At 42.7% G+C, this 124,464-nt stretch overlaps 6 protein-coding genes across 9 annotated transcripts; 2 read left to right on the top strand and 4 right to left on the bottom strand.

Annotated features, from left to right (window-relative positions):
• Window positions 1-2,301: 2,301 nt before the first annotated feature.
• ube2r2 (ubiquitin-conjugating enzyme E2R 2) lies at window positions 2,302-18,590 on the bottom strand. 3 transcript variants are annotated; one of them, XR_013965999.1, is made up of 7 exons: window positions 17,978-18,590; window positions 16,878-17,071; window positions 9,217-9,303; window positions 7,856-7,953; window positions 6,749-6,883; window positions 4,605-6,378; window positions 2,302-3,537 (listed from the first exon to the last, which is right to left on the bottom strand). XR_013965999.1 is itself a non-coding variant. In XM_080792388.1 (6 exons), the coding sequence occupies exons 2-6, from the start codon at window positions 17,052-17,054 to the stop codon at window positions 6,084-6,086; spliced, it is 792 nt and encodes a 263-aa protein (XP_080648514.1). In that variant the 5' UTR covers window positions 17,055-17,076; window positions 17,978-18,590; the 3' UTR covers window positions 2,302-6,083. The 3 variants fall into 3 exon arrangements, 2 of the variants coding, with proteins under 2 accessions (XP_080648514.1, XP_080648513.1); XM_080792388.1 differs by having other exon boundaries at window positions 2,302-6,378; window positions 16,878-17,076; XM_080792387.1 differs by having other exon boundaries at window positions 2,302-6,378.
• A 1,384-nt stretch (window positions 18,591-19,974) lies between these two features.
• Window positions 19,975-23,799, bottom strand: nudt2 (nudix (nucleoside diphosphate linked moiety X)-type motif 2). Its single transcript, XM_080781031.1, has 3 exons — window positions 23,673-23,799; window positions 21,465-21,577; window positions 19,975-20,686 (listed from the first exon to the last, which is right to left on the bottom strand). Exons 2-3 carry the CDS (start codon window positions 21,571-21,573, stop codon window positions 20,370-20,372), a joined length of 426 nt encoding a protein of 141 aa, XP_080637157.1. The 5' UTR covers window positions 21,574-21,577; window positions 23,673-23,799; the 3' UTR covers window positions 19,975-20,369.
• A 3,267-nt stretch (window positions 23,800-27,066) lies between these two features.
• rfesd (Rieske (Fe-S) domain containing) lies at window positions 27,067-34,334 on the top strand. Its single transcript, XM_080781137.1, has 4 exons — window positions 27,067-27,141; window positions 31,783-31,957; window positions 32,528-32,562; window positions 33,860-34,334. The coding sequence occupies exons 2-4, from the start codon at window positions 31,804-31,806 to the stop codon at window positions 34,154-34,156; spliced, it is 486 nt and encodes a 161-aa protein (XP_080637263.1). The 5' UTR covers window positions 27,067-27,141; window positions 31,783-31,803; the 3' UTR covers window positions 34,157-34,334.
• A 6,129-nt stretch (window positions 34,335-40,463) lies between these two features.
• On the top strand, window positions 40,464-84,432 carry rhobtb3 (Rho related BTB domain containing 3; the record flags this gene model as incomplete). Its single annotated transcript, XM_080775006.1, has 13 exons — window positions 40,464-40,795; window positions 41,378-41,612; window positions 44,346-44,538; window positions 46,997-47,154; window positions 48,378-48,486; window positions 53,746-53,941; window positions 55,890-56,089; window positions 64,974-65,083; window positions 68,866-68,975; window positions 69,991-70,160; window positions 76,544-76,710; window positions 79,489-79,585; window positions 84,311-84,432. Coding segments are annotated over exons 1-13 (1,869 nt in total). The 5' UTR covers window positions 40,464-40,793.
• On the bottom strand, window positions 83,253-96,147 carry glrx (glutaredoxin (thioltransferase)). The gene is made up of 3 exons (XM_080775026.1): window positions 95,741-96,147; window positions 94,623-94,764; window positions 83,253-84,530 (listed from the first exon to the last, which is right to left on the bottom strand). The coding sequence occupies exons 1-2, from the start codon at window positions 95,945-95,947 to the stop codon at window positions 94,651-94,653; spliced, it is 321 nt and encodes a 106-aa protein (XP_080631152.1). The 5' UTR covers window positions 95,948-96,147; the 3' UTR covers window positions 83,253-84,530; window positions 94,623-94,650.
• Window positions 96,148-100,504: 4,357 nt separating this feature from the next.
• ell2 (elongation factor for RNA polymerase II 2) lies at window positions 100,505-123,067 on the bottom strand. Of its 2 annotated transcripts, XM_080783299.1 has the most exons (13): window positions 122,882-123,067; window positions 119,807-119,854; window positions 118,964-119,085; window positions 117,226-117,389; window positions 111,894-111,992; window positions 111,169-111,425; window positions 109,799-109,920; window positions 109,506-109,581; window positions 108,634-109,420; window positions 108,034-108,106; window positions 106,340-106,511; window positions 105,233-105,277; window positions 100,505-104,242 (listed from the first exon to the last, which is right to left on the bottom strand). In XM_080783299.1, exons 1-13 carry the CDS (start codon window positions 123,011-123,013, stop codon window positions 104,126-104,128), a joined length of 2,214 nt encoding a protein of 737 aa, XP_080639425.1. In that variant the 5' UTR covers window positions 123,014-123,067; the 3' UTR covers window positions 100,505-104,125. The 2 variants fall into 2 exon arrangements, with proteins under 2 accessions (XP_080639425.1, XP_080639426.1); XM_080783300.1 differs by lacking the exon at window positions 111,894-111,992.
• Between the last annotated feature and the right edge of the window lie 1,397 nt (window positions 123,068-124,464).

The following is a 124,464-nucleotide window of genomic DNA, read 5'->3' as shown; positions in this document are numbered from 1 at the left end:
TGTGTGTGTGTGTGTGTGTGGAAACCGAGCTACACTTCCTAACCATCTGTCCATTGTACCAAGACATCAGAGACACATACTTCCCACAGATTACAACCACACACAGCGATTTTGAAAACATGACCAATGGCAAAAAAACTCCCATAACTGCTGGGCGAAGTACAACAATGTGCAAACACAGCAGCAAGATTTGTGAGTTGCTGTGATAGGAGAAGGATATGAAATGGAACACAACCACCCTAAAGACTAATCATTGTGTATATTCCTGCACTATACCTGCATCGAGTGATCTTGGTACATATAATTTGATCTGAAGATTCTGACCTTCAAATGTACATCATTTTTGTTTTGATTGTATTGTTCTTTCTGCTTTGGCAATGTAAACGTACATGTTTTCTAATAAAGCCCTTTGAATTGAATTGCGTTAGTGTGTAAATAATTGGTGCTATTGCTATGTGTTTCAAAAAGCTTTATATAGCCTGTAGCTTGTAGCCTATATAATATAGATGATGCAATGTGACATAGCTCTGTTTACTCAATGCTGTACCGGTGTACCACCTCCAACTTATACTTATACCCCCATTTTCAACTGTTTTATTATATTTTGACACTTGCTTTGGCTTTGTGTTTTAGACATTTGTCATGTCATGTCATGCCATAAATAGAATAAACGGATGGATGTCTTTTCTGAAGTCAAATGTATTCCTTGTTAAGCACAGCAGTACGGAGATAAGACTAAATAATATGTTTATTGCTCAGATGATATTTTACATGCCCCAGGCCAGAATCCACTGCCCCTTAGTTCTGTTGCCATTGGTGAAGTAAGTCATACAGTAGGTTATTAGGCCTGGATGAAAGTCTGGTGAAGCGAAGTTAAGGCCTGGTCCTGGATAGTAGCACAGATTTCTATATAAAGTATCTATATAAATAATATCACCTCATTTTTAAATAACTGTAGTCATCTCTATGCAGATGACACAGTCAATTATTGTACTGCAGACTCTATACAAGTCCTTGCTCTTATTGGTCTCAGATTGATGTTGAACATCAGCAAAACAAAATTCATGTTGTTCTCCAGAGCCAAAAATATATCCTATAATGACATTCGCAATTTCGCATATCTTCTATGAATGGAGTCGATATAGAAAAGGTCACAGTCCTCACAGACGAGAGACTGATGAGAGACTTACTTTTAAACACCATGTAGAGGTCCTTGCTGGTAAATTGCGACAGAAAATTGGCTTTTTGTATAGAAATAAAGTCAGTTTTCCTGTCATTAGCAGAAAGAGGGTTGAGGCAGTGTTCCTGTCTGTCTTGGATTATGGGGACATACGTAACTGTTTTTAGATTTGTTTTAGCTTTTTATTTGTAAACCTATGTAATTCACATGTATACCCTTTGTTTTTCTTTTCCTGATCTTCTGATGTATTGTGATGTTTGTGATTGTATTACTCGACGACACTGAACATTTGTTTCAACTTTCAATTTCGAGAATAATTAAAACTTGAATGAATTTGACACCATATGGTGGGAACCGTCATTATATGCATTGATATACTCTTATCCAGACTTCAGAGTCACTTACAAAGAGTGTTGATTTTGTCGACTAAAACTATGACGAAAAATGTTCGTCGACTACCTTTTTTCACTGACGAAAACTAAATGGAAACTAAATTAAAACAAAAACTGAGACTAAATATACCGACAGTTTTGTCAACAAATACAAACTAGACTAAAATGTTAGGAAGGTATAAGTCATAAGTAATTTTACACTTGGTTGCATGCTGAAAATAGCAGATCTACAAGCTCACAACGCGTTACTTGCAGCACGACGCGTTGTGAGCTTGTAGATCGGCTATTTTCAGCAAGTGTAAAAACAGTCATTACGACGGCATCAAGGCCCACCAAAGTACATTTTAGTCGACTAAATAAACTGTAGATTTAGTAGACTAAATTCTTATGATGTTTAGTCGACTAAAACTAGACTAACACTAAAACATTCCATGGGTGACTAGTAAAATGTGACTAAAACTAACTGAAAACTATTCAAGAGACTATGACTATGACTAAAACTTGCTGCCAAAAACAACACTGGTCTCACTCCTTTCTAAATGGGTTAAAAGAGTGTAAGGAAGGACTGCATGGTGTCGTTTTGTACCAGTGTAAGTCTCATCTTCATTGTTGCAACAATTCATATAATCATTCATGCTTTGTTCAAGATTTCTTTAGGGTCATATAAAATAACAAAAACATAGAAATCCTACAAGCTCAAATTCAATGAAGTCATGGGATTCCATAGGCTACATTGACAAATTACTTTATTAAAGAATTTGCCAACTTCATCACAACAACTGTATGCTTAGGCTTCTGAAACGGCACACGCTCTCCCATAATTTCATTTCCAAAACAAATTGCTGGGTATTTTTTTTCCATGACAAGTGGGCTCAACAACGAATATCAAAGCTAAATCGCAAACAAACGCGACAATGTGTTTTAGAATAGACATTTTATGATGTTTATGACATCTGCATCCTCACAAACACAAAGACGGAAAAAAAGATAAAGAAAAGAGGATTCAACAGCAAACCAACAAAGATCTCAGCAATAACATCAATAGGTGTGGACTGGACAGCTGACCCGTTTGTATTTTGCACACAGGTCAGTTTTCAGTCCTTTACATGTGAGTGTGTGTCTTTGCATTTGTGAGGCATCACCACATTGGCTCTCATTTGAAAAACACATGCTCTCGCACACACGCACACAGATTAAATGAATGTCTTGTCCCTACAAACAATGCACAAGTGATACATGACCCCAGTCTTTTTTTTTTAATGAGCCTCTAGGTCCGAGTTGTCCATTCCCTTCATCCTAATGTCCAACTCGATACAGTTCCTGTGGTTGTCTCTCCTCTCCCCTTTGAGAACATCACTTTATCATCTAGACTTTTAGAACACGGCTTACAACAAAAAATACAATAGTGGTAGTAGACACTATGTACTGTATGTGTTGTGTCAATTTGCATCAGTCGCTATCACAAGTTGTAGCTTAAACGTTAATCGATGACTAAAATACTACTCCTGGCTCAAAAGGCAGGTAAGAGATAGATTTTATGGCTGGCAATCGCTTTGAAATATTAGCCAAGTGTTGATTGTGTTGATTGTTTTACTCTGTGAAGGAGGGGTAGAAAGAAGGGGAGGCATCATCACGCCATATATTGGACACACATTCTCAAACAACCCTTCACATCCCACGGCTCTATGACATCATATCCATTAATGGTCTGGCCTAGGAAAGGGTTTCTCCTGATACTAGACCGTTTTCAAACAGGGCATTGAGAAACATTTTCACTTCTGTGGGTGGAGGTGGAGACTTTGGAGTGTCTGATTCATGAGTCTGGTTCCTCCAAGAGTTGATTCCAACACAGATAAAAGGTTTCCTCCTGCATCCGTTGCTCCGTCGAGTTTAAAAATGTAATGGCTGTTGAGTTGTACAACTGAACTTCCTTGGCATGGTCCTCTCTGCTACTGGATTAGTGAACTGAACAAACATACACACAGTCATAACACACAGGTCAAACTGGAGAACTTATGAAAGGCTCATTGATTACGGCTACATTTTATACTTTGTTGCAGACCGTATCTTGTGTATTATACTTTGTTGCAGACTGTGCCGCTTGATGAAAATAGCTGATCTTCAACTTGAAATAAAGAAAATTCTGTTCAGGGCAGATCACCTGGTAAGAGTGCATATCACAAAAATAAGGCTATATTCTTTCCCACAGCTGGACTGGGTTCGAATCTGACCCAAGGCACATGCTGCATTGTCAACTTATCTCTCTTTGCCGCCTTTCCTTTCCTCTCACTGTCACTATGAGAAATAAAGCGGAAATGCCCAAAGCATGATCTTAGGTACAACAACATTCTGTCGAAAATCATTATTTTCATTGAGTGACACTTTAATACAACAAAGTAGAAATCAGCATAGGGATAATAATGCTAACATTAGTCAAATCATTCAGCCTGGTGGTACAGCATGTATGGTGAAAATGTTAATACACATTTTTAAAAACCTAACCCAGTGCCAATCCCCGTAAACAGCACCGGAGCAGTGCTGCCATGTCATCAAATGTTTTGTCAACTGGGTAAACTCGAAAACTTCAAAAAAGGAAAAAGAGAAAAAGAAAAGAAAAACTACTCTGAGGTGATAAGATGAATACTAGAATTTGTACGTGTACACGCCCACACACACACACAAATAACTGCCCATCAGAGTCATAATATTCATTCATTAATGTATAGCTGAGTTGGACGTTACGTTTGTCCCTCTCAATAACAAACATATTCATCGTTTGGTGAGACAGTAACAATGTCCAATTCTCAGTCTTGATTGTTATGATATTGTCACATCAATCACAACACGAAGTCAGTGGTGGTTTGGGGAGAGTCTCTGTGGATGTCTTCAGAGTTTCTGAAGATTTTAATTCCAGGATATCGCACAGTTAAATCCTCTGTGTTCATTCTCTGCATCCATTTGTTAACTCTGAAAGTTAACATGGGAGGATTTTGCTGTTCTAGGAGAGACAGGGAACAACAAAAAAAACATACCCTGTCCAGGACCGACAGAAACTTGAGTTGAGCGTCAACGGGACGGCGGTGGGACTGGAGGGTTGCTTTTCAGTTTGCCCTCTCGTGACCACCAATGGAGACAGAAAGAAAAGAGAGCAAAGGCAGGTGGAAGTGAGGAGCAATTCCATGTGTTAAACGGTTCTCTGACTCTTTCTCTCTCTCGGCGAGAGTCCGTGGAGGCCCTGAGGTTTAACGAGGCAGAGAGAGGAGGCGTCACGAGGAGAGGGGAGGAAGAGGGGATCACACGCTTACTAAGTGTCTCCTGGGGAGGGGAGAGTCGAGTTCTTCCCCTTTACCGGCGTATAGAAACTTGGTAGCGGTCGCCGGAGAGGGTACATACGTAGTTCAAAGATGAAACACAGCGATGGGAGTGGGTGCAGGTAGGCCTACCTATAGGCGGAGCCGAGCTTTAAACCAGTGCTTCTCAAACGTTTTCATTTCAAGAACCCCCATTAACTCAGAGTGTACAAATGGAAAGGGTCCATTTGGTTCCATTTTTACACTCTCAAGAGGGACAGACCTGTAAGGGTCCATTTGGACCCCATTTTGAGAAGCAGCGCTTTAAAGTGATGGCATGAAAGATTCTATGGATGAGAGAAACAGCATGTATGTTGACTTATGCCCAATTTAGACTTGGTTGCAAGTGGGCGTCGAACAGTGAAATTAGGTGATCGAAGAGATTACAATGTTACTATTTTCAGTGCGTGACATCCGCTAGGTATAAATCAAGCCAAAAAGGTCAATACATGCTCCTTCCGATGATGGAAAAAAATAGTTTCAACAGTCAGGGGAGCAGGAGTGTCCGAAAAGAAGAGAGAAAAAGCCATCAAAAGTTCTGAATGACGTAAGAATGTTATCACTTCACGTCAGAAGGAGCATGTATTGACCTATAGTAGGAGTGGGACGACCCGGGGAGTGACGGGACGAGCTCGCCAGTGAACTATGTGACAGCCAGATTGCACAACTGTCCACATAAACAAAAAAAATGGATGGGTGGCGAAAGCAGAAAAGGTCAGCCAGCTAAATAGAAAGAAAGAAAATTGTGAACAAAAGATGAAAAGTGGACAGAGCAGCGGCGGGTCATTCCATAAAACTATGCAAATCTGAGATGGACAAACAGCCGGGCCACAGTTATGCGCGCACACGTTGACCGATAATACCACACACTAGGGTGTGTGTGGCGATGGGTTGGGGTAAAAGGGTGGTTGGTGGTGGTGGTGGTGAAGGCCTATTCATACGCCAGATTTAGGTGATGAGGTGATCACCTTTTCACCTTGCCGACTACAAAACAATACTACAACATGACGTAGCGATATCATCCGCTCCCGAAATGGAATGGTGCCCAGGCTACCTTTACGGTGGTCACCTCATCACCTTAAAACTGGAGTATGAATAGGCCTTGAGGGGTAGGGGTGGGGATGGGGGGCGGGATCGACCGCCCACTCGGGGCCAGCATCATCAAGAGTCCTCGTTGCCGGAGTCGTCCTGGTTGTCCACGTAGAGTCTGCCGGACGACGACGTCGTGCCGCCCTCCTCGCCGATGCCGCCGGCCGACTCGCCGCCGGACTCCATCTCGCTCTCGTCCTCGCTCTCGTCCTCCTCCTCCATGTCGTCGTCGTAGAGGTCGTCGTAGAGCAGGTCGGACGTGCTGTCCTGCGAGGGCACGCGCGTCTGGACGCAGTACTCCGCCAGCGTGGTGGGCACCTTCACGCCGTCGCGCTCCGCGTCCGCCGCCGTCGACAGCACCTGCTTCCTGTTGTCGACGGAAAGAAGTGCTCAAACCTTTTTCATGTCAAGGACCCCCAGAACTATCTGAAAATATGTTGTTCCAGGGACCCCCCCAGAAGCAAAGACTTGATTTAAAAACATTCGCTCTGAAAAAATATTCAAAGATTTGCGACACATTTTCACGATTTAAAAAAATTTGCAGATCTACAGGCTCGTAGTGCGGCACTTGGTGCAGCGCTATGAGCTTGTAGATCTACAAAAAAGACAAAAAAAACAAAAAAACAATCAATGATCAAATACCTCCAAATTGTACAGTACTTAAAATTAAGTAAATGTACTTTCCAGACCTGGAGTGGGGTGGGCAGTGCCTCGGCATGAACAACTACTTTAATTACCTGATGATCTCGGCGTACTCCTTGTCTTTGCCTTTACTGTCTCTCCACTTTCGGAACATGACAGAGGCGTCCACATTGGCCGGGGAGAAGGTGTTGGGCTCGTTGAGCAGCGAGATCACGCTGAGCAAGATGGTCCTATGGAAGACACGCAAGCACACACAACTACATTTACTTAACTGTACATACAGTATGTGAACCTCCTTGCCTTGACAGATGACATAATAGCTTTCCCCTACCAAGTTAAACTGGGCCAACCAAGTTGACTCCGTGTGTGTGTGTGTGTGTGTGTGTATATGTATGTAATGTATAACACTGTCTCTTGGTGCCCAAGACAAATTTCTCCTCGGAGACAATAAAGGCTAATTGAATTATTATTATTACAGTTCTCCTCCCTCTTATCTCGCCAAAACAGAACAAACCAGGTTTTCTCTCACATACTGTGTATAGTACTCAGTTGTTTTCTTCTATTCAGGGGAGGCCATCTTGCTGATACAGTTAATTAAATTCTAAATAAACGTTGAGTTGAAAACTCTAAATGTAACTCTGCAATTTCTAAATTCATCAGTGGTTCGGGAGAGGTAAAACGAAATAAAAATGCAGTCCATTTACCATCATTCTGTATGCTGACAAGACATGCACCAAAGAAATGCAAGTATGCCAACTACAACAGATGCATTGTTAATTTCCACACAATTGTTGTTTTTCCAGTTACATGCATAATGACCCATTAGGGACACATTTCTTATCGGTACTACCTGTCCCTGATGTTTCATAGTTTGATAAAGGCAGCCGAGATGCAGCGCGTGTTACATCAGCACCGCGGCAGATTAGCAGCACACAGGAGGACACAGAAGAGGATGTTTAACCCCATTCTGACCTGAGATCAGATTCTAAAAATGTCTGTTTGAAAATGATAAGTTTTCTGGAAAAGCTATGTTTCTATGTCAGTCGTTCTTCGATTTTTCAAAAATAGCAGACCTACAAGCTCGTAGCGCGCCACTTGGTGGCACGCTATGAGCTTGTAGATCTGCTATTTTTCAATAGCTAAGGCATAACACCAAAAAGGGCTTCCCGCCCCAAAATGGGTTAATGCTGGAGTGTTTTTACCTAACGTTCTGAGTGGGGTTCCATCTCTCGGAGGGCAGTTCGCCACTCTGGGGGTCGTCAACAGGCGGGTGGAGGATGGAGATACAGACGTCACCATTCTGGAGAGGAAGACATTCAACGCAGTCACTTAGGTCAGTGTTTCCCAAAGTGGGGTCCGGGGACACCCAGGGGGCCTTGAGGGAGTTCCAGGGGGTCCCCAGCTAAATGATAGCTAGGAACCAAATGGAGCCTTATGAGTCTGTAACTCTGAGTGTACAAATGGAACCGAGTCCATTTGGTTCCATTTGTACACAGAGTTTAATTAACTTTGATTTTACAATATACATTGAGGTCCCAGAGGGTCCGTGGCCTATTGCATAAAAAACTGCGGGTCGTTGAAATTAAAATGGTTGAGAATCACTGCTAGAGCCGTAAAGATGTTCTCATATGGGGGTCCGTCAGCCAATTACTGTCAATTTGGGGGTCCTTGACGTGAAAAGGTTTGGGAAACCCTGACTTAGGTAAACCATGTAACCTGTAAATATAATATATCACAGGTAAATACAGTGCAGTCCCCTAACAGTTTGACACACTGTGCATGGATCGTTCAAGGCTTCCTATGAAACAAGGTGGCTCTATTGTTTAATTTATGTTTTATACTTTGGTGTTGTGCCGATCTGAAAGCTCACAGTTTGATACTCTGAAGAAGGCAGTTGCATCTGCCGAAACGTTGGTTCTTACTCTGCATCCTAATAAATAATAATCGGCACTTTGGCTTACTATCAGTGTGTGCGGCCACTCTTTTGTCTTTTTAAGACTTATCTTTCGTGATGTTTCTGCCGTGAGCTGGCACCACCATTAACCCATTTTGACCTGAGATCAGATTCTAAAAATGTCTTCTACATCGTGACAGTTTTCTGAAATGTTTCCATGTCGTTCCAGTCGTTCTTCGATTTAAAAAAAAATAGCAGACCTACAAGCTCGTAGCGCAGCACCCGGTGCCGCGATATGAGCTTGTAGATCTGATATTTTTCAATAGCTAAAGCATAACATAATGCTAACACCAAAAGGGGTTCCCGCCCAAAATGGGTTTTAAGACTGGTGTCCGTATGGCATCCTCCTGCACAGCTCACAGTTTATCGCCATGCCAGGCTGTAAGCTTGTAGATCTTCTATTTTCACAATTTTTATGTCCAAAGTCGGGACGATAATGTGGATGAAATGAAGAGTTAAGGGTATAGTCATACACAGCAGCTGCCTTGAAAGGATCATGTTGTTGGTGAAGCTAAATTACTGATTTTAACTAACAGCACAGGCACCAGAACAGGTATAATAAAGAGCAACAGCACACAAAAAGAAGGTATAATAAAAAAAAAGTGTTACCTCATAGATATTGGGGTGCCACATCTTGGTAAGGAAGCGAAATGTCGGTGGGGAGTACGGATAATCTATTGGAAACTTGATGTGAGCCTGAAAAAGGAAACACATACATTGGTGGTCTGTCTGCCCCACAGCTGCAGTACTTAAACACATACAGCGCATACAGTACACAAACATCCTTCACTCAGCGGAAAATGCAGATTTGAACTGGAAACGATTGGCCCGTTCGGGTGAGGGAAGCCGGGGCGGGTCACCGTGATATCTGTCACTGCTACATCGTACTCCTACAGACTGGGGCCAGTCAGGAGGAGATGGACGGGAGGTGCCATGTCCTTTCACTGCTACATCGTACTCCTACAGACTGGGGCCAGTCAGGAGGAGATGGACGGGAGGTGCCATGTCCTTTCACTGCTACATCGTACTCCTACAGGCAGGGGCCAGTCAGGAGGAGATGGACGGGAGGTGCCATGTCCTTTCACTGCTACATCGTACTACTACAGGCTGGGGCCAGTCAGGAGGAGATGGACGGGAGGTGACATGTCCTTTCACTGCTACATCGTACTCCTACAGGCTGGGGCCAGTCAGGAGGAGATGGACGGGAGGTGCCATGTCCTTTCACTGCTACATCGTACTCCTACAGGCTGGAGCCAGTCAGGAGGAGATGGACGGGAGGTGCCATGTCCTTTCGGAGGGGGATCCTCAGTGGCAGGTGAGACAGGCTGTCATGATTCCAAAATTTAAGTTGCTGATTGATTGTCATACAAATAATTGTGATTAATTTTAACTGGGTTATTGGCATTGTAAATAAAAATTGCACAGGGCAGAATTACCGACATTTAATAATTTTATACTTTCTTATTGCTGAAATAGCTGATCTAAAAGCTTACAACGTGCCACTTTGTGACGCGTTGTAAGCTTGTAGATCAGCCATTTTGATTTGAAAATGTATGGAAACAATTTTGACGATTATGCAAAAATAATTGTGATTATCACAAATAATTGCAATTAGACCAGTGGTTCCCAAAGTTGGGTATGGGGACCCCCAGGGGTCCTTGAGGGAGTTCCAGGGGGTCCCCAGCTAAATGAGAGTTTGGAACCAAATGGACCCTTATGGGTCCATTTGTACACTCCGAGTTAAATTAACATTGATTTTACAATATAAATTGGGTGTCCCAGAGATAGAAATGCCATTAAATCGGGGTCTGTAGACTAATGTGCATGTCAAACTGAGGGTCCTTGAAATTAAACGGGTTGAGAATCACTGCTAGAGCCATAAGAATCTTCTCTTATTCTTTAAATATATTTTTTATCCCACGATTTTGTAACCCATTTTTCACCCCTGTGTCAATCATCTAATGTGATCCTGGGCTCTACACACCCTCCGCCAACCTGGGGAGAGCAACGGACTTAACTCATGCTTCCTTCATGCTTGAGTGTCCAAGTTGCTCCTTTACACCTGACAGGGGGGAGTTTCCCTGGTTGGACGTAGCACGTGGAAGGAACACGTTATTCCAACCAGTTCCTTTCCCCTCCATCAGGCGCCCCGGCTGGCCAGGGGGAGGCAGTTTAGAGACCAGGATAACTGCATGTTTTTGTGAGGGTACCTACCCTAGGGGACACGGGGAGAACATGCAAACTCCACACAGAAAGGCCCTTTCGCCAACCCCGCCTTCGGGTATGGGCACTGATGACGCGGAGGAGGAAACACGCCGCCAGCACCCACAGCGCCCCGAGCGGGAATCGAACCCAGGACCTTCTAGCTGTGAGGCGACAGCACTACCAACTGTGCCACCGTGCCCCTAAGAATCTTCTCTTATGGGGGTCCCTGGCATATCTTTTCAAATGGGGTCCGCGGGCTGATTAGTGTCAATTTGGGGGTCCTTGACATGAAAGATTTTGTGAACCACTGGATTAGACGATGAATGATGTAATAATTGTGACTGGCCTATAAGTGGGATAAAACAGCAGTGAAAACACAGTAGAGTGGGAGGATTCATTGGCATAATGACTAAACAAACTGACTGACTAGTAAACAAAGCAAAGCTATAGGTAAATTAACTGGAACATAGAACGGGTACACCACCTTTTGGAAACCCTGGACTACAGTTATGCACAGAGTCAATAAATCAAGTGAAGAAAAGAAATCCAAGAACCTATTGTGCAACAGAAAGCATGCTGATGCAAGAGATCACTTTGTTTAAATTGGCACAAGCTGATTTGTTTGGGAATGGATCTACCACCACGTTCTACCATGCAAATTTGCTCCGATTAAAAAAAGAAAGACATTGCTGCAAAAAATAAATAAAAATCTGGTCTTGTCCGTCACCAACTGTCACAAACAACAAAGCAACTTTGGTGGACTGTTTCATATCGTCACAGTCAGGAAATTGAAAAAAAGAATGTTCTAGTTTTTATAGGCACAAGCTACGTTTTGTATACTCTCAGGGCCCATTTCCACCAAAAGAACATTGATTCTAGAACTGGTTCCGTTCGAGATTCTTGGAACCTTTTGGTGCTTTCACGGAATCGGCAGCCATTTTCTTTGTTTGCAGTTTTGAACCAAATTTTAGTTTTCTGAACCAATTTATGTTCAGTGTAAACACTCTGAACTGGTTCAATATTAGAAGGCTTGAGAATCACTGATCTAGGAATAAATAAACATTCATAAATAATATAAAACAGTAAGTGCAACATCAACCACCGAAGCATTCAAAATACAAAATAATCGATTACTGTAAATTGCATATATCATGTGATATATTATTTATGTGGTATGGGCATTGGGCACTGACTGATTTACATAAAAGGTTGAAATATAGACAACGTTTCTACTTGACTTCGACAATATGAACGTTAGTTACGTAGTGCCAGCCAGGCATGCCTGACCAAGAATCACATTGACATTTGAGTGTGTGTGGCTAGCGTTGCATTGTATGCAAAGATGATGACATCAGTCATGATGACATCAGTCGATGGCTTCTGCCCAGATCGGATAGTGCAGAAAATTCTGTGTGTGTGTGTGTGTGTGTGTGTGTGTGTGTGTGTGTGTGTGTGTGTGTGTGTGTGTGTGTGTGTGTGTGTGTGTGTGTGTGTGTGTGTGTGTGTGTGCGTGCAACCAACCACACCAGCTGTGAGGATACTAATCTGTTTAGGACTATCACCACTCTAATATAATGCTGCTCTGAGTCAGTGTCATCAGCCCTCACACTAAAAGTCCCAGGTGGCTTCTTGGCAAATACACACCGCAGGTATGACTGACCTTAGAGCAGCCTCCTGTTTATGATACATTTTGGACATTTTTAGCGGCACGCTATTAAACATAGTAGACTTAACTTGCACACATTATGGTTGGACTGGTTTTTGTGTTTTGTTTTAAGAACCCATGTTCCAGTGAATGCAATGTAGTCATGATTTAGTCACAAGCTCTTGTCAATACTTTTCATTGATTCAATAAAACACACAAACTTGAATCAATTTCACTTCCAAAATGTGGGTTGCATATTTGCTACGTTTGTGTGACACTTTTGCATGATGAAGTGGGGCAATTTAGACAAAAAAAAACCAACACACCCGTGTGAAGTGAGTGGTGCAACTCCCTGTGGGTGTCCCCGGAAAATCCAGACCCCCAGGAACGCGCCCAGGGGGGTGGCCCTGTTCCAGTGAGCCGCCCCGCGTCCGCAATGGTTGAGAAATGACAGAGTTACCGTGTGGGGGTCCCCAGGGGGTCCCTCTACTGTACTGTACTGTGACTGTACTGTGGCACTCGAATTCATCATATATACAGTTAATGTGTGTGTTAGGCTGGGCAACAGTGCCACTTGGTGGTGAAAACCAAACAAACGCTATTTTCGTGCTCGGACGGACGGGACGGACAAAGCCAGCCAGGGACCCAGGGACACACAAAGCTGTCTATAGGAGTGGTTGCACCACTGAAAAAACATAGGTTGAAATATGGAGATATGAGGTTTCTGCCTGAAAAAGCAGATTCAGTAGCAAAACAACATAGTATGTACATAATGCAAATGGTTAGAAGGTACATCATTTCCTCGCTCTCCACTAGTCAAATTGATCCATACATCACGTGTGCTCAAGTCATGTACCTTCTACCAAATCCCAGCAGACAGTCTGAGCATTCCTCTACTAGCCTACTGTATACACAGTGGCACAACAAGCAATAGGCATTAAAACATCTATTTGGTTTAAGTAAATTGAATCAAAGGTTTTTTAAAGACAACAGAATGAACAATAGGGGTGCAACAGTTAATCAAACTAATAGATGTTATCGATTATAACATTTCTAATATTAGGGCAAATAGCATATCTACAAGCTTAGTCGACTAAGTCAATCTTAGTCGCTTAGTCAAGCTTAATCGACTTGTAGTCGATTTAGTTTATATTACATAATATATTTTATTTCTTTCCACATCAAATTGAAAACGACTCGTCTAAAACCTGCTTCTTGATTATAAATAATCAATAGTTGCAGCCAGCAAGATTCACCAAGACAGACAAGGGAAAGGGAGACAAGTCACAAGTCTCAACGTGCCCTTACTCTCCCTCTCTCTCAGCTGAGGTGCCATTTATATCTGCCCACAGCTAAAAATAGCCATCTGAAGCATAACCATCATACAGAAAAGGAAGAGGGCTGGACCAGGAGAAGAGAGGGTGGGGGGGGGGGAAGATAAATTAAATAATTACACACAATTTCAAATAAAAACATCCCCACTATGCATCAGAGGTGAATGCTTCACACTAGTGCTGCCAATTCTACATTTAACCACTTAAAACACCCTAGGCCAGCGGTTCTCAAACTATGGGTCGTGACTAGGGAACAGGGATGTCCCAATACACTTTTTTTCCCCCGATCCGATCGCGATAACACAATTTCTGTGTTAGCCGATACCGAATACTGATACCAGAGAATAATATTTATAATTTAGAAAAATATCTTATTTTGAAGTCCACCGACCGGGAATAGTGTTATGTTTATAGCAGACTCCTCATTCAAATGTGCACTTGTAGTTTGGGCAACTCCAAAGCAAACTCAAACATGCCCCAACATTTTATTTACCTGCTATGTCAACCCTTTACCCCTGTGTCGGATCTGTGGTTAGACTGGCATATTTGCCGATATTGATATGACCAAATAAGAACCGATCCGATACCTTTCCGATACCGATACAGTATCGGGACATCTCTAGTCGCGACCCAAAGTGGGGTCGCAAGCATAGTATTATCAACTTAAAAAAATGTGGATCCAATTTTGACATCATATTAAATTCCTTTTACCAGCTATACATGCTCCAATGATCAAAACTAATCTATTCACTCCTTCTACCATAGACTCATCATTTTAATAGGTGGTACGATGTTGGAATTAGGTGCTTATACTACAAAGACAATATATTCCATAGTTTTCCTTCCCTCTGTGCTGAATTTAATCTCTCCCGTGACTTCTTCAGATTTCTCCAGATCCATCATTTTGTACGTCTTTAAATGTTATGATGAATTGAAAATGGTGGACCCTATTGTAACAAGTGTAATGCTTTATGGTGTCGTCCACAGTTAACAGTTTTCGTATTGAGTTGTGCTTGAAATGTACTGTAATTCTACAAACTGTTAATAAATAATCAATCAATCAGGTATTCGGTTCATTAACACATCTTCCTAATAATCAGAAATGGGATAAACTGCTCCTAATGTTACCAACTGAGAGTGGGTTTGTTACACATTTATCTCATCTCTTACTGATGCTAATAGGCAATGATTAAAACATAAATTGGAAAGAGAATTGGGGACTAAACTGGCAGATGAGTGGTGTGGGCAGACGCTTTATATAAATAATGAATGGCATTTTTATAGAGCTTTTCCAAGTGCTCAAAGCGCTTTACAATGGTTCATTCATTCATACATTGGGAGGTGAAGCGGCGAACAGTCGACGCCAGCGTCCTCACTTCATCATTGGACCTGCACTACCTCCTGAGCCACAGCCGCCCGTTTAGTTGACTCTATATAGAGTCAACTAAACCACCTCATGGGCACGTCTCAGTCTAATTCAACCGTCTGAAAGTAGTACATAGAGCTCATCTTAATAAGGCCAGGGTGGCTGAAATGTATCCTGAGGCCGACTCAAAGTGCGATCGCTGTGCCCAGACACAAGCACACTTCATACATAAGTATTGGTCTTGCAGTTACAACGTTTCTGGTGGTCACTACTTGTCTTTGACACATTGTCTGATGTTCTACAAATTGCACAACCATGTCCATTGCTAGCTATATTTGACACACCATCAAACCCTTTACAGTATACGAGTCAGTTAGTTAGAGATTTCTTTTGCAACACTCGTCTTAGCTAGAAGAAGAATATTACCATCTTGGAAATCTCCAAAACCACCCTTTCATTCAATCTGGTTTAATAATGTGATGTACTTCTTAAAGGACAACTTTAGTTTTTGTCAACCAAGGTTCATGTTTTAGGTTGTTATCAGAGAAAGTAAAAGATGAGTGTACTTTTTTTTTCATTCGCTTCTTTCTTTCGTTTTAGGGATTTTAGCTGTTTTTGACAGGGGGGCGGGGGCATTCAGCATGGGGCTAAATATGTATTTTTGTACAACATTTTATGGTGATTTATTTGTTGATTATTTACTATAGTCCTACTAGATCCCAGGAAATTACATCTGGCCACGGAAGATCACAGGATCTACTGAATATGAAGGTAGTCTACTGGGGGGAAGCCACACTGTGTGTATAGGCTCAATATGTCAGTTTGTCACATTCAATAGATCCTGTGATCTTTTGTGGCCAGATGTAATTTCTTGGAGTCTAGTAGGACTATAGTAAATAATAAAAAAAGAAATCGCCATAACATTTTGTAAAGAAATACATATTTAGCCCCATGCTCGAATGCCCCCGCCCCCCTGTCAAAAACTGCTAAAATCCCTAAAACAAAAGAAAGCAGCAAATGAAAGAAAATGAACACTCACCTTTTAGTTACTCTAATAACAACCAACATGAACCTTGGTTGAAAAAAACTAAAGTTGTCCTTTAAGCTTAGAACATTCTAAACTATCTCAGGGGAACCACAGAAGGCTTTTCTAAGGCATGGTTGGAGACCTTTTATCAAATATTTTCATACCCATACCTCTCCGGATTAGAATGCTCTGTGTGACTGAAGTGTAGCAGACGAACACGACAGTGGATTTTAGGTGTAACAGACAGTGCTTCTCACACTGACTATGACCCATGACCTGGTTTTTTCTTTCCTTTTTTTGGTTATGTTGTTCATTTATCAAAAATAAACTAAGTAATCAATCAATGAATCAATCCATCCATCGACGCAACATGTACGTAAAAGGCCCTGATCTTCACACATCCCATCCTAACCCGCCCCTGGGTCAGTCAGTGGTGCGTCAGGACGTAAAAAGTACTAAGTTATTATATTTTGTTGTGTATTATTAGCCCGTCTTACACCTTGATCGAGTTGAGACTAATAGGGCAACTGCAGTTACTGCACGTATGAAGCCAATACACGACTATTGCACAGCAAAAATGGAAACGTTGCTAGACCATGGCATGCAAAATAGTACAGGGGCATTCAGGCCCAAATGACCCCCCCAAACCCCCCTCCCCCGGGCGCCTATAACCTGGGTTCACCACCACCTCACCTTGAAGTAGCCCCCCTCGTAGAGCGTATTGGGGGGTCCAAAGATGGCCACCTCCCAGTTGTACAGGTCAGACTCCTCCACCAGGCCGATGCGGAAGCCCTCCACGGGCTGTTCCTGCAGGGACTTGAGCTCCATCATCAGGGCCTTCTGGGAGCTGGGGGTCGCTTGGTGGGCCATGCTCGCGAATCCCACGTCTGATCTCAACCACCAGAAGGGAAAGGGCACATTTATTTTTATTATTATTATTATTCTCTCACGAGTCACAACTTCACAAAAGCATGGAACTGTAGTACTGTATTTAAAATATTCACTTTAGACGTAAGCAATATTTTTTATGAATTGGCTGATCTACGAGCTCAGAGCGTGTAGTAGATCTGTTATTTAAAGGGATATATGAATATGAATAGGCCTTAAAGGGGAACTTCACCCTTTTTGCAAAATAAATATATGTTAATGACATTTAGAAGATTTAGAACACTTCCCTGGGGGTCTTTATGTGTGTAATATGTGGTTTTATATATTTTAGCAGTGAGCCCAGTGTCTCTGATGTCATCGACAGTGGGCTCACTTCCTTCCTGGACTACAATTCCCATAATGCTTTGGTACACTGCTCCTCCTTGTAGATAGGGGGAACAGCCCTCGGCCTCCGCCTCTTACTGTAGTCCAGGAAGGAAGTGAGCCCAGTGTCCATGACATCATAAACACTGGTCTCACTGCTAAAATCTAACCTAAAACCACATATTACACATAAAGACCCCCAGGAAAGTGTTCTAGATCTTCTAAACGTCATTAAGATATTTATTTTTTTGCAAAAAGGGCGAAGTGTCCCTTTAAGTCAATAGATTGGGAAAGAAAACTACAAAAGAAAATGTTGGGACGCCAGGTTGAAAGTGGTTAAAATACAGCAGATTTGTATAAGGCTACAATGTTTGAACACTATGAAATTAGGAATATAGAAGCAACATCAAACCCGAATGGGTAAACTTAATTTAATTAACTGACATGATTGATAATGAATCCACGGACTATGTGGCCTGGCCCAGCTAACCAAAGTCAGTGGCAAGCAAGCAGGCCCAGTGGAGGCAAAGCGGAATCATTACCTCGGCTCTCTCTCTCCTTGTACTTTAGTACGTGTAATCGTTCTGTCGAAATGTTCAGGTTAGATTCATAATATCCAGCCTGTATGTTGGAAGAGTCAATGGCAGACTATTCTTTTCCCCTCGCGTTTGGTGCTGCCTGCTTCCCAAAAAAAACAATTCTTTGTGGGGGTTCACGTGTTGACAAAATTGACATGGAACAAAAAAAACCCCCAAGGATCCAGTTTTTAAGTTAGGATATTATTCCATATAGATCACCATCCTCGGGATCAGAACAGCTGGCATTATTATTGCTCCAGCCCCGCAACCAACCGTCCTTGGATCAAGCTGTTTTGTTTATGTTTGTTGTTGTTGTGGTGGCGGACGGTGCGGTTCGGTCTCAACTTCTCCACACGTCAGCTATAAAGCTCCTGAACACACAGGAACTATAAACTTCATCTCACACTGGCCATCAAACGGACTCCACGTTGAACGCCAACACTAACATCCACGCTTCCCTCTCGCTACGATCAACAGCCTCCAACGTGAATGGGGTTTTTTCTTTAACACTCGCGAATTATACTGACATTTTTTTTATCGATTTGTTTTTCCTTCTCCTGCTGCTGCTGCTGCTCAGTATCGATGCTTCCGGCTATCATTGCGCGTGTCTGTGACGTAAGGACGTTATTGCTGCTGCTGAACGCGATGTGCGTGCGGCGCGCGCGTGCGCACGCATACACGCGCGCGCACACACACACACACACACACACACACACACACACATACACTATAATAGCCTTTTTTATTATTATATTTTTCCTCTTGGTCACGTCAGTTCTGTAGTTTTTAAGATATGAGTTTCTGGAGACAAAATAATGACCTATAAAACATTAAAAACTGAACATCAGCAATTCTGTTCTCAGCTCCCCTCATACTCATATCTGTCATATCTGACGCAGCTAACTTGCCATGCCATGGTTCACAAGACGGTCATCTATCTATCTGACAGTCAAGTATGATACATTTCAAGGAATTATTCCACAAGTGCATGCTATTAAAACAGGGACAATAATATTACATGTCGTCCTGTGGGAAAACAATGTCTTTGTCTCCACCTTGTGGCAAAACAAAAAACGACTAAATCTACAAAAAACTCACTAAAAAAGACCAAAATGTTGATCTTTGACTGTACAGTATGTATGTACTGTAATTTCTATTCCTAGCCAGGCTAGCCTATATTGTTATGTTTTAACTATGTAGCACACTGAGATTCCCTGTGAATGAAAAGTGCAATATGTAAATAAAATGTATTATTATTTCTCACCAATAATGTATCACATTCTTCAACTGTTGTAACTTGTGATGTGAAGAAATAGGAAGAAAGAAAGAAAGAAAATTACTGTTCCAACCATTTATTTTGACCCATTAAACTGAAAATTTATGAAACACATCACACATAAAACACATTTTCAAAAGGTTGATTACAGTTGGCTACGGATTCCAGTACAACGGAAAACAAAAAAAGTTTCTAAGGGTGGGGTGATGGCTTCAAATCATTATCACAATTATTTCAAACTTTTGCCTAGATTGTGATTAATGAATCATTCTAAAGAGGGAGATCAGGAATTCTTTATTATTTTTGTATGCCACTGTTGTACAACAAAGTATATTACAGTGGTATTTGATTCATTAATAGACTTTATATAAAAATATATATATCTATATTATTTCCTTCAGGTTGATTTGTGGATGTCAGTCATGGTAACTGTGTCTCTAATCCTCATTTTTCTCCCTCAATGAGTTGAGCAATGGATCTGAACTTGGCAACGTTTTTTAGAGTTTTTGTTTCGATTAATTGCCCAGCCCTAGTTTCTGCTATCGTCGCTGTCTGGCAGAAACCTTGTATCTCCATATTCCAACTTTAGTTTTTCGTAAATAACGCCCTACATCGTTATACTAGTACACACACACACACACACACACACACACACAGCTTGTGACTATAGAATAACTACATTTACTCATCGTATCACAGATTCCAGCAAGCCAAATGACGCCATGATGACGTTATGATGAGGTCCTCCGGTGACGTTCAGGTCTAGGCCAGATCACAGCCCATATGGGGATGATCTTTATGTCATTTCTAGGACGTCTTCACCAGTTGAAATAATATAATATATAATATAATCTCTCTGATTCATGCAGGGACGTCTGTCTGTCTTTTGGGCAGAATTTATGTTGTTTGAAATCAGGTGATATTCTAGGCCAGATCTGACTAGTCTTGGTTTGACTTGATCTGGCCCCAATAGAGACGTCACAAATTCGTCCAGGTCCTGACCGTGCTTGCCTGGGATGGGTTCCGTTTTCCATGAAGAGTAACCGTTTCGTACAAGGTTTCTGACAGCCGGCGACGCTACTATCGTCGTGCCGCTACGAGGTGTGTGTGCGCGGCCTTTAGCGTGTCCTGCAGGTCCTTGTATTGGGCCAGAGTGCAGGCCTCTTCCAGCGGGGCCCAGCGAAAGTCCTGGTGCTCCTCGGACAGTGTCACCGCGGCGCCGGGGTCTCTCAGCTCCGCCAGCCAGTACAGGACGTCCTTGGGCTTCCCTCGGACCTCGTAGTGCAGCTCCTGTTGGAACTCCTCGATCACGCGCAGGTCCTCCTGGCCCAGGCCCGCCTCCTCCTTGGTCTCCCTCAGGGCGGTGGCGAGGTCGTCCTCCCCCGGGTCCACGTGGCCTGCAAGGGGGACAGGAGGTCACGCAGACATAGGTTGATAATAATCCATGAGTGGATATATTTAACTCTGAGAGTGTAAAAACAAGGGTCCATTTGGTTACATGTGTACACTCTTGAGTTACAAATGGATAAATAGAGCTAGACTGATATATCGGACATTAATTGAATGTTTTAATGACCTTGTTATCTCCAATTATGCAACCGATGTGTGCCGATTTATCCCTAATTTGAGCATTTGACACATTGTAAACATTTTTGGGTGTTTTTGTATGTATCAAAACCAGCTGAAACATTTGACTGTGTACTGGTATAAATTTGCGAAAAAGGAAGAAGACACGCAAAACCCAGACCTACTATGCTGGGTGCAGCATTCTGGATCAAAAGTTCAACATCTAATGCACAGTTGCTGTCAGGGAAAAACCTACGTATCTCTGTGTCTCACACTTTGTTTGTTTGTTTTTTAAATTAATGAATGATCTACTACTTCACTTCACCTTTTTAAATAATACAAATAAGGGAACTGTTTTGGACATACAAGGTTTCCACCCAACAGCAACTCCTGTTTGCAGAATTTATTGTCGGTAGCGCTTCAGGACACCAGGCTCTTACTCAACCAAACCCCCCCCAGGTCTGAAGAATAAATTGTGCAAACGCGAGTATGATGTACAGACCTCATTTATTTCCATTACCTGTATAAATGCGTCATGAATCATGATAATATCATTCATTATGATGTATTTGTACAGTTCATTATTGTAAATGTGTCAACCACAGCTACCCTTGGGCGGTGTCCAGTGGTTCTCTCCATACGATGTTTGTAAGAGCAGGTACTCAATGTTGTTGGACAGACGACGGAACACAATGAAGCCACACGCGCGGACGGCCATCTCCCTGAAAAGACAAAATAACACTCATTGAAATAATTGTGATTTAATTGTCTTTTCTTTCTCTTTACATTGAACATTTCTGTTTGCCTTTTAGGCTTTGTATTTGTAACATAACAAATAACTGAAATATACAAAGAAATTATTGACAATGACTGATACCAATAATAATCAAGCTAAATAAGGTACTATGGCCAAAACAAACCATAGCCTATATTTTATACTTTCTTTTTAAAGTTTCAAACAAGTAAGGTCACAGGTGAATAGACATTGAATGGCCTGGATTATAAGGCCATATGTCTATGGCTAATAGAATGGCATCCTGCACATTTTGCACCTTCGGTAGTTTTAGAGATTATAGTTTTTAAGCATACTGTAGTTTTTTTTAACATACTGTAGATTACTTGACACTAGTCTGTAGCTGTTGCGTGGGCTTTTAACGTACAATGAATTTCACAGCCCTTGTTTCAATACCACTTGTAATTGGTATTGCTGGCAATGAAGTTGAACCTTGACCTTGACTGTAAGGTATGCAGTACCCCCTGAACAGTGGGGTCGCAAAGGAGAATTCCATACTAGAAGGCTTTCTTACCTTTATTTGTAGTTGTACGTCCCCACCAAAGAGGTCCAGGTGTTATTTTGTGCAAAAGCGCATTATTGGCTATTTCCCCTACCATAAGCCCTCAATGAATTGCATTGAATTGAATGGGGCTATGGGGTGTTGTGCTAATTTGCTTATTTCCATCGCTCAACAAAAAAAAAGTATATATCCTCTCTTCATAATATAAATAGTATCCCAAGCGGCACACTTTACTACTTATTTCGATGGAAATAAGCGAATTAGCACAAAAACCCAACTCCCATTGAGGGCTTATGGTAGGGGAAATTGCACAAAATAACACCTGGACCTCTTTGGTGGGGACATAACAACTGCAAATAAAAGGTAAGAAATCCTTCTAGTATGGAATTCTCCTTTAATACTAATAATAATACTGTAACACTATAATGAAAATGTTGATGTCAAACAGGGGTTGACACTGAGGTCTCAGAGAATATGGGCATATTTTACTTGCCCAAAAGGTCATTCCCACTTGCCCAAAAAGTAAATCATTAAATTATTATTATAAAAAAAGTGAAAATAGCACATTATAGGTTAACAGTGCTCTTAGTCTTATTCTGGCCACATTCAGGTATTTAGACAGATAACTTGTGTTGTGTTTATAGAAGGTTCGGTTGCGTCGACTTTCAAACAAGCACTTGCCCGCAATGCCCGGGCGGGCAACCTGAAAGCAAACTTTTTACCAGCCAGGGGCAGGTGGGCAACCTTTAGTGTCAATGCCTGAATGATAGGCATTACCTTTTTCAAATAACTATATATTGAATAATGTATCAACAGTTCGTAAAATAGTACAGTTTTACAATAATGCTAAATGATGACAATTTCTTTTTCTCAGTGTGGTCCTGTGTATTCAATTAATCGAGACATAAATAGCCTAATCAAATTGTAACCGGAAATGGGCACCTGAGAACACTGCACCATTTCTTCTTCTTTTACATATACATATACATATATAGGGTGCCATATTTAAATTAAAGGACAAATATTGCTATATTATATTGCTTCAAATGTATTGGCTACAACTACATGGATATTAAGTATATTTTACATTATTTCTGTAACATTTCCAAAGCATCCTAAACTTTATTTATTTACATTTTAGAGAAAGTAGCTCACACAATTTAGTTTCACACTCTTCCTGTAGAACTAAATAACCTGTGTATGATCACATTCAGTCATTTTCTAAATGTTATAGTCATGACATGTTATGGTCTCAAAGTGATTCGCACATAATTCATTAGTTACAGATCAAATGTCAGCTAAACGTTATTTTTGCTCAAGTCAACTCAGTGCAGGTAATAGTGTAGCTCTGGTCCATTATACTCCATAGCCCAGAACCAAGCATTAGGGCTATGGATCAGAACTAGTACTAGTGACAACTGAACTGAACTAATTGTAGCGGCACCGTGGCTCGTTTTGTATCTCATCTCGAATTCTAAAGTGAATGCAAGCCCATTCAGCGAAAAACTGCAACAAGACTTACTAAATATGATTTACTCCTTTTGATAAAAGAATATCACATTCTCCAACTGCCACAGTCTGCCAGGTTCTTCGGGTTCTTGTTGTGAAATGATTGAATCAGGGAAATCCCAGCGTGAAATGAGTCCGACGTCCCTCGCGGACATTAATTGTAGTTCCGCACACGTCACGAACAACTTTGGTTCCGCATGCTGAAACGGAGTAGCACAGACTGGTTCTAGAGCAGTGGTTCTTTGATTGATTGATTGATTGATTGATTGATTGATTGAAATATTTATTAACAGTTTGTAGAATTACAGTACATTTTAAGCACAAACTCAATACAGAGACTGTTAACTGTGAGTGGACGACCCAATTAAGCATTACACTTGTTTACAACAGGGTCCACATTGTTCAATTCATCAAAACATTTAGAGACATACAAATAGACACTTCTATGTAGTTAAAGAACAGAACAGGAATTCATCATGTAGGAAGCAAAAGGGGAAACCCGGGAAAGGATACATATACAGTGAGGGGAACCTTCTCAACCTGTGATTCGGTTCCACACATGATTTTGGAGTTGATTGATTGATTGATTGATTGATTGATTGTACTATTTGAAGTATTTATTAACAGTATGCAGAATACGTACATTTCAAGCAGCACAACTCAATTATACAAAAAAACTGTTAACTGTGGACAACAACATAAAGCATTACACTTGTTTACAATAGGGTCCACCCTTTTCAATTCATCAGAACATTTAGAGACGTACAGAGTTTGTGCTTGAAATGTAGGCCTACTGTGATTCTGAGGAGGTAAAAAGGGAAAATAAAAATATACAGTGAGGGGGAAAGGGGGGGGGGGTTTCAGCCTTTTTATGGGGGTCATTTTCGAATAGCACCCTTTGAGAGCGGTTTTGAAGGAGTCAAGGGATTTTTGGGGGATAGGAGCGAAATTAATTTATAGTCCATTCTTGTTTGTGCTGAATCTGGGTTGCACATGGTTTGTTGAACTGATTGATCTGGTGTTGTGAGTGTGGACTTCGTTGACATTAAGGAAGTATTTAGACAGGCACATGGGTATCTTGGTGGTGTATAGCAAATCCTTTGGACCAGACCTATTGCAAGATGTTGTCACCGTTAAGCCATTCCAGCCTGTCAAAATGGGCAGGGCAGGGGTAGGTTCGGGGAGTGAGGCCAAGTAGTGGCCAGACCAGTTTGTTTTGGGAAGTCTGGAGCCTGGAACCTCCCACTGCCTGCAGTACCTGCGGAGGCCAGTCCTCTAACCATGCATCTTGGAGGCTGACGTACGCAGGGCCTTCCAGCGGGTGAATACCTGCAAGGCCGTTGGGCCGACGGCATCCCAGGCCGGGTGCTGAAGGTATGTGCAACTGCAGCCCAACTAGCAGGAGTGTTTACAAACATCTTCTCCCTCTCCCAAGCTGTGGTCCTGTCTGGTTTCTTTCAAGTCATCCATTGTGGTACCGGTCCACAAACACTCTAAGGTGGCGTGTCTGAACGACTGGAGACTGGTGGCCCTTACTCCGATTGTGAGCAAATGTTTTGAAAGACTGCTGAGAGATTATATCTGCTCTGTGCTGCCGGCCACACTGGACCCATGGCAATTTGCATATCGTCAGAACCGACCCACCGATGATGCAGTTGCCCTGGCTCTACACTCTGCTCTCACCCATCTGGACAAGGGGGGAAGAACAGATGGGTCTGGATGCTTTTTGTGGATTATAGCTCTGCTGTCATTCCCACCAGGCTATAGACACAAAGCTCAGGGATCTAGCACTGCACCTGGCCATGTGCAGCTGGATACTGAACTTTCTATCAGATCGCCGTAAGGTGGTGAGAATGGGAAACATCACATCGGACCCCCTGACCCTCAACACGGGAGCACCCCAGGGCTGTGTGCTGAGCCCTCTCCTCTATTTCCTGTACACACATGACTGTATGGCCACACACAGCTCTAACGTCATCATTAAGCATGCAGATGATACTACAGTGATGGGCCTCATCAAAAACGACAACATTCGTACATACATTGTATGACCTTTTATTTATTATGCACTTTATGCTCCTCTCTTTTCTCTATCCTTTAACTGCAATGAGTTTTTCACCCACCTTACTTGTGATGTGACAATAAAGATTGATTCTGATTCTTGTGGAACGCCACAGCTCACTGAGACGGGACGGGTGGTACGGGTCACTGTTCCGTTCACCTCCACCATCTGTTCTCTCCCCTCCAGGTAGGATTGCATCCAGCTCACTGATGTGCTATCACGTTGTCCCCAGATGACAGTGTATTGACAATTTAAGGACTTTTAATTTGAATACTTAAAACTACCTTAAAAAAATACCAAATATAATCAACAAACAATAGGCCTACTATAAAAACTGGTCAAACATTGGCCAAATTGCCAATAGCTTCGTTTCAAGGCGTTGTTAGTTGTGAGCTTATAGAGCAAAGATCAGCTATTTTTAACACAAACCTTGTATGGGTCTCCCTGGCACAGAACACTAAGCCTACATGGGTCGCAAATTAAGCTATGACACAATTTATATCAGTCAGTGGTGCTCAACCTGTGAGTGGGGTCTGTGTTGAGCCCCAGATGACAGTTGCCAATTTAAGAGATGTATAAAAAATAAAAACAATTAAATGAAAAAAGACTGCATCAAAAGTAACCTTGAGCCGAATGCGAACGATAAAAAAAAAGCCCGGGTACCAAGGCTAAAAGTAACCAACAAACTATACTATTAAAAACATCCACAAGCTCACAACGCCTGGTTGTGTTGCGAGCATAGACTGTAAAAGGTTGTGAGGCTGCGTTGTGAGCTTGTAGGCTATTTGAGTATTTTCACAACATTTATCCGTGTAACCGAGTTAAACTAATTAATGCCTTACAATCCAAGTGCTTGTCAGGGTGGAGGTCAGGGTGGAGGTGGAGGGTCCTGCAGTTCGTATACTTATTTTGGGGGGTTGAGAACCCTAGCTGAAAACTGAAAATACTAAGATAAAATACATTTCCAATGCTTCCAAAAGCATAATGAATAAACAATGGCAGAATAATTGTACGTTGATCTTATAGTTTCCATTTACCCACTGAATTACATGAATCTACTGTATAGATGGCTTTGACAGAGCTGAAAAACTGTACAAAATACTTTATTTTTCTCATGAAATGTTTCTAATAAAATAAAATAAAACACAATAAAGCACGTACAGTACTGTCGACCATTCTAGGTTGATCTAGCAGTTTCCAATTGCTCACACTGCCACACAGCTGGCAGATGACCCTGGGGCTACTCTGGGACACCCGGACCCAGTGATAAGAAATGTCACCATAGATACGGCTAACTGAAGAGGTGCTGAGGGGTCCTGAGGGTTCAGATAATGACGCTGAGCCTCCTAGCAGCTCTCCTGCACTGCCACACGTGTAGCTGTTCAGCTGGAGGGAAGACACACTGTTGCTGAATACCAAGGTAAAGCAAGAGATACATGAGAATACTGTAGGTTTTCATTTATTTTCTAGCCTATCTATTCAACCGTTTTCAGGCCAACGAGGACCACTTAACTGAGAGAGAGAGAGAGAGAGAGAGAGAGAGAGAGAGAGAGAGAGAGAGAGAGAGAGAGAGAGAGAGAGAGAGAGAGAGATGAAGCAGGGACCCCCGCTACATATTGTATAAAATTGTGTTGCAGATCAAACTTGTTCATGAGATTTCATAGATAGCTTCATAGGCTTGTTTGACAGCACTATCGTCCATGATTTGTAAATTAATGTACCTTGTTTATTTCTTTACACGTTTATCTTTTCTATATACAGTATGAATGTGCTGACATCATGCAGTATTTTTCGGTTATCTAACCACTAAAACCCTCAATACTTTGCCATCTTGACCTTTGGCTCTGTACTTAGTCTGCTCCTACACAACAAACCGCTTCAAACCTCTCCGAAATACAAGCTGGTATATCAGCTATATTTATCTACAGTACAAGATGTACAAGCTCATGGCGCATTGTGCTACGACACAAGCTTGTATATCTGCTACTTCCGGCTAAACAAAAGTTTCATAACTATTTTTATTTATTTTTATGTTCTGTTTATTCATTTTAGTAACAAATACAAAAAACTAAAACACACACAACAACAAAACACAAACTCCAAATCAAGACAACCAAAGAACATTCAAAACACAACAAAATTATAAAAACAATATATAAAATATATATATATATAAAATAAAATAAACTCCAATATAGTCAATATACAAAGCAGATCATGGTCACAAACATCATCCAGACAAGACAGGTTGGCCAGTCAGGTGACAGTTATTCAGGTTCAATCGGGGGCACAAGTGTAAGGTGGTTAACATGAGACAGAAAAGGCTGCCATGCTTTACTGAATTTGGAGATTGAGCCACGTAATGTATATTTCATTTTTTCCAATTTTTTTAAATACAGTATGTCAGATATCCAACGGGAATGTGAAGGGGGGTATGTTTTTTTCCAATGCATAAGAATAAGACGTCTTGCCAGAAGCGTCACAATGGTCAGATTGGTATTTAGGCAGGGGGATAGTTTCAGGAAGGACGCCAAATAGGGAAATAATAGGGGATGGCTCTATGGGAAACTGTAACACATCTGAAATAGTATCAAATATAGCTGACCAAAAAGACTGTAAGGCTGGACAGGTCCAAAACATATGAAGAAGATTAGCTGGAGCCTGGTGGCATCTATCGCACGTTGGATCGACACTATCATAAATCCTGGCTAACAGAACCTTGGTCCAGTACACCCGGTGGAGAAATTTACATTGCAACACCCCATGTTTAGCACATATTGATGAAGAATGAACACGACCCATAATGGCCTCCCAGGTTTCATCAGAGATTTCTTCTTCCAGGTAAAAGTTTCATAACTCTGAGGACCCCCTAGGTGTCCCGGACCCCGGTCCCTCTCTACAGCATAGAGAGCTGCAGAGAGGCGAGTGAGGTTGGGATCAAGGTTCTAAAGTCTAAAGGCCTACATACTTTTTTGTTGTTATGTTATGTTTATGTTCCCAAACATAATATGTTTGGGAACTTTAATTGTCTGATAAATACTTTCTGAACTTACTGAACCAGAAGCATGTTGCTGTGGTTTAGTCATAGGTCAGTGGCTTTAGCCAGAGGGCTGCTTGGTTGCCAGTAGAGATGTGCTCCTTTGCTGCTAGTGCTGCTGCTTACTCAACTATACTGTACTGTAGCACTGCTGGGCTCTGTGTGCTGCTCATTAGTCTGATCTGGAATACATGCATTACATTTGAGGTCCAGTCTCCCCCACTATGTGTATACAGTGGTATACACTGTCACATATACCGTAACATGTCACGTGGACCGTAACAAAGTAGGCTATATTATTTACTTGAGCAGCTACTGTACTTTTAATTTCTCACTCCAGTAGCTCTCAAAAAGTACATTATGAATTAACCACTTCAGCCGCTATTTCAATAATACATTAATTTACAAGTTCACAACGTGTTGAGCTTATAGATTTTCTATTTTCTCTATAATTGATAATTGTTAAACATTTCTGGAAAACCTTTGCTTTATTTTTAAAAGCATGTATTTTTTCATCATTTTTCTTTTTTTACTATCAAATTTAGATTCAGAAATGCAATGGTTTTAAAGTACAAATTTGACTGAGCAACTTTCGCTTGTAGTGGAGTAATATTTGACCTGGAGTATCAGGAGTATATACTTTAGTAAGTACTGAGGTTGAGTACTTGTTCACCACTGACTACCCACTGACACATGTATGCCTTGTGCGCATGCTGCATCGAAGTTTCTTCCACGCTGCTTGGTGTCACTCTGTATTTAATTTGTATGATGAGGAGGGTGATCAAACAAACATGCATTCAAATATTTCATATAATAATAATAATATAATAATAATAAGTCTGTCTGATGACAGATACAGTTCACCTTTTGAACATTGCTGTCAGGTGGAACCCCTGTATGTCCAAAACTGTTATAGCACATTTAAAAACAACAGAAGTTGACCCAAAGTGCTTTCCATTTAAAAATGACATCATAAAGACCTCATAAAATACAACATAGTAAAAAGAAACATAAAAGCAATACTTCATGTATCTCTTTCAATGTATACCAACCTTTATTACCAAATCATTTAAAAAAAATTGGATACTATTATTTCAGGGTTTATTTGGAACAAAAAGATGGCGAGGCTGCGCAAGACCATCTTAGAGAAACCAAAACAACTTGGTGGCACTACCTAATCTTTTGTTCTACTACTGGGCTGCTAATTTTCAAGTTGTATTGGCTGCATTACTACTACAACCATCCCCTCATTCCCCTGCATGGTGTCTCATGGAATCCACTTCCTGTGCCCCGGCTTCTCTGACTGCCTTAGTATGTGCTCCCTCAATTGCGCCAATATCTAAATTCTCTTCTAATGTTTTAGTTAAGTCGACTCTTAAGATCTGGACTCAGTTTAGACGCCATTTTGATATTCAACTATTCCCATTACTAACCCCTCTGTGTGTGAACCCATTATTTCCTTCTTCCTTACAAGATTGGGCATTTCAAATTTGGTATGATCATGGCATTAAGTCAGTCAAAGATTTGTTTGATGGCGGCACGTTCGTTTCGTTTGACCAGATTGTTCAAAAGTATAAGCTACCCAGAACCCACTTTTTCTGTTACTTGCAAGTCCGTGATTTTGTTCGCCAAAAATGTACTAGCTTCCCGACTATTCCACCTAATTCACCTATAGACATAATTATAGCGTCAGCTCCTCTTAGTCTTAAGGGAAAGATATTGTCACTCTATACCTCATTATTTGACCTTAATTTACCCTCAACCACTGCCTATAAGAATCTTTGGGCCCAGGACCTGGAGGAAGACATTTCTGATGAAACCTGGGAGGCCATTATGGGTCGTGTTAATTCTTCATCAATATGTGCTAAACATGGGGTACAGTCTTTTTGGTCAGCTATATTTGATACTATTTCAGATGTGTTACAGTTTCCCATATAGAGCCATCCCCTATTATTTCCCTATTTGGCGTCCTTCCTGATACTATCCCCCTGCCTAAATATCAATCTGACCATGTCGCTTTTGTGACGCTTCTGGCAAGACGTCTTATTCTCATGCATTGGAAAAAAACATACCCCCCTTCACATTCCCGTTGGATATCTGACATACTGTATTTTTTAAAATTGGAAAAAAGTAAATATACATTGCGTGGCTCAATCTCCAAATTCAGTAAAGCACGGCAGCCTTTTCTGTCTCATGTTGACCGCCTTACACTTGTGCCCCCGATTGAACCTGAATAACTGTCGCCTGACTAGCCAACCTGTCTTGTCTGGATGATGTTTGTGACCGTGATCTGCTTTGTATATTGACTAAATTGGAGTGCCTTTTCTATCTCATGTTGACCGCCTTACACTTGTGCCCCTGATTGAACCTGAATAACTGTCGCCTGACTGGCCAACCTGTCTTGTCTGGATGATGTTTGTGACCATGATCTGCTATGTATATTGACTATATTGGAGTTTATTAAATTTTTTATATATATATTTTATATATTGTTTTATTTGTTTTGAATGTTCTTTGGTTGTCTTGATTTGGAGTTTGTGTTTTAGTTTTTTGTATTTGTCACTCTGTTTTTATTTCTCAATTTACTTCTATATTTGTAAAAAAACAAAGAATTAATAAACAGAACATTAAAAAAAACACCAAAGGGAACACAATATAATTTACACAGAGGTTAAAAACATTCAATGACTAGGGAAGTTTGTCAGTATTGTCAATAAAGAACGTCTTTCTTGTACCCGTGGTGTGCGGGCTCCATCCAATACAAGTAATGACTATAAAGGCCATAAGTTTAAATAGTCCTCAGACTGAGCTGAAAGCTCAGAGTTTGGCAAGTTTGGGGGCAATAACTGAAAAGGCCCGGTCACCTTTGGTTATTAGGCTCATTGAGGGGACATCAAGGAGCATTTGGGAGGTTGACCTGCAGAAACCAAGTCTGAAATATACTGAGGCGCAAGGCTGTTTCAGGCTATAAAAACAAGTAACTAGGCAAATTATTGCTAACTGCGTTGTTGTTGTTTCCTGCAGGGTGTTGTGTTGCTGCAGTCCATGGATAAGAAGGAGCCCACAGGAGAGCCTCAGTTTGTGGGGACAAAAGAAGAATTGATCGCGGCCCAGCGCTCATGCAGGACAATAGAAGGGAGAGATATACTGATCATCTACAACCAAGAAGTCTTCTATGCGTTGGACGCCTACTGTCATCGTGAGTATATAGGACACTTTTAGTTAAATGGGCTCGTCTCATGTGAACAGTGTATAAAAAAGCCAGGTGCTGCAGACGAAAAGACACACTGGATTAAGCTCCAACGATCATTTTTATCACCACCGAAAAGGTGGTAATAAAAAATACAGTTGGAGCTGGACTCTGTCTCTGTCTAATCTCATTTGACCACAGTTCCTCCTGTGGTACAGGACAAACAGCTGTTGTGTTGTGCATGTAGTAGTAGTACACACACACACACACACACACACACACACACACACACACACACACACACACACACACACACACACACACACACACACACACACACACACACACACACACACACACACACACACACACACACACACACACACACGCACACAATTAGGGCGGACCATAAGCGATGCCAGAGCCTGTAAAGTAAAATGCCACATGAAGCAGCGTTGTTCTTTTTAGCAGAGGATTGATTCACCTTGTTATCTATGTAACATTTCCCCATAACACCATCAAAGTACAGAGAGCCATGATGAACCACAGTATACTTTACTCTCCAATACCTTCCAACAGATAATGGGGCTCCACTGCTGACCGGAGACATTGAGGTGAGCCATACATTTCATGTGAAATGATGGAGCTTGTTTTTTATGGGAGCCTTAAGAAAACAAGCACAATATTTATTATTTCTTAACTTACTGCACCTGGGACACTGTCCAAGACCAGTTCCTTTTTTTTGCTGCCAAAGCAATTCCAGGAAAATAAAATAAAAATCATTTCTTTGATATGCCTAAAACCGAATCACATTCATAATTCTTTGTAGCTGCTCGCTTGGCGTACCGCAGGATGCTTTCAATCAATACGTTGGCATTTGAATGGCGTCTATTCCATTCTATGCCAAGTCAAGTTAACACTTAACCCATTTTGACCTCTGATTCTAAAAATGTCTTCTACATCCTGACAGTTTTCTGAAGAACCTATGTTTCTATGTCAGTCGTTCTTCGATTTTTCAAAAATAGCAGACCTACAAGCTCGTAGCGCGCCACTGCTATGAGCTTGTAGATCTGCTATTTTTCAATAGCTAAAGCATAACATAATGCTAACACCAAAAGGGGTTCCCGCCCCAAAATGGGTTAAAGGGGCACCTCACCCATTTTCAACCTTGTCTTCAAATATTGGTCCTCACTAATGTTCATTATGAGATACATTTTCCTACTCACTCTGCGTTTCATTATTGGTCTGCTATGGACGGTTCAGAAATCCGCCCAACATCGATGGGGATTTCAGTGATGAATACATAAATATATAGGTTTTCAATGTATTGGGTCCCAGGACCCAGGGGTGGTCTTTTAGATGGGTCTCAGCCAGGGTCAGGACATTTTATGAGCCCTACTTCAACGACATCAGAGTACAGTACTGAGTACAGTATTGCATCCCAGGACACTGAAATGGAAAGCAATTATTCTTGCATTAATTCAAATAAAAGAAAACTGTGATGTCACTACATGTCCACGCTGAGACACAGAGTGAGTAGATAGAAATGGTGCCATCTTATAATGAGCATTAGTGTGGACCAATACAGTATATGAAAACAAGTTGAAATGGTCCTTTAATCCAGTGGTTCCCAAACGTTTTAGCTCAAGACCCAAAAGATAAATTAACTTTGATTTCTTCATTAAATTACTGAAATAATGATTTTCTTTTAATTCATGAACAATGTTGCAAATGTATACATGAACAATGTTGCAAATGTATACATAAGTAAAATAAAGGGACCCATAAAAACGTGTCTGCGATCCACAAATGGGTCCCCGGCCGACCCAGTGTTTGGGAACAACAAGTGCATTTAATCCCTTTCCTCAAGACGTTATTATTCACCTGCTTTCTTCCCATTCACGCACACAGGAATTAGGTGGCAAGTTATGCCTGATCTGCCCCAGGCACAAGTACAAGATGGCCCTGGCCGACGGGGAGGGCGTGTTCAAGGCCACCAAGCCTAATGAGCAGCCGCCTGTTGCCAGGTGGTACTCTAAGGGCATCAAGCAGCGCACCCACGCCGTCACAGAGACCGAGGGGAACATCTACGTCGCTCTGTCACTGTCAAAAATCTGTATCGATTCAGACTCATTCCAGGGAGAGGGTGGCAAAGAGGCAAGGGAAATGAAGAATGCCGAAGCACGAAGAGACGGCCTGCCTGTTTGAGGCCTTGTTTATACTTTGTTGTACACCAGTGGTGGTCAGCAACGACTGCATACATTTACTTGAGTGCTGTACTTAAGTACAGTTTCAGAGTATCTGTACTACATTTAGTTCCATAGTCTTAGCCTTTTCTTAGAATTTGAATTTTCCAATAAAGCAGATTTTCTTTTGTTGACTGTCATTGTTTTGAAACTATGCCCTGTTTCTTTTCTTTTTGTCTTTGTTTATGATATATTTTTAAATATTCCTTAGTCTGTCTTATTTTTGGAAAAATTAATACACATATTAGCTATAAACAAGTCAAATTTCTAGTGAAATGAGGGGGGGTTGCTGACTGTCCAAAGTTTTATAAAGCAATACAATGATATTAAAGATTTTTACAAATTAAAGGGCACTTTAAGATCAATTGTTCTTTGGGAGTGACTGTTGTAGGATGAACTATCAATTAAGCTGACTGTATCTCTGTTATCTATATAGTGACAGAAGTGGTGGAAAATGGAAGCATTTACGGATGAATGGTGATGATGATGAATGGTTGTCTCTGCAGAGGGATTTGTCAGGCATTTATTAGCAACGGGGCTCTCTAATCTAGGGGTCTTCAACATTTGTCAGGCCAAGAACTCCTTGATGATAAAGGTGATGAAGAGACGAAGCAGGGACCCCTACTACATACAATGTATTGTGTTGCATATATAGGCCTCGGTCTCCATCTTCTGATTATTATTTTTTGCGTTTAATCCTTCCATTCTGTTTTACAGCTTGATGGCATGTGTATCATGGTCTTGCATAGAACTATTAAACATTAAGCTCAGAAAACATTATGGGCAGATTATGCAAATGTTGGAAATGTAATGTTGTGAGCCAGATATCATCACTGAAATAAGTATTTGGATAGTATTTGGTACTACTGCCGGCAGTGGTGGACAATGTTACGTCTTGAGGAAAAGTATACTCCTGGTCAAATATGACTCCACCACTAAGTGAAAGTTGCTTGAGTTACTAAACTTGCTTTTAAAAATATCTTCTTAATGCATTTACATTTTCTTATTATTATTTTAAACCACATATAAATAGAATGATTAAAAAAAGTAATGTGTTGGAATGGATTATCATCACTGGTGGCCTTTTAATGTCAGTCACATTTGTATTAAATGTCACGCTATGATGTGGCCGTATTTCAGACTGACTGACTGACTGACTGACTAACTGACTGAGGAGAGCTCTCACCTTCCAACAAAAACAATGAAATACTGCCATGGCGATTTTTATATCTAAAACCCACAGAACTATGCAAATTAACATTAATGGCTGTGGCTGCATATCAGTGGGGTGTGTGAGGGGGGTATATGGGCCGTTGACACATGGGTTGACCACGTAAAAAGGGTTAAATCCTTTTGGAGGAACAGGAGTCATGCTCCCAACTGCAAAATGCAGGAGAGTTAACAGTAATGTTAATGCCTGTTTTTTTGTTGTTCTTCTTATATCCAGAAAGTCAATGCCTCGACTAAATGATGAATGGTTCCACTGACCCAGTCTGAGGGCTGGTACAAAATGTAATAGTCAGTCATAGTCTTTGTTGCTGGAACAAGTCATTAATCAATCATTATTGTTAGCTATAGTGCCATCTGCTGTAAAGTAGGCTATACCTTGTTGTTTTCAAAATGTCAAGTCATAACTTTTTAATGGGTAGCATAAAAAAGAAAACCTTCAGTATACAGAACATTAGCTTTAAGCCCCCCGCCCCCAACAATTGTTAGACCCAATTTAAAAAATATATTTTTTTTCCTTTTTTTTAAAAGAACCCCCCAAGCATCAACTGTAAACCATAGACATCAGCAGTTAACTTCAAAGTATAATTCTAGCTGTCTAGCACATTGTAACTCCTGGTTTTGAAAAGTGCTATAGGCCTATACAATTTTATTAGTTATTATTATTGACATCTGGAGGTACCCACAGGGATCAATATGAAGGTTTATCTTATCTCATCTGGTCTATAATAGTGTATGTATTGGTTATTTATTGTTCATCATTATTAAAAGGTTTTAGTTGTCACAGTGTACCATCGTTTTATGAGTATCCATACCTTGCCCAATGGATGAATAGCTCACAAAATTCACACAATAAAATGTATTTAAAGTTCATATTTGAACCCTGTTCATTTAATTGGTTTGTAGTCCAATATGTTTCATGGGGTTAGACAGCACTATACAGTGGGCTCACTGTGGGCGTCATGCAAAAGCTGTATATGGTCCTTGGAACAATGGAGACATTTTCTTAAGGATGCCAGTGGCATCACTGCTTTAAGGCAAGCAAGCAGCCTTGGAATTTGAAATGGGGCTACAACTACAACACATAGTGGCGTGGAAGCAGAGGGGAGAGAGACTAACGTACTGTAATGTAAACAGCCGCTCACAATCCTTTGAACATGACAATGCACTGACAAATATATCTCACTTCCTTCCCTGGGTGCTGCTGGGCTGACACGATGGTGTCATATAGGCTGAAAATACCCGATCTACAAGCTCACAATGCTTCTCTGTGCAACACGTTGTAGAGCTGCTATTTTAATGAGCTTGTGTGGATATTTTGTTAAGAAGTTCAGATATGGAGATTGGATGGCTGTGATCTGTGTTGATGTGTGATTGTGACTTCCATTATCCAAAGCTGATGCCCAGACAGCTACGCCACAGCCAAAACACTGCCTAAGACTTAAGTCCTCTGTGAGTACTTGAGTACATTCTTATTCAGCGGTTTGTTGAGAAAATCAATACCACAATAATCACAATGGAAAATCTCTTGCATTTTCAGCATGAAGTATGATGCTTCAACAATGTTACATAAGTTCTCTAATCTAAATGAGTATAGAGCTTTTAGGCTCATCAGTGAGTTGATGAAGAGTCAAAAAACTATTTGGATTAATTTCACTATACTGTAGCGGCAATGTGCTGTAATGTGCTGTTGCTGTGTGAAAGTTTCATTTTATTTTCACCACCAGACTGGGATAGGCCTACAGCACTGTTTCCCAAACAATGGGTTGGGACCCATCTTTGGGTCACAGACCAATTTTGATGGATCATGAGTACATTTCCTTTTCCCACATTAAACAAAATATTTCATGAATAAAATGAGAAAATAAAAAAGTTTAAGGAGTGAAAATAGCATCACACGTACCTGTCACACTTGCCTTGTGTGGGTAGTGCATGTGAAAAACTGGGAAAATGGGAAAATATATATAAATAACCGCCAGGCAGTCCATGATGCAGAGATGTTCGTCTTTATTCACCCAAAACAAAAGTATTTACATTGATACTGGACAGGTGGCCCTCACTCCTTCCACCTCCACAGTCCTACTTTGACTGACAGGCAGTGGGAGGCCTCCCTACATATAAAGGCTAAGCCCCTCCCACTGGAACATACCACCCTGAATTGATTCCACAATTAAACCAGTACTTCATAATGTCCAGGGACAACACATATTATTCATCACATTATTATTATACATCACTTATTCAATCGAGTAACCATATAATCTAAACACTGAGAAAGCATGGTGCTCTAAACAAACCCTCATACTGTTGGTATGTTCCCCACACCCCACAGCTGATAGTTTCTCCTTACTATGGAGACAACAAGCAATTAGCAATCAAGCATCAACCCATATAAAATAATATAATTCTCTGCAACATACACATTAAATAATAATTCAAACTTTAGGCATTCAGTCTCAGTGGCAGGCTGAACTGCCACAACACTGCGTTGAGCTTGTAGAAATGTCAAATTTCTATTTTGGGTCTTGACTTGAGCTTAACAGTTTAGGTTGCAATGGGAATTAATGGTCTCACTATTAGTAAGTAAACAACATCAGGAAGAAGCAGGACTCAACCATCAGGATTCGAACTACATTATTTTATTGTATATGTCATCACACCAGAGAGACTAGTGTCTCCCTCCAGAGCTTCCCTCCGAACTCCCCACACACTTCTCCCACACATATTTTATACTTTCAGCAGTGTACAGAGTTTCAGGAGTAACAAGAGATGGTCATTCCTTAAATGGACTCTATTCTATAGTTAACTCACACAGTTTGAAATAGGTTTACATGAGTCGGCAGTCTCTAATGAGTTTGTGAGTGAAGAACATTGTTAAGTATCATCTACTAGTAGGCTACATTCAATTAATCAATACCATAGTGTATAAATATGCATTTTTGCCACCACAAGGTACAGACAGCTTTATACACTCCTTCATATGGATACATTTTCCAAGGACAAGTTGAAGCAACTATGGCATCCTCTATTCTCTATTTATCACTTGAAAAGGGTGTCCTTGTTGTGAATAGAGTAGACCTCTGTTGTGGTCATAAGAGTTTTCCTTTATTAAGGGGTGGTGAGTGGTCATTCAGTTGAAATTACTTCTCTGCACGCAAGCAGCGAGCTCTGAGAACTAGACACCAGGCAGTTTTTCGTTCTCGGAAACCGCTGGTCCACTTGGCATTGCATTGAGGCTTCAAGGTCACTCTTGGAAAAGAGAGTTTAATCTCAATTACTTTTACCTGGTTAAATAAGTAATACAAACAAGGGAAATTAAATGTTACCAGGATACTGACATGATACTGACCACGATACGTATACTGACATGATATTGACATGAAGAGCAAATTCAGTAACAGCCTAACAGGTTTTTATCCCAGACAAGTTTACATGAGGCCACTTAATGTTGAGATTGATGTTAGGAGTCGGACATTCCATCCTTCTCCTTTGGACACAATTATTAATGACGGCTGGGACAATTTCATTTTACATCATGACTTGTAGTTGGAACAAGTCATTAATCAATCAAATTGGCTAGTGGCTAGTGCCTTCTGCTGTACCTTATTGTTTTCAAATTGGCAAGTCTTTATGAACGAACGTTACAATGGGTGTTGGCATTCATTCAAACCTTTATTTATTCTCGAAAAGACATTGAGGTTGCCCTCATTTGCAGTGTCACCGAGATACAGTACATGCAGAGACAGTAGATACAGTACATCACAGAGACAGTAGGCCCACAATTTCATTTTCACATCCATATTCACATAAGCCTACAATGATAAAACATAACAAATTCAGAAACTTTCCCCCAACTAGCGTGGGATACAACACAAGTTTTAAAGCAGTTGCAGACATTTGTGGCTAGGTCGGCATTCAAATACCAGTATTTAAATTGACTGTAATGGGAGAACAGATCTTTAATTTAAGCTGTAGGTCGACCATTCCAAGTTGCAGTCAGTTTTTCCCCCAGTAGGCCTACAGTGTTTACTTTATTGCCAGTCATTGGAGCGTGGCAGGATTCCATTCCAGTAGAGATTTAATAGAGGCCTACAGCAATGGCAAAGTCCCACCAACTGCCTTAAAAATAAACACCAGTGTTAGATATGCCTGTCACAACAAAGACATCTCTCAGTCTCACCCCCCCCCTCCCACACACACACACACACACACACACACACACACAAACACAGTTAACACACGCACACTATTTGTCAAATAAATTGATTGTTAAGATACCCAATCATTTTAATGAAAGATTATTACGAGAAGAACGTACCCACCATCTTCTGTCCATCTTCAGAGCCAGGAAACAAATTCACACCTACAGCAACAGAATAATTAATAAGACTATGGGACACAGCAGAGCAGAGAAAATTGAATTTTATGAATTAATGCTGCTACTGCTCATGTATGCGCGTGCATGCCCGCACATCTACGTGTGTGTGTGTGTGTGTGTGTGTGTGTGTGTGTGTGTGTGATGTGTGCTGAGTCAGGCGGGACCACTGGTGTCGTGTGTGTGTTCCACCACGGTCCACTCCTCTCAGCTCCTCTCTCTCCTCCACTCTTATCACTGTTTCTTTTACGCGTGGAACTTGATTAGGTTCAGTAGGTTGGCTTGGGGGTGACGTAACTGTCATTGGATCAATACTCGTCAATCAGTATGGATTGTATGGACACATTGCAGCAGCAGCAGCAGCAGCAGCAGCAGCAATGCTTCTTCTTTCTGTGCGTCGCCTCAATGTGTTTCCCACCGAGCAGCATGCAGCAGAGTCAACTTGTTTGTGTCTAGCGCACTGGCGGCTCCAGTCAGTGAGTCCAGTCCCCCCAGCCAGCAGCTGAATACAACAGAACACACACTACTCTGCCCAGTGTCTGCCTGCCTGGCTGGCTGTCCGGACCGGTGCACCTCTGTTCTGCAGCGGAGCGGCGCTCACCTCGGCTCGGCTGCGGGACATTATTATTATAGACCCGTAAAGGCTGCGTCGTCACCATCGGGGGGGCTCGCTTTATGAATGAACAACGACGAAGGAAATGCGAGAGATTGCGAAGAACCAACTCTCCCGTCGTGCCGTGGTCGTGGTGGTGTTGGTGGTCTTGTCCCTTCTTCTTCCATGCAGGGGATGAGGAGGAGAGAGGGGGGATTAAATACGGCGGCGCGGAGCCGGAGCGTGCTGCTGGACCAGGAGCCGCGGCTCATTGCGGAAAAGCAAGGCTGTGACTGCAGACTCATGTGAAAACGCAGCGTGGATCATTGGAGGGACGGACGTGCTCCGGAGCATAGAGAGCAGTAGGCTACGTGTGGAAAACACTGACCAGTGACCACCACCACAATGTAAGTTATCTGCTTGAATGCGTCCATGCAAACGACGCTGACTGAGAGAGCTTTGTCCCGCTTGCATGTTTCAGTTTCTTTTCTTTTTTCTTTCAAATACAGATAAGTCATAATATTAATAGCCATAATAGCCACAATAATAATGATAATAACATCTTAATCATCATACCCAGTTTAATATATATATATATATATATATATATATATATATATATATATATATAATATTACCGTATATTATATTCAAGCAGTGACGTTAGGGGTCTTTCCAGGATTGTGCCATGTGAGGATTGAATAGTCATTTTATTCACTTTCAGTGACATATACCAATGATGCCCTAAGTGACAGACAGACAGTCACAATGTAATCATCACAATGTAAGGAAGACAATTCAGCTTCTAGCACCATGCCGTTCCTGTCAGTTGCATGTCAGCTGCATGTCCTCCTCTCCCACCACCAACTGTGAGTGTTTTCCATCTCATGAGGGTGACGGTGACAGATCTACAGAAATTGTCTCCATCGTCGTCATCATCATGCGTGCCATGGCTTTGTGTTTGTCTGCTTAATTCTCCTCCTTTGCAGGTCCATTCACATCGTGGCCCTGGGCAGCGAGTGTGCCGGGGGGGTCGGGCCAGGGGAAGAGGCCACAATGGGCCAGGGACAGCTGCAGGGGGGCCTGCTGTGGAGCTACCTGGGCCACGGCGCTGTGCTGGGCCCCCGGGACCTGGAGGGCAGCCCGCACAACCCCGCCTTCATGGAGTACACCTCACGCGTGTTTGGAGACGTCACTGTGGTGGTACGAGACTGTCCAACCTGGGTAAGAGTTGTTTTAGAGATTATATCAATATGGTTCTCAAAAAGGACCCCCAAATGAATGTGTATTCGTTCCACAGACCCCCCATCTGAAAATATTTTGTGTCAGTAATAAGTAAGTAAGTAAGTAAGATAATGTATTCATTTATTAAAACATTTCAAGATTATTATGCAGGGCCTGCGGGTCGGCCTATAGCGGTCCCGGGCACATAGGCTCCTAATGCAGCGCTTTGAGTCCTGTTCCTGATGAACTTTGCTGTATGTCACTCCCTGTCTCTCTCCCATCTGTCTCCACTTTCCACTATCAAAGCCCCAAAAATATCTTAAAAAAAAGATTATTATGCAGAAGATAGCAGATCTACAAGCCCACAACGCAGATGTGCTATTTGCAAATAGCCGATGTAGGGTTAATGTGGTTAAACTGATTTTGATGCAATATGTCGTTTTGCTAGTGATATAAATAGGTTACAGTACAGTACTGAGTACAGTATTGCATCTCAGGACCCCCGGAGCGTGACATGATTGTGTGCTTTCTCAATTTAGTGAGTGTAAGGATGCAGGATGCAGGCTATTTGCATCAATGCAATAGATAGATAGATAGATAGATAGATAGATAGATAGATAGATAGATAGATAGATAGATAGCACCTCTGCATAACTGAGTGTTTATCATCCATTCATATATGCACCCCTATTTCATATAAATGTATTGATATCCACCAATTAGGTGTGATCTGAATGTTGATTCTGATGCGCTACCATGACTTCCTATTATTATCTGTACCTCAACCAGTTTTAATCGGTTTGTATGTGAAGCTGAAAAAGCCTTTTGTGATGATGAAGGCTGCAGATTCAATTAGTGTTTTTTGGAGAAGCTTAAGGACGCTGCCCGTCCTTTCAAACGGGAAGCGATTAACGCGCCTAGTAAGTCATTTTCAATAAGACCTGCGGTTTATTTTCTGTGCGCACAGAGAAGTCGTCAAGTCGAGTGGCAAATGGTAAATGGTGCATTCATATATAGCGCCTTTATCCAAGGCGCTTTACATAGATTGTGCATTACATTCACCCATTGAAACACCGATCCCGGAAGAGACCATGCAAGGCACCAACCAGCAGCACATCAGGAGCAATTAGGGGTTCAGAGTCTTGCTCAAGGACACTTCGGCACTAACTCTGGGGGAGCCCGAGTTCGAACTGGGAACCTCGTGAAACCTGGAGCAGACCTGTCGTTGATCCAGTTGACAACATCTGCGTTAATCGATGCCCGTCTGAAAGGCTTATTCAGGGTCAACAAGTTGGAATAATGTAAAGTAAATAATGTAAATATGAATAATGTAAATATGTGCAAATATGTGTAAGCCTAATAAATCAGGTAATAAGAATGCATTGTTTATTAGTTAAGTCTGTATCTGAACCAGAATCACAGTTTCTGTATAACAGGTATAAGGTAAACCCTACTGGAAAGAAACTTGTATCGCAATATCGGTATCGGTTGATTTGACCATGCAAATAATGGTAACTAATAATAATAATTGGTAATCAATAATCGTTTTTTTTTCAATGCTGTGCATCTATAACCGTCCTAAACGCTCTCTGTGTTGTCATCCATGTGTCCTCGATATGTGTTTTCTGTTCTCACCTCTGTTTTGTGATAGTTTTTGTGCATGAGTGAAGGTGGCATATTATATTTAATGTGCACTGTGCAGTGGCAGAGCAAGGTCAGGGCATCACCTGCAGGGAAAGAAGTGAGATATTTTTGTCAGCGCATTGTCATGTTTAAAGGATTGAATTTGTGAGTGGCTGTTTACGTTAGTCTCTCTCCCCTCGGCTTCCACAACGCTATTATTGTTGTAGCCACATTTGGAATTCCAAGGCTGCTTGCTTGCCTTACAGCAGTGATGCCACCGCCATGGAAAATGTCTCCATTGTTCCAAGGACCATATTTGCAATTTTTACTTAATATGAATTTGATACCGCGTGAGACATTGTTGGGTGTTCATACCCTTCAGTGCAGCCCACTGTAGTGCTGTCTAACATCCATAAAGACTGCTGTGTCCGCTCTATCTATTTGTGCTTTTTATCCCTCTCAAAGATCAATAAACGTTTTTTGGGGGTTTTGTTCTTCTATGCTTGAGATGATCTCAGGCCTTGCTGTTGTTGTGGGTATACAACAAAAGCTTTTACACCACTCAGGTTAAAGCTCACTCACTCATTCCATTCCCTACAGAGGTATTCGTTCAGTAGAATGAAGGTGGGATGTTTACAACAGGTACGGTCGGTGAGGTTAGGTTAGCGTTACAGCTTGCTCACTGATCTCTGCCACTCCCAGGGCGGGTGGGATGTGTCTGCCTGCAAACTGTTCATTCTGGGGTTGATATGATCGTGACATTTGGCGATTGACACAAATAAATGCATTCATTGATTTAATTGGGTTTTTGGGCCTTTGGAACATTGGAACATATAAATACAAAAAAAAATACATTTCTTTTTGGCTTTTAGGCTTTGTAAACAAAAATAAAATTTGACAAATAGCGTAACGCTCTGGTGTCTGACATTTTGTTTTAAATTAACAATTTTGGTCATGGTATGGCCGACGTATGACTGACATAGTTCATATTTAATGTAGTTGAATTAGCCAATTAGCCAATCAGAACATTTTTATTTGTAGTAAAAAAAGCGATAAAAAGTGACAGGCCTAATGTCATATATTTTCTCCTATCCTTCCTACTTTGTGTAGGACTTGCTGGACAGTGACTGGGCCAGCGTTCGGAGTGTCCTGGAGCAGGCGGACATCCTGGTCATTAAGTACTCGGTTAACGACAAGCTAGCGTTCCAGCAGGTGCGCAACGGCTACGCACCCAGGCTCCGCCCCTTACTGAGGCACTGGGGAGTTCCTGTTATCCTGGTCGCCGTGGGAGCCAGGCTCAATGGTGAGAAATTAATTTGTCGACTTCTTTGCCCTGGGTCCATCTTACTCAAGAAGAGAATTAGAGGTCTGACCGATAAAGCTTTTAAAATGGCCTCTCCTGACATCATATACCATCCACCGTTTTAATCGGAATCCGGGATCTGAAGGCTGCACTGGGAAATCCTGTGTTCACTTAACTCTGGCACTAAATTATTGTGGGGTAAATGAACACTTCAGAGTTTTGCAGTGTGAGGTTGGAGTTTAGGCACTGTCAAATATGCATCAGTCTGATTTTTCATGACTCATCTTTTTATCATTATTGTGTTTGCGACGTATGGTGATTGTTTGCCATTACAGTGTGTTTGACACTAATTTGATTTTTGTTGTTGATTTTATTATTAGAATTCTGATCCTCGCATTGAACCACAGATATGTCTGTGAGCGTCTTTGTCCTCCAGCCTGTCCTCTCAGCAATGGAGAGGATGCTCGTGATTAAATTTAAGCTTGGCCGCCTGAAGGCTGCTCCCTCTAATGCGTCTTTATAACAAACAAACCAACAACCAAGACATTAGTCCAAGTCCATAGCACGGCCATTATGAGCCCCGCAAAATGGGAAAAAGCTCAAACTGGCAGGAAAGAACGTGCACATACTGTACACTCACAAACAAACAAGCAAATGAAAAAAGAAAAACACAGCCATATTGGTGAAAGTTCATTTGGGCTTGCTACGGTGGATGGTGGTACTATAATGTAGTTCATTTGGGCTTGCTACGGTGGATGGTGGTACTACTGTATAATGTAGTGGTGTATTTACGAACATCAAAAAAGGCAGCACACAGACCCTGTTTTATTTTGATTGAAAAAGTTAGAAAGGAGCCCGTCACGTCACATTGTTGTTAGGAAGGAGCCCGTCACGTCACATTGTTGTTTGCCAGCCTGTATTTTTAGCTTGGCCGCTCATAGGATTCTTTGAGATGCTGTCAGACCTTCAGAGCAGGGTGTACCAGTAAAATCCTCAGTGTTATTTTGACTCAGAGAGTGCACAAATTGGTTCCATTCGCGCACACCAAGGACTTTACTGTGGGTGACTAGAGGGAGGTCTTCTTGGCGGGGAGCGAGGCTTGCTATAGCTGGTAGACCGGGTCTGTTTGTCTTGTCTTATTGTTGTGTGACTCTGTGTGCATTCTCAGTCTCAACCCCCCTATGACTGCAGTCAGAGAGTGATGTGTGAGCTCTTAGTAATGTGCCTCCTGCTAGGTGGCTTAGATCACCCAGGGCATACATGTTGCGGAGAGCCTCTCGAGCGTGCATGAACTCCAGGGCACACCACACATACAGAACACTGCTCTATTTACAGTCTGTCTGTCTGTCTGTCTGTTGTCTGTCTGTCTGTCTGTCTATCTATTCTACGGTATCTATCTATCTCTATCTATCTATCTATCTAAGTATCTATCTATCTAAATCTATCTATCCAAGTATCTATATCTATCTAAGTATCTATCTAATTCACGCCCCACTCAGGCACATAGTAACAGTACACGCCCCACTCATTCTCTGTTTCTTCTCCTCTCTCCCTGGCTTTCTCCTTCGTTGTGCAATCTTTCTATGGCCCCTTTCTTCCTGTTCGTCCTAATCCCTCTAATGTCCTCCTCCTCACTGTGTCTGCTTTGATTTCCCCACAACACAAAGCTATATTATGTGTGTGCTTTAGACGGTGCTTATTTCAATGCAGAAAACTCTATAGCTATAGTTTATCATAGCTTTATATATTATTACGCCAAGCCGTCAAGGAGAGGGTGCAAGTATGTGTGTGTGTGTGTGTGTGTGTGTGTGTGTGTGTGTTGCGCGCGTGCATGCGTGCGTGCATGTCTGTGTGCGCGACTGTGTGTGTCCCCATGTCTAGGGCTAATCTCGCCATTTCTTATGTATGTTGCCAGTAGGCCAAGGACGTTTTATTTTCATTTTAATATTTTAATTAAAAAATTTAAAATATTATAATTGAAGTGAACGGCAGTTGGATGAGGCTGAAACATGACGCCAAATATGGAGTCTTGCTGCGCTGTTTTCCACCCAATCTTTGAGTTCAGCGTCCTCCTAGACATGACAAACACTATCTGGGGAATAGGGAAGAAGTAATTTTTGAGTAGTGCAACCACTCCTATAGACAGACAGCTATGTGTGTGGCTGTGTCCCTGGGTCTGTCCCTGTGTCCTTGTGTCCAAGCACGAAAATAGCGTTATAGCGTTTGTTCACCACCAAGTGTCACTGTTGCACAGCCTAACACACAGACACAGATACACCCAGGCCTGGGAGGAGGGCTTGCACAGTACAGTACAGTACAGTACAGTACAGTACAGTACAGTACAGTACAGTACAGTACAGCAACACTCACTTCAGACGGGTCTGATTTTTTACTGTGCAGGCTATTGTATGGCATTCCCTACCTCACCTACGATATGTGTACTCTCTACTGTCCGCAGATGAGGGTCCTCCGTGCACATGTCCGTTGTGCGCGTCGGACTGGAGCAGCTGTGTGCCTCACAGCGAGGGTCTCCAGCTGTCCCGGGACCTGGGGGCCACGTATCTGGAGCTGCCCTCTCTCAACCACGTGTTTGTGGGACGATACTTTGGCAGTGTGGTAAGTACTCAAATGTTTTACTTAAAGTAAAAGTATCAATACTGCAATGGAGATGAATACAACCATTACAAGTAGAAGTCCTGTATTAGAAATGTACTTGAGTAAAAGTGCAAAAGTATCGGCATCCAAATGTACGTAAGTAAAAGTACTCATATTGCAGAATGTCCCATTTCACAAGTTCAAAATGTGTACAAAATATTTTGAAGATAGCAGATCTACAAGCTCACTGGGAAATGGGAAATACTCAAGTAAAGTACAAATACCTCAAAATGGTACTTAAGTACAGTACTTAGTTACCTTCCACCAGTGGGTAAGTTATGGCATCATTTCAGTACTAGGGGATATTAAAAACACATCATCAATCATTTATTTTATTTTTGGCAGTGCTAATGATCACCTTGCCCACAGTACATATTGATTATTGTATGAATGTTGCAACGTGCTGCTGCTGTGTTGTCGTAGAAGAGAAATGTGTGCTTTGTCCACCCCCCCTTTATTTTTGATTAATAATGTGAAATGGTCCATGTTTGTACTTTGTGTTGTCAGGGACAAATTAGCCATTGGGCCAGTGGGGCCGTGGCCCCACTGGTCCCCAATTGGACCGTGCAGTACTAGGTTTGACGCCCTGTAAAGGGCTCCCGGGGCCCTTCATTGGCCATTGAGTTAGTTAAATTTGAGTGGAAAACATGATGGAAAACCGCGAAAATGTTGCGCGCACTCGCGCTATGGGGGCCCTGCAAAGATTACCGGCCCAGGGGCCCTCTTGGGGGTTAATCCATCCCTGTGTGTTGTAAATTAGTTCAATGTGCCCGAGTTTATAAAACCGGTTATAAATATACTATATAACGTAACTGTAAAAGAATATATTCGGGCATCAACGAACAGTTTCACCCTTGTATATATTGCTGGAAAGCCTTTTCTGACAAGTGCACCCTAGCTTGTATTACTGTGCACAACACGCTTTTTGTCAGATAAATATTTAACAGAGGACATGTCTGAAACTAATGGGATTTTAGTGTTGCACTTTAGCAGTATAATATAGCACACAAGGGGGCGAGGAAAGGAGTCAGTTTGATATATTGAGAAGATTGGTGCCTAACTGAAGGTGTGGTGATGTCACAAAACAAAACTGTATATGGGGCCTTGTGTTTGAGATTAATGTGTGTGTGTGTGTGTGTGTGTGTGTGTGTGTGTGTGTGTGTGCGTCCGTGCGTGCTGTTTAGCTGGAGTACTTCATGATTCAGTGTCTGAAGCAGAAAGCCAAAGAGAGGCCGGAGAAGAGGAGAACGAATAAACTAAATGAACCTCGCCCGCCCCACCTAGAACAACCAGGTCAGAGACAATGTTATTGTGACCAAAGGTCGCAGTTAACTATGGAATCGTGCATTTCCCGTCAGTGTGTGTGTGTTGGTTGGTTGTTTGGTCGGGGTGAGAGAGCATGTGACATCACGTGACATCATCAGGGATGGAGCATGTGACATCACGTGACATCATCAGAGATGGAGATCCCTGATGTCATCATCAATATTAAGCCCATACAGAGATCCCTGATGTCATCAATATTGGCCAGCAACTCTACATCTGACCACAAACCTCAATCCCTTAGATCTCCATATATGGAGCTGACCTGTTCTAACATTCCATATGTTGATCCTTCCCCATCCATCCTTCCTCTTCAATGTCTCCCTTTTGACTGATACATGTCCATTTAAACTCTAACCCCAAAGTTATTAGTGCAGCCGTGCCCGGCAGCCGGCGAAAACTACAGTTCTTAACAGGCCCGAAAATTAAGATCTTACACCCATGACAAAGCACCAGTGCTCACCCAGCAGTCTGCTGTCACCCATGCAGACCCCTCATTCCAAAGTGCCAGCGCTCGTCCAGCAGTCTGCTGTCTCCCAGGCGGATGCGTGCACACATGGTGTGTGTGTGTGTGTGGGGGGGGGGGGAGGGGAGGAAAGGATATACCCCTGGGGAATCCCTGTTAATAAAGTAAAGTATATAGGGTTTAATTTAATGCATTTTAAAAAGCAATATGCACACAAAGGCACCTGATGTTTCGCTGGCAAGGATATACCCCAGGGCAATCATGCGTAGTGTATTCTGTATGTATAGGGTTTAATTTAATGCGTTTGAAAATGCATTAAAAATATGTAAAAATTATGTTTCACTCTGTTGTTACCTATCTCAGGCAAAGTCTCTGTAGGTTGATTTCCGTACTAAATGGAATCCAATTCCAATGTCTTCCTCGAAAATCAACCGGTATGCTCTTGGAAATGGTCCGCAGTAAATGGTAAATGGTAACATGGTAGTCGTGGTCAGTAGGCTAAACATACCAGATCACTGGCTTCTCTTTGTGCAATCTTGTTGTGTCTATGAGCAGACTGAAGCTCCTCATTTAATCCGTTTACCAAATTTACTCTGAATATTTGATATGGCTGTGGCTTAAAATGTTTCCATGTGCAGCACAGTGTAAATAATTGGATCAAGAGCATTATCCAATCCAGTTTTTACAAGAAAACAACAACGGAACAGATCTTATGTGTCACACGAAGAATTATCTTAATTTCATAGTGCTTGGATGATTTTTAACCTTTATCCAGAGCCATGTTTAACCAAGCGTGTACCACACACACACACACACACACACACACACACACACACACACACGTTAATTTGTGCTGTCAAGCACAAATGCAGTCTTCCCCTGTTGAGCAGTGAACTGCAGGAGAAGTGGTTTAACCACATGAACCCCAGCATCTGTATTCTGGCCTGGGGGGAATAGCCAAAAATAGATGATCTACAAGCTCACAACGCGAGTGGAACAATTTGGTGTAGACAGAAAAAAAGTTGTCCAAACACAGAGACAACTATCAGGTGCCGTTTACTATAAGTCTCTAGAAAAGGGGTCTTCAACGTTTTTCAGGGGGCCGGCCCCCTTAGATATACATAGACAAAGCAGGGACCGCCACTACATAATATTGTTTAAAACTGTTTTACATATTAAACTAAGCATCGGCCCCCACTTCTGATCCCTTTTAATTTGCAGCCAGTTCTGCAGAGTTTTAGAGAGTGCAGCAGATGTGCAGGGTTCTTTCTAGGAATAGGTGGTAGGCAAAAAAAAAAGGAAATATGAGTATGTAACGCTAACAGGTTTGGACGGTGGGACAAATGAAAGGTTCAAAGTCATAGAAAGAGCAAAGATGAGGACGAAAGGAGACTGAATATATAGCATCTCTGATTTTCCTGAATGCTTTGTTTGATTTTAGTTTGTGGATATTTTTAGACATATTTAAAAAATCAAGAGGACCCCCTAGGGATTGTGGACCCCTGCTGAAGACCAGACTGCTGGAGAGTTTAATCGATTTTGGGGCGGGAACCCCTTTTGGTGTTTTAAGCATTATGCTTTAGCTGTTGAAAAATAGCATATCTACAAGCTCATAGCTCAGATAGCTCAGTGCCGCGCTATATACATCTGAATGTATATTGTATATTCTTTCAGAGTGAACGTTTTTAACTCAAATCTTTGCTTCTGGGGGCGTCCCTGGAACGACATATTTTTCAGATGGGGGTCGGTGGCAAAATATATTTTTGGTGTTCTTAACTTCTTGACATAAAATATTGAGCACCACTGATATAGAAATAGGTATTTCAGAAAACTTGTAACAATCGCCCTCTTCACAGCAAGGCAAATTATTAACTAAGGAAAAAATCAGCGGGATCGTGGGGTTTACTTTACACACTTTATAGGGATTTGTAAACACAGGTATACAGTTCACTTTACCATGACGTCTCTCCCTGTCTCTTTCCCTACTAACTTAAATAAACAAACAAGAAAACAAACTCAAAACAACAATCAATAATTACATCCAAACCCCCCCTCCCGCCCCAAACCAGTCCCAAAGTCAGCGGAACGCAACTGCGCAAGTAAACAAAGTCCTCTTCTACCGAGGCGCGCGCACGTTAGAGTCCACAGTGGTTTAATCCCTCGCGATGAACGAAACGCTTAATATTTACAATCCTCCTAGAACACTTTGGAGTTTGGAAAGATCTCACCGATCGCAGCAGCTCTGTAGACTCCGACCGCCGGCAGATACATCCGTGACTCCAACGTCGATCCCCGTCGGCAGCACCAAGCGCGATGCTATACTTTATCCAACGGGCAAGACTGTTCTTTGATTGTTGTTACGGCTGCAGATAAGTGCGTTTAAACTTTAATAGCTGCTCAAACGTTATCTGGCGCCTGGAGCTCCTATTCCCCTCCGTGTAGGCCTACACAACACACTGTTTGTTTGGGAGCCGCCTCCCGTGTGCCACTTCCTCCCTAAGTACCTTTGGGTGTGGTATCAATCCGTCATTGACACCTATCAATCACCCTAGTGTACCAGACCCGTTACCTTTCACATAGAAATAGGAAAGAATAAGCCTCTCACAACCCACATGTTCCATATCACACGTATACAAATAACATGCACAGAAAATAAAGCAGAAATGACATTAATAATGTGCTTTTGTCACAAACTGTCAGGATTTAGAAGCCATTTTTTAAGAATCGTCCTCAGGTCTAAAGTGGTTGTCCCGGAGGGGAGAGCGGTATACTCATTCACTTCAGGTTCATTCCAGGTCTCACGCAGGCAGTCTTATCGGACGTTTTGGAAACTGCTTTTAATAAGCTCCAGGATATCAGTATTTATTATCTATGAGAATTCAAATTAAAAGATTACATAGATTTTTAACACCACAATTTAGCCATTGCCAATTCTCTGCGTATACTGTGATCCCTCTCAACAGCAAAAATTGCAGATGTAGTAGTGATGTAATAGCTCACATCAAGTCGCAATAGTTCGTGCTGTAAACTTGATTTTATTTTAGTAGAAAATAGAGCTTCGGTGATTAAAACCAGGAAGAGACACTTATGTCACAATAATATATCACAATATTATGAATGATATCAAAGTCCGGGCGATAATTCATGTCCTAGTTGGTCAGCGGAGTATACACAACTCCACTGATACACATGGAGTGCTGCTGTCAAATTCAAAGTCATACGATTTGTCACACACGTTACAGCGGTGAAATTTGTTCTCCGCATTTGACCCATCTGTTGGAGCAGTGAGCCGCAGCCAAGGAGCGGTGAGCTGCAGCCGTGCCACGCTCGGTAAACATTTGATTAGTTGATTTCAATGATTTGACCTCCCAATCCGACCCTTTGATGCTGAGTGCCAAGCAGGGAGGCATTGGGTCCCATTTGTACAGTCTTTGGTATGACCCGGCCGGGGACCTCCCAGTTTCAGGGCAGACACTCTAACCACAAGGCCACTGTCTGAGGTGGCAACAAGGACACTATTCTCTGCCAGCTTCCTACATGCGCCAACACTGACAATTGTGTTTGTTGGAGTGCTCGCCAGAGGCACCGCTGTGGGGAATTTAACCCGTATCTCTGCGGTGGTGTGTGTGTGTGTGTGTGTGTGTGTGTGTGTGTGTGTGGGGGGGCGTTTTGAATCTACCCCACCCTGACTCCCCACCTCTGCCATTGAAGCTTGGGCGGAAACCCCTTTTGGTGTTTTAAACATTATGTTATAATTTAACTATTGAAAAATAGCAGATCTACAAGCTCATAGCGTGCCACCGAGTGACAGAAAACTGTCAGGATTTAGAAGACATTTTATAAATTTCAGGCCTAAATGGGTTAACAACACAAAATGCAAATTATAACCACAAAATGACCTGTTATGATATAAATAGTGTTACATATTGATTTGACAACGTATACGGCTGCGGTGTTTTACACGGTTTGGATGCAATGATTGACGGCTTGAAGGGCCCTGCCAAACAGCCAGCGAGCACCGGGCCGTAGCTGTTGGTTCCAGTCCAACATCTCTCAACTCTGCTTGTGCCATGTCATGCATTAAATATAATACAGTAAACTTTCTTCTTCATAGAAACAATAAACTTTATTTATAGAGCACTTATCGAAGTTACAAAGTGCTTTACATAAAAGTGCGACGCACTGATTCCGGGACAGTGTCTTGTGCAAGGCGACTAGTCACTGAGTGACAATAAAAATGAGACGAGGGGTACAGAGGTGGGCTGTGTATTAAGCATGAATAGGATTATAATAGGACAATGATTTACTGATGGATGCTTACAGTTACAAATGTGCCTTCTGCCCTCCCCCCCCCGCACACACACACACACACACACACACACACACACACACACACACACACACACACACACACACACACACACACACACACACACACACACACACTAAATGGTTAGTTTCGCACGTATTTCTCTCTTCATAATATCTCCTCCATAACCACATGTTAAACCCTATTTTATACTTTGTTCATACAGTAGTGATCTACAAGCTCACAACGTGCCGAACACTACTTTGTGAAAATGTCTAAACATTTGTGAAAGATTTTGATAATAAAGACATGCCCAGCATATGGATGCTAGGTACAAAGTGGTCAATTGCTTTGATGAGATGGTTGTTGTTGATGTGTTGGAGGTGACACTTTGCCTGTCTTTTGCCCTCCCTCGACACACGTCGCCTCATTGATCTTCATGCGTGTGTTTCAGCACGGCTTCCACCCATCCGTGTGGAGGAGTCCAGCTTCTCCCAGGACATGCAGTGGCTGTTGGAGCGGGGAGTGCAGTTTGCTGATGTGGCGTTCTACGCTGGCGAGTCCGGGAAGGAGCTCGGCTGGGCACACGCCTCGGTGCTCTGCGCCGTCAGCCCATACTTTAGACAGCTGCTTCTGGGACCCAAGGCCAGGTAGGAAGAACGCACGCACGTACAGTGGAAGCACAATTACACACTTTAGTGGAGCTCAGGGTTGTGTCTTCAGTTGCTCTGTTGATAGTCCAAAAACACTATAGTCTCCCCATTACACTGAGTTGCATGGTGAAACAGCACTCTCGAGGTCAGTCTTTTGGGTTGCATACATTGGTTAGACATACTAACAGTCCGACAGGCATTAATCCAACAACACCGTCACTCCCGACATGCGTGGCCGGTTATAACTAAGCCATGGCCGGTTAGAACGTACCCATGGCTCCTGAAATGTGTGGCAGGTTAAAACGAACTTGTGGCAGGTTAAAACTAAGATGTGGCAGGTTAAAACTAACCCGTGGCTCCCAACATGCGTTGCAGGTTAAAAGTAACCTGTGGCTTCCGACATGCACGGCAGGTTAAAACTAACCCGTGGCTGTCAGACTGTTAGTACGTCGGACCAAACACATGCAAACCCAGACTTTTAGCACACAAAGTAACACAATCAAAGTGGAGTCTGCCAGTGTATAAATTTACAAATGTATAAAAATGTCAACTTCGTGTTGATGTTACTATTATAATTAGGAAGGTATGGTTTTGTGACAAAAACATGTCAGTTATTGCATGTGTAAGAAAGGATGATAATACATTTAGCAATTGTTGTAAACAGATGGAAAAACAAAACTTGTCATTTCTCTATGGAGAATAAATACTATTGGGTGACTTGGGTCATATATGGGAATTGTCTCATATAAGAATTGTGGTCCAAAAATAAACAAACTGTCCCGGTGCTATTGTCAGGGAGGTGGCTCTGTATCATTTACGATAGTCAGTCACTCATATTTGATACCGTCAAGTTTTATCGGCGTCAGTTGATGCTTCATATCTATACGAGTCAAACTGCCGTGCTAATTATTTTATTTTTGGAACACTGTTTGTCACAGTGTGAATCAAGAAGGTATAGGACAGGGAGGCGCAGAGGCAGAAAGTCTAAATGCTGGAGGTTTTATTCATCAAACTCCAGGAACAAGCAACATCACACTAGACATCCAACAATGAACTGACAAGGAACTAAAAAAAACAGGGGAGTATAAATACACACAGGGATAACAGGGCACAGGTGAACATAACTCAAAATCAAGACAGGGATTGGCTAAGAGACTAACAGGACACAGGTGGAGCAAACTAATAATCACAGGTGAGACAAGACAGGTGACAGTAACCACAAAGGAAACCCGGACAGTAAATACTACAAAATCACAGTAAAACAGTAAAGTAAAACACTGACTAACTAAAAACCAAGGAACACATGGAAATCCAAAACATGTCACGGAACTTGACACCGTTCTTATATGGCGTGATATTAAATGGGAATTCTATGGGAATTCAGAATTGGGGAAAACAACCGCGAACCAGGTAGGATGCATAAATTATCTCAGACTTCGGTGCTCTAATGGATAATCAAGAGAACAGCTAGTGAGGAGTTACAGCAAATCATGGCAGGGTGACTACGTAACGTAACCCAAACCTTTACCAAGTTTAATATTGCTTTAAGTCAGTGGTTCTCAAAGTGGGAGTGTCCCCAGCGAAATGTGTTAATACAGCGTTAAAATCATTTGAACCGCTTTATCCATGCTTTAGCATGTAATAGCAGATGTACAATCTTGTACAGTACATCTGCTATTTCTGAGCATTAAAAAAAACAAATCTTGATAGAATAATAATTATATATTTATTTATTGTTACACAAATCGTCTCTTCTCGAGAGTCCACACTTCACAGCCTAATACATATGAATTTTAGGGTTCTTGACATGTCAAGGTCCTTTTACACTTTTTACACTAGGGTCCAAGTTTGAGAACCACTGCTTTAAGTTTCTTCAGGTGACAGAGCTCGTTAACTGTCTGAACGTGTGGCTGGCATGTGGCTCTGTAACCTGATGGCTGAACAGGGACCGACCCCAGTCGAGGTGTGTGTGTCGAGAGCGGGACGCAGGCCCCCCCCACTCTCTGCTGTCCACCTGGGACGGGGGAATCGACGGGGACATGCCGAGGACAGACGGGCCCCAGGCTGGACGCCTCTCTCGCCTGGTGGTGAAGGACCCCCTCCTGTGTCTGTGCTTGTGGGAGACGCTGATGTTTCTGTACAGAGGTAAATGTCCTATAAGTCAAACATGGCAAAAATAGCTATTAACTATTGCTAGGCTTTTATTTATTTTTATCCCACGATTTTGTAACCCATTTTTTCACCCAGTGTCAATTATCAAATGTAATCCTGGGCGCTACACTTCCTCTGCCAACCTGGGGGGGCAGCGGACTGACCTCATGCTTCCTTCTATGCATGAGTCCAAGCTGCTTCTTTTCACCTGACAGGGGAGAGTTTCCCCGGCCGGACGTAGCGCGTGGAAGGAACACGTTATTCCGACCAGTTCCTTTCCCGTCCAGCTGGCCAGTTGCTAGGCTTTTATCAGCTTTTTATTACGGAAATATATCAATAATGAAAATGATTAGAAAACCGTTTGGTCAAATTAAATCACACTATCTGATTGGTTGATAGGTGTGGTATAATAATCATATACCATGGTTATGAAGTTTAAAGTCAGTTCTGTTTCTGTATCACTGCACAGCTAAGAAAACCATAGGCTACTAACTGTTGGTCATGGTGAAATCCACAACAACATTGACTGTAAGGGGCACTTTGATCTCCTTGTGATCTCCTTCCTCTACTCTTCTATGACAGTCTTACTCTTTAACAAACTATCTAGCCTCAGGCCTATAAGCTCTTACAGTTTAAATTGGGTCATGTCGTATCTTTCTGACAGGGACCAAATCACAGACTTGCAAGGCCATCTCTCAAAGGTTCTGCCCGTGATTTGCGGTGTCAGGCAAGGGAGTGTCTTTATGCCCCCTGTTGTTTTTAATATTTCAAAAACGAAGCTGCTTGTTCTGTCAATTTGTTCTTGTACATGGACGACTCAGCCATCTTAGCCTCAAAGAATTCAACAGCATTGAATTCAACAGGCTCTCAGACAACAAATGATCCCTTCATATGGCCAAAACTGAATATAGTTTATTTGGTTCCCAGCTCAGGTTGCACAAACTGGCAAGAGCATTACTCTTGGGGGCCAGTCCTTCCCTGCTAAACCCTCAGTCAGCTACCTCGGTTGCCTGCTAGATCGCAGCGTGGGTGTGGTGAAACCTCTTGTATTAAGACCATTAGCAGGGTGAAGGTGAACTAAGTTCCTAGTCAGGAAAGTGCAGTTTCTGGATTTGGCCAGTCTTCGCTTATTAGCAAACTGGCTGGTTTTATGTTGTTTCGAATATGCTTATGGTATTGCGATTCTATGTATTTATGCTGTAGGTAGATTATGTATTTATGCTGTAGATAGTGCAGCTCTTGATTGTTTTATTTATTGGTGTACTTGTACTGTATTGCCTTTATGTATTTCCTTGACATGTTGTTTGTCCCAGACCAAGGACCGCAATGGAAATAAGTCAAAAGACTTTCTTGTTGTTTGTATCCTTGACGTTTGAAATTTGACATTCCTGTATGACGTCTGATAAAATAAATCAGAGTAAAGAGGAATGTGTCTGGGGAAAAGTCCTCCTTACCCTTGTGGTTATGGAGGAGATGTTAACTTATAAAGAGAGAAATACGTGCGAAACAGTGTGTGTGTGTGTGTGTGTGTGTGTGTGTGTGTGCGTGTGTGTGTGTGTGTGTGTGTGTAAGGGGGGGGGGGGGGGGGGGGCATTAATCAAATTCTTTGATGATTGGTGTGAGAGGAAAGGTGTAATTTGAAATCGTCAAACGACTTCAGAGTTGTGGTTTATGACATTTTGCTAGATTGTTACACCAAGTATGAGAAAAAGAATACAGAAAAGAAAAATAATACATAAATGCACCATTTTACAGGCAGAACTGAGCAATGTGGAAGTTGAAGAACATTCCAAATGTAAACATTGCATACTAACCACATTGGTTATAGAGGCAGTCAGAGACAACTTTCCTGTAGAAATTATTCTTGTAATAGTTACAGCGAGAGTGAGGTCTAGCCAACACCAACTCGGGATTCCTGGATCGCTGCCCTCTGCAATTTCCTATCCAACATCAGGTTCTTGAGCTCTGCAGTGTTAGCTAAGCTGTCGCGCTGAAGTACGTCTACGTAGGTGGTACACTTCTTCGCCTCCTGGCTTTGCCCTGGGTTGGCTCCCATAGAGTCAATTTACTTGCCGCAACTTCTAGGTGCCTGACGCAGTGCCCTGCCAGCCTCATCCTTCTCTCTCTGACTTTGTCCGTGACCCGTGGTAGGTCGGAGGTCCCCATAGAGGTCCACATTTCTTCTTTTTTTTCTTCTTCTTCTTTTTTTTTGCGGCATTCGCCTTTATTTTCTATTTTTTATAGAGGGACAGACAGTAGGCTCACAGGAAATGGGGGAGAGAGATGGGGGAGTGACATGCAGTAAAGGCTGTCTGGATCGGGAGTCGAACCCGCGGCACACTGCCAGACTCAGATTACAGGCCAAGGTGCCTGGACCGCTGAGCCACGGCCCAGGCCAGAGGTCCACATTTCTGATGATGTCCGTCCATGTGACACCTAGCATTCTTGTGTAGACTCCATGTTGTAATGAATTACTACTATATAGCCTTTACCGTATATTAACCATATTCTCCAAGTGGTCTATACTAGGCACTCCTTTTTCCCTTTACAGCCACCAATCTGTTTACACCAACCAATCTCTTCCCCCAAAATCTATAAGCTCACACAACACATAGCTTGTAGATCTGCTATTTTCACAGAATGTCTGCCCCCACAATAGTGCATACCTTCGCCAACAAAATCCTTCTCCATACATTCAAGGCCATTCAAGCCCCCTCCCCCCCACACCTGTCTGACCTTGTTCCATGTTAACATTCCCACCCAGTCTCTTAGGTCTGCCTCCTCCATCACACAGTCCTCCCAGCCCGTCTCTCCACCATTGGGTCAAGAGCCTTCAGCCGCTCTGCCCCTCACCTCTGGAACTCCCTCCCCCCTGATATTAGAAACATGGACTCCATCACCATATTCCAAACTCACCTCAAAACAGTCGTGAACAGCCTTCATCAGGTGATATTGGTGTTCATTTAACACAAATAAACACTGTTGAAGCAAAGCCTGTGTGCGGACCACTTCTTCACTGGCTAGAACTTTTTTAAGCCTTCAGTTGTTGCTACAGTATACTGTTGACTGCTGATGTTGAATAAATATGAGCCTCCGGCATTCTCTGTGCTTCAGCTGCGGGTTGTAGCAATCTGCTCGGAACTACTGAACTACTTACTGAATTCCGTCCCACAAAAGTACTTAAATTATCTCTCTGGTGCTTTAGGTGTGTTATAAATCGTACCCGCCGCGCCTGTGGCAGAGAGTATGCCGCCTGATTTTGGGAATAGTCCATTGTTGCATTAGGGCGAGGGATAGAAATCAGTCCCAGCTAAAGGGTTGACGGTAAACAGCTGCAGTATTTTTTTACAGGACAGGAACTATCATTAATCGCGTAGCAGCACAGTCATACTGTTTCGCCGACCAATACTGGTAGTACTTTCTTTGATGTTTCGGGCCATTCTTGCTCGTTAAAGGGTCCAATAAATAGTATGCACAATGCACATTGATTTAGCATGGATTGGCTCATCTCTCGATGGTTTAGTTGAGCTACTATCATTTCATCTGTTTCACGGCTCACACACACTCACACTCACACTCACACTCACACTCACACACACACACACACACACACACACACACACACACACACACACACACACACACACACACACACACACACACACACACACACACACACACACACACACACGCAGTGATTCCGTTTATGTCTGTTATTCATCAGCTAAATGAAGGTAATATATTTCAGCCACTAAAGCAGGATATTTGTGCATATGCTTTATAGAGACATGGTAAGTCATTATATAGACATAAAACGTATAGTCATACTGTCCGTCGGCATTATAAATGCCTACTGTAGCACTTTTCGCTTCTGGTCTGTGAATGATGTAATTTAAGCTCTCATCAAGCCCGGTTAGACAAACTAATGGTATTCTCAGTGACTTGAGGGGTGAACTGAAATTCTCCACAGTCAACAGTTTAGATAGACTAGCTCTGCAGTGCTCTGCCGTGCCGCATAATACTTTGAGTCACTGGAAGGCTTTCTTTCACACATTGTCCCAGTGGTCTGTGAGTGCTGTGAGGATGATTCATAACTGCCGGCTGCCCCTCAACAGGCATGTCAGCAACTCTTACAACCTTTTATACTTGTGCTTGCACGTCGGTGCAGCGCACAGAACATATGCAGATCTACAAGCTCACAACGGCAAGCATAAATCAGGCTTTACTAGTGGGCGCACCCTGGGGGCAGCCACACGTGCACACGCACACAGACACATGCACAAATGCAACACGTTAAACTATTTTATAAGGTGTGCGTGCGTGCGTGTGCCTGGACGAATGGGTAGAAGTGGATGAAGATTATAGGGTTAAGCTTGGTTTAAATCTCTGTGCGAATAAGAGTAAGTGTGCATTTAGTTCAATCATAGCTAGAATATGTATGTAGTTTGTACCACCATGCACACGAACTAGTGCTTCTGTGCATTTGTAATTTGTTCTTTGCAAGTGAGAGGTGTGAAGGGAAGATAAATTCTTGAGAAAAGTGAGATTGAGAGAGTGGGCGGGTGCTGAATAAGATGAGAGCAAAGTGAAAGGGAAGAGAATAGTTTAGCATGGTAGGCCTGGTGAGATGTGTACAGTATGTATGTATGTAGGCCTACTGTATGTACAGTACAGGTATGTGTGCTCAGCATTTGTCAACACATACAAAATAAATATGTCAAACGATCCATTGCTTGTATGCATATTATAGACATGGTGCAATTTAAACGTTCTTTTCAGTTGACACATTTAGAGCCGCATTATTAGTTCCCTCAGCGTGTTTGCTGCTTCTGCAACTGCTGTGGCCAAAGTTTCGCCTATTGGGCTTTTATGCCAACTGTTCGGTTTTCTGGAGATTAAGCAGAGCACCCGATGGGCTCAGGAGGCAAGCAGACTTACTAGAGACTAACACGCACAGGCTGAACTAAATGTTCCAATAATCGCTTCTCTTTACCAACTCAAACGTGCTTTTTATAGGGTTTTATTAATTCATTATTAAACATAAACACAACAATCATACACACGTTGATTCACTCTCCCCTCGTTACAAGATGTAAGTATTATTTGTGGTGCCAGGTGTCAGTATGCGAGTAGTGCCAGTATGCTGATGTCAGTATCATGTTCAGTATCCTGCCATCAGTATCCTTGTGTCAGCAGTACCCTGGTTACTATCCTGGTCACTATCCATCAGTATCCTTGTGTCAGCAGTACCCTGGTCACTATCCTGGTCACTATCCTCACAATCTGAGAACCCATCGTCAAAAAACGAAGGTAAAACAGCGCCCTCTTTTCCTTTGACTACTACTATACCTCACAACGCATTATGAGGTTGTAGATCTGAGATATCAATTGGCTTTTCAACGTCACGCCTATAATGACATGACAAAATAGGGATAGATTATTAATTGATAATCTTATTAAGTGCTGGAGGATGAGCTCACTGTTTTGACAGCAGGGGGTTGGAATAATATGACCACAGTAATATCCCTCATATTAGACATGTGTATCTGTGTGTGTGTGTGTGTGTGTGTGTGTGTGTGTGTGGTCACTGGTCAGTGCAACCCCCCCCATCATGTGGCCTGGATCTCCCTGCTGGAGGGTTGGTTTACTTGGCTGAGTGCAGACAGTACACAGGCGGGGACTTTCACTGCCGTGCTGCTAACTCCATGCGACTGTGTCTCTCTGTATATATTGCAGCGTTAAATTACTGAGCGTACCCATTGGGTTAGTGCCGTACGCCTCTGCATGCTCTGCTTGTTTCGTTGAATTGTGCATATGCATTTCACATGGAGAAGAAAGACGCCCAGTGTTGATGTGTGCATGTGTTTGTTGTTGTGCGTGCGCTTACGCGTGTGTGTGTATGTGTGTGTGTGTGAGAGAGAGAGCACAAAAATAACTGAACCCAGAGCATTGTTTTTTTTTTTTTTTTACTTTATTTACCCAGGGTAGTACGCTGAGCACAAGTGATCGTTTTCAGCAACGCCCTGCACATAGAAACACACAGACAGACACAGACAGAATTGACTCGAGTGAGATTGTCCCAGGACGAGGACGATGGTAATGTGGACTGCTATACTGCCACTTCCAGTCACGTAATTCCATCCCATCCCATCCCATCCTGCCAATGCATAACATTCCACCTGTGAGCCCATCCTTCATTTCTAATCCTGGCCACCGCCATTGAGCTAATCCGTTATCGCAGCATGTGAGGTCTCAACTCTGCAGTCATCATACACAGGCAGCACCATGTGTTACAACAAGACTCGAATCGCTCTATCAGCTGAAATACAGCCATTATGAACTGATGATGATGATGAAAGTGTTAGTGTCCAGTCATGTGCTTGAAGGCCAGCCTTCCCTCAATGGTTCTGCTTGATGAGAAGAGATACAGTACAGTGTTCTACTAGCCTGGCGGGGGCCAGACTCATAGAGAGGAAGCGTCAGTGAATCCTCGCTACGAGTCTGGCCCCGCCAGGCCAGTGTTCCACGCCCTCAAAGCTGCAGGGCTGTACTTGGCCATTTAAACCCATTTTGACCTGAGATCAGATTAAAAAAATGTCTTCTACATTCTGACAGTTTTCTGGAAAAGCTATGTTTCTATGTCAGTCGTTCTTTGATTTTTCAAAAATAGACCTACAAGTTCATGAGCTTGTAGATCTGCTATTTTTCAATAGCTAAGCTAGAGCATAACATAACGCTAACACCAAAAGGGGTTCCCGCCCAAAATGGGTTAAACACATGTTCTTACTTGTACTGGGAATGTGCAAATTATATACATATTTTCAAGTGTGGGGGTCAAATTTATAAATCAGGTGATTTTCTTCCATTGGACTATAAAGACAGATTCATAATGAAGCAATAAGCCTCAAGAGGCCATGGCCATTTTAGAATCGTTAACCCCTTGGAACCGGTCCCCGGCATACCTATTCTGGGGAATTCAATCTTAATAATGTGTTTCCAAATCAGGCAGGGAAACATGTTGCCCAGCTTTAACTAACAAAATGCAATTAGAAACAAAGGTGCTCTTCTGTGGCTGCTTCTGCAGCCTGAGTCTGAGGAGGAATGAGGAGAAGTCATGAACAGAGCAGGGCTTTTATAGTTTGAGAGACACTGGCCAGGTTGTCTCTCATTCTGCTGATTAACTCTGGCTCCACCCTCCAAATCAGCACTGCAATGGAACCTAGCCTCTGTCCCGCAGCCATAGAGTATTAACCCTTTTAGGCCTGACTAAATCCTAAATCATGACAATTTTCTGAAATATTTGAGGCACATTTTAAGCTCGTAGTGCGCCACTCGGTGGTGCGCTATGAGCTTGTAGATCTGCTATTTTTCAATAGCTAAATTATAACATAATGTTTAAAACACCAAAAGGGGTTCTCACCCAAAATGGGTTAAAAGGATAGAGACTGAACCGGAGCGATAGCCCCGCCCGCTATTCATTTCAGTGGAAGTTGCTCAGTGGCGTTTTGAAGCACCCGGAAGAACGGTCTAGAAGTGCAAAAGGGGGCTCAATGTTAAACCCCAGCTGCACAGGGTTTCCTCGTCATAACTCCACTGCAGTCCCACCTCTTACCAATAGGGCCCAGTGCTTCAACGTTGGAGAGCCTTACTGGGGGCTTGGTCCCAGCCTTACTCATCTGCAAAGAGAAAAGTCTGGTCGCTCTCAACCTAAGGCGGAGACTGCCCTGGAAGTTGAGGGTGTGTCCTCTGCCCCGGCAGAGGGGTGTGTTATAGACAGACCCGCAGGCAGATGGAACCAGGTGATGATTATATTTATAAATACATAAACGCTGCTGCCTTTAACATCTATTATCGGCTGCCCTTAGTTCTTTTAGAACGCATTTTAAAACGTTAACGGTTAACGTTAACAGTTATTAGAAATCTGGCAGAAGAGAAAAGCGTATAATATATAAATACAGTTATTTAGGGATATTTATTAAACATTTTAACACAACACTTTTAGGGGTCTTGCTCAAAATAGTTTCAGCTGGTGGGGTCCACAAATTTGTAGTAATTTGACGTGAGAAAGTTTGAGAACCGCTTCTTCTTCTTTAAGTCCGTAGCAATCTCAGATGTCGTATTGCTGATGGGGTGGGTTCTGCCAGGTCTTCTGGACTGCACCGGGGGGCGTCGGCACATTCCAGTAGGTGGGACATTGTCTGTACTGATCCACAGCTGCACGTGTCTTCTGTTGTGAGGTTCCAGACTTTCATCATCAGTGCTTTGCACCTCCCCTGTTCCACACACAGTCTAATGAGTGACTTCCAGGTTGTTCAGCCATGGTCGTGGCCATATAGCGAGGTTTTTTTTTAAGATTTGTTTTTGGCTTTTTTGCCTTTATTGATAGTATCCAGTGGAGATTGGCAGGGAAGAGGGAGAGAGAGAGAAGGGGAGAGACAGAGGCAGCTAAGGTCGTCATGAACGTGACTCGAACACGAAACTGGCTGTCAGGCCAGAGCCTACAGTATATGTGGCATGCGCCTGGACCACTTGGCCAGCGGGCGCCCCCAAGGCTTTCTGTTGGTGTTAATTATTCTGTCAAGCCATTCAAGAGCACGCGTGTCATTTTTCCATTCATCTTGCCAGATGTTGGCCCTTGATGCTTGTTGGGTTGTCTGGAGGGGCAAGACTGTCTACACGAAAGCGGCTCTAAATGGGAGCCCGCGTGGGGGACTGGGGTGCTACGTGGCCATGCAAGGGGTGTCTAATGTCTATCTCCTGTGTTCTCCGTTCATCGCTGCCATGCTAGAAAGGAGAAACATGTGTGTTTGTGATGTTTTGGTCCGTGTACACATAATGCATAGTGTGTGGTAGTCAGTGTGTTGTTTCTGCGTTGTAGGTGCGTGGGAGTGGGAGCATCTACAGGAGGCCCTGGAAGAGAAACTGAAGAGCACGCTGGCGGTGTCTCAACTCATGGAACGCATACGCTCTTTTGTGGGTAAAGAAAAGGTGAGGCGAAATGAAAAAGCTGCAATAATGAATAAACATTATTTTAACATATCATTGCATCTGCATCGGTATAGAGTATGTTAATACACTCCCTTGGTTGTTGAGCATTCAACAATTTAATTTAATTTAGTTTACTGATTGATCTAACACGACATTCAGCGCGACAGAAGGTGCATGCCGGGATTGGAGATTTGTGCGTTCATCTTTACTGATTGTTGCACTTCCCTCTCCATTTGGAGAGATAACACTGTACTGTATCTTTAACCCATTCAGGACGGGTCTTAAGCACAAGTAAGACGCACGAACGCGGGAAGCGAACGCAGCTCGTAAATTGCAAGCTATGTGTGGTACACACGTTAGTAGTTATACACCAAATCGCTGTTGTGGCAGTCTGACACAGACACACACACACACACACACACACACACGCACATGTTAGACAGCTAACTGCGCACATGTTAGACAGCTAACTGCGCTGTTCTGCCTGGCTTCCAGCGCCGCTGAGCAGACAGCTAACTGTGCTGTTCTGCCTGGCTTCCATAGTAACTGTGCCTTCTGGTGGCGGGTGACACACAGACAGACAGACAGACAGACAGACAGACATGTTTTGCCTGGCTTCCATAGTTAGGGCTCATTGTATTCACATTTATGTTATACTTTAGCTATTGAAAAATAGCAGATATACAAGCTCATAGCACGGCACCGAGTGCCACGCTACAAGCTTGTAGATCTGCTATTTTGTTTGGTTCGTATTCTTTCACAGTGAACGTTTTTAACTAAAATATTTGCTTCTGGGGGGTCCCTGGAACAACATATTCTCAAATGGGGGTCCGCGGCCAAGTACAGATAATTCTGGGGGTCCTTGACATGAAAAAGGTTGAGCACCACTGCCATAGAAACATTTTTCTGAAAACTGTTTTTAGAATCGGCCTCAGGTCCTTAAATAATAAACCACACTGTCAGGTTAGACAACCACCTGCCTCGTCTGATGCACACGGGGACACCAGCCACTCTTTATGTTTGTTTTTTGGGAGCATATTGCTGGTCAGTGCATGTAGAGACTAGAGACAAGAAATAGAAGATATATGACAATAAGGTCTCGCACATCAAGGTCGGAATCGAACCCTGCATGCTCACATGGTCCATGCACCACCATCAGCCACGACAGTTAAATGGGCATGAATCCCTAGCAGTTAGGTGTCCGGTTCTAGCCGTTTCGACCGAAAATCAACCGATAATTCCCAGTAGGTTACTTATTACGCCGATCTTATCCAGCCGATCGGCTCGCCAGGAGCCTACTGGCTGCGATTGGCGTTGATGACACGTTAACCGATCTTATCGGTCTAGTCAGGTCTACTGAGCCTACTGAAAATGACAAGCCTCCTCATATCCTCCCCTAAACATAACTGCAAGCATGTCGCAGCGCGGTCCTAATATTAACGTATGTTCGCCAACCTTAATCCTGTCGTTTTGGTCTACTGCCTACTAAAAACGACAAGCCTCTTCATACCCTCCCCTAAACATAACCGCAAGCATGTCGCAGCGCGGTCCTAATATTAACGCATGTTCGCCAACCTTAATCCTGTCAGGTTTTTTTTCTTCAGTCGGCAGAGCATGCCCATAAAACAATGGTACTGATCCTAAGTGATCACTGCGGTCTAAGTGATCACTGCGGTCTTGTCGATTGATATCAGTCGAAACGGGTGCCGGTTCAGGTTATGACAGAAAATTAATAATGCTGACCTTAACAGTGATTTATCACAAACATGTTATCAAATGATTAAAGGTCCATGGCCTAATGCATATCAACAGCGGCGTCTTTTAAATGATGTAACACAGCAAGCCGAATGACGTCATGATGACGTCCTCCGGTGACATTCAGGATTTCAGGACTGGGCCAGATCACAGCCCATATGGGTATGATCTTTACGTCATTTCCAGGACGTCTTCACCAATAATATACCGGTAGTTTATTCTGGGCCAGAACGTACTAGTTATGATATGACTTAACTCTATCTGGACGTCCGTCTTAGTGGGCAGAATTTATGTTGGCTGAAATCAGGTGATATTCTGGGCCAGATCCGACTAGTGTCCAATCTAGGCGTCACTATTTTGTCCAGGTCCTGACCGTGCTTGCTGGGAAAGGTTGAGAATCACTGCCCTAATTGGTGTGGATGTGTGACATGGTTGCTTGAGACAAGCTGGTGGCATGTCGCATGGTGTGTATGTGTGTGTGTGTGTGTGTGTGTGTGTGTGTGTGTGTGTGTGTGTGTGTGTGTGTGTGTGTGTGCAGTGCACAACCAACGCATCTGGATGGAACTAGGTCTTTGACCTGAGGCAGTGTGCAGAAAAACGTCTACATGGCTAAACCATAAATACTCCAACATGAAACGTTTGGCATGCAGGTCGAGTACACTCGACAGGTAGACACACAGTAACACATAATGTACGTACGTGCACAGCCTACACAAATACATAGCCTATACTGTACATACAATACATCCATAATTCATCCTGTCAGGAGGATTTGATATAATGGTTGCTGCTCGCAGGAAAGGCATCCTCCGATCACTGAAAGCAAATGAAATTTCAGTTTTCGTGTCAGTTCGGTTAGCTTATCCAACAACAGCGGCCGGACCGAGTGACAATGTAAATGTTTACTGAGGATTTGCTGTAGTGTTTTGTTGCTCTCCTTGGCAGCGTTGAACCAAACGCGCTTTACGCTGCTAGAAGCCGCACTTCTATGCGCGTCCATTTGACAGAGAAAGGTCAAGTGATGTTAATGTGATACAGTGACGCGCAGCGCGGTTGGTCTGTGGACTGTGAGGCAACCACGTTACATACCATGCCACGTGTGCGCACACAGACTTGTGCATTACACACGCACGCACACATGTGCACACACACACACACACACACACACACACACTTCAAATAATGATTGTTAATTGAACTCCAAACGTGTTGTGAGGCAACCACGTTACATACCATGCCACGTGTGCGCACACAGACTTGTGCATTACACACACACACACACACACACACACACAATGATTGTTAATTGAACTCAAACGTGTTGTGAACAAACACTGTAGCCCTCCACCACACCTCTCCCCCTCCACTCCCCTCCCCTCATTTCATATGCATGCGTTCTCCTGCAGCACACTTTGCATAACGGTTTCTTTGAATGCATTATGGCTGAGAATAGATGGGTTGGTCACGCCGAAGCCTTTGAACAGCCCCTCGGCTTGTTGCAGTCTGTTCTCAGCGTCAGGCTGCCTAGTGCAGCGGTGGTGGCCCTCTTGGCAATGCAGACTACAGAGGATTTGGCTAACCACCAAGCATGACTGGCAGTCAGACACGCCGTTTGTGTTCCTGAGGGCGGGTTACTGTAGGTGGAACGTTTGTGTTCCTGAGGGCGGGTTACTGTAGGTGGAACGGACGGACGGACGGACTTAACGTTGAGAGGGTGCAAATGTTAACTGAATGGGTTCCGTTTGGAGTGACGCCCCTATAGGGTTACGGAAGGATACATTAAAAGGGAGGATTTGTACAGTGCACATGAATGGGAATGCCCGTGCCAGCAAGCATCTGACAGCTAGGTAGTGGTGGAATGATTCACCGTTGTGTGTTTTTCTCTGTGTATGCATGCACATGTCTGCAGCTGAACGTGAATGATGGCATCTTTCTGACTTGGGGTGTGTGTGTGTGTGTGCATATATTTGTGTGTGTGTGTGTGTGTGTGTGTGTGTGTGTGTGTGTGTGTGTGTGTGTGTGTGCAGGGCTCCAGGGATACCCCCAGTGCACGAGCAGCTCAGCTTGGCCCCCAGACTCTAGTGAACCTCTTTAATTCCCCTCTCTATTCTGATGTCATCTTCATGGTGCAAGGCAAGTACTCTGTAATCTGTTACACCTATTGCGCACGCACGCACACACGCACGCATGCACGCGCAAGAGATTACCTGCATGCAAATTGATCTTAAACACAAGATCACTTTAACAAAAAGCTCCTTCAATGTTATTGACACAGACCTAAAAAGTCTTAGTCTTAGCAACAGCACAGTATAAGTAACAGGACAGACGGGTAGATACAGATAGACTAGAGATATACAGCTAAGACTAAGATAAACATATAAGACTTAAATGCAGCCTGGCCACCTGCACCTGGACTAACTGTATGAGCTATAAATACATATAAATATAATGTGTCAGCCTGCTACAAACGTGGGAATATGGATAAATATTTACAGTCAATGGAGTGAATATAATGAGCAATTATACAATCTATTGATGGTCAAACATTTACTAGCGTACATCCCAGTAGTCCATGAGCAAATGTCATTCTCAGTCAATATTCGGTTCTCAGTGTTTTTCCTGCAAGAGGATAAAACCAGTCTTAGGAGGATAAACTTTTGTCTTTGTCTTTTGTCTCTACTTTGTGCGAGTGTGAGTGTGTTTTTCTAAGAGCTCATTGGCTGACTGTGGCAAGAGCTGTCACTATAACTACATTGGCACTTAACAGCATAAATTGTGCACTTACCAGCAGCAATTTGGTTTTGCAGTAGTGTCACGTGAATATTAATGGCTCTGCGCCACGGCCGTCTCTCGTAGAGTAATACTCACCAAAATCAAAAGATGTTTGGCTTCATAGTTTTTAGATTAGATTGATTTTCATAGAAATAATAAGAATTTGTTTATTGGTCAAGTATGTTCACATGATTATCCTCATATTACCGTATGAGGAATTTTACTTCAAGAATGTAATAGTTTTTTAGAAGGGAGAGAGATCAAATATACATGCAGTTTTCCAAAATTCAGTAGAATAAGTGAAACATGTGTGTTATTATCTCCCACACCTGTTGCTGTGAAAATCATTTTTGCGTGCATGGTGTGTGTGTCCCAGGGAGCGTGTTGCCAGCCCACCGGGCCGTGCTGGTGGCACGCTGCGACGTGATGGCCGCCATGTTCAGCGGGAAGTACGCAGAGGCGCGCAGCCGAGTGGTGCCCATCCACGGAGTGTCCTCTGACACGTTCCTCTCCTTCCTGGAGTACCTCTACACTGACACCTGCTGTCCTGGTGGGTTTACTGCAAAGTATACTCATATTATACACAAGTATCACACTGTATATGTATATACACATTGTAATTAGGACCACCGTTAGGTCCTAATGCCACCATTAGGACCGGACCGAGTCTGGGGCGGCAGTGGCTCAGGAGGTATTGCTCCCGATGAGCAGGATGGTGCCTTGCGTGGTTTCCTCCGTTAACGGTGTGTGAATGGGCCAATGTAATGCACATTGTAAAGCGCCGTGGATAAACTAGGCGCTATATAAATGCACCATTTACCATTGAGCCGAGGAGCGCCTTTGGATATCATGGCCATAACGCTAAACGCTCGCACACAGCGTGATGCCCGTGCTGCTCCAACCTATCGACCATTGAGGTGCTCACTGCTCAAACGTCCTGTCATCTGCGTTATTAGCTCAATATAGCTTAGCTGAAACAATTGTAAACATGGACTTCTCGTGGTTGTAAGTAACGATTCATCGTCGGGTTGAAAATGATCGCATGCAATCTGGAGGATCAAATGCGCAACGATCCATTCCAAAAGCGGTTTCCCGCTTCAAGCGTCCAAGGGCACCAAAAACGTGCAATGGTCTGCACTGTGAAGAGGATAGTGCTCCAGTGCATCTTTACCACAGAAATAAAAGGAAGACTCAAAAGGTGTTCTCTGTGGACATGGCCCCGTATGGTATTAAATAGTAATACAGCATAAAATATATCATTAGAGGGCAAAGAAAATGCACTGAATAAACCTACACTGCCGCTTATAAGCGACTTAACAACTTAAACCCTACAGTGTTGACCCGAGTCCCTTGGTCATCAAATATTTTTCCCCAAATCTCTTCCACCAGACGAAAAGAAAAGAAAAAGATAACCCTCGGTCAGATTTGGTCTGGCCCCATTCGGCTGTAATTGGATTTCCCTGCTCCCGAAGTTCGCTCAGAAACTTGGCCTCTCGACAAGACCCTGGCAGACAGAATTGATGGCTTCGACACCAGAGCGCTGTGCACAATAGAGAGGATAAAATGGCAAGATCGAGTCACCAACATTACTCTGAGGGAAGTAGAGTGTCCCGTCTGGCAGCAAAGCACCAGATGCGATGGTATTTCACATCAAAAGACCCCCACCCCCCCGAACAGCATGTTGTGGGTGTTGTGAGCTTGTAGATCTACTGTTTTTAGAAAATGTCTTCCTATTCTTGCAGAATGTTTGTCTTTTACGTGCTCAGAATAGGGTTGCTAGGGTATTGTGATGTGGTTATAGTTAAGCATGATGTCACGCGCATACCCTCTATCGTAGCCAATCAGAAGGGCATCTTAAAAAGGTGACAGTTACATCATGTTTACGTGACCACATTCATTCATTCATTCATTTGTAACGAGTTTTGGATAAAATCGTAGGTAGTACTGACAAATCTTGTCAGGTGGAAATGGAAGTTGCGTTACGATCCAAGGAATCTAGTGAACAAATTCCAGTTATAACGTAATGAAACAATGTGTAGTAGCAAAGGTTCTTCCTTCGCCTACTGGGAGTGCCGATCGGTCCAATGGTGCCTCAGATTAGATGTTCACAGACAGTCAAGTCACTCACAGGATTTAAATCATAATCCCTCGCCCTTCAGCCGTTCCAGGCCCCCTGGTGGGGATAAAAGGTTTGTGCTTATAATAAAATGCCCAAAATAGGAAGGCCGTAGTTAATGTGGTTAAATCGTTGAATTGTCTTTTTGCCAGTTGGAGGAGCTCAGTGGTATAGTACAGCAAGTTGTACAGTGGAACTACAGTGGAATTACAGTGGAACTACAGTCCTCGCTGTCCGATGGAAACATCATATGTCCAAAAACTGTTACTCTTACTATTTCAGGATTCAAATTCTAAAATAGCAGACAACATGTCGCAGTGTTAATATATTTATATAGCGCCTTTCATGACATAAAAAGTGCTTTACAGGGCAGAAAAGAGACTGTTTGACTGCATAACCTGTGTTCCACGACATTTATTCCATTGTCTTTCCGCGCATAATACGCTAAACCCGCTATTTGTTTTATGTGTTTAATTCGCCGTTATACGATGGTTAGTATGGAAATCCGGTTTTTGTCGCAGACATTGTGACGAGGCAGGCACGTTATAATGACGTAACCGGAAATCATTTCAATTTGTTTTTAATTCATGAAAAAAAGAAATCCCGAAAATACTAAAAAAATTATGTAGGAAAGAAAATAACCCATGAAAATGTGTTCACGACCCACTGGTTGGGAAACGGTGCTCTATAGCGCTGACTATTTTAACAAAACCTTTTTTGTTTTAACACCCAAAAATATCACTTGATTACTCTAAATAAAGCAACATTATTGTTATCAAGGATCTGTCCCAGCAAACCATACCGCTGGGACTGAGAGATGATCAAAGTAGCCACACACCGCGCCACAAAATCAGGTTATCACAAGGACGAGAGAGAGAAAGATAAAGACGAGTCAAAGTTGCCAGACAGTCTCATGACTCTCATCCTCATCCAGCCATTCTTTGAACCGTCAAAGGGTGTTTTGCTGTTTTTCCTGCTCTGTTTTGGTGCCTTTGTGTCCCCCAGATAAAAGCTCTCCTCGGCAGCCATGAATTTGATCACACCATCCACACAGTTGCCTTTTCGCTGTGACAGTTCCTTGCCAGGCGTTCCATCACCCTGTTTGCAGGCCTTACAAATGAGCCCCAAATCAGCAGTCAAACACTAGAGAGAAGCAATACCGTCGTCCTGGCTGAACACCCCTAAAAGTACAAAAACAAACTAAAAACATACACCAGCTAGATGAGGAGTCCAACAAACCATCTGTGTGATTGAGACACACTGCCAACGCCAGTCCCAGGAGGCACACAGGGAACAGCACTGAATACTAATTCAGTCCGACTAAATGTTTAATTTATGCTCCATTGCGTGGTGCGGACATGTTGTTAGCTTGTAGATCTGTTCCATTTGACAATAAGTCACACCGTCGTACCAGGGAGTATAAATTGGACTGTAGTAGTGACTCATTTCATTACTGCTTCATCGGTATTTAGTGTTGCCAGAGGGGGAAATTACTTTAAAAGTCCATCAAAGTCATCATGCTAAATAATGAATTCCAGTCAAGGTTAATTCATTTGAATACTGCCCTATGTGGAGGGTAATCATTTGAATTAATGTTGAACCTTAATTTAGTTTGTTGTTTAATGACGAGGCATTCATCAGTCTTGTGTACAAACATTTGGCAAAGCACTCCTTTCTTTGTCACCAGCGTGCATGTGTGCGTGTGTGTGTGTGTGTGTGTGTGCGTGCGAGCGCACACATGCGCTAAGAGGAAGAAATTGTCAGTGTTACAATTACAATACACTAGAACAGCATGACTCATACAAAATTGAACGGTCCGTCCTCGAGGTCGTTATAACAATAGTTACAATACATTATATAAGGTAACTCTCATTTAAAAAAAATACATTGCCTGCTCCTCTTGTATAATACGAACATGGGAAAGTAGACTCGTGTTTGAAAGATAATAACTTCATATCCACCCATTCTTGGCTTCAAGTAATCATATTTATGGCTTCCGTCTGGCTGAAATTATTTCAACAAATAGCCTATTTTCCTCTCAAAGGGTCAGTGAGAGTTCTGTTTATGCGTACTGCACGTGGGACGTGGGCTGGTTGCACAATATTGCTTGTGTTCAGAAATGTAGTAGAGCTCCATTCCTGGCTTCTAAAAGACCAGGAAAATAAAATAAAGGCAGCAAACAAACTCCAGAGTCTCTGCAGCTCCGCAGCTGCACTGTTACATAAGGGCTTGGAATCTCAAGGTCACGCAAGGATATTCCAGCACGAGCAGCTCCTCCTTCCACTTGCTGATAAGCAAGTGGAAGGAGGAGCTGCTATCAGTGCAAATAGAGACGGTAAATATCGCCTCTGATGGGCGGAAACATTGTATATCCATACTTCAACTTTTTGTTTTCGTAGAAAAATGAATGCCCTTTTTACTCCATCGTACGATATCACACAAAACTATAGCAAAAATAGCCAATCCATGTATGCTCTACAAGCTTGTAGATCTGCTGTTTTTGCTAAACGAAATGAGTGAAAGTGGTTAAGTATGTCTGTATAGGTTTTGTAAATATTTGACCATTGAAACAAGCTTTGTGACTAAATATTATATAACTATCCAATGGAACACAGCACATGAGGTTTCCACCCTACAGTGGCGATAATATGCAGGATGGTAGCGAGCGCTAGCCTGACGGGCTGGTGCTGAGGCTGTAGAGCAGCGGGCCTCGCTATGAGTCTGGCCCCGGCAGGCTAAGCGAGCGCTCCTTTGATCTGTGATCTTCACTGGGATCAGGGTGCAGCCTTCATGTCATATCTGAGCTGCACGTGGAAGACAAGATAATTCACTGATCCCGGCGTGAGGGAAATTCAGTCTCCAGAGACAGCAACTCAGCAGTAAGATACAGATTACAGGGAAAAAGGAGGGAAAAAATACTATAGTGACAGCAGCAGCATTTAGAAAGACATCACATTCAACGCAACACCATCAATACTCGAGATAGGCACCGCATAGTGAAGTGTTGTTTTCCGAGCATGTCGTCTCTATTGAACCAGCCGAACGGCCTTCGAGGGCCTCGTACAAAACATACATCTTCATAGCCAGAGGCACAAAGACCTGTCTCGGTCTATTGGTTGTTCACAAGGGGAAGATGTAATACCATTAACCCCTTCTGCTAAACCTTAACGATCTGTTCACATGACATGCTGTCAAACTTACATTTTATCCTTTGCATAAGCCTGCAAGGTCGTCAAGCCATGGGCAAGTGTGCTAAATCTGCTTCAGATTAAGATTGGGAATTTGGGAGGGAGTCTGCACAGTTCTAATTGCAACAGGGAGTTAGTTTTTTGAGCCAGAAGGGAGAAGAGTCTGGGACGTGTTGTCCCAGATGGGGGCAGGTTCTGACAGCTTCCTCGGTTTACGCACCTTCATCGTCTCCACCACCCTGTCGTGTGATATAACTGAGTGATAGCATGGACACTGTCAGTGTCCTGCAGTGTTGTTCAGAGTATGCATTGTGACTGACAGCTGATGGGGAATGGGGACAGTGGCTAAACTGTGGTACAGTAACTGGAGTCTACATTATAATGTGATATAACTGATATGGCTGAAAGGCATTGTGGGTAGGTGTCTATTAAGGTGACTGTTTAACAACTTAAACCCTTAGAGTATATATTAATAGAGACGGCACCCGGAGGAAACCCTGAGGCGAAATGGACATAGTGGCCAGATTTGGTATTGCAGCGCTGGCCCAAACACACACGCTGGTCCGTTGACTATATCATTGAGGACATGTGAACGCTGTTTCACATGTGAACGATGAATGATAGTCAAGGGCAGCGCGTTCATGTGTTTGGGCCGAATCCATCACAGAATGCACTCTGTTCCTACCCGGAAGGAGGAGTGAAATCGCCTCATATTAATATATACTCTAAGCTTAAACCCCATTCAAATATTTTCTCAAATGGTTGACCACAACAACAACACACATCATATCATAACTGCTCATCTGAACTCGGACCACAATCCTTTGCACCCACTGCAATTGGGCTTTCGCTCCAACCACTCAACAGAAACAGCTAACTGTTACTTTCTGGAAGGTGTAAAGTCAGAGTTAGACTCGGGTGGCATAGCGGGCGCAGTATTTCTGGATCTCAAAAAGGCATTTGACACTGTACACCATCAGGTACTAGCATCACAGACTTACATGTGCATGTGATAAGTCCCTAAGCTCTCACAGGAGTGAGAGTGGGTGGTCTATAAATAATTGATAGTTCTAAACCAAATTGACCCTTACAGGTGGTGGTGGACACACACACACACACACACACACACACACACACACCTATCTACTGCACACATCTAACTATGTGTGCAGTGGTGGAAAGTGCAACTTTGCGGTATTTGTATTTTGTATTCTAATTTCCAATACTTCTACTATATTGTACTTTTACTCCAACTTTAGCTTTTGAGTATTATGACAAAACATACAGGAACCACTTCAGCCTTATATACATTTCGGGCCGAATAGCCGTCACCTCGCGATGCATTGTGAGCTTGTAGATCAGCTATCTTCAAAAGATTTTTATACATATATTATATATTATACATTATATATTTGAAAACTTCAAATGGGGCATTCTGCACAATGAGTGCTCTTACTTTTGGCACTTTAAGTACATTTTGAAGCCAATACTTTTGTACCTTTACTCAAGTACATTTTGGAACTCTTCTACTACATTGCAGTATCGATACTTTTACTTAAGCAAAGAACACGAGTACTTTTTCCACCACTGTATACATGTGTGTTTGTGTGTGTGTGTGTGTGTGTCTAGCCAGTGTGCTCCAGGCGATGGCGGTGTTGGTCTGTGCAGAGATGTACCAGGTGAAACGGCTGCAGCACCTGTGCGAGGTGTGCGTGTGCGCGTACCTCCAGAGCATGCCCAGCAGAGAGTTGGCGTCCACCGCCATCAGTGTGGTCCGGCTGCTTCGCAGAGCCAAGGTCAGTAAGAACGGGAGTGCCAGGCAGTGAGTGAGAGCGAGCGAGTGCATGATGAGCGCGAGAGAGAGAGAGAGAGAGGGAGATAATGCCTGATTCATGTTTCTTCAGAACATCTACAGGGTGATGCCCAATTTACAGCCTGGCTAACAAGCCAGACTAATATCACACAACACTGATTCGGTCTGGCTTATTAGCCAGGCTACAATTTACAGTACTTGCCTAAGTTATCTCCTCAACCCTGCTTGAGCAGAGCTACTGTAGTTCCATCTGGCTGGTGCCAGGAAGGTGTTAGAGCAGACACATTGGAAACCACCAGAGATGACTGTGAACAGGAGATAGATGTCACAGGAAGAAAGAAGGGCCAAGCTTTCTGAAGAAGTGTGATCTGTTGAGGTGGGAATGGTCACAGGTTTCTCAATTAGCTGGAACAATTTCCTCCGTGACTATGACAGCAGGCTCCTGCAGGTGACTTCACCCAGGAGTAGGGGGTTTTATAGGCTTTGTGTATAGTTCTGTTCTGAGGTTCTGTAAACGCATTGTGAAAACAATACAGAAATGTGTTGATATTAAAAAAAAAACTAAAGTAAAGGAAGTACTCCAGTATTTTTACCTCATGAAAGAATTGTACTTCTTCAGTCCATACTATGGATTATACATTAAAGGCACTGGAGGTATGGCGGCTGGTAGAAGACGCTGAGGGCTCAACATCTGCATGGATTTCCGTCACCTTTAGCAAGGTTAAACAGACTTTAACCTACATACATAATGCATACAGTAGAATGTACATAAAGCCTAAGGCATACATAAAATAAGGCATATACTATACATAATGCCTGGTTATCACCATCTGGTGTTATTGGACTTGGCAGAGAAAAAACATCAGCTTTGCGCTAAATTGCATGAAATTGATAATGAGAGGTGGTGGTTGTGGCCCTAAATAAGCAACCACATAGACTGCTTATGCCAGTGGCGCCGGCCCTTATTCCTGTAGTAATCGTTTGCTAGAGTGTTTGTTCTAGGTGAGTCCATTTTGGGGTTAAACCCTATATTGACTCACCTATTCAGTAACATGGGGCCTCCCCATCTCTCCAGCTCTTTAGCAAACAGAAAATACATGTTCAGTTTGGAAGAAACCAATTTAAGTAAATTTGGAATTTCTGACTTTTAGGCTTATTTTTATGTTGCAAATTTGATACTTTTACTCAAGTGAAGAATGTGAGTACTTTTTCCACCACTGGTGATATATTTCAGGGGTGGGCAACTCTGACGATGGAGAGGGCCACTACATTTCCACACTTACTCCAGAGGGCTACATTGCATATTACTGTCGTAGTAAAAATGGCCGATCTACAAGCTCAAAATGAGTCACTGCGTCGCAGTTTTGAGCTATTTTCGCTATATTTGAATTGAAATCCTGAATTATTTATCGACATTCTATAATTGGAATCCTGAAAAGTAACATTCTATTTCAATTTCATTTAGTCATAGATAGTAATATTTAGTTATAGTTATGTTCACTTTATGTAAAGTTTCCACACAACACCTGCATGTGGATTAAGGGCTTTTTGTCTGGTCGCAGCCAGAGGGTGAGAGTGTACCGGCACCCCACAGGGCTGTGTACTGAGCCCGCTGCTCTACAGCCTCAGTACCGGCACCCCACAGGGCTGTGTACTGAGCCCGCTGCTCTACAGCCTCAGTACCGGCACCCCACAGGGCTGTGTACTGAGCCCGCTGCTCTACAGCCTCAGTACCGGCACCCCACAGGGCTGTGTACTGAGCCCGCTGCTCTACAGCCTCAACCTTAGTACCGGCTCCCCACAGGGCTGTGTATTGAGCCCGCTGCTCTACAGCCTCAACCTTAGTACCGGCTCCCCACAGGGCTGTGTACTGAGCCCGCTGCTCTACAGCCTCAACCTTAGTACCGGCTCCCCACAGGGCTGTGTACTGAGCCTGCTGCTCTACAGCCTCAGCACCAGTACCGCTCCCCACAGGTCTGTGTACTGAGCCTGCTGCTCTACAGCCTCAGCACCAGTACCGCTCCCCACAGGGCTGTGTACTGAGCCTGCTGCTCTACAGCCTCAGTACCGGCTCCCCACAGGGCTGTGTGCTGAGCCCGCTGCTCTACACCCTCAGTACCGGCACCCCACAGGGCTGTGTACTGAGCCTGCTGCTCTACACCCTCAGTACCGGCTCCCCACAGGGCTGTGTACTGAGCCTGCTGCTCTACAGCCTCAACCTCAGTACCGGCTCCCCACAGGGCTAGGTACTGAGCCTGCTGCTCTACAGCCTCAGCACCAGTACCGCTCCCCACAGGGCTGTGTACTGAGCCGGCTGCTCTACAGCCTCAACCTCAGTACCGCTCCCCACAGGGCTGTGTACTGAGCCCACTGCTCTACAGCCTCAACCTCAGTACCGCTCCCCACAGGGCTGTGTACTGAGCCCACTGCTCTACAGCCTCAACCTCAGTACCGCTCCCCACAGGGCTGTGTACTGAGCCCGCTGCTCTACAGCCTCAACCTCAGTACCGCTCCCCACAGGGCTGTGTACTGAGCCCACTGCTCTACAGCCTCAACGCAGAGCAGCTATATGTATGTCTGGCTGGCTGCTCCACTTCACTGTGTGTAAATCTCTTCACAGTGCCACAACGCATAGCAGCTGTACTGTATGTCTGGCTGCTCCACTTCATTGTGTTTAAATTTCTTCACAGTGCCACAACGCAGAGCAGCTGTATGTCCTTGTCTGGCTGCTCCACTTCATTGTGTGTAAATCTCTTCACAGTGCCACAACGCAGAGCAGCTGTACGTCTGGCTGCTCCACTTCATCGCCAACAACTACCTGATATTTAGTCACAAACCGGACTTCATGGAACTCTCAGGTCAGTGCCGTTCAAACATCCTTTAACAGGTTGAATGACCCATAAGGATTGAACTTAACTGCATCAATAGCTCAATTTAAACTGCTCAGCTCTTATTTCTTTCTCTTTTTTTTTTATTCGTGGGGAAGTCTGCAGATTTCCTTTTGAAATGTATTTAAGTGAGAGTGCCTGCAGGCTCTGCTGCAGTTTAAAAACACATCATTATGAAGTTTGGGAGTGCTGAGCTAGGACTCTCTGTGTGTGTGTGTGTGTGTGTGTGTGTGTGTGTGTGTGTGTGCGCGTGCATGTGTGTGTGTCCGTGTGCGCACGCAAGCACGCCACGCAGACCTCACGGCTAATGAGGTGTCACACGGATTGCCCGCTCATTACCATCTTTATTCTATGAATTATTTGAGAAAAGTTGGTTAAATACGGAATAATGAATGTGTTACGCATAATAAACAGAAAGAATAAGAGAAATGATTGCTAAATGCTGCAATACGAGGACCTGAGACACCCTGTTGGGACCCTGCTGTGTTTTGCACTGCGTTTCAGTCATCATAGACTAAGGACCTGAGACTGTGTCACCCTGTTGGGACCTTGCTGTGTTTTGCACTGTGTTTCCGTCATCATAGACTAAGAAAGACGTGATATATTATGAATACTCTCACTGATTAGTAACCCATTTTGGGGCGGGAACCCCTCTTGGTGTTTTAAGTCATTAGGTTATACTTCAGCTATTGAAAAATAGCAGATCTACAAGCTCGTAGCGCGGCACTCGTGCCACGCTATGAGCTTGTAGGTCTGCAGTTTTTGAAAAATCACACCCGTGTGAACTGAGTGGTGCAATATTCCTTCAGAGTGAACGTTTTAACTAAATTCTTTGCTTCTGGGGGGTCCCTGGAACAACATATTTGTTTTGGATGTTTGAATGTTTCATGTTAAATTGGTTGTTCAGCAATTTCTATGATTTAGAAAGTTTTATAGAGAAGGCATGGCAGTTACACTGGAGAACGATGTATCCATCCATAACCAACTGTCTATGTATTTTGTTTATGGTATCATTGTGTATGTAAAATGTTGTGAGTGTCTTGAAAGCCTGTGCGGGCTGGGCATCTTATGATGTAGGACACTTTAAAAACTCTATCTCTATCTATCTATCTATCTGTCTATCTGTAGTGGCGTAGAAGTAAAAAGTATTGAAAATTGTTAATATTCAAGTAAAGTAAAAGTACCACAAAATTCTTCCTAAGTACAGTACTTAATAAAATAAATGAGCTACTTTCCACAAGTGCAACGGCAGCCTTCCAGGTGTCCTGATGGATTTTGAATGGCCATCAAGGTTTATAATCGTTCATAAAATCACACTGAAAGTGACCCAAACGATATCGCCCACGGCTATTGGTGTCGTTATTATAGTCGTGGTTTGGGACGCTGCCTGCCATTCGTAGGAGTTAGAACGATTTTCTTTTAAACGACATATTTATGGTCATCGTTATCGTCGTGCTCGCAGTGAATGGCCCTTTTGCTGTACACCTCAACACTCCACTTCATAATACAGTATTATAACGTACACCTCAACACTCCATAATACAGTATTATAACGTACACCTCAACACTCCACTTCATAATACAGTATTATAACGTACACCTCAACACTCCATAATACAGTATTATAACGTACACCTCAACACTCCACTTCATAATACAGTATTATAACGTACACCTCAACACTCCATAATACAGTATTATAACGTACACCTCAACACTCCACTTCATAATACAGTATTATAACGTACACCTCAACACTCCATAATACAGTATTATAACGTACACCTCAACACTCCACTTCATAATACAGTATTATAACGTACACCTCAACACTCCATAATACAGTATTATAACGTACACCTCAACACTCCACTTCATAATACAGTATTATAACGTACAACTCAACACTTCATAATACAGTATTATAACGTACACCTCAACACTCCACTTCATAATACAGTATTATAACGTACACCTCAACACTTCATAATACAGTATTATAACGTACACCTCAACACTCCACTTCATAATACAGTATTATAACGTACAACTCAACACTTCATAATACAGTATTATAACGTACACCTCAACACTCCACTTCATAATACAGTATTATAACGTACACCTCAACACTCCACTTCATAATACAGTATTATAACGTACACCTCAACACTCCACTTCATAATACAGTATTATAACGTACACCTCAACACTCCATAATACAGTATTATAACGTACACCTCAACACTCCACTTCATAATACAGTATTATAACGTACACCTCAACACTCCACTTCATAATACAGTATTATAACGTACACCTCAACACTCCATAATACAGTATTATAACGTACACCTCAACACTCCACTTCATAATACAGTATTATAACGTACACCTCAACACTCCATAATACAGTATTATAACGTACACCTCAACACTCCACTTCATAATACAGTATTATAACGTACACCTCAACACTTCATAATACAGTATTATAACGTACACCTCAACACTCCACTTCATAATACAGTATTATAACGTACAACTCAACACTTCATAATACAGTATTATAACGTACACCTCAACACTCCACTTCATAATACAGTATTATAACGTACACCTCAACACTCCACTTCATAATACAGTATTATAACGTACACCTCAACACTTCATAATACAGTATTATAACGTACACCTCAACACTCCACTTCATAATACAGTATTATAACGTACAACTCAACACTTCATAATACAGTATTATAACGTACACCTCAACACTCCACTTCATAATACAGTATTAACCCATAACCCATTTAGACCCGAGACCAGATTCTACAAAATGTCTTCTAAATCATGAATGTTTCTATATCATACGTTCTCATACTATGTGTGAGTTCGTAAATGCGCACTGGGAACGCACTCGCCTATTAGTTTGTATTGGCAGTGCGCTCAGTGTGCCTATATCCAAACGTACCCTATTTCATGTCAGAATTATCTGTATTTGGCTGACGACCCCCATCAGAAAATGTGTTGTTCCGGGTAGTCCCTGGAACAACAAATATTTGCTTTAAAAAAGGTTTGCTGTGAAAGAAATATAAATGTAAAGATTTGCAACACATTTTCACGATAAAAAAAGAGGAAGATCTACAAGCTCATAGCGGGGCACTCGTGGGGGTGGAACATACAAATTTTAAAGATGGAAAATGGACATACAGAGTTTATGCCCAACCACAACACACACACACACACACACACACACACACACACACACACACACACACACACACACACACACACACACACACACACAGGTCTCTCCAGCATGGGACTCGAGCTGCTTCCTTGTAAATGTATGTTTGAAGAGTCTTAGCTGCACACTGACTGGCCTTTTTTCAGCTTTTATAGAGTCTTAGCTGCACAGCACACTGACTGGCCTTATTTCAGCTGTTATAGTCTTAGCTGCACACTGACTGGCCTTATTTCAGCTGTTATAGTCTTAGCTGCACACTGACTGGCCTTATTTCAGCTGTTATAGCCGTAGCGTGCACGTGTAGCGGCCCATGTCAAGATATAGCACATGCACATCGTCAATGACATGAGTAAATAAGACCGAAACAGATTAATAAGCACACAGCTCTGGTTAGCACTGTAGCATTTAGCATGTTTTATTGCCATCATTAATCATTATACAAAGAGACGTGTTTATGTGGTTAAGTGGACGGTTTACTTAAGGGCATAAGTGTAGTAGGGTCTTAACTTAAATAGCCAGCAAAGCACCTCGGGTTCTTCTTCTTAAGGCTAACGTTTGGCTTCGGGCCAAAAAACATCTAAATGACATCTGTCATGCGTCTGCGCCGTTTTGTTGCACAACAGTACGACAGAAATAAATCAGCCTTTAAGCGTAATAAAAGTAACATTAAGTAATTCACCTTGCTGAAAAAGTTAAAATAGTCGGTGTTAATTTAACTCTGTTTTCCATTTGTAGACACTCAAGAGTTAAATTAAGACCGGGGATTTTCTCCAATATTAACGGATTGTTTGTGTTCGTGGACGGGTCGGGTCGTGAATGTAAAGCAGTTCCACCGACTCAATCAATCCATCTGACATTGGTGGGTCGATGAGAGCCGGCTCACACTGGCATAGCTTAGCCACCCTAACGACGTGACATAGCATTAATCATCCATTTGTAATTATGAAAGGTTAGGGTAAGTGATAGTTTTGGTTAAAGCTAAAGGTTATTTTGTGACAAAGTTTAAGCTCTATATTCTGTGATAATGATCATTGCTCTACTGTAGAGTAGAGGGGGTCTCCTCGTCTCCAGCTCCTTAGTAAACGGATACATTTTTCAGGTGGGTTGACAATTTCAGCCAATCAATCAGGAGAGAGTACCCGTTCATCAGCTTTGAATTTCAATAGTGTTCCAGTTAAAAGGTTTGCCTGTTTGTTTATCCTGTAGGAATTCTCTCTTCCTGATTGGATAAAACTTGTATCCCAACCCGAAACATGCATCTATTCCATCCGTTTACTAAATCACTTCAGAGATAGGAAGCCTCCTGTTACTGAACAAACACACTGCATAGCAATGTTTAGAATATAGTGAATGGTTAACACGTACTTTAACGTGAAAACATCACTTACCCTTACCTTTTAATCATCCGTGTGTGTGCATGCGTGTGTGTGTGTGCGTTTGTGCAGAGGAGGAGCGTGAGCAGGTGGAGAGGCTTCGCTGGCCATCCAGGGGCTACCTGCAGGAGCTCAGCGACTACCAGCAGCGCCGGCGCAAGCTACGCAACAAGTCCCGCTGCATGGTCATGTGACAAAGCCCGGATGCCACGCCCTGCAGAGGAGGAGGAGGACAGCGGGGGGAGGAGGATGGGGAGGGGGGAGGATGGCACAGAGCGCCGGCGGGGAGGGGCTGCACCATGATGACGGGAGGAGGAGGAGGAGGAGGAAGGGGGAGGAGACAGGAGAAAGCCATGTTACAGACTGCCGTGTGAGCAGGGTGCGGACTCCCCCCCCCCCCCCCCCCCCCGACATGGAAGCCATGACCTGTGGAACTCTCGAGGATTATAGGCCGATTCCTACTCCGTCGCGTGATGTTGTAGTCGCGCAACGGAAACGGGCGACCTTGTCGGTCGGCTTATTTTTTCTCCGCGCGACGTCACTAGTGCACCGGAGTGTGAATCAGGCAATAATGTTGAAGCTCTGTGTCTTTAAGCTTCCAGGGATGCATGGCAGGAAGCAAAGGGTGAAACCCCCTCTCAATGGAAAACATACAAAAACTAGCTGGATACCGGGGCGGTGGCGACTTCAACCGGAGAGGATTTATGTTTCTAACTGTAGACGCAAAAACGATGATTACAGATCGACAACACTGTTCATACAACATGGAGGATTAATCAAATATTAAAAGTATATTATATACTGAATTATATTCTTCAAAACTGACTCACACTTCAATAATGCAATGATGACACCGACCCAAACCGAACCAGAAGAGTTGTATCAAACTGAATGAAAACGGTCAAGTCAAGAGGACATCTGTGCATCTTACTGTTGGACGCATAACTGCAGCATCAGACCATTGCATAACACGTCCCATTACGCTGTACTGTTACAAAGGTGTTCATTTGACTCTGTTAATGGTCCAGTAAGGGTCCGTTTTACACTTGAGCGTTAAATTAACACGCAAGATATGTTACAGTGTAGTTCTAAAAGACATGACATTTCTTAAACTGAACTAACACTATAGTTTGAGCCTTTAACTTTTACTGGGGCTCAATCTGCATTGGAGTGGTAATTATTTACCTGCATACTGTACATACAGTAGCATTCAAGGCTCATCTAACTGGTTGACGCTACTGGGAGCACAGTAAAGCTCATTTTCATTATGCAATATGACAAAGTCAATGTAGTGTATGATCAGGATCAGCTGTGTTGCGTAAATTAGATAATTTCAGATCTATAATCCTAAATAAATAATGTCTATGGGGGTCATGATTGATTTATGACCGTGTGAAAATGTCTGTTTCGGACCAGTCCGTCTCAATTTAATTTAATTCTGGGAAGTAGCTTTTGATTAAATTCTTCGGTTAACACATTATATTGAAATAAAAAGAATGGTGTGCTTCATATATTGAAGCTACAGGGGCAATTATGATTTTACATTTTGCTTAAGCTATAGTCTGTAAGTTCAACTTCAAGTCTTACATTTTATTTGACCACAGCCCTCATCACCAGTTTGCAAAAATAAAAGCCTTCAGAAGCTCACACATGCCATTTAAGATCTAATTTATACCATGAGCAACAGCTGGTCAATTTAAAACCGCAACACCTCTGGTTTGTTTCTCTCTTGTTTTCTTTCTTTTTTATCATAAGATGTATGATTTAATGGTGCATTGACTATTTTTGTAAAGTGTCCTGTACATAAATGTGGTACCGGTATTTTCATGTTTGGACATAGTGGCCACTGGGCAACACTTTGTTTTACTGTCGTCTATTTCACTGCTATTTACACAGAAATCATCTTTTGAGACGTAATATTTGACATTAATATTTCAATCACTGTGCTTTTTTTGAGATGTCATGACGTGTCATTGGGTGACTTTGACTTATGCCTGGGCAACACGTTTTGAGAGATTTACTCAACACCAAATTTAATGTCTTGAGAATTTATACGGTTATTTTTGTATGAACATGTGTTTACATTAATGTTTTACGGTACTTTAGGGTGTGTACAGTATTATAATAAGAGGTGTGGTCAGAGGCCCACACTGATTTAGGAGAGGATCAAGTGGTGCATAATATTTTGTTAATGGCGGGGTGTAAACCTTGTATGTCCAAAACCGTTCCCTTTATTACGTTATTATTTTAACGACTTAAACCCTGTATGGTTGACTGGAGTCCCTCAGGGCTCTATGCTAGTGTATTTTCTGTTATTGTTTCAGCTTTCACTGAAAATAGATCTGCCATTTTCGGCAAAGGTTTTCACCAGAATACAGACAGGCTTTAGGTTTAAGCGTTTAAAAACATAATGAAATTTGATCTACAAGCTCTCTTGTGAGCTTGTAGATCAACTATTTCCACTATATTCATTTTTGAAACTATTAACTACTACTACTAATAATAAAAACTTTTTTTTTAAATGGAAATATGGGGATACAAGGTTTCTGACCGACTGCAACGATTTAGTTTTACACCTTAGTGAAAATGGTGTGCTGCTGTACCACAATAATCTACATTATCTTGTCAAATATTAAATCTTGAACTTGATGTGTTTGCCCCCCAGTCAAGCTTCATGTTACACTCGTACAGCATCGTCATACCAGACTGGAAATAGAAGATCTACAAGATCGGCTATTTTCGGGACATGACAACTTAGTATGGCGAAGCATAAGATCTGGTCATCCCAGCTTAGTAAGATGTTCAAAGTAAAAAATATTTAGGACGACCGTCGAGCCGATTTTACTCTATGGCTCCGAGACATGGAACACTTTCAAAGAAATTAGAGAAACGGTTGGATGGCACTTACACCCGCCTTCTAATGGGGCTTCTAACATCTCTCTTGGAAGAGCCACCCATCAACTAATCTTATATACGGCAACCTTCCCCGTGTTTCTTCACTGGTCCGATCCAGAAGAACACAGTTTGCCGGCCACTGCTACAGAGCTGACAATGAGGTTATATCTTCCCTTCTTCTCTGGAATCCTGCCTCAAAGCAGACCAGAGATAGAAAACTGTCGTTCCCTGATGTCATCATCGCTAGGGACACATGCATCAGTAAGCAGGAACTATGGGGATGGCAATGAAGGACTAGAAAGTCTGGCGTGACATTGTGAAATCCATGATCTCGACTGCGGTCGAAAAATGATTATGGCGAAGCATAGTTAGTCAGGTTCTCAACCTTTGTCCGGATCAGGGCCCACTTGAAAATCTTAAGAGCGTATGCGGCCCACCCATCTGACCACTTGGCCCACCCATCTGACCACTTGGCAGCATGCCAGCTGATTAGCCGCCTCCATTTTCAGAGCACATTAAATGTAATGATCAAACAAACAAATTGTGTTCGGGCTTGGATCAATGGAAGCAACAACAGTATCACAATAAAAGCTGACAAGGTGTTAAAAGTCGTACTGCAATGGATTTTTCAGTCTGAAACCGAAGCCTGTATGTTTCTGAACCAATCAGAGCGTATGTACAGTATGTCATTTCGCAGCACGTTTTCGTTCACAGGAAGCTTTTTAGGGACCTTTGATATAAAAGTACTAAACAAATGCAACACATTTTCCACTATTTTGGCATCTATTGTTAGGCTCTAAAAACGTGTGAAAAACATATTTTTCATTTCACTAGACCTTTAAAGGAAAACTACCATGACATTTTTCTAACGTTTTCTTTCATATGAATGCTATATTATGATTCAAATCTTGTGTGTTTTGCCAATTATTTGGGAGGCCCACTTGCAATATCTTCACGGCCCACAGGTTGAGAACCACTGGTGTATTAACTAGCATTTCATTGTCAAAGTATTTGTATACTATGTGCAGTGACAATAAATTGAATCAAAAAAAAAAATCACTATTCTGCCGTTATGGACTAATCATAGGACCGTGTGTGCAAAAGCAGGGTAAAATGTAAATATTATATATATTGATCCTATACAAAGCAAACGGGTAAATAACTGACACAGGACCATTGAAACAAAGTGTTGCCCAGGCCAGACCTGCATCCACACAACATGCTGTGTTTGAGGACATTGAGGTGACTCCGTGTGGGGACAGTGAAACAGCTCCACAAGAGCCCACTGGGCCAGTAGTGACATTATTACTGTACAAACTGTGGGTACCGTAGTTTATTAATAAGACCGCCGGCCCCTCAATAAAGAGATGTTTTAGAAAGAATTCTCTGACTTACTTTAGTACTCAACGGTTGTCTGACTCTGCACTCACTGTGCGCATGCGTGTGTGTACGTGTATCACTATATTTGTGAAGGGGAAACCTGCAGACTTTCAGAAATGGACATTGTGACGAGTGAGGAGGATGGTTAAAACAGTTTTTCTTTCTTTTTTTCTGAAATTTCAACGTCCTCACAAGTATAGTAATACAAGTGTGTGTGTGTGTGTGTGTGTGTGTGTGTGTGTGCGTGCATGTTTTAATCTGTGGTTTTTCTATCTCTGTGACAGCCATACCGCATAAATGTATTCCTGTCTTTTTTCCACTATGCTCAGCATCCCAACAGACACTTAATTTCCTACTTTATTAATTAATGCGTTGACGAGGAGGGCTTACAGTTAACTTATTTATGCAGTACTCCACCACTTGCCTTGGTGTCCTCTGTCTGAGAGCCAACCATTCCCCCGTTCCCCTAGTCTGCTTTTCAACTCCTCCGCCCCGATTCATACTTGGGTTGTGTACGGAAAACAGACAACCTACAAGCTCACCAGTGTTGTTTTTTTTTTAATATATATATTTTTTATCCCACGATTTTGTAACCCATTTTTCACCCCTGTGCCAATCATCTACTGTGATCCTGGACTCTACACACCCTCCGCCAACCTGGGGAGAGCAACGGACTTAACTCATGCTTCCTTCACGCCTGAGTGTCCAAGTTGCTCCTTTACACCCGACAGGGGGGAGTTTCCCTGGTTGGACATGGCACGTGGAAGGAACACGTTATTCCAACCAGTTCCTTTCCCCTCCATCAGGCGCCCCGGCTGGCCAGGGGGAGGCAGTTTAGAGACCAGGATTACTGCATGTTTTTGTGAGGGTACCTACCCTAGGGGACACGGGGAGAACATGCAAACTCCACACAGAAAGGCCCTTTCGCCAACCCCGCCTTCGGGTATGGGCACTGATGACGCGGAGGAGGAAACACCCCGCCAGCACCCACAGTGCCCAGAGCGGGAATCGAACCCAGGCCCTTCTAGCTGTGAGGCGACAGCACTACCAACTGTGCCACCGTGCCCCTCACCAGTGTTGTTTTTTACAGCAAATTTAGATTTTAGTTTTATAGTCATAGTCTTTTGAATAATTCTCATTTCGTTTTAGTCACATTATAGACACCCGGAATGTTTTAGTGTTGGTCTAGTTTTAGTCGACTAAAATGTATTTTGGCAGGCCTTGATGCCGTCGTAATGGCCGATTTTACACTTGCTGAAAATAGCCAATCTACAAGCTCACAACGTGTCACGATGCGTTGTGAGCTTGTAGATCGGCTATTTTCAGCATGCAACCAAGTGCAAAATGACTTGTGTCTTTTACTCATACCGGATATCTCCACTCGTCCCGTTATCAACATTCTAGTCTAGTTTTCATTTGTTGACAAAATTAACAGTATATTTAGACATAGTTTTAGTCATCATGGCTTAGTTTTCATGTAGTTTTTGTCAGTGAAAAGAAATGTAGTCGGCGTCATAGTATTAGTCACCGCTACATGCTCACGACGCGCCAGCTGCTCTGCTGCATTTGGCGTGTCCCGTCGCCGTGCGACAGAGCATAAATCAGGAGTTGACCAGACTCTCTCTGCTTTACAACAGCATTTCCCTAATTAGTACCGTACGGGCTCTCTCTGCTTTGCCTTATGCCACTCTGGTGGGCCGTTTAACATTGCTGACAGCAGGTCACCGTTTGTGCTTTGGTAGTAGTGGCACTTTGTTTGCTGTGTCTAACCATCTGGTACTTAACGTACAGTACATACTTTTTTTCTTTGTTCAGTAGTTACATTTTCAATACCTTTACTTCTACCTCACTATATATCAGAGAGAAATATTGTACTTTTACTCCACTGCAATTACTGCTGACCAGGGGGAGGAGTATACAGACCAGGATTACTGGTATCCTAGGAGACGGTGAGAACATGCATCATATATTTTGATTCTGATTTAATCAAGTACATTTTAATACGGGACTTCTATTTGTAACAGAGTACCAACAGAGTACCGGTATATACATTGGAGTATTTATATTTTTACTTGGCACAGGCAGACTCTTCACATACTAGAGCATGTCTGAAATAAACATTAGAGCGGAAATGTAAATATGAAATACCGGTAAATGCTTAAACATGTAGCTAGGTGTAATGTTATAGAGTCCACAGGTGTGAACCTTTCAAGCTTGTTTTCTCAACTCATTGTTTTGTGCAAGACATTACTCTATAAGCCACATCTCCAAAACTGGTGAGTCAAACTGAACAACCAATGTCAATTTGAAGCTATGATTCCCTGCTTTCATATGACATGAAAAAACGAAAATTCAAAAAAAATAATCCAATGGCAGTCCCTCAGTCAAATTTGGCCAGGCTAGGGCGAGGGGATATTCATGTTAAATGATCAAAGTTACTACATTTTGTTATTTATTTTCCCCTCAACAACTTTGTATGCACACAAAAGACTGTGGGATAGGCACTGTGTAAAACAAGAGCAAATACAATTTCTTATTAAACGATGTATCCCAATTGCCTTTAAATAATACCCGTATTCGTGTCTTCTTTGCTGGCGTAACGGCCGCAAAGAAGATGGTTGCTTCGCACTGGAAACCACCTCATACATTGATGTTTCGCCAATGGGCTTTGACCTTTTTAGATATCATCTATATGGAATTGTCAACAGCAAGATTGCACGGAGCGAAAGAAGTAAACATTGATATTTGGTCTGATATTGCAGATATGGTTAAGGACATGATTTAGTCATTATTATTATTTATTTATTTTTCCCTATTGCACAGTGGTAGGAGTCCTGACATTTTGTGACATCTTTGGTCCCGGGGGGAGGGGTGGGTGGGATTGTCTGTTTGTTTTTGTGTTCCTTTCTTTTGCTGTTATGTGTTTTCATATGTTTTGTTTTCTTTATTTTATTTCATACATGATGTTAACATGTTTTATTGTGATTTTTTGTCTTAAATAAAAAACAATTGATAACAAAAAAAGAGCAAATACAATTGGCAAAACGATTTCCACCCCTCAAAAACAGAACACTCTTCTTGCACACATCACCATTTGATTGGTGGAATTTTCCAATGAGATATATTGCCAAATTGCTGACATTTTGCTAGCTCTGACGTTACATTCTCCACTAGCATTGTGCATGTTGTTTGCCTGTGTCGTATAAACCACATTATGTAATTAATATGTGATATTGGATCGGTGCATACTGTACACTCATGAATTCCCAGATACAGTAACCCGATCCAGCATTTTATGCTGTATCCGAGTCATTTCCGACGCTGGTATCGGTATCAAAACGACTCTAATTATGAACAAATTGACCCACATAACGTCTGAACTATTCATTGTACAACGATAACATTGCATTTTTGGGACACTAAGGTCGCATTCTCACCAGAGAGCTTTGCTGCGATTAAAACGAATCCTGCTGCGCATTTTCAGAAAGTGCGCTTCGTTTGGCAGGTGTGAAGGCTCTTTCGAATCCTAATGCGCAACAAAGAACCGCATTTTACTCCGAGCAAAAACGGGGGTTTCGCTTCGCTTCCAATCGCGCTTGACTACGATTCGGTGCAGGTGTGAATGCAATCCGCAGCAAATACAGGAAATGAAGCAAACATACGTCAGGCGGGTGAGGAGCTGAACACAGTTGGAGACGGAGAAGGCATATTTTACGCAGCGCAAAGATGTCCCGTTACCGTGGATAGACGTGGTCGAATGAGGAGAGTGGAGACTGAAGCCCTGATCGAAATGAGGACGAGTACATTAATCAATTGCTTAAGAAAACACAAACACTGCAGTGCAGTGTAATAGTATTATAGCCTACAGAATATTCTGTCTGTCTGTGCGTGCCGTAAACATGGAGTGCTGTCACTGTGTGGGGACTAGTGGGGAGTAGGAACTTTCATCTCGATAAACTTGTAAACATTTTGCGCTGCTGTCTGTTATATCAGTGCGCTCAGCGCTGTGCCTCCATGCCCAAAAGAACAGTGCGTGCGTGGCTGCGTGCTTATAGTGAGAGAGCGAGAGAGGGGGGGGGGCAGTCCCAGACCGTCGGCACGACACATAATGCACGTTATGAGTATAATTATCACCATAGATTTATCATTTCACTGTGTAGGCTAGTTTATGAATGTAACACATTGATAAAGGTCCCCCCTGCTGCGTTTCCAATTGCTGCGGATCATGACAGTGTGAAGGCAAACCGTAGCCAATTAAATATGCAAGAATCCCATTTCTCCTCCCATACGCATTCGAGTCTACCGAAGTATTAGGTGAGAATGCGACCTAAGGTCATCTGATAATGAGCCATGTGGCTCAACAATGCACACCTGTTGTTCTAAATCTCTGGTGATGAGGCGAGGGCTGGATACTGTGATCTAGGGCTGGGCGATAGGACTTCAAAATCACTATTGTATAATTTCAAACTTTTGCCTCAGTTTTTTTTTAATCACATGCAACCCATTTTTTCACCCAGTGTCAATTATCTAACACTTCCTCTGCCAACCTGGGGAGAGCAACAGACTGACCTCATGCTTCCTTTTATGCATGAGGAGTCCAAGCTGCTTCTTTTCACCTGACAGGGGGGAGTTTGGCCAGGGGGAGGCAGTATAGAGACCAGGATTACTGCATGTTTATTGTGAGGGTACCACTACCTACCCTAGGCGACACGGGGAGAACATGCAAACTCCACACAGAAAGGCCCTTTCGCCAACCCCACCTAGGGTATGAGCACTGATGACGCGGAGGAGCGATCACGCCCCCAGCACCCACAGCGTCCCCAGTGGGAATCGAACCCAGGACCTTCTAGCTGTGAGACGACTGGTTTTGTTTTTTTTGTGAAATAGCAGATCTACAAGCTGACAATGCGTTGCAATGTGCTGCGTTATCAGTTTGTAGATCTGCTATTTTCTACAAATGTTTTTAATGATAGCTATTCTATTATACTTTGTAGGGTTACACGGTTAATCAGAATAACCCTAACCCTCAGAAAAGTGTGTGTGTGTGTGTGTGTGTATACAAAATGACCAGATACAGTAGGTTGGCTCTAGACTGGATCAGAGACTAGGTGGGATCTAGACCAGATCACAGCCCAGAGTGAAACGCAATGTTACATAAGAGCAAATTCATTCATTGACATACTTTCCTGTTGTTCTGGGTCTCTGCTATGCTACGTTTGCAAGAACCTTGCCTTGCCCGGGATTTGAACTCGGAAGGTTGGAAAGAAGACAGTGAGTGAGTGCAGCCCTCGAGTCTTCTCAGGTCTGCCACCTAAAGCCTGCCACTCTGAGTCTGACCAACCTTCAAACCAAAAGAACAGTGTGTGTGTGTGTGTGTGTGTGTGTGTGTGTGTGTGTGTGTGTGTGTGTGTGTGTGTGTGTGTGTGTGTGTGTGTGTGTGTGTGTGTGTGTGTGTGTGTGTGTGTGTGTGTGTGTGTGTGAGATAGGGGGATAGGCAACATGTGTGGCTCTGTACTCACACAAATATCCAATCTACAAGCTTGCAGATCTGCAATTTGGGGCTAATGTTCCCCCAAGATTATGGATGATAATATAAAGTAGTACTTCTCCATAGTGTACACGCCCGGTGTCTCTTGCCGAGAACTCATCTTCTAGCTGACAACGTGTACACTGTCAGCTTGAAGAAGAGTTCTCGTCAGCATGCGACGGTTGGGCAGCATCACAGTCATAGAGTAAGACAGAGTTACGAAAACTCTGTTCACTTCATGGGGCCAGTCTCTATTGAGAATGGGGACAACAAATAGGTCCTGGACCGGAAGTAGGCAGAAATGTTTGTTTTGTAGTAATCGTACAACATAAACATTACAGAGACTTTAGTTGTCACTGTACAATACTTTAAAACGGTTGGCATGTTGCACACATGCCTAAAATTGCTCTTATTTGCGCCGTCCTCGTTGATAACAATGTATTTTAAACTCCAGCTTGTCCCCATTTCAGGCTGCATGAACAGTGCTCGGTTTCTGCCCCTTCAATATCGTAACTGTTCTATTAGATGGCTCTGGGCTAGCATGGGACGCGATGGGGTATAATAAATCGGTCATTTGTGTACCTGTGAGCCATGTGGTGGAGGTGGTCACTCACTGCAGCGCTCCGATGGACTGCAGCATTCCCTGTAGCTTCCCACTGTCATCCAGCTCTGCTACGTCGCTGCCGCCTCCAATACACTCCTCCCCAATGAACACCCTGGGCACCTGCAACACCACAGCAGTATGGACATTAGCCTGGGAAGCATTCTTTTTCGCGGGTTTATGATCCGGTCGGGAGCGGATGGTAACTTATGTCATGTTGTAGTCACCCAAAAGTCCCAAAACACGTTTCTTCAAATACTTCTTGGAATCGTTTTTTTAATTGTTTGGTAGCCCTATTCCAACTCGTAGCGACTGGCGAGACTAAAAACAAACAGGGGATACCAAACCTTTCCTCTGAGGAACTTGAGGAAGTATAAAGTAAATGTAAACTCATTTTGATGCTATAGGCCTCATTTTCAATAATCAAATAAATCAATTAAATTAATCAATTCCAGTCAGTAACCAGCAACACAGACTAGAGATAACACTACCTTATTCTGTACAAGAGGATCATAAATTATTCACTTATAATTGCTGCCAAAAAAGGTTCATTCAAGGACAGGCACCAATGTGTTGTTGAAGTGTGCATATGTGCAATTTATATCAATCAGTGATGAGACAGTTGGCTAAATGACAGATCGATCTGTTACACTCTGAAAGTGAAAGTATATAAAGCCGGTCTTCAGGCAGCACAGCTACAGTAAGTAAACTTACTGTACTATTAGCGTCGCTGTCAGGCAGAAAATCATCTATCTATTAATACATTAATTATCTAAACGTTTAATTTGATGTTTTTTATGAATGCCCTGCCTCATCATCAACATCATACAAGTGTCACACAAAGGCCGTGGGGGAAATAGCCGTTCTACAAGCTGACAACATGTGATGATGAGACGAGATGTGAGCTTGTAGATCGATCGGCTATTATTTTCACTATTTCATCATTCATTTTTTTTAGCAATACAGTTTTTTGGACATGCAAGTTTTCCAACCGAAAACAACAACAACAGTGTGTCACTGTCAGACACTGTGAGGCTGTCTGTGTCAGACAGGCACTCAGACTGTGTGTGTGTGTGTGTGTGTGTGTGCGTTCTCTTACCGTCCGGGCTCCAGTGATCTCCATGAAGTAGTCCTGCATGTGTCCCGCGTCCACGCGGCCGCTGATGTCTATGCACTCGTAGTGTCCAGGCTTGAACTTGTACTTGGACAGCACATCTTTGGCCATCACGCAGTAGGAGCACGTTGGCTTCATGAACATCACCACCTTGTCCCCTCGCAGTTTGGTCTCCACAAATTCCTGGGCCATTGTGTTTTAGTTGTTGCTGGTAGTAATATTATGATGAATGGATGGATGATGATCAAACGGGACACGAGGAAGCTGCAGGGTTTGTGTCGAGCTGATTAGTACAATAATAAAGTCGAAGACAAAAGGCTTTGAAATGATGAGTTATTTGTGATAAAAGGGAAGAGAGGAGATTCAATGGCTTCCGCGTAGTGTTTGTTTGTTATTCAATGAAAAGGAGGAGTTATTTTTGGCGAGACCCTCCCCCTTCTTAAAGCAATAGTACGAATTTGGAGGATAATCATTAGCATATTAAAGCCTTTGAGATGCATTTTTTTCCTTCCCAGTAACAGTTTCTTACTTTCTTCTACAAGCATTTTCAAGTCAGGGACATGAATTTGCCCGCGGCGGACCCCAATCTGAAAATATTTTATGCCCTTACAATATTGATGTTTTAGAAATATTCCAAAATAGCTAAATTTACAAGCTTTGATTGATTGATTGATCGATTGATTGATTGATTGAATCAATCTCAGTAGTTTGCAGAATTACAGTACATTTCAAGCACAACTCAATACAAAAACTGTTAACAGTGAGTGGGACGACCCAATAAAGCACTACACTTGTTTACAAGAGGGTCCACCTTGTTCAATTCATCATAACATTTAGAGACGTACAAATATACACTTATATATAGCCAAAGAACAGGAAATCATCATAAAGGAGGTAAAAAGGGAAAAGATAGATCAAACAGATCGCTTATTTAGCCTATTTCCTAATAGTTTCCTAATAGTCAGAAAGCCATGGTGACGCGAGGTTAGAGAGCCTTCAACCACTGATCTGGAGGGCTTTGAGATGGAAATTATTTTCTAACCGCATATATAATATGCTTTCCTTAATTTTCTTCTTGCATAGAAGTGTATATCTGTATGTCTTTAAATGTTCTGATGAATTGAAAATGGAGCGTTAAAGTGCTTTTTCTGGTTCTATCCTCTTTTTTATCCGCATATTTTGTATTGACCTGTAATTTAGTTGAACTGCACCAATTCTACAAACTGTAACAATTACAATTTTCAATCAATCAATCAATCGTGGCACGGTGGTCGGTAGTGCTGTTGACTCACAGCTAGAAGGTCCTGGGTGCGATTCCCGCTGGGGACGCTGTGGGCGCTGGGGGCGTGTTCTCTCCTCCACGTCATCAGTGCCCATACCCGAGGCAGGGTTTGCGAAAGGGCCTTTCTGTGTGGAGTTTGCATGTTCTCCTCGTGTTCCCTAGGGTAGGTACCCTCACAAAAATCATGCTGTAATCCTGGTCTCTAAAACTACCTCCCCCTGGCCAGCCGGGGCGCCTGATAGAGGGTATGCCGGTGAAATTCCCCCCTGTCAGGTGAAAAGAAGCAGCTTGGACTCCTCATGCATATGAGGAAGCATGATGTCAGTCCGCTGCCCCCCCAGGTTGGCAGAGGAAGTGTAGCACCAAGGATTACATTAGATAATTGACACAGGGTGGAAAAAATGGTTGCAATCGTGGGATATATTTTTTTTTCTCCTTTTTTTAAGAAAAAAAATATCAATCAATCAACCAATCAATCAGAGTGCACAGGCCCCTGCAGACTATGTCCTGGGAGTCCCAGGACACCCCACAAGAATCACAAAGTTACAGTGATATATATCCTATTGTGTTTTATTACAACCATATTAAGTTATCGATAAAACAAGTTTCATGTCAAGCCATGAAGCCATGGACCCCCAAATTGATGTGTTTGGCCACGGACCCCCATTTGAAAATATATTGTGCTAGAACCCCCATATAAGAACAGATATGGGTGCTAAAAGTTTTCAAAATTGGCAGAAAAAGACTCGCTCACCGTATAGAAACTAGAAGTAAAACTCCTTAGACTGAGACTTAAGAAAATATATTTTCTTTTATTTTATCATGCTCATAAAGTGCTCTGTGCTCAAAGTGCAATTAAAAAGCAAACGTTTCGGTCCTAAGACCTTCGTCAGTGCTTTTTAAGTTTTTAATAATGGTTAAAGTTATTTTAACAATTTAAATCATTTTGCTGAGGACCCCCCTGAAACCAGTGGAACCCAAACCACCTCAAGGACGTACCCTGGGGCTGGACACACACACACACACACACACACACACACACACACACACACACACACACACACACACACACACACACACACACACACACACACACACACACAAACACACAATAGTATATTATTGGCATGAAAACGACCCCATACCGGAGCCCAGTTACACTTCACTGCCAGTGCTTTAAAAAGGCTACCTGTATTGTTGCACAGACAGACAGACAGACATAGATACACTTTTAATATAAATGTAAAGTGCTCCAGTTGCTGGCAAGAAACAAATCATCACTATGAGATACTTTAAAAGTCACAGTACAGTGAAGATTTGCCATCATGTATGTATCCATTTAAACCGGTTTTCTCTTCTCAATCAATCACACACACAACTGCAAAGGAAACAGGATACTGTAAAAGCTTGGAACAGTGCCTTGTCCTTCACACAGGGTAGCAGCTAGGGCAACATGCTGTGTATACTGACTGAGGTGAATGGGCAGATTTCCAAACAGATGTCTTTTAGAGTAAAAATAAGGGTAATTATATGATCCAATCAAACTGTCTCTCAGTCTTAACCCTTTGATTCATGAGCACTCAGAGGTTTGGGCCAAGTTTAAAACTTCCACCAGGTAACGGTTATTAACTGTATTGCCTACTTTACATCATGTTATCTTTGGTTGAGATCATGTGCCAGATATGGGGTTGATCCAGGTTATTCACAATGTCATGAAACTGCCATTCATTGGTAGAAAATCTAACTGCAGTGCAAACTAAAGCTTTCATCTAAATAACTTACCACAGGTTATTTTGACATTTCCTGCATGAACTGTAATGGTTATTATGGACATATGAAGTTTCCGCCCGACTGTTGACGAAATCCAATTAATTCTGGTGGTTATAGAAATTCCATCTCATACTTGGCAACCGAACTAAGGTAGACTGATTCTGTGGCTATAATGTGCTTATTACTGTGTTCAAATGGTTCTGTTCAGCCCTTGGGCAACACGGCTGTACTCTTAAGTTTAGACTTATCACTTGCTCAACAGGTTTCCCCTCTGATGGGTACGTCTATCTTTCTAAAAGAGGCACATGGAAACCCAGGGGAAATGTGCAGAGGCAATTTAATCCACAAGTAAAAGGGTGCAGTAGCTGAAAATGATCAGCCACCCTGATTTCTTCACAATGCCCTCAGGCCATTACAGTTCATTGTGTGAGTACTTGAACCAGGGTATCACACACAAACACACACACACACACACACACACACACACACACACACACACACACACACACACACACACACACACACATGCACACACGTGTGCATTATGTATGCACTGTCAATGTATGTCCATGTTTTCTTTTAGGACATTTTGTTATTTCCCATGGGTGGCACCATAGAACTGAATGTATGGAACATATACATTACATATACATAAACATACATAATATACATATACATTCATAGCAACACGTGTTCACTGTTTCCGTGTCAAACCTGGAAGAGTATAAATCATAATCCATATAGGGACCTCCCATGAACATTTACCAAGTACTTTGTTGTTGCTTTACATTATTTCACCACAATTAAATCCCATTGTAAATTAAATTAGCAGCCTTTAAAGAGAAGATAGAAACCCAGAGACCAGTCCTAGCGGTTCCCAAACTGGGGGTGGGGGAGGAAGGGGGGGATGATTGGCCTAATGTGCAATATTGTTTTCTCACTCAACGGTAAACAAACCCAACATACAGTGTATACAGGGTATATCTGCACATCTCTGAAGTGACAATTCAATGACTTTTTGAATATTGATATTTTTAATGGCAAATTGGCAAATATAATGTAAAAGAGGAAAACGTGACAATAGTTGATCTCTAGTAGAAGAAACTGGAGCCGTTGTGAGCAAGCTTGTAGAAGAAACTGATGCAACTAGAGCAGGCCACGTGAACATGTACTTTCCACACAGAATGACCCCAGTGGGCCTTCTAGAAAGGCTATTATGGTTTTTAATTTGTCTGAATTTCTTATTGTACTTCGTTTTAATTAGTCTTTAAAGCAGGTTTCTGGTTTTGTTCAATATATTTTTTGTTTTATGGGTTATTAGGTCTTTTCAGATGTGAGATTAAAACCTCAGAAAACTTGTGGAAATAGCTCAATCTACTCAAACTCACTAGGGATTTCGTTTTTGGAAATGTGTGAAAATATTAGGCTCATGTATGAAAGACTAAACCTAATGGCTATGGCTTTAGTTTGTTTTAACACAATAGTTTCAGTTAGTTATGTTTTTCATAGGCCTTTTCTTCTACAGGTAACAAATATTGTGTTATATAGTGTTAAACGTAAAATAAAGTAAGTTCCTATCACACTAAGTTTTAGTGGCCTCCCTGTAGTAACTCTGAGGACCCCCTGTTGAAGACCCATGCTCTCTACAAGTTTAACATGGAAACATACAGTTTTAATAATCAAAAACAAGCCTACAGTTTCAATGTGGAACCAGGTTGACTTTTATTAGAATGATTTGTACATCAGGCAGACAGGCTCAGAATTCATTCACAATTCATTTCATTAACGGTCTCATCAGAAACGTTACCATGGCAACTTTACACTCTTGTCCCCTTCTGTATTAAGACTCATTTTCAATCTCTCGAAACCCTGCCCCCCCTCCCCACCATATTTCATGTCATGTTATTGAGGAGTGAGGACCCCGGTCCCTTAAAAAAAAAGAAAAAGTTCATTGTAATTCTCCTCTGACCAGTCTCTCTTTGCCTACACTGCTTATGTCAGCACTAGCAAGACCTGTCAAGGCTGTGAGGGTGATGGATATTCCCCAAACCGAGAACCATTACAGAGAAACGTGAGCTTCATGCTTCCCTAGGGAGGACATACACACACACACACACTAGTAAGGAGAGGGGGTTAGCACCCTTGTTGCTACATAAAATGACCAGTGCTCAACAGGCAGGACTCTTGGATCAGTGGTTCTCAAACTTTGTCAAGGACCCCAAAATTAATATTTGGCTGTGTGGAGTGGACTCAGACCCAAATTCCTTTGTGCCAGGCACCTCCATACGGGAACCGCATGCAAATCAGACGGAGCATTAGTTCGACATGCAGACGCATGTCGGACTAGTGCCTGCTCCCGTGCTTGCGGTTATGGTTAGGTTAGGGTTTGAGGTGGGTTGTCGTTTGTCGGACCAATGACTAGTCTAACTAACGTACTGCACCCCTCCATACAAGATGTTTAAAATAAATGTGTGAAAAATATAGATCGGCTATTTTCAAATAGCTCATGTATATAGGGTTTAAGTGGTCAAATGTATTTTGACGCTACATCGACTCATTTTGTTGGGCACCCACTTGAAGGACCCCTGGGGACACCCAGGGCCTACTTTGAGAACCACTGTCTTAAGGGAGCTGGGAGGTAATGTGCAAAATGATGGGAGAGCTTTAAAGGCCTGTATACAGTGGGATGTCTGCCATGTGTAATTCTAAAAATTGGGTGACCGTCTCACTGGAAAGCATGAAAATATACCCCATCAGTCACCCTGTACGTTGATGACTTAAACCTTTCAGAATAGAGCCGATGTACAAATGAACATGTCGCAGCGCGACACATTGTTGGCTTGTAGATCAACTCTTTTCTGCAACACTGGTGTGTGATGGAGTGGAAATTGAGCGTGAGGCGAGTGCAACATGTAGAATGGAGCCGTGCATTATTGTGGACATTTTTAATGCCATTTGATACTCATGTAATGCCGCCCGGGCCGATATAATTTCCAATCCTCAAATCATAACAAGGCAACCTCACCGATTGGTGATCTCTGATGGTATGGAACACAGTCTGCTGTTTGGACCGATGTGGTTCTGGACAGTCCACAAACAGCCAGTCCACTGCAGAGACTGGATATTTGACAGAACGCCACAAGCATAGGAGAATAACAGCAGGCTGAATTCACATTTATCAACATTTCTCTCGAGGCGTCACATTTGTTTGGTTTCCAAATGCAAGCCATGATTCATTCTTAATGTCCAAAACTGTGCATTTGTGCATGAGCGCAGCAAACAGAGAAAGCGCTGGCTTCCATATAGATCACCACACTCAGTGAGTGCACTGCCTTCAATTATACAGAGGTCCTCTCGCCCTCTCCTTTAAAACCACAAGAACACTCATTTTCCGGGAACATACCTTCTAGTATTGACATCTGGCGTCTCAGAAAATAAAGACTAGATCACAAATGTTACTCCCCTGTTGCAATACCAGAAAAGCATTTAATTTTTCATTTTGGCAATAATTCTAACAAAGGTTTGTAAACATAATCTTTCCCTTGTTGAAATAAACACTCAAAACATGTTCTCATAATTTCATATAACCATTCATCCATCGCATTAAACTAAATCGGCATTACTGTTGGGGGCAAAAAAAAAAAGAAGCTCTCGACAGAACTCGTAGTCTATCATTCTGATAGATTAGTCCTCATGATGTACTCTTTTCCTCTATTTTTACAGTTTCTGTAAAAAATAAAAAGAAAGAAATCTGCCTGTTTGCCATTGGATAAAGCTGAAGAGGTGGATGCAGTCTTTTCCATAATCCAAAGACAAGTGACTCTGAAAATGACTATCCCCAGTTAAGGACATGAACTGGTTACTTCACATCTCCCCAGTTAAGAACATGTACTGGTTACTCCAGCCAGGTATATCCTGAGTGTTCTGGCTGGTCCCCCCCCCCCCAAAAAAAAACAAAAAAGAAAACACTAGCAGCTTTTTTTTCCTTTTTCCGTTTTCTCAGTTTTTTTCTTTTTCAACATTAGTCTTTTTTCACCTGTCACTCCTGTTAACGCACTATCATGCAAATACATACATCCATACACTCCGACCAAACACCCCTTCCATTGAACAAAATACTCAGTTTCACCGGGCCTCTCGCTCTCTCACTCGACACGCACACACACACACACACACACACACATACACACGCACGCACGCACACACACAACACAACACAGCCCGTTACCAGACATTTGTAGTTCCTCTGCGGAGCCCCGAAGGGTCTGCCCAACTCAGTGTTGACAAGTGTAAACACCTTAAGGCACCCATAAATGCACCGTGGACATTGAACACTGATGGTGCTGAGAATGCTGCCCCCCTCCCTCCCCCCCAAGGGGTGAAACTCTTTGAGTTTCCCCCACCCCACATGGCCATTACAACTAAATGTTACAATCCATGCACACACACACCGTTGTCTATGGACTCTGTCAGCTTAAGTGGTTTCTTCTGACGTCTCATTTCCCTCCCTTTGAACTGAGAACTCGTCACAGCAAAAACAACAACGTGCCGTACCAGAGCCATCCAATACAGTTCTTTGTAGTGGGCAAGGATGGGGGAAAACAACGCAGGGCAGCCATCTTAATCGACTGAGACGACATATGGATCTCGCGTGCAAAATGGCTTTAGAAAGTCGAACACATAAGGCCCATGGTAATTCTTTTTTTGCATTGTTTGACAAAAGATAAAGTTTTCTTTTTAAACAATAAATCATCTGTGGACTCTCTTTGTACGACGAGTCTCAAAATAAATAGATCTACCTCTTTATTTTAAATATGTGTTAATATTTTCTCTGCTGTTCAAAAATATCTTTGTTTCTTGTTCTTGAGATAAAGTCCTTCAAAAAGGCTAGAAGTGTTAAGTATCCCTCCGAACTCTATCACACATGCATGTAGCTCTGTTCACATGTCCGGTGGCCTAGAATTCCAGAGGAGCTTTGGGTAAAAACCATTGAGAAAGAAAAAATAATAATAATAATGATAATAATAATAATATAGGGGAGCAGAAGTGAAAGTAAGTTAAAGGTTGCAGGCAACAACGTGGCCTGTGGAATCAAAAGGTAAGGAAGGAAGGAATGAAGGAAGTGGACAGTAAGGGGGAAGACGGGGAAGAGGGAGGTGGTATTGGGAGGCAGTAACAGAGGGGATATGAATAAATAAGGGCCAGTTGGACACCCCCCCTCTTCCTCTCTCTCTCTCTCTCTCTTTCAACACTGATTAGCAAAGGTGTGGTGGCAGGCAGGCCAGGCCTAGGCCTAGGCCTGGCCTGGCAGGCTGTGCTTAGCTCCAGGCCTGGGCTCTGCGCTGGTCAAAGTCAGCTATCAGCCGCTTGATGTGGGCCAGCTTGTTGTGCAGGTACTCGCAGCGTTGCTTCTCCTCGTGGTAGTTGGGACTGTGCTACAGAGGCCACGCAAAGAGAGACACACACACACAAACCATCAAACAGGTGCATAAATGAAGCAAACATATTGTCGTAGTCGGACGTCAGAAACCCAAATCCGTGACTTTTCAGGAAATGGATCGGAAATGTTCAGAAATGGTGGAAATAGTAGCCTAGATCTACAAGCTCAATAAATTCGACGCCAATAGATATTTTGCTTGACTTCTTCAGTAGAGCATTAAATTACGCATTATTATTATTACCAGTAAGACGCGCAAACGCGGGAAGCAAACGCAGCTGAGACCCTGCAGATCATGTCTGTCTGTGTGTCTGTCCCGCTGTTACTGTATATGTGGACCTGGCCCCTTTTGTGCCCATATATGGAGCTGAGTGGACCTGGCCCCTTTTGTGCCCATATATGGAGCTGAGTGATTGCTGATGCAACACACTCCATATTTGGATAGCGGGACAGACAGACACACACACTGACAGACATGAGCTGCTAGGTCTCATTACTATTGAGACCTAGCAGATCATGTCTGTGTGTGTGTCTGTCTGTCTGTGTGTCTGTCCCGCTATCCAAATATGGAGTGTGTTGCATCAGCAATCACTCAGCTCCATATATGGGCACAAAAGGGGCCAGGTCCACTCAGCTCCATATATGGGCACAAAAGGGGCACCATATAAGGAGTCCCCAAAGCAGCTATACGTCCAAAACCCAAATATGTACGAGCTGCGTTCGCTTCCCGCGTTTGCGCGTCTTACTCGTAGTAAGTGCTCACTGCGTTCGCAATAATCTTTTGTTTATACAAGGTCTCTGCCTTCGTCAATGACTCCAGCTGTGTTTTGAGAAAATGCCTTATATATACTATACTTGGCAAAAATAGATAGAAAAAAAACAGACATTTAGTGCTTGGAATGTAAATTTCCATATGGGCTTAACCAATGCGTACAGCTCACAATTAGTGTAATTATACATAATTGAATGGTTCCGTGCGATCACTTACTTGCTTCATCTTCTTGTACTCTTTCAGCACTTCTTCGTGTACCCTCTGCAAATGTTGGAAAACAAACCCACGTCAGCTTGGAATGCAGTAAACATATCAAATCATGAACATACTTTGAACTGTGCAATAACAGCTGCAACTGAGCGTGTACTGTGCAATATATGTCATGTGCAATAACATGAAGTACAGTTATGTGTGTGTTTTGTCGCATTAGCTTTTATAGTTTTTATCTAGTTGATGAAGCACTGATCGGGTGGCACTTTTAATTTCGTTGTACTTGTTGCAATGACAAAGATTTATCTATATCTATCTAACTGGGATCGTATCAGTTTTTAATCATTTGGTCTATAGTTGCCCAAATGAAGATTCCATCCAATATTTATTACCATCCTAAAATGGTACAATCCGAATATCGTTGCTGTCGGACAGTGACCTCGCATCTCCATTATATAAATTGTATTTTAATACTCACAAGTTTCAGGTATATTTTGATTATAGCGTTAATCTGGGCCACAATTAATCGTGAAGTGAAATTGTCTTAAACCATTTAGGCCCGAAAATAAAACGCTCGCTCTGAAAGAATATTATATTCAAAGATTTGTGCTACATTTTCATGATATTTCAGAAATAGCAGACATATGAGCTTGTAGATCTGCTATTTTTCCATATCTAAAGTATAATATGCTTATTTAAAACACCACAAGGGGTTCCCGCCCAGAATGGGTTAAACCATTCAAACCGAGAAAGCATCCCTGTCATTTTATATTTTTGCGTTAACAAATAGCAGTTGTACAAGCTATTTGTACATTTGTAATGTAATTTGTAATGTAATGCTAATTTTGATTTATCTTTTTAATTCTTAAACATCTTCAAAAGTGTTTCGAACCACTGATTTAGAACGAGGAATTTGTAGAATGGGCCTCAGGTCTTGGATTATTGCAGTGGTTTTCAACCAAAATATTCAAAGATCTGGGGCCGAGAGGCTAAACGTCATCAGAAGGTGGTCCGTGACTCAAATGCCGAAATAAATAGTGGTCCTTGATATGAAAAGGGTTGAAAACCCACTGGATTAATGGACATTGTATTTAAGTACAGCTCTTGGTATACCTGGTACTCTTTGGTGCCAGGCGTCATCTTCCTGCACTGGCTGTCCAGCTGGGTGAAGCGACGGGTGATGCTCTCCACGCGGGCGTGCAGGACGCGGTACTCGTCATACTCTGCGTTGAAGTCATCTTTGTAGGTCTGCCTCTGGTCCATGGACGCCAAGGGGCTGTACTTCCTATGAACACAGGAAAACGGCATCGTTAGCGAGTTGACCGCCACAGACAGGGTGGCGATAGAGGGTAGCTGCGCCGGCCAGAATAGGACAGATCACATCTGGGTTCCTCGCTCGCAGACCTCCAATGTAAGAATTGTGTTAGCAGTAGCTCACAATGTTTATCATTCGCCAGAAATGTTAATGTCGGGAGCGATGCGATCAATCAAAAAAATAATCACAAATCAGATCCGAACATCGGATGGATGATGATCACCACAGAGATCAGATAACAGCCAAAGAAATAATGGAGATTCTGTCAAAAGCAGACAACGGTTGGATTTTAAATGATGGAATATTCTGCCAAAGGCAGCCAATTGATTAAAAAGGTTAGCAACTTGTCACAAGCATGGGTGCACTGCGCCAGTGTTGTTTTTATAAGATATATTTTTTGTGGCTTTCGCCTTTATTTTCTTTTTTATAGAGGGATAGGTATAAAGTAGGCTGACAGGAAATGGGGAGAGAGAGATGGGGGGGGGTGACACGCAGTAAAGGCCGTCGGGATCGGGAGTCAAACCCGTGGCACACTGCCAGACTGGATTACCAGCCAAGGTACCCAGACGGCTACACCAGTCGCCCGGGCCAGCCAGTGTTTTTGACAGCAATAGTTGAATAGTTTTAATTTAGTGTCAGTCACATTTTAGTCACCTTGAATGTTTTAGTGTTAGTCCAGTTTCAGTCAACTAAATATCATCTAGTTTCAGTCGACTAAATATCATACGATTTTAGTCGACTAAATCTACAGTTTGTTTAGTTGACTAAAATGCATTTTGGCAGGCCTTGATGCCGTCGTAATGACTGTTTTTACACCTGCTGAAAATAGCCGAAAATAGCCGATCTAATTGTAGAACAGCTATTTTCAGCATGAAACAGATTGTAAAATGACTTATACTGCATCTCTTGTCCACTAGTCCCTTCCTAACATTTAGTCTAGTTTTAATTTGCTGACAAAATTGTCAATATATTTAGTCTTAGTCATCATAGCTTAGTTTTTATTTAGTTTCCATTTACTTTGTCAGTGGAAAAAGGTAGTCGACGAACATTTTTCGTCTTAGACTAAATCAACACTGCATGTGTATGCCAAGCAAGTTATCACGTAGGGCCAATCCAAACTGAATGCTCACAAGGAGCCAGTTCAATGGCAGTGCATGTTGTGTCTTCAGAAAGTTCTCTTTTCCAAAGTCAAGAAATTGGCGATTGATGTTAAAGTCATCCATACTAGTCCTGACCAAAAGAGGATAGTTTCACTACACAAAAGGACAGGACTGTTCAGTTCCAATACTTTCACTACACAAAAAGACAGGACTGTTCAGTTCCAATACTTTCACTAGACAAAAGGACAGGACTGTTCAGTTCCAATACGTTCACTAGACAAAAGGACAGGACTGTTCAGTTCCAATACTTTCACTACACAAAAGGACAGGACTGTTCAGTTCCAATACTTTCAATACACAAAAGGACAGGACTGTTCAGTTCCAATACTCACGCTACATAGTCTGGCATCACAGTGGTGGAAGAGAGGTCTGTGGAGTGGACTGGCTTCTCTTTGTCCGAGGAGTCTGAGAAGAGGAGAATCAGCGTTAGATCATATATCCTCTCTGGAGAGTTTGACTACACCCCTGGCTGAGCACGGTACGGTATAGAAAAAGATTTAGCTCACAAGATTAACTGGAAACCCTTTACAAACAAATTCTGTGGTTTAATGTGAAAGTAATCAGACTCCAAAGACTATGCTAGTCAGAGAAAGAGGAGGCATCGGACGGAATGAGTACGATTGAATGAAAGAAGTCAAACCGAATGCAGAATGTGGTTCAACATGTTCAAACCACGTAAAAGCAGAACATGAAATGCAGGCATGATAAAAGACAGGATACAGCACAGTATCTCTGCGAGATAAGAAACAGCAGTAGTGATCACTGCATATGGTTTAGTCAGCTGTAGACCCAAACACTGCAGAGACACCAAATTGAAAGTCTGACGAAGACACCCGATGGTGTCTTCCGAAGACAGTCAGTATAATGTGAGGGATAAGCAACTAAAGAACACAAGACGTTTTAGCCAAGCTTGCCACTGCAAAACTACCCACCTTGGTCTTTGTGGGGATTCTTGGTGATGGGCTCCCTCTCCCCTTGCTGAGCACGGTGCTTCTTCCGGGGCCTCTCAGCCTTCCCCGTTTGGCCGCCCTCGGAGGGCTTCTCCTGGTCAGCCACCCCCTGGTCAGCCACCCCCTGGTCAGCCACCCTGGGAGGGCTGCAGTTGCCCCTCTCCTTGTGTTTGTGTTTCTCTTTTTTGCTTTTCTCTCTGTCCTTCTCTTTGTGCTTCTTGGGTTTCTTCTTGGACTTTATGCTAGTGTTGGCGGACAAAGGGGGGCTGCTGATGGCGGTGGAGGTGACTGTGAGAGAGGTGCGAGGGGTCGGGCTGAGGGAGCTGGGAGGTCCGGGTGCTGGGGGGGTGGTGGTGGTGGCGGCGGCGGGTTGGTAGCGCTCCTGCAGACCCCGGTCTGAGGGGAGCGGGCTCCGGGTGGGGGAAGGGTCCCTGCAGGAGGAGCTCTGGTCCAAAGGCAGGTCCTGGGTTCCACGGCCCTCCGGGGTGCTGGGTGAGTTGGAGACGGAGCTGGGACTGGGGGGCTGCTGGTGGTGGTGAGAGGAAGAGGGGGCCGGGTGGTGGGAGGTCACGGGGAGGTGGGGCGGCGGGCCCGAGGTGACACCGGCGGGTAGGAATGGGCGCTTGGTGATGGCGGGACTGCCCTCGTCCTCGCGGCGGTCGGATGAGGAGGACGCGCCCGGGCCACGGTTGTTGATGTGGGAGATGCGGGGCTTCTTTGGTGCCAGAGGGTCGGTGAAGTCGGCCGGCTCTGAATCAGGTTGGCGCTTCTGCAAGAGTGAAAACATAAAACGTTACCATTCGGTGCAGTCGTCTTAACTCTGTGTTTTGTGTCTGCAGTGTAGGTGCCCTTACCTGACTAGGGGACGAGGGGACACCGTCTTTAGGAGAACTGCTGGACGAAAGCGGCTCAGTAGGAAGACCCAATTTTCTGTTACATTAGAGGGAGGTATAGAGAGGACAAGTTATGGACCAGTGAATTTTAATATTAGCTCCTGCTTACAATAATACATTAAAAAGAATAATACATTAACCTAATAAGCTAATTAAAGCAGCATCAAAGCTGTCTGATCACAAAAAGGAGTAAATGTTTCCTAACTAGTTCAATCAATCATATACTATATAGATCAAGACAGATGTTTCTGTACCGAGCCAAGATCCTGTCCACTTGGACCCGGTCGTCTTCATTGTACCCAGGCCAGTCTCTCTGGACCTCACGGTAGACGAAATCCTTCAATGCGTACGAGTTGTCTTTGTTCAGATTCGCTATCTGTTTTGTGGGCACACACGGACACACACTTCAGTAGGCGTAAAATGCTAAAACACTCATTCCATATGTACATTTAATGCCATGTTCTGTTGAGAGAGCCAACCCGAACTGTGGCCTGAAGAGCTGACACACAACTTGAGAAAAGCTAGCCAGATATTGTAATCTCTGGATCACGCGTTCAAATGATGTACTGAAACTTCCCATTTATTGTGCTAGCTAAACCAGTGCACGGCATACATCTGCGTATGTAAATGTATGTTTTAGGGCTAAGTGGCTTGCTGTGCACACACGTTCAATAGAAGCCTTTGTATTGCCATGAACTGGAGTGATTTGCATTCTATGCTACAATGCCTGCAGAAGGCCAGGCAACGGGGGTTGTGCACATGGCACCTTCATCACATAACTACTGGTGACTAGTGATGGGTTATTCATGATCGATTCGTCATGTCATTGCCGTGAACAAGAACTAAAAAGAAACTAGTTCACTTCCTGAAACTGTTACGTTCCCTCCCTGTCCCCTCCCCCCGTACACAGAATGGGAGGGCGGGCTGTGAGCGGTGTTGTGTTGCTTTTCACTAGACAATAGCTATACTGAATGAATCGTTTGAACGGATCATTGCCGTGAACATGAACGAAATCGTTCGTTTAGTGAAATTAACGTTTTTTTACCCATGACAAATATCACTGCTGTATATACTGTATGTGTGTGTGTGTATATATATATATATATATATATATATATATATATATATATATATATATATATATATATATATATATATAGGGGGGGCGGTGGTGGCTCAGGGGTAGAGTGGCTCAGGGGTAGAGTGCCTGGATGGGAACCGCAAGGTTGCCAGTTCGAACCCGGGCTCCCCCAGAGTTACTGTCGAAGTGTCCTTGAGCAAGACACTGAACCCCTAATTGCTCCCGATGTGCTAGTTGGTGCCTTGCATGGTTTCCGCTGCCATCGGTGTGTGAATGGGTGAATGTAATGCACAATCCAAGGCGCTATATAAATGCACCATTTACCATTTACAAGAACAAGTTAAACTAACTGGGACTTAAAACGTACTTAGGAAACTGATTTTGTGTGTCTGTGACACAAAACATTTTTCAGATGGTGGGGTCCGCAGCCAAATATATCATTTTGAGGGGTCCTTTGCACCAACCACTGATTTAGGGGGCAATTGTTTGTAGAATGGTACTGGGGTCATCAACGCGATGATTGTGACAGACGGGCCAACATACCTGTTGCAGGGTGCTTCCCAGAGAGCTGCGGTCCTTCTGGCTGACCCCGTCCCGCTGCAGCCTGGCCAGCACCTCCAGCTTCTTGTAGGACCTCAGCGCCAGCAGGTGGATGATGCGGTCGCGGTACGGCCGCTGGGCCACGGGGTTGTTGGAAAGGCACTTGCGGATGGTGTTGGCTGGATTGATGGGTGTGGAGCGCTTGCGTTCCGGGCACACATCACCCGACGGCGCCGGCTTTCGGATATGGACTTGCTTCCCTAAGATGACAAAGAGAGAGAGAGAGACGTTAACACAATGTTCTGACCCGATGCCAGGACTTTTGAGTCCGATGCCGATCCCCAACTCTTTCTAATCAATTTGAAATACAATTTGATAACATTTAAATTATTTTTTTCCCCCAAAAATGCTGCAACGTGTTGTGAGGTTTTAGATGTGCTAAAAGCCCACAAAAAAAGAAAAAACATTTCCAAAAAGAATGACGATGATGATTGAAAGTGGTCAAAAACCAGGACACACGGGGTATCGAAAAAGTCAAATAATGACCAATATATCGGCCTGACCGATAGATTGGTGGGGCTCTACTCTGGCTCTACTTCTGACCTAGTCTGACGGCCCGGGTGAACTGTCACACCCATTACATTAAGCATACACTCAACGTTACTTACTCCCCAATACCAGAGAAAGCCATGCCGAGCAATACATGAATTATAGCCGATTCAACTTACTGCATGTTCTCTGGGCCAGTGTGTGATTGTATGTAGGTATGCCCGGATCACGTTTGTTTGCCTCCGATCCAATTCCGGTCATTACAGTTTTAGCATCATCTGCCGATACCGATTAAGTCCCGATCCAATATTTTGCAATTTTTTGCAAAAGGGAAAGAAAAAAGAAGACGTTTTGTTTGTTTAAACAGTATTCAACTTGGATAGCTTTATATTCGGCTCTTTTTTAATCACACTTCTAATGAATGCAGGATTGGTTCAAACCAAGTAAACTAAATCTAATCTCTTTATAGCTTAGTGGTGCAGCACAAAACATGTTAATAAAATATAACATTGTAATATCTTGTCTTGAACAAACTAACTGTCCTCAAAACCTCAGCTGTTACAAATGCAACAAAACTCCACATCTAAGCAGTACCACTGATGTAGTCAGCGAGTCATTTGAACGGTTCCCACGGAAAAGGACATTTTGAGTCCCAATTAAAAAAAAATCATAAATCACATTCACACAGTAATGAATTGCATTTTTATAGCGCTTTTCCAAGTGCTCAAAGCACTTTACAATGGTTCATTCATTCATTGGGAGGTGAAGCAGCGAACAGTCGACGCCAGCGTCCTCACTTCCCACATTCACACACACACCAATGGTGGCGAGCTCACACGACTCATTGGAGGCAATGTAGGGTTCAGTGTCTTGCCCAAGGACACGTCGACATGAGAAGCCGGGATTCGAACCGCCGACCCAGGGATCATTGGCCGACCGGCTCTACCTCCTGAGCCACAGTAAACAAACATTGTTTGCCTTTCATCGTTTTCAAGGCGGAAAAATTATCTTACTGCTATGTGCCAACTGCTAGCCTCAAACTCTGCTGGAATTGACAGTTTTAAACTCTAAAACGGGATCTAAAATGTTATGCTTACATCAATAACAAGTGAGCTACTTTGTCCTAGAGCGTTTGCTGGAATAATTTTTTGAACAAGGCAATGTTGCGAGCACTTTACAACATGAACGATTGCAATGTGGTGTCATGTCTAGTAGGATTAACTTTTCTACATTCACTAACGACCATACCGACGACTGTAGTGGACACTTTTTCATGATTGACTGCCTCTAAATCAATGGGAGACTTGCCCATAAAACCCATAGTCTGAACGGCTTAAAAACCCACACTCTGAATGCCTACGGAATTTGTTTGTATGAGAACGTGAGTGGCAACAGAAGCTAATGTTATGAGCTACAAGAGCTTGCTGCACATGACAGTTATGACCGAGTAATTCTTGTTTAATTCTGTCAGAGCAAGTTCATTGAGCAAACAGGTGGAAGTAGGATACTTTGTACTGCATGTCTTATTTTATGCTGTCTGTGACACACACACACACACACACACACACTCACTTCAGCCATAGTTCTATGGTTCTGTGAAGCTTGGTTGGACATGCAGCGAAGAAATATCACAATAAAAAAAGATCAATCACACAATTTCCTTATGATTCCGATCAATTAAAAATAACGTGATCGGGCCCGATTTCCAAACAAAAAATTGGATTGGGACAACTCTATTTATGATAATGAGTTGTACAGTAGAATTGTTTTGACCTGTGTGTGGACAGGATCAGAAGTAGCTGCAGTGGTATTATAAGCCACCAAACTCAGTGAAACTGCAAGTGACTGTGTCACAAGTCACCCGACTACAAACATGCAATTTATTTGGGCCATTTACTTATGAATCAGCTTATATTATGATGATGATAGGCCATACTTTTGTATGAATTACTTTGTGTGTGCATTGCCTATTTAGGCCACTAAGCAAACAACAGCCTAGCCTCTCCGGCACTCAAAAGGTGTTCGGCTTATTTTAGTGTCAGGACAAATAAACATTTAAAATTGTATCTCTGGAACCAGGGGAGTGTGAAAAGGCACATGGAGGTGCCAACCAAGCGAAATTCAGAAATTTCTTTTAAATTAATTGTGATGTTTCAAATAAATGCATATCAACTTGTATGCAGAAACACCAGAAGCAAGATACATGCATCATGCATCATGTAATAAAGTATAAATTCATTAAATAAAGCTCTGCTAAACTCTGCCTCGTCAGGATGATTTGACACTTGCTTTACTGCTTCAGTCATTATGAATTCTAAAGCTCTTTAAGAGATTATGGTTAGAGAGGTCAAGAGAGAACATCGCTGTCCCCCCTCTGCTCCCTGAGTAAATGCCATGACCGCTCACAGTCTGAAGAGCTCCCACATGCAGTCGTGTGCTGTCTCAGGCTCACGGGTGAAAGACTGAGGCAGGTGATTAACGTATGGCAGCTGCTACCAAGCTTTCAGCTTCAGCAATAAGCAGGCGAGTGACATGTTGTCAATGAATATAATACCATGCTCAAATGTTATGGCAAGCACATGTACATGAATGTCAATCCTGTTGAATTTGAAAATGCAATGTGTGCCGCCCCATATATTTGCATACTGGGCCCTGGTTGGTTATAGAGCGTCGCAGTCCCGCCCCCTTTCATGACGACGCCAGGCCCAGGAAATAGTTCCCAATGCATTTTTCCCATAGACATTTCAAAGCGTATTTATTTAAAGACCTTATAAGCGTCGTACAAAGCCAACACTTGTCGTGACAAATCATGACAACAAACACAATATTTTGGACCAAACAAATAATGACAAAGAAGAAAAACCACAACAAGTGTTGTAACCTGCCGTTTTCTTCTTTCAAATTATTTGTTCAGCCCGAAGAATTGTATTTGTTGTCATGATTTGTCACGACAAGAGTTGGCTTTGTCCGCGGCGTAAACGTCTTTAAATAAATACTTTCTGAAAAGTCTATGAGGAAAATGAACGGGGATTTCTTTTCCGGGTCTCTCAACGTCTCTCCGGGACTGCGACGCTCTATAGCCTGGTTCCAGACGAATCTGTTGGCTAGTCACCACTTCGGGTGTGAAGTCCTCCCACAATTGTGAGGGGCCAGACTTAATCTGCCTGGGACAATTATGCATTGCAAAGGCAGATGAAGGCTGGCTATGCGAGGCTTACATTTTGTACCATATCAATCCATTTCTGTTATTGGTGCTTTTACACGACACAAATATTTTTCCAATGAGACAGTCACTTTAAAAGACGAATTTATTCTTTGTCAGTATAGGACACCAAAAATGGTGTAGATAGTATAAGAATAAGATCACAACATAAGATCACAACACGCTGCCCCGCTCCCACTGCACGTGAGCTTGTAGATTAGCATTGTTTTCACACATGTTTCAAAGCCGTTTAGCACAACTCAAATGGCATGCTATAGTATACATTATATACCATAGCATGCCATTTGCATGACATCATTGATCATTTAAAGAGATTGAGATTCGTAGTCAGGGGAGCCAAGTCATGCATTTGCATAACTGAGTGACTGCATCACAGACAAAGTATTCATGGTCTTTAACCTTTCAACCACCTCACGATGATCGCGGCAATGATGATGCTAATTAATGTTCCCCTACTACTACTAGTGACAACAACCCTCCCTGGCTCCGTCTGTGGAATTCTTAAGACCCTAGAAGGGGTGCATTCTTAGTTTAGACTAGTCATTGGTTAGACATAGGTTACGGTTAGGTTTAGGTGTGCTGCCCCGTGGGAGGTTAGGGTTTGAGATAGGTTGTAGTTGTAGGACTAATGACTGGTCTAAACCAAGTACTGTCTATACTAAGTACTGCACCCCCATAGAATGCTAATTTAATACTTTCTTTGTCTTCTTAAGTAATCAATGTAATAACCGTTTAATAATATAATACCAATGCAGACACCCTGGGTTACAGTAAATGACAAGATGCAAGGCTGAAACCAACAGACTCAGGAAACGATCAGTTTTCCACCGTTTAATGGGGTGTTTTACTCGTCGCCAGCTGCTACATGCCCGCTACATGTCCCACCCCTTTCTGCTGCTGCTCCTCTCGTTTTCCAGTTTCCATCTGAGTCGGGCCGTATGCAAATACATCCCCAAGGGCCACAAAACAGACCCAAAGAAGCTTCCAACTCACTTTTCAAGTTTGTAGCAGCTGTCAGAATGGATTCTTCTGACCAAGACAAACCGGAGAAAAATCCACACAATACCTACCCAAAATAGAAACAAGCGAAATGCACGCACGCAGTAGATGCGTTAATAACTTGGCTTAGTGTAAAGTAACATGCATGCAAAAAAATGCAGGCATATATATTATTCGGTTTAATATACAGAAATGAGAATAGAATAGGTCCAGAGTACTTGGCAGCATGATGGGACAGCAAAAAATACTTTTTGGTTGAAAAGCACGCAACCTTCATCATCTGCAGTCTTCACAGTAGTGAATCTGAATGACTGATAATGTTGCCAAATGTTTCAATGACTAAAACATTTGACATTCTATCCTATATAAAAAATAGTCTAATGAGAGGGCGGGCAGACCACGCCAGTCAGACATAACCATAAACAATCCAATACGCCCGTATATAGGCAGGACCACGGCCAAATCACAATGACATACATTAACCATAAACAGACCCCGAGAGTGCGGCGAGCTTGAAGAACTGATCTTCAAGCCAACAGTGCGTGCCGCGACACGTTGGCAGCTTGTAAATCAGTATAAATTATACTGTAAATCAGAGTATAAATTAGGCATAAATCCTCTCAGGTGCAACATGTTCTTTCACAGTAGAAGAAAATTAGCCGAAGTGGATCAAGAGGCGCAGGCAGATTTGGCCTGGGACGTTACATCAACATCAAGATGTTACGCAGCAGCAGCACATCCCTGGTCTCTAAGTCCCCCAAGCATGACAGGTTAAGGTTGCGATAGGTCCACAGGGAACATATGATTAGGCCAAGAGAGATTAACTTTTACTTTTCCACTTACATGACCTCAATCCAGGCAGCGAGAGGTACAGTGGACAAGAAAACAGGTGCACGTGTGTTTGTACGCGGCAAACGCTGGAGTGTGCAGAGTGTGAGACTTCAGCCCTTTCCATGGCATGTTGGCAGGCTGTGTGTCAATACTACCCAAATAGCTTCCTTTGACTCCCTTTTGCCTCCCTTGGCCCTTATCAGCGAGAGTGCTAATCTGGAAAGACTGAGATGGCAAAATGGCTTAGTCAGCCACAACAATGGCTTTGAATGGAGCCAGGCTGGCAGCTTTCACCTATTCAGTCCCGCAAATGGGACTGAGTCTGAAAAGAGGGGAGGGGTGTTGATAGCACACAAAGCCAATGTTGGCGTGCTGGGATCTAGCCTGGGATGTGAGCGTGGTACTGTTGGCAGCAGGTGAATACCAGGGGATTTCTATGTAGAGGGAGACGGACTTACCTCTAAACTGGCCCCCAGGCTTGATGACTTTGGTCCCCCGTTCACGTGTGTCCTCCGCGGCCTGGGTCATGCGCTCCCGGGTCACCTGGTAGGAGTCGTTGGTGGCACACACCGTGACCTTGTCCTGTATCGTCCCTAACGAGGCCAGGTGGGACGCTCCCGGGCTAGAGAGGGAAATAAAGGGCGACAGAGAGATAGATGGGAGGCAAAGAGGGAACACTTTTTAAGAATGTGTGATCACAAAAACACGTTCCTGGAAGTGGACCATAGCGACAGTCTGGCATGTTTAGCCCATTCACTGTGACTCACTTTCTGTATGACATTACAAACCGTTTTGTTTTCCAAAGTATAATAAGGCTTATTGGATGCCATTAATTTCAGTATGGTGTGACATGACAATCAACTTGCAGGGATTTGAAACTTCAAAGAACATGATCCAACGTTATCAGCCTTATTAGCATTATCGTTGCATTTTAATGTGCAGATTGGGAGAAAATATTTAGTACCTGGCTGAAGCTGTGAATAGACAATGACATAGTATGTAGACACCACATATGGTCTTTTGATTAAAAGATACACTCTAAGGGTGCGTTCACACAGGAGGCAAAGATATTTTTCACGTTGCTTCAGTCGCTGGATTGTTGTCGCATGGACAATGTGTTTATTCGCGTGTACACCAACTCACACATGCTGTCAATGACATGAGTACGATGGAAACGGTAACGAATAATAATGGCAAAAATGTTATATATCACATGTAGGTGTGAAATTAATCAAAATTGTGCAACTATATTTGATGACTAAAACATAAGAGATCGTACTGTGAAGCCGTCAAAGAAGACAAATGCAGCGTGCATTTTTCTTCCCCCACTGACAGCGTTCCCGTCCAGGAGGAGCTGTCGCTATGTGTGAGGTGTCAGGCGAGTGAGTAAATGGAAAGCAGTTTGTTGACCCAAAGACCAACTCGGGGGCTTCTTTTGTTTGCAGGCACATCAGGAAATGTGCACAGACACCCCCCCCCCCCCCCCCCCCCCTTCCCCAGCCTAAATTTATCCATTTTTATTTAACTCAGCAAATCTACACTGTCCTACAAAGCCAAAGTGCAATAACTATGGATTTTGGCTGATATTGGGTTTAAAAGTGTTTCAACTGGTCAGCCAAATTACGTGATATTACACCAATAATTGTTTATCCCCCAAAATCATGAAGGCTAATTTGACCTTTGGGATACACAAATAAGTCAGTGTGTCCAAAAACATAGTCACTGTGACTGCACTTTGGCTTTGTAGGGCAGTACAAAAGGTAACCAAATGGACCATTGCGGGTCTAATTCGTTACCCTAAAAGGAAAGCCAAATGAGTTTGGTGAGCTGCTGGCTACAGGATAGATCCGGTTAGACACAAACAACTGCAGGCACTCTATCTGCTGCAGAGCGCACGTCTCGGTCTGTGTCAAAATCAATAAATATTCACTAAAAAAGGCAAGCTGATTGGCTGTCAAGAGGAGAACTTTGCTAAAACTGGTAACCTAAACTTCAGCAAATATCATTCATTCATTAATTTGCGTTGCCCGGTGCACCTCATTTGCGCCGCTCGCGGCAGCAGCGCGTCAATTTGCGTTTTTGTATTGACTTTGTATGTAATAATGCCGCCCCATATAAATATCTTCACATAATTACGTGAATACACCTAAACATGTGCATATGGTTGGATAATTAGGATGCAACAACATGCTTTACCTGGGCGCATTTTGTTGGATACACTCAAAGCTTCCCTGAGGGTTGTCCTTGCCCACATTGGACAAGTAGAAGTCAAAATTCTGGAAGGCATCTGAGGAGTCGGTCCTGGGAATTTTAATGCGCTGTAAAAGGTTCAAGCAAACACAGAGGATAAATCAATGAATGGAAGTAATTCATCACGACCTGTCCATTTGCCCCTTGTGCTTGGAGAGATCCTTGGAATTACGCCCAGGGTGGTTTGTTAGCGGTAGTCCATCTCTGAATGTAAGGAAGTAATACTCCATGTGTGAAAAACCGCCTCCCAAGTAAGTCACTGTTCTCATGTTCTAGTTTGCAGATCAGCTTACAGTTCAGTGTGCAAGAGTGCGTGTGCATAGTTCCGGCTGTGCCTACATCTGAGCTATGGCCTTTTGATATGAACAGCCTGGGAACATGGAGATACAGGAGGGTCTTTAAGGCAGGAATATGTTGGTGTGTATGTGCGGGTGTGCAAAAGTAGATTTCATATCATGAGGTAAGCTAGAGAAAATGTCCAAAGAGTATCGACTCTTTCGTGTGTGTGTGTGGAATTAGCTTGCCAGAGAGTTGGTACACATCGAATATATAACTTAACGAGCAATATCAATCACTGATACAGAGTTAACTGAGTAAATAAACCATATTTCTACAAACTAAAAATAACCTGGCTCACAAAGTAAGAGTTGGGAAATAACAAAACAAAAACACATGGAATATCTGGCATTTCCTGTATTAAGAATTAAGATATCTTTACATTTTCCCTTTTCTTTTCTAGAACTATGTGTGAGAGGTGATTTCCACCAATAAGGGAACATAAATACTTACGCCTTGGAGTCCTTTGAATTGTATTGTTGGCCGCAAAGTAGGTACATTCTGAAAATGAATGGAAAACACGATTTAACACGATTTAACATAGTGGAAAAATACACGGTTCATACAGCCTCTGTAGACACAGGGGCTGTAAAAGAAAGCCTTTTGAGATGACATTCATGACAATGTTGGCCTGAAACTTAGGTGACATCTTACGTAATCAGTATGATATGCCATTATCTCAGGCGTAGATACAGAGACACCAGGACCTAAATCTTCACGCTATAAATCTGCGGTAACCCTTTAGCATTTCATGTGGTACAGAGAACTTTCTTCAAAAAATATTCACTTTCATACATCCAACCGCAAACTGTGGGATAGAAAATGCCAGCTTTTTGTGAAGGATATTTTTGACATTTCTTCTTGTGTGGTATGGTCTTTGAAGTCTTGCGCTGGTGGCTACTTGAAACAGGAGTGGACAGCCACGAGCATGCAGTGGCTACTCTGTTAGGATGGAAGTGCTGCCCACACTTCTCAACTCAGCTGTAGGATCGTCTGGCTAGATTGTGAGACTCCAAAGTCTGCTATCGACTGGTCCACACACAGAATGTGGCATTTTATTAACAACAGCCTTTCTGCATTTCTAGAGTCCAAGTCTTGTGTGGAAAATTAATTTGTTTGAAATACAAGCTCATACCCTCATTTAGCTCATACTAAAACTCCATGGTTTAGGAGCCAGAGAAACCCCTTGATGACTAGCTAAGAAACTGAGTTGACAGTTTAAGCTATGTTACTGTTCCTTGCCACTGTGTGTACTGAAGTTTCAGGATCAAGCCACAGTTTTCCCTACCCATCCCCCAACATAAGGCCTACACTCACACCAACTAGTCCCCACACACACACACACACACAGTTCTGATCACATTTCATGTCACCACAGAAGGACAGAGTTAGCCAGCTCTCACTCACTCACACGACTGCAACTAGTTTAGTTTTAGCCCCCCCATGGCATGCACATCACTGAGAGGGGGAGAGGAACAAAAAGCAGGCAGTTTTTGGTTGCCCAGTCAGCAAGAGATGGCAGGCTGCCGTTCAATGCCGTGTATGGACCCAACATTACCACATAAAAAAGACGGTTGCAGAATAATTGTCACAAAATAAATCCTTCAGCTAGTGATCCTGTTAAGTTGTAGCTAGATAGATAGATACACTGAGGCTTAGTAAGCAACTAAGTTCTTTCTGAGGGGTTACATTTCATGAAAGATATAATGTTACTTTGACACGATGATAGCTTTCTATATCACATACAGATACATCGCTGTGGGTCATGATGAGCTTAAATGCTGTCACAGTCCGAGAGTGAGAGCTGAACATTCTGCTCCTATGCTAGGCTAAATGTAGCCTGACTGCCAACCATGGCCTAGTATGTATGCAACCCTGTTGTTGTTGATGACCTCAGATAGCTTGGTGTTGGGTCTCTCTTTGCCCAAGGCTGCTTAGACCAACAGCCTGTCTGGCACTTCAGCAAGACAATACCATTTATATATATATATATATATATATATAATATATACATATATATAAAACAACAAGATTAAGTTATATTTGATCCCCTGTAGGTGTCTGGGTAAAACCTTTAGCAATGCTAGCTTCAAATGCTTCACATAATCCCCCATCTTTTTACAGTGAGAAACTGACCAATATCCTGAACTCAGTTAGTTTATTATAAATGGCATTAGCTTGTGTAAAATATAATTACACGAGGGGACACTTTATACCCAGAATGTTAACTTTAATTTGGGGACAACTTGCTGGCATTTACCAAGCAAGCAATGCCTCATAACTTTCAAGAGGCCATCAGTGAAAAGAACATAACTTCCGTCCTTCCTATAGGCAATTAGGCATAACGTTTTAATGTAATTATACCACAGGCAGCAAACAACGTTCAGTACAGCGTTATATTTGTCTTAAAACAAGTATCGCATATGAATGTGGCCAAATCGGTAAACAAACTACAGACTCCTTCATTCATTCTTCCATCCATCCATAGGCCTAAAAAGTTACATTACATTTTTTACAATAAAAGACTACGAATGCATTAATTCGGTGTGACACGTTTTGCCGTGACGTTAAACGATACGTGGAACGTTAAAAATGGACTTTTACAGCTTCTTCCCATCCTGTTCTATTTATAAGTTAAAACAATATCGAGTCGTCACTCGTCTCATTTGCATTGGTAACTTTAACCAGTTAGAAAACATGGAGGTTCGTTCACTTCACTTAGTTTTTTTCCTGGAACGTCGTCGTCTCACAAGTCACGACTCGCCCTCTCGTCGAAAAACGACGTTTTTTCACCAACATAAAAACAAGTGTAAAGTGTAAAAACGTCGTCAAGTAATAACACTCGTGCGACAAAGTATAAATTCACTAAACGTCTAGTCGTCGCTCGACCCAACATCTTTGAAACACTACTGGTTCCATCCCCCACCACCACCAACCAAACAACCATCCATTTATAACCTTATTATCGCATTAATAAATGTTTGTATGTTTGGACACACATGAAGCAAGAATGTCGTGGTTCTTCTCATTTGACTAAAGACTATTTCCTCGTTTGGTTGAAAAAAAGGAAGAATAAAAATGGACTTCAGTTTGTTGTTGGCACAGCAGGGGAGGAATGAACGAGCTAACACTGCTGCTGTTGCTAAAAAAAAAAAAAAAAAAAGGAGAAAAAAAACTTGACGTTTTTACCATCAGCTTTTTATAGTCTAAAAGACAGTTGACAATTCATAACAGCTAGTTAATACGCGAGGTCAAAGTCTCATCTCAAAGATGCGATGGTTCGCGACGTGACAATACGATGATTTCATTGATAAATATGAACAAATATAAAGGCAGCTGGTCAGCAAAAAACTTGTCGTGTTGGCTACCAGTGCTAGCTAACCCTACTACAGTTAGCTGTGCGTGGCACTCTCCCACTCTAGCTCTCCTTTTTTAAATCCCCACAGCTATCCGTTATGTCTAGATGTTTTTTTTTTTTTTTTTTTTTAAGTTGGTTTTTATTTCTAAACGCCTGGTTCTCTTGCTCACCTTGCTGTTTTGGTGGCTCTCTATGGCCTTCAGCGCCGAGTCGGTGAGCTTGACGTGCAGGACGGTGACTCTGTCCGCAGTCTGCCGGCCACAGTTCAGTCCATACCTCCCGTCCTGGGAGAGCGCCGCCATCTTTAGCGGCCGTCCACCATCGTCCCTCTGACGGCTGAATTCAATGCACTTTAGGTTCTGTACTACCGGCTGTAGCGGCGCACACGGAGCTCCCCTGGCTGCCTTGCAGCGTTGCCACGCCCGCTAATTATAAGCACTACAGAAGTGATGGAAGAAGAAGCACTGTCTACTCCCATTTAAATTAAGTATCAATACCAGCCTAAGATTTAGGCTCTCATAGATGTATTTTATCGATTCTGACATTGTCAGAATTTATAAAATAATACAATCTTAGACTAATTAATACCGTATTGTAGAAATAGTCTGTTACAAAATACAAATATGTTTAGTATTCAAAATGTAAAAGCCTTTTACTAAAAGGTACATCTTTATTGGCACAGAGTCTTATACTTATAAGTAGGATAACAAGTTCAGATGAATTTAATGTGAAGGACAGTAAGGACCAAGTCAGGCTTTATTGGGTTTAAAATCCTCTTGGTTTGGCAGAAATTGAATTGAACTGTACTTTCCTTTTTTCTGCAAACTGTCAATCAATAAAACACTCATTATGCAGAATGTCCCATTTCAAAAGTTTTCAAATGTATAAAATAAAACAAAAATCTTTGTTGGAAGATAGCAGATCTGTAAACTACAATGTGTCACATTGCGTGATCGCGATGCTTTGTGTGAGCTTGTATAGATTGGCTATTGGAGTGGGTAATTTTACTCATTTGAAGATAGCCGTTCTACAAGCTTATTATTTATAAGCCACTTTGGCAAGGCAAGGCCTCGGTTAATCTTTTTATATTTTGGCCCTAAACCATTTAAAGCTTTATATATTTGTATACATATTTAAATTGATAAATAGGACATTCTGCAGAATTTGCACACTGTGAGTACTACAATTGGTACTTTAAGTATATTTTGATGCCAATACTTTTGTACGTTTTTGTGGAATGCAGGACATTTTTGAGTAGGCCTACATACTTCTAGGGCTTGCTTCCTAATATTGTTTAAACCAGTGATACTAAAACATTTCGTTACCATGAAATGTTCTATGAGCAGGGCATGGCTGTAAACAAGTTCTTGAGCTTAGTCCAGTTGGCTAAACATGTGTGTGTGTGTGTGTGTGTGTGTGTGTGTGTGTGTGTGTGTGTGTGTGTGTGTGTGTGTGTGTGTGTGTGTGTGTGTGTGTGTGTGTGTGTGTGTGTGTGTGTGTGTGTGTGTGTGTGTGTGTGTGTGTGTGTGTGGTGTCTGGTGTGTGCGTGTGTGTGGCGTGGCCTAGTCACTTCTTTTGGGCTTGCCTTGTAGACCTGGCCGCTTGTTTCTCTTGCAAAACCTGGCAACACTGGCAGAGAGAGCTCGCTGGCTGCCTTGCCTTTCAGGGAGGGACCTGACTGTGACCGACTCCCACCCACAGATGTATATAAGAAAGGCTTTTATATGTCTATGCTCCCACCAGCCAACACCAT

Source organism: Protomyctophum bolini (assembly GCF_963924005.1).
Source record: "Protomyctophum bolini genome assembly, chromosome: 2".
In the NCBI taxonomy this organism is placed as follows: Eukaryota; Metazoa; Chordata; class Actinopteri; order Myctophiformes; family Myctophidae; genus Protomyctophum; species Protomyctophum bolini.
Note: the sequence above shows the minus strand (reverse complement) of the source record. Positions and strands in the feature narration are given on the sequence as shown.

Coding starts and splice junctions, on each gene's coding strand:
- ube2r2 (XM_080792388.1), bottom strand. CDS start 17,054: ATGGCCCACCAAGCGACCCCCAGCTCCCAGAAGGCCCTGATGATGGAG. Junction 7,954..9,216: donor GGCACCCCAATATCTATGAG/GTAACACTTTTT, acceptor CTTCCTCTCCAG/AATGGTGACGTCTGTATCTC. Junction 6,884..7,855: donor AACCCCACTCAGAACGTTAG/GTAAAAACACTC, acceptor TGTCTTCCATAG/GACCATCTTGCTCAGCGTGA.
- nudt2 (XM_080781031.1), bottom strand. CDS start 21,573: ATGGCCGTCCGCGCGTGTGGCTTCATTGTGTTCCGTCGTCTGTCCAAC. Junction 20,687..21,464: donor CCACTGGACACCGCCCAAGG/GTAGCTGTGGTT, acceptor TCCCCCTTGCAG/GCCACGTGGACCCGGGGGAG.
- rfesd (XM_080781137.1), top strand. CDS start 31,804: ATGGATAAGAAGGAGCCCACAGGAGAGCCTCAGTTTGTGGGGACAAAA. Junction 31,958..32,527: donor GTTGGACGCCTACTGTCATC/GTGAGTATATAG, acceptor ACCTTCCAACAG/ATAATGGGGCTCCACTGCTG. Junction 32,563..33,859: donor TGCTGACCGGAGACATTGAG/GTGAGCCATACA, acceptor TCACGCACACAG/GAATTAGGTGGCAAGTTATG.
- glrx (XM_080775026.1), bottom strand. CDS start 95,947: ATGGCCCAGGAATTTGTGGAGACCAAACTGCGAGGGGACAAGGTGGTG. Junction 94,765..95,740: donor AGATCACTGGAGCCCGGACG/GTAAGAGAACGC, acceptor GTGGTGTTGCAG/GTGCCCAGGGTGTTCATTGG.
- ell2 (XM_080783299.1), bottom strand. CDS start 123,013: ATGGCGGCGCTCTCCCAGGACGGGAGGTATGGACTGAACTGTGGCCGG. Junction 111,426..111,893: donor ACTGGCCCAGAGAACATGCA/GTAAGTTGAATC, acceptor TTGTCATCTTAG/GGAAGCAAGTCCATATCCGA. Junction 109,421..109,505: donor TCCCCTCGTCCCCTAGTCAG/GTAAGGGCACCT, acceptor TCACTCTTGCAG/AAGCGCCAACCTGATTCAGA.